General features: G+C 44.5%; 1 protein-coding gene across 1 annotated transcript; it reads right to left on the reverse strand.

Annotated features, from left to right (window-relative positions):
- Positions 1 to 44,574: 44,574 nt before the first annotated feature.
- On the reverse strand, positions 44,575 to 116,805 carry DICER1 (dicer 1, ribonuclease III). Its single transcript, XM_045901465.3, is given in 30 exon segments — positions 44,575 to 49,088; positions 49,443 to 49,518; positions 49,609 to 49,771; positions 52,205 to 52,473; positions 54,233 to 55,121; positions 58,232 to 58,387; positions 62,262 to 63,045; positions 63,994 to 64,169; positions 64,563 to 64,668; positions 64,915 to 65,097; positions 66,027 to 66,180; positions 66,407 to 66,620; positions 66,853 to 67,032; positions 68,969 to 69,108; positions 69,925 to 70,000; positions 70,742 to 70,874; positions 73,468 to 73,622; positions 74,172 to 74,414; positions 75,847 to 75,979; positions 82,322 to 82,794; positions 83,985 to 84,153; positions 86,172 to 86,332; positions 86,769 to 86,903; positions 87,891 to 88,021; positions 89,036 to 89,198; positions 89,817 to 89,936; positions 89,938 to 90,004; positions 93,651 to 93,751; positions 94,660 to 94,723; positions 116,693 to 116,805. Coding segments are annotated over 27 exon segments (5,775 nt in total). The 5' UTR covers positions 89,965 to 90,004; positions 93,651 to 93,751; positions 94,660 to 94,723; positions 116,693 to 116,805; the 3' UTR covers positions 44,575 to 48,922.
- Between the last annotated feature and the right edge of the window lie 27,374 nt (positions 116,806 to 144,179).

A 144,179-nucleotide genomic window follows, 5' to 3' on the forward strand; every position in this document is an offset into this window, starting at 1 on the left:
CCACTATTTCTGCCATGTGCCATTTGTTAGAAGGAGTCACTAAAGGCAGCCCACTCTCAAGGAAGGATTATACAAGAGCATGAATGCCAGTGGGTAGGGACCGTTGGGGGCCATTTTGGAAACTCCTTAGCACAGGGAAGGAAAGGTCATGGTCAGCGACCACTCCTTCCCTCCACTGAGGGAGTTCACCAAAAGTGGGGTCTCCCATTCTTCTCCTACCACTGCCCTCAGCCACAGGGCTGGGACCTGGGTTTTTGTACCCCAGAAGCACGGAAAATCACTTAAACTCATTCTTTTCTGAGTGGGAAGTACTTTGGTCTTTTGAAGAAGCAGTTGAATGGGACAGCTCAGCCTTGGATCAGGCCCAAAAAGAAAAGGCAGAACAGAGAGATAATGGGATGCTTCTGTATTAAAAAAATGGGTTGGGGGTTTTGTCCCTGGGAAGCAGAGGAGAGAAAGATAAGCACTCTTAAAAACGAGAATAACTAGTATATAATTTTAAGCTCTTTAATACATAAGCAAATCTAACTCAATAAAACCTGACAGACATTCAAAGGCCTTAGGACTGTGTGTATGAGAGTATGAGTGTGTGCGAGTATGTGTGTGCATTGTGTGTGTGTAAACCAAGGAAAGGGGCTGAGACCCACAGGGGAGCCTAGTTCATGCGCAGAGGAATGCTCTCTAACCTGGGTCAACTCAGTAGAGGAGGCAGCTCTGAGCCTGAGGGCAATGTGGGAGCCTTGCCTTAGTGCCCCCAGAAGCCTTGAAAGAACAAGGAATGTGAGAGGGCAGCTTGAGCCAGGCTTTGTGGATCTGGGGCCTGAAGTCCCAGCTGATGGCGTGATTTAATGGACATCTCTCGATGCTTTGGTGTTTGAATAAAATGGCTTCCCCGTGGCTCTTGCCCCTGGGACAAAGGTGGACTATCTTGGCAGCCAATAGGGAGGACAGAGACACCTCAAGCTAGGCATCAGAGGGAAAGCTCTGGGAATCCCAGCCTGCTGTCTATGGGGGAGGCAGCCACCCCGTGGTCAGAAGCCTCAGTCCAGGCTCCCCGAGAGAGGGATGATGCAATCAGGGCGGTTGGGAACATTCTTGGAACATCTCTGTTCCACTGGAGTCCTCAATTATAGCTGCTGGGGTTTCGTCTGAAGCCCGTCCAGGAGATGGCCTGCCTCGGTAATTGCCCTGTTTTATCTCAAGATGCAGATCTGGAGGCTGATCTCCCAGCCTTATGAAGTTACAACCAACGCAATGCTTTTTCCATTTACATAAGGCAAATCTGAAACATACCCATACACACGCATTTTGTCTTAAACTTGTGAACATGGACAAAGCCCAGTGACTCTAGGAGAACTAGTCTAAATGTCTAACCATTGTGTGAACCCAGGTCGTGCATCTCAGACCATCTGGGTTTGAAGGGTAGCTGTTTCAGTGTTCTGGCAATTTCACCAGAACGTCTATGAGGGGTTGTGGGGTCTTTTTTTCCCCTCTACTCCAGTCACACATATTGGGGGATGGTGGGCATCAGTGGGGGAAAGCCACTTCCTCCAAACCATGGCACAACTATACCACATGGGGTCCCATGAGCAGATTTGTCACGTCCCCCTCTACCCCAGGACCTATTACTCTTTCTTCTGTGTTTCACAGCCTTGAAGGATCCACAAATGTAAGCATTTGTGCTGAGGAGCAGCCTCATGGAGTCCAGTATCTCCCAATCCTATTCCCAAACTGGAATTCATAGGATGTTAAATGGGGGGCTTCCAAACAAAATGAAACTTTTTATTAAAAGCTGGGTTGCATTTTTTTAAGAGTTGTTACACTCCTCTGCAGGACTTCTCAGAGCCTTTATTATGCCAAGGTGCCTTATGATTTCTGAGAGATCTAGTATGCAGCATTTCCCAAACTAAGGACCACAAAGCCCTTTTGCGGCAGGTACAATGGGCATCTGCTGGTTTTGCTTGCCTGGCACCCTTTCCCTCTTGTTCCAGTAACAGCTTCTTCTTTTTTCCATAGTGGTTTAGAAGGACTGAATCTGAACCGCCCCCATCACCCTCATCACAAAAGCAAACAGGTGATTCAGATCTGGCCCAGAAAAAGTTCTAGGCCTAGCACTATGTGTGAAAAAGTTCTCTTTTTGTCAGGGTTCCTGAGCTGTGAGGATGTGGGCCTTGAAGCCAAGAGGTATGTCCCAGAAACATGATCAGGAGCTTTAGACCCAGTCATGCCTGAAGCTGTCTTTTCCCCAGATGGGGTTTTATCTCAGGAAGCAGGAGCAGGGAGAGCTCTGGCTGATACAGAGACTATCCTATGGGGTAATACCAGAGCACAACTCAGGGAAGGTTTCTGATGGTCAGGAAGCTTCCAGCTGCAAGAACAGAAACTTCTGCTCAAAATGGCTTCAACGATAAAGAATAAAATTTTCTCATCCAAACAGAAGTCCCCGTAGTGTGGCCCCTGGGGTCAATGAATTCAACTGCTCAATGAGGCATCAAGGAACTGGCTTCTTCCCAGTTTCTGTGCAGGATGGGGTCCCTTTAAAAGCTTCCCTTACAGGACACCTGGGTGGCTCAGTCAGTTAAACGTCTGACTCTTGATCTCAGCTTAGGTTTTGATCTCAGGGTCATGAGTTCAAGCCCCATGATGGGCTCCACGCTGGGCGTGGACCTCCCCCCACCCCCCAAAAAAACTTCCCTTACACGGGTGCCTCACCCTTTCCAAGCTTTGATTTTCTCATTTATAGGATGGAGGGAAGAGCAACAATGTGTATATTCCTCTGGGCTGTGGCGAAGGTGAACAGACTGTGGGCAGTGATGTACATGCACCTGCACAGTACCCCTGGGGGCTCCACTAGGATGTCTCCCAAGCTGCTCAAACATGTCCATACAGAACGCCTAGTTCCCCACCTCAAAACTGGTGCTTTGCCATTTTCTCCCACCTCAGTTCATATCATGGATTTTTCAGGTGCCCAGACCTCAAAGTTATCCTTGGATCCCCCTCTTCCCCTCACCATTTGCATCCAACCCATCAGGAAACCCTCAGAGATATCTGTCTAAACTGTCTGCTTCCCACACCTCTTCCTCACTGTGGTCCAAACCATCCTCATTGCTACCCTGAAATTTCTGTCAACAATTTTATTGAGATAAAATTCACATTTCATCCATTTAAAGTATACATTTATTGTAGTCACAGAGTGGCTTTTAGTGTACTGAGAGAGTGTATAAACAATCTAATTTTATTTTAAAGATTTTATTTATTTATTTATTTGAGCGAGCAAGAAGGGGGAGGGGCAGAGGCAGAGAGAGAATCTCAAGCAGATTCTGCACTGAGCATGGAGCCTGATGCAGGGCTCAATCTCGCAACCCTGAGATCATGACTTGAGCAGAAATCAAGAGTTGAACACTTAACCGACTGAGCCACCCAGGTGCCCCCAAACGATCTAATTTTAGAACATTTTCATCACCCAAAAAGAAACCCCTTACCCATTAGCAGTCACTCCCCAACGACCATCACCACCACCAGCTCCGGGCAGCCATTAATCCGCTTTCTGTCTCTATAGATTTACTTTTTCCAGACATTTCATATAAAGGGAATCCTACAATATGAGGTCCTTTGTGTCTGGCCTCTTTCTCGCTCCACATGTTTCCAAGCTTCGTTCATGTTGTATCCCGTGTCAGAACTTCACCCCTTCTTAATGCCTGACAATATTCCATTGTAGAGATATACCACATATTGTTTTATTCATTTGTCAGTTGTGGACCTTTGGGTTGTTTCTGCTTTTTGACCTTTGGGAAGAATGCTGCTGTGAACATTCACACACAAGTTTCGTATGGACATGTTTTCCTATTCCATTAGGATTGAATTGCTAGGTCATATAGCAACTCTGTTTAACCATCTGAGGAACTGCCAGACTGTCTTCCGAAGTGGCTGCAACCATTTTACAATATGGGTGTGAAATAGTATTTTCATTGTGGTTTTGATTTGCATCTCTGAGGGTTAATGATGCTGAGCGATCTTTTCATATGCTTATTTGCAATTCGTGGATCTTCTTTGGAGAGATATCTGTTTAAATCTTTGGCCCATTTTTTAATTGGGTTCTTTGTCTTTTTTATTATTGAACTATGAAAATTCTTTATAAATTCTAGATACAAGACCTTTGTCAAATCTATAATTTTGAAATATTGTCTCCCATTCTGGGGGTTGGGTTTTTATTTTCTTGATGACATTCTTTGAAGCACAAGAATTTTTTATTTTGATGAAATCCAAGTTACCTGTTTTTTCTTAAGTCACTTGTACTTTTGGTATCTAAGAAGGCTTTGTGAATTCAAATTCACAATTTATTCCTATAGTTTCTTCTAAGAGCTTATAATTTTAGCCCTTTCATTTAAGTCTTTGATTCATTTTAACTTAAGTTTTGTATATAGTGTAAGGTAGGGGGTCCAACTTCATTCTTTTGCATGTGGATATTAAGTTATATCAGCACTATTTGTTAAAAAGACTATTCTTTCCCCCATTGAATTGTCTTGGCCTCCTTGTTGAAAACCAGGTGACTGTATATTTGTGAGTTTCTTCCTGGACCCTCAATTCTATTCCATCTATTTGATCTACATTTCAGTTGTTAGGCCAATGCCACACTATCTTGATTATTGTAGCTTTGCAGTGAGCTTGAAATTGAGAAGGGTGAGCCTTTCAACTTTGTACTTCTTTTTTAAGACTGTTTGGCTATTCTGGATCCCTTGAATTTTCATATGAATTTTAGGATCAGCTTGTCAATTTCTGCAAGAACACTAGCTGGGATTTTGATAGGGATTGCATGGAATCTGTAGATCAGTTTGTGCAGTATTGCCATCTTAACAATATTAAGTCTTCCAATCCATGAACATGGGATGCCTTTCCATTAATGTAGGTCTTCTTTAATTTTTTTCAACAATGTTTTACAGTTTTCAGAGTATAAATTTCACACTTTTTGTTAAACCTATCCCTAAGTATTTTATACTTTTTTGATGCTACTATAATTGTTTTCTTTTTCTTTTTTCTTTAAAGTAGGCTTCACACCCAGCATGGAGCCCAGTGCAGGGCTTGAACTCATGACCCTGAGATCAAGACCTGAGCTGATATTAAGAGTCGGATGATCAACCAACTGAACTACCTGGGTGCCCCTGGAATTGTTTTTCTTAATTTCATTTTCATGTGGTTCTTTGCTAATGTATAGAAATACAATGGACTTTTGTATATTGATCTTTTCCCCTGCAATGGGGCTGAACTTGCTTTTCAGTCCTAACACATTTTCAGAGGATTAGTTAGGATTTTTCTACACAAGACCATGTCATTTGCAAATATACAGGTAGTTTTGCTCCTTCCTTTCTAATATAAACGAGTTTTATTTTGTTTTCTTCCCAAATTGCCACAGATTTAGATTTTCTTGAATAAGTATTTCTGCATTGCTGTATGCCCATAGAACAATTTCAAGAGATACTAATAGTTGCTTTTTTTTTTTTTTGCAGTTATTTCACTGGGGAGAGAGTTTGCAGATCTCCTCACACTGCCATTCTAGAAGCCATTTCTTCTCCCTGTGTTCTGCAACAGCCTTATAATGGGGCTCCCCATTTGCATCCTTATTTCCCTATATCCATCCTCTATCTCATAGCCAGAGTGACTCAAAAAACATAAATCACATCATGTTATTCCCCTGCTTATCATTTTTCAAAGGCTTCCCATCAATTTCAGGAGAAATATGAATGGCCTAGTGACTCCAGAAATGTTCCAGCCACTACCTACCCCTCTGACCTCATGCATGACACACCACTTTTCTCCGCAATGCCAGCTTTCTTTTTGATCTTGGAATATGCCAGGCTGTTTCTCACCTCGCGGCTTACACTTGCTATTCCATCTGCCACGAACACACTTTCCTCCATTTGTGGCATCCGTGGCTCCTTCTTGGTATTCAGATCTCAGCTGAGGCATCACCTCTCCAAAGAGGTGATCATCCATTCTACTAAAGTTGTTCTCCCTCCACCCAGAGCCTGCCTGCCTGCCTGCCTTCCTTTCTTTTTGAGAGAAAGAGAACACGCACACATGGGCCCTGGAGGAGGTGGGGAGGGACAGAGGGAGAGAGAGAATTCTAATCAGGCTCCATGCCTGAACTCACAACCCTGAGATCATGACCTGAGCCAAAATCAAGAGTGAGATGCTCAACTGACTAAGCCACCCAGGCACCCCAACATGAGCCAATTTCTTAAATGTTTCAGTAGATGTAGATAGATAGATGATTGATAGATGAGAGATATAAACACATGTGTGCGCGCACACACACACATCTATACATACACACACATGTATATTATATTGGTCTGTTTCTGTAGAGAACCCCTCTAGAGAATCCATGAAGGGTCAATCTTACTTTAGGAGAAGTGCTAATCATATTCCTTGAAGGCAGGAACTATAACATCTACTCTATCTATTTCTCCATGTCTCCCCAGCATCTAGTGTGACATTGCATACAAGAGCTCCTCCATGAGGCCTCGGAGACTTCCCTAATAAATCAATGAATAGCTCTGGGTCTTCTTGCATTTAGACCCTTCACAGCTGTGCAAGAAAGAGAAAAGGAAAACCTATCTGTGCCCCAGGTTTCCAATCTGTTTCCTTTAAAACCAATGAAGTTTCTATTATATGGGAGCCTCTTAAAGAGAGCAGACTTTATCCCACTGAAATTGAGTCTGTAAATGCAAAACGTTAAAAAAAATAATGAATTGGTACTTGATATTCCTATATTTCAATATTCCTTTGATATTCCAATATGAAACTTAAACTTCTGGGGTTTTATGCATTCTTCGTCTTTCCTTTGATTCGGCACAACTCGTTGCTTTGAATATGTTCGCTTTAATCACTGGACTATGGAGCAGGAGGGACATGCATCTTGTTTGGGGAAGGGTTGGGGGAGCAGCCATCTGGGCCAGGGAAATGACTGCCTTCTGCAAATCAGGGAATCTTCCTGCTGGAACTGGCTGGAGGGGATTGCCAGGCCCACAGGGAGGGTTCCCCCTGGCCTTGCTCCAAGAGGCACACTACCTTACAGTTCAAAGGCAGAAAAGCAGAAAAAGCAGCGGCAGCAGGGCCCCTGGCAGGTGCCAGGACCAGGGACAGGGTCCTGGGACATCTGACTGGCAGCTGATCTGGAACATGAATACTTGGTACCAAGTTCTGCTGCCAGGTTCTGTGCCGGGGGATGGCAAGTGGGGGGTGGGAATATGCGTGAAGTCTGTCCTCATTCGGTTAGGCAGCCCTAGCCTCAAGAAAGGGCATGATCTTGATGATGATGGTGACGGGGATGGTGACCATGTGGATGATGTTAACAAGAGTAACGACAGAACCACAATGGCCCGCGTTTATTAAACACTTACTAATTCCAGTATCTGTCTTCAGACACACTGCCTCATGGTTTATTCAGAGGTTGGGCCATGAAGAACAAGTAAGGGGCTGAGGAGCAGAGGGTGCGCTCATGAGTTAGTCACCTCTGCGGGCCTTGGGCTTCACGAATTACTGAATGCCCCTTGGAACTGTCCCATCGGGGGACATGGAGGCTGGCACATTGTCTCCGTTGGTGGAGGGTCTCCCCCAGGGCAGTAATTCCCCTGCCATTCTGAGTTGCAGTGTGACCTGGAGCCAGAGGATGTCCTCGGGTTGAGCGGCCAGAAGGACCCAGGCCCTTGAGAAGGGGAACTGTCCTCTGCTGGGAATGCTCCCCTGCATCTGCAAGTGAATTTTGAGATGGGCCCAGGAGGTGTGGACAGAATCTACGCAACACTCTTGGGATAAGTGTTTTCACTAACCCCACTTGCCATAGATGAAACTGAGGCTTAGAGATGTGGCCAGATCTTGTGCAAGTGTGTCCGGCTAGGAGATGTCCCCAAACCTCAGCAAGACATTTACTCACCACCTATGACGTGTCTGATGTTGCCAGGCAACAGATACGATTAAGACAGAGATCCCAGGGATGTCCCTAAGGACGTCCTGCAGGATGTAAGCAAGCAAACCCCCCGTCCTGAGGGATGAAAGTAAGCCCAGATATCATGGGGAGAGGGCTCCTAACCCTGCCTGTGGGGGCAGGAAAAGCTCCCTGAAGAGCTGACGTCTGTTTGGGTGGATTTTTGTAGTCTTGTTTGTTAAGGAACAATTAGAAATATCTATAAGCAGAACGAAGCAAGTATTGCATCCTGCGTGCCCTGACATGTGAGCAGACTCTACTGAGGTGCCCACAGCCCCCCTGCCTCGAGCCAGAGTCAGCCTGGGGTCATCTGAGTAGATGAGGGTCACTGAAGTCCCTCCACACACCAAGTCTGGAATATTTCTGAGCTCAGGGACTCTCCGATGGACCCCACGCAGCCTGACAGGATGGCAGGAGGTTCCCAAAGGGAACGGACAGAGGAAGAGAAAGGACCTGGAGCAGCAAGGCTGGACTTCCAGTCCTGACTCCACCATTTTAAGCAGCCAGGTGACTCTGCATCCTCCCACGGAGCCTCACCATGCAGCTCTGTGTCCACCCCAAAGTGCCTGAGGGCCAGCACCACCCCAACATGCACCTGCCCCCCCTCACTGCTCCAGATGCCTTTGGGTGCAAGGGAGAGAGCCCAACCCAAATGAATCTGTACAAAAAGAGGGTTGACTGGGGCCTGTGAGGGAGTTCAGGGGTGGCTCCGGCCCCGAACACAGGCTGACCCAGGGGCCCCAGGGTGTTAGAAGAATGTAGCCCTCAGTCTGGACTCTGCTTCCCCTTGTGTGGGTTCACTGCATGCAGCTCTGGACTCTCAGTCTAACCAGTGCCCACAAGGGGACAGCTTCCTTCTGGAGAGTTCTAGCCAAGGGCTCCCACTGGACAGACTGGGTCTTGTACCCATCCTCCACGGTGGCTGTGGCCAGAAGGAGGCTGGCCTCTGGGTTCCTGGGCCTGGCTCACTCCCTGGGGTCCAGAGTGAGGTCGGCCCCAGCTGAACCCTGTTGGCCGAGGCCAGAGAGGGCAGGTCCCCAGAAGACACTCAGGCTGCTGACGTCAGAGGAGGGCCAGCAAGGGGACAGGCAGCCCCACAGGTAAAATGGCGCTCTCAGGAGGGAATGTGCACCCTTACTCTTCCCTGGGGAGGGAAGCAATGAGAGGCGAGTTTGTGGAGGGCTGTGTGTGAGAGTGCACGTGTGGGCACATGCACGGATGAGCAGCTGGGGCGCGTGGGACTGTGCCCAGGAGTGCGTGTGGCGGGGAGTGTGTGGGGCATGTGAGTGAGCACCGGGCAGGGGGACGAGCATCTCAGGGGAGGCGGGTGTGTGGGAGCGGGGTGGGCGGGGACTGCAGAGGGGGGAGGGGTCTGAGCCGGGCCAGGATGGGGGGCTGCCCAGCCAGGAGGACACGCACAAGGGGGTCCTGCTGCTGCCTTTCCCTGAGGGCTCTGGGAGGCCCAGGGATGGGGAGCAGCATGTGGAACCGGTGTGAAGACTAACAGGCCACCCAAATGCCCCCCGTTAGAGGGGCCACAGAGGGAAGGACCTGAGCCACGCCGGCCTAGGGGCTCAAGGACGGAGATGTGGCCCTGTTCAGGATGCCTCCCCAGGACGATGCCCCTGGGAATGCAAACAGGTCATCATGCACCTCCTCTCAGAAGAGGGACCCCACGCAGCGCTGGATCTCAGGCCGCCACTTCGCTATGCCCGCAGCCGTCCCTTTTCCACGGAAGGTTTCAGCCGTTGAGGGGAGGGCAGCTCCAGTCTGAACCCACTCCAGAGCCGAAGGCTCAGCCTTTGCTTCTCTTTAAACAGCTCTTACCATGCCCTCAGGCTCCTCCAGTGTTTACAGGGCAGAAGAAAAATCAAACAAACATTCTGGGAGAGGAATTTGGCCCAGGCTGGGGCCGGGGTCCAGGAGCCTTTGGCCTCCCAGAGAGTTTAGGCACAAGGAGCGGGCACGGGGCTGGGGGAGCCCCACGGCTGCACGTGAGGTGTGTGCTTGTCAGGATGTGTGGCGGGAAGGGGGGGTGGGGGGGATGCTCGGGACCATCCCCCAGCCGCACGCACCCCGACCAGCTTCTCAGAGCCCCGGGACCTTCGCAGGACAGCGGCACAAAGGAGACAAAGCAAAGCACTGCGTTCGTTAGCTCATCGATTTAGCCTGCCTGGCGCAAAGACCAAAAAGGATTTGGGGGAGCAGGAAAAGATACACACCGCGTAAATAGAAACGATGTGAAGAAACCAACCAGAGGGGAACGGGGCAGGAGGAACAAGGGGAGGCCCAGAGTCAGATCAGCAGCGACCGGGTGAGGCCCCCGGCCCCTGGCCATGGAGGACTGCAGGCAGACCCAGGAGCCCCAGGGTGTTAGAAGAATGTACCCCGAAGTCTGGACAACCTTCCAAGGAGCCAACCTTTCTCAGAAGTCATTTCACCAGGAGCCACCATATAGAAAACAGATGGAAAGGGGCTACTCTGGGCAGGGGAGGGAAGCTCCCCCACTCCGGGCCCTGCACCCCCACAGCTGCCCTGAGTCACCCTCAGACCCCCAGGCTCCGGGTTCCACTGTCAGGACACCCCTGCGCTGGTCTGCTGGGTCTCCTATGCATTCACAGCAAGCCTGGCTGGGGCCCAAACTCTGCCGGGACTGAGGCAAGAGGAAAATGGGCTGCCAGGCCCCCACGGTGTCCTCATAACATCCTGACAACACAGAAGTAGCTTCTAGGGCTACTTCTCTGCCCTTCGAGCCCCGCACAGCACCAAACACCTGTACACACCATGAGATGGGCTCCACATGTCACGGCATATGGAAAGTGACAGCCCAGTGCTCAGACCCACGCCTGGCACCAACGCCTCTCTGAAGGGCTATCCTTAGGGGAAGGGGGGGGCTAGTCCAGTGTGTCCCCAAACCCACAGAACTGACACCAGGAGGGCCAGCCTTACAGACCGCCGTGTCCACAATCAGAACAGCCCACAGACGAGTGGGCCCCCTTATCACCCGGGCGTGCCACGCCCCTGACCAGAGGACCCCAGGGTGCGGGGTCAGGGGCTCCCATGCCCCCTGACCCGTCCGCACTCAGAGTTCAAAGAATTTCTCCCTCCTGCCTCCCTCTGTCCACTCCTCCACTCCGCACATCCTGACCCCCATGCAGGAGCTGTGTGCTGGCAGAACTGGGAACCCAGTGGTGTTTGGTCAGCCCCCAGCCTCTCTGATGTCCAGAACCCCGAACGGTTCATTGAAATAAGACTGCTCATGACCCGGGCCCCGGGTGTTGTTTCCGCTGACGGCTGGTCTTGCCATGGACATCTCGATTGTATGCGCTTCCTACGGTTTGCACGTCCTAGATGGAATTCTTCTCCCGTCGTGGTTTGCGCTGCCCAAGGGTACAGACCCTTGATGTCTCTGAGTTCACCAGTAACAACCCCCAGGAGACCACGCTGAGGAAGTTATATGCTACCAAATAATAAAACATCCCCCTGTCTTTCAGAAGCTTTGGGCAGCAAGAGGCTCCGAAAACCCTCTTTGGGACTACCAGAGGCTCCGAAAACCTTCAGACAGGATCTGTCTGGCTGGTCCAGCCTAACTCACAGTGACTTCATACATCAGTGGGAAGGGGCGGCGGGACCAGGGAAGCCAAGCACAGCCAGAGTTCGTCGATATAAAATACCAGCGACTGAAAGATTTAACAACGGTCCTGGAGGGGACCAAACCCCCCCCACTGCTAAGTGTACACGCAGATGCAAGATCTATCCTGACTTCAAAAACCCGGAACAGTAGGGAGAAAGAGAAAGAACATCCATTTCAGATGAAGGAAATATGGTAGATTGTGGCCCCTCTGGACCTGCAGAGTCTTCATTTCCAACCCCTTTCCCTGGGGGCCTGTTTTTTAAAGCTCAAATGGCCAACCTGAAGTCTGAATCATGCACTCTCAAAATGAAAGAACCCTCCAGGCCCTACACATCAAAGGGCCCCTGGTGGTGCCATCTGTCCCCTGCGCCGCCTGCACCACCACCTCCAGGCCCCACAGCCACCCTGCACTGTCCACGTGTCCCTGGACAAGCAGGCTTTAGAGGAAATTCAAGGAAAGGGGAGAAATTCACGAGGCTTTATGGAGCACCTGCCCCATGTCAGGCACTTGCTAGAGGCTGGCATGATCAGGCTAAACAAAACTCGTGTCCCATGCCAGGCACATGCCACCCTATTCGGCCCTTGCAAGCGCTCCACCTGGGGAGGAGGAAGGAGAAGCTGGGTGCAGCTAAGTCCCCTCAAGCACAGGCCACTGATACATGGTAGAGGCAGACTCTGAACTCAGCCACCCTGCCCAGAGCCCATCTGTGCTCACTCAGCCACCTCATATAGCCCTCTCCGCATGACCTGAAGCCCAGAGCAGCGTCCACTGGCCCAAGATACCGATGCGCCTTGTGTTTCCACCCCCTCTGCACAGGGATCACATTGGGTCCACCTCCTGACCATCAGCCTCTCACCTGTCCACTTCTCTTAGTAACCCCCTGCCAAAGGCTTAGACCAGGCCACCACGATCACAGTCATAGGAGGCCACCATGACCTCCCGGCTTCCATCCTCACCCACTATAGTCCAATATCCGCACCACAGCTGGTACGATCTTGGTAAAAACACCAGCCATACAATGCCTTTCCCCTGTTTAAAACGCTCTAAAGGCTTCCCCTTGTCTGGAGATCAAATGCTCCGCTTCCGAGGACCTGCATGATCCAGCCCCACCTTAGCCCATACTCTGGATCATGCTCTAGCACTTCTGCCTTCCTTCCTTTCTCCCGTGTGTGCCCCTTCCCAGGCTCGGAGCCCACGCACATGCTGTTCCCAGGCCTGGAATGCCATTCCCCTCCATGAACCTCTTCATCTTGCCCTTTTCATCTTGAGACGGCTCTTCTCCTCAAAGCCCCCATCGCAAATTATAACTATGTATTTACCTGTTGATTTATTAACTGTTGGTCTCCTCTCCTGAGCCATAAGCTCATGGACATCCAGAACGGGTGCTCTTTTGTTGACCGTTTTTGCTGCTCATGTGACACAGACTTGGTGCTGCATACCAGTGCTGAGTGAATGCGTGAACTGCTGAACAGGGACGGGATGGCTGATCACAGTGGACAGAGTCACTGCCTGTCCCTGTGTCTCAGGCAGCCAGAGCCCATGGGGCAGACTTGACAACTCGGATGGAATTCGGGTGAAACCCACTGTTACATCCACACCCTGGATGACTCCTCAGTAATAAAGAACGCACTTGTCTGGATCTCGAGGGAATGATGCTGAGTTACAAAAAGCCAGTCAAGAGTCTCCATGTCGCTTGGCTCCAGTTATCTAACATTCACCCTGTGAGCAAACGATAGAGACGCAGGAGAGATGAGAGGTACCAGGCACTGGGCACGACCACCGAGGGGAACTGGGAAGGAGTTCCTGGAAGAGAACAGTCCAGATCTCCATCACGGGGGCAATCACATGAATCTACGCAAGGAATAAAATGTAGCAGGACTATATGCAAAGACATAGAAGAAATGAAAAGCAAGCCTGTGTAAACACCGGCAGAATCAGCAAAGCCAATAGTCCCGTTTGCCGCGTTGTGCCAAACGATGTCCTGATTTTGATCATGGGTGATGGTCACACACGTTGTCACCTTGGGGGAAAGCTCACACAGGACCTCTCAGTACTGTTTTTGCAACTTCTTGTGAGTCTATAGTTATTTCAAATGAAAGAGTAAAGAAAGATAAAATTCCTGTACCGCCCCAGGCTCAGACCCTCCCTCCTCACCGTCCTCCCTCCATCCTCGGGACACCAGGTGACATCTGCACTAGGTGGCTGTCTCTCTGCTGGGAAACATGCAGGCAGCCCAGTGCCATGGACCAGTTGCCCGCACTCCCGGGCCTGGAAGGGACTGGAACCTGCAGGCCCACCTCTCCAGCGTGGGTAATACACACACATACGTCAGGCACCCTACCCAGGGTCTCCATTCTGCAGCAGATTCTGAGGGGCGACCCTGTATGTTTCCAGTGTGATCTGTGATATAAGAGAAATTGCTACCCTGATCCGCTGCTGCTCACACGCATGGCCTCCCAAGAGAGTAGCAGGGAGAGGGCTCCCGGAGACCCCAAGCTGGAGCCCTTCCTTGGGGACCCGTCCCCCGCCAGCTGGGGCTGAGGAACCTTTCATTGCGCCATTCTATCCCAAAGAGGACAATTTTATCCGTCAGTCGGGCCACAGGCCACAGGCAGAAGAGCCGCTGGTTTTTGTTAGGGGTGGAAACCTTGCCAGTGTTAGACCATGAGATAGATGCACCAGGAGGCCTGCGTGGCTTTGTGGCTCAGGGATGAGATGGCAAGTCTACTTTGAGTGCTGTCCAGATTCTGGTGGGAGAAAGCAAAAAAAAAAAAAAAAGAGAGAGAGAGAGAGAAAGAAAGTTCCCGCCTTGTGGCCACACAGTGAGCAGGAACTATGTCTACACTAAAACAAGGCTGTGGGCACAGTGTTGTCTTAACCCTTGGCTAGCCCTGAGCACTGTCTACACAGGCAAAGGGCTGGCAGGGACCCAGGGTCTCCGAGGTGAACTAGGTGACTGAATGGGCCTGAGCTACGGAAATGAGCACTGGATGAGGAGTCAATGGGGTCCTCGGCCTGGCTCTGCCCTGATTCACCACGTAAGACCCTTCCCCTCCCTGGGCCTCAAGGAAAGCGGGGGGTAAAGGATGCTGCTCTAATCGGTTGTGGCTCACATCCAAGGCCCAGCACCTTGCCTCTACATCTTAGAAGAGGCCTTTGGGGACATGGCCACATGCCTGTCTATCTTCAGTTTCCTGACTTAGGAGGTCCTAATCGAAGCAAAACATTTATCTACACCAGGGTTTTTCAATCACTGTTCTATGAACACTTAGAGCCAGATAATTCTTTGTTGTGGGGGCTGGAGTGAGCTTTGTAGGATGTTTAGCAGCATCCCTAGCCTCTCCCCCACTAGATGCCAGAAGCATTGCCTCAACCCCCAAACGTAACCACCAAAAATGTCTCCAGACATTGCCAAATGTCCCCTCAGGGGTAAGACCACCCCCCCACCATGGAAAACCACTGCCCTAGACTCAACACTCAAATCAGGGAGGAGCGAGTGGTCCAGACTCTCACCTGATGGAAGAAGCCCCCCCCCCACCTCTTCTCCATCAGACTGTCCCCATCTCTGCTCCAATGCCTCCCACGTTGGAGCTCTGGAGCAGGGTCCTTCCCCCCAGGACAGTACTCCTCATTCAAAAGTTCTCTTTGGCTTGAGCTACAGGGTCTATCGCTGTTTGGAACCATCCAGAACTGGGCTGGACCTTCCAGTCATTGCTTATTTGAAAAGAAACATGATTTCCCTTCTCTTTTCCAGCAACACACCCATGGAAGACAAGTACCCACCAATGGGAGGACAGAAAGGTAGGGGAAGCAGGTGACCCACATCAGGCTCTGAGAAGGGGGACCCCTTTCTGAACCACGCCAGCCCCAGCCCCTGGCCCTGCTCCATCTGTCTCTTTAGCACTCGCTATTACCTGGCGTGGAGCGGACATCACGTTTCTGCACCTCATTCATGGTCAGCCATCCCTTCGATGTCAGCTGCATGAGGTGGGGTCTTCGCCCTGTTCACGGCTGCCTGCCGAGCAGCTCAACAGGGCCACACCAAACAGATGCACAATGCACTTGGCTGCAGGAACGCGGGGCTGCTAGCCTTCACCAGGGGGACTGGCTGCTAGAAGGCAGCCGGCTGAAAATGGAGAACCCTGCCTGAGGCTTGAAGACCCCACTGAGCCGAGCGGTGCTTGGGGCAAGTAGACCAGATGTGCAGAACCTGATGCTCAGGGCTGGAGACACCAGGACAGGAGAAATGAGTAAACGCTCAAGTTGGCAGCAGACTTAGAGGTTACATCAGCCACCCTATGTGGACGTGGTGATAGATTTATCAACTACTATGCTCATATAAATGAATACATTAATCAATATGTAAAGACAACTTTGCGAAATATTTCATTTATTCCAACATGTACATGTGTATACAAACCAGAGGATATGAATTATAAAAGTTACTCAACCATCCATTTTAACAATTTCCCAACAGGTGGTTGGCTTTTAGCAACTGCTGGGCCATCCTTTGACGTGGCCGTCACTAACTCAAGGGCATCCCTGTCTGAGCCGTGATTTGATTTGGGGAACCCCTCGTCTTAGTCCGCTCAGGCTGCTATAATGGAACACCACAGACTGGGGGCTCAAAAAATACAGTTGTTTTGAATTCCTCATAGTTCTAGAAGCTGGAAGTCCAAGATCAAGGTGCCAGCAGATGTGTTTCCTAGTGAGGCCTCTTCCGGGCTTGTAGGCAGCAAATTTCTCTCTGTGTCCTCACATGACCTGTGTGTGAGCACAGAGAGGGCTCTGCTGTCTCTTCCTCTTAGAAGGGCACTAATGTCATCATGGGGGCCCCATCCTGATTACCTCCACTAAACCTCTTATCTCTCACAGACCCCACCTCCTAACACATTACATTGGGGGTTCAACATGGATTTGGGGGGACACATTCAGTCCATAACACCCCCTAAATGCTTCTAGCGGCCTGCCCCTTGAGAGCCCCTGGGATGCTTGTGGCCAGCCCTGCGCTGCCCCCAGCAGGTGGGTGTGACCTGGCCACACACTCAGCTGGACACCTGACCCCGTCTGACCTTGCCATGTCTCTGACCTCATCCCCATCGCCGTCCCCTCCCTTCAGCCTCAAACAGCCCTGGCTGTGCTGGACCCCTGCCTGGAGCCCTTCCCCCTCTCCCCCCAAACACTTACATAGAGCTTACGTGGAAAACTACCTCGGGTTTTTACTCAAAGGTTCATTTCTCAGTTACATTTTCCTTGGGCACCCTTTCCTAAAACTGTAATGTCCCCACTCCTGGCAGCCCATTTCCCTCCTCTGCCTTGTTTTCTCCTGGCACCTCTCCCTAGCTGGCATTCCGCGCACTCTGAGTTAGGAAGCAAGTAGCCGAGGGTGGGGCTCTCCCCTGGGGAGGCTAACTGGGCTCCACAAAGTGGCCTGTGGCCACCCTCAGAAGACCACTCCCTGAGAGCCCTCAGGTCCACTATCACAGAACTATAGTGGGATTTTTCAAGGAAAGGGGCAGGAGAAGGAAAGGAACCTTCTTGAGTGCCCAGCGCCTTCAGATGTTTCCACTCCTGTGTTCCACAGGTGAAAGCTGAGGGTCAGGGGGTTTAAGTCAAGGTCAAAGATCAGTAAGCACTGAGCCAGGACCAGCCCTAGGTCTGCCCCGCTGCAGAGCCCGTGACCTCTCTGGGCACAACCTCCGAGTCTGGGAGGCCATAGACATGCAAGACACACACCCAACCCTCTCAGCCCCGTCCAGCCCAGGGATCCCGCCGGCCTGAAGCTCGGAGCCTTTGGAAGGAGGGGGGCGGCGGGGACCTGCCACTGTGGAGCCGCGGGCTTGGGTCCTCCCCACCGAGAGGAACCGTGCCCGGCTCTGCGTTCCTGCCCATCAAAGCTGTCCACTCCCATCAGGACGGGGCCTCTGACGTACAAAACCCAGGCCCAGCCTCGGGCTGGTTTCAGGTTTCTACAACACAGTAAAGCGGCGTGTTTTTATTTCTCCGTCTGTAAACATCTCTCCTTCTAACACGGTAACTGCTGTTTATACAGAGCTATAAAAACAGAGGTCAGAGCACAATAAGATTATAGTCTTACTTCAATACATCCAATCCATAATAAAATAAAATCTTACAAACGATCCAGAGGACCCGTTTAGGGGTTCTCGGAGAATTAATGTCTGTCGTATGTAAGGATTCTATTTGGGCATAATATTTTCCACAGCCGTCAGGGCCTATTTAAAAGGCAATATCCTTTCACTGGCATTTGATTTAGACTCTGTTTACACCATGTGGAGGATTGTGAATTCTGCAACATCTGACTCAGGGGTGTTTGATTACACGGAGGCCACAGCCAAGGGGACGACGCGTGATGTAGTGGGAGTCCATCCGGAGTGCGGGGCTAGAACCCGGCAGTGGGAAATAAGGGGCTCTGCTCCCCAGGCAAGAGAAGGCTGGGCCATGGTCACACAGCAAGAATGTGCGGAGTGGGGGGGGGGGCTCACCACCACCCCTGTGTCCCTGTTCCGCTCCTTCCTGCTCTGGAACCCACCTCGCCCCTCACAGCTCGCTGGCTTGACCCCCAGCCTGGGCCACTCACATTTATTTCCGGTTGTCCAGTCCTAGGCTCTTCTACGGACGTCCACTCCTGAGAAAGTGTTATTAGTACAGGTTCTCCATTGAAACAGAACCATAGAGATTTGTTTGAAAGAACGGGTTCACACAGTTATGGAGAAACTGGCAAGAGCGGAGTCTGCAGGGCGGGCTCGTTCAAGTCCGTCTGCTGGCAGAATTCCCTCTCGCTCAGCAGAGGTCAATCTTCTGTTCTCTTCGGGCCTGTCAACTGCCTGGAAGAGGCCCATCCACTTGAGGGAGGGTCATTTGCTTTCCTCAAATCTACTGATTTAAATGTTAATCTCATGCCAACACACCATCACAGAAACGTCCGGAATAATGCTGGACCACGTATCTGGATCCCGTAGCCCAGCCGAGTTAAGATGTAAATTAACCATCCCAGAGGTAGGTGAAGACATCCATGTGACACGCAGCCCCTCGGGTCCTCAGACAGCTCAGCAGCTGGGCAAGTCCCCTCGTGCATCTGGGGTCCTGCCCTCTGCTGACCATGGGAGTCAGAGTCCTGCCCCTTGAGGCTGGGGCTCGGACTGAATGCGCCAGTGTCTGTGATGCCCGCCCTCCCCCTGCCACAGCCCTGTCCCTCTGCTGCCCTCCTCTTTGGAAGCAGTCGGGCCGCTGCCTGCTCTCTCCGCTCACTGCCATCTGCTTCAACCACCAGCTTCGGACTCAGCCAGGCCCCTGGACCCCCCCTGAGCCTTCGTCCCTGTGGCTGCCAGGGCAGCTCCCCCAAGTGCTGATCTCCGCCCCCCACCCCGCACGTGAATGCACACAGACACACGCACACACTCACACATACACCCAACACATACACACACGTACCCCAACACACACACGCATCCATGCACTCCAAAGTACACACGTGTACCCCAACACACACACGCACCCAACACACACACATGCATCCATGCACCCCAATGTACACACACACCCCAACACACGCATACACCCAACACACACATGCATCCATGCACCCCAACGTACAGACATGTATCCCAACACACGCACGCACCCCAATGCCTACACACACACACCCCTAACATATACATGCGTACACACTCCAGGATTGGGCAGCTCCCCTGATCTGTAAAAGACAGTGTTTGGTGCACCAATCCCCTCGGTCTCCATGCTGACATGAGAGTGAGCCGCCTCCAACCCTCTCAGAGGGACATCATCCTGGATGAAATGGTTCTAAATAGTGTGCACTTTTGTTCAAACACTGTTTATAGAGACCCCCTCGGTGTCCAGCACTGTGCCATGTTCAGCGGAAACAGAGACAATAGTGAGAATGTGTGACGTATTCTTCTGGGCATCGTGACGTTATTTGCAGGCATGACGCGGCTAAGGGGCAGGTAGATGCCTGGCATGACAAGAGGCTGACAGCCGAGCACTTTCCTTCATTCCAAGGTAACTAAGCCCCACCCCAGGTGTGCTGGGGGCTTGACTGACCCCTCTGATAGCTTCCATCTGAGGATGTCATTGTCCCGGCTGTGAGCTGCCCCCCAGACAGTCCCCACGGGCTGTCCTCCCCTGTCCCCACCGTCCCTGGGAGCTCCAGCTCCAGGCGAGGTTAGTGACCCCCCAGAATACTTCACAGAGCCACAGGCAGGGCTCCATCGCTCTGAGGGCAGCAGGACCCTAGCTCCACGCCATCCATCACCCAGCACCCATGAGCGGCAAATCTGTGCCAGGCCTGGGGACACTGAGTGGGGTCACCATGGCCCTGTCCTCAAGGAGGAGGTTGGTAAACCCACACAGTGGATCTCGTCCTCCCAGGGCTGGAGGCTACAACAACACAGATGACAAGAGTCACAAGAGCCCACGTATACACCCCCTCCTCCCTCCCAGCACCTTGGGGTGCCCCTGCCTCTTAGCAAGCCCAGCCCAGCCCTTTCCCTACCTGCGCCCACCTGAGCACCAGGCCCCCGAGTTGGCTGGTGCCTGGAGCTGCCTTGGAGGACGAAGATGCAATGCGTCTGTGGGTTCCTGGGAGCCGGGGCTGAGGCACGGTTGGTGGCGGTCCTAGCTCGGCCACAGGCATCACCCGTGGGCCTGGGGGAGGGAGGGAGGAATCCCCTGAATTATTTAACTTGTTTACTCCTGTTTTTCCACTGGCTGCATACAGTTGAGTATGGACAGAAGATGAGTCCCCAGATCGCGGTTCAGAGGGACGTGTTCTATGACCGGGGATGCAGTTTGTGCAGGTCTGTGACACGTCCTGCCATGTTTTTGTGTACAAATGTGTGTGTCAGGGACTTCAGCTGCACAGCAAAGCCGCGTGGGCTGCGTTTGTGTAAAATATCTGGCCTCACAGAGCCGGCAAACAAGGACAGTGTGCAGCTCGGGAGCTCAGGGGAGCGGGCGCCTCAGCCCAGCTCAGCGTGCAGGGGTGGCCATGTCCCTTACCTCGTCTACACGGACACGGGAGCAGATCCCAGGAGGTAATCTTCAAAGCCTCTCTGGCTCCAACAGTCCTCCACGCAAGGAACATTCTGGGCTCTCTCTAGATTGGCAACGAGATACAGTTGTGAAACTTTCACAGATAACTTCATCCTAGAAAACTGCTGGAAACCATAGTGACACAAAGAAGGTTGAGGGGAGAACCCAGGGCGTGCGCCGCACTTGAATTAGGGCCTCAGAGGTGCACCATGGTGAACAAGATGGTCACTCAACCTCTCTGGACTTCAGTTCCTTCATCTGCAAAACAGAACTGATGATAATCAGACTGGCCACACAGGGAGGGGTGGGGGTGAAAACATCACACAGAACTGACCGGCAAAATGCCACATGGTAAGCTTGCTACATGGTTGTTACTATTATTATTTAAATGTGTACCCTGGGGTGCACCTATGCAGCCCCGTCCCTGGTTGGCGGCCGGCCGCGGGGTTGAGTAGCACACAGCAGCGTTTTGCCTGTGAAAACACTTTGTTGCAATTTTCTGACCCGCAAAAATATTTTTACAATGAAAACGCACGTCTGGTGTGGAGCTACTCAGTCTCACCGGCTTACTTTTCAGGAAAATAAACAAAAGTGAATTTGCGGACACCGGGGGATGGACTCTCATCAGTCAGAGCACTCGCCCGCCCCCAGCGTGCCCCCCGCCCTGCCCCGCAGAACAGCAGAATCTCAGCCCGGGTCCCCCGACCACTTTGCCACTTGTCTGGGAGGCCACGGAGCCCAGAGCCCGGCAGCCTGGGGGGCAGCCAGGGACCCCAGGGGGGCGTCTGCCCACTCCTCACCGCTCAGAGCAGGTGACCACCCACAGCGGCAAGGGACCTGCCCAAGATCTCACAGCAAGAGTGTGTTTGCTCACTTGTTAGTTGGCTTAGATATTTGCTATTCCTTATTGAATGCACCCCAATTCTTTAAAGAAGCCGTTCCATCCCCGGTTTGACAGGAGGCAAATCTGAGGCTTGGAGAGGTTGCCTGACATGACCAAGGTCATCGGGCGCCCAGGCTCCCGATTCCTTAATTGGAGAGAAAGGCTCTTGGGGAAGGCTTTGCCCTATCCCAGATGACTGCTCTCCAGTCAACGTCCTTTGTCCGGAAAGGTGGCGGGAAGCTGAGGCAGAACACGGGATCCCAGCATGGCCGTTTATTAACTGTGCAACCTTGGACAGCCCAGGAAATGTCCCTCCGGTCCAGCTCCGCCCGCTGTAGGATGATCGACCGGCGGTCGGTAGAGGGAAGAGGAACGGCCGGCTCGCACGCCCCCCCGGCGAACAGAATCTCACCGGCGCCGCCTGGAGGGAAGGGGCCAGGCAGAGAGGCCTTCCCTGGGTGAGTCCATGTATGGGACGTCCAGGAACAGATGAAGGGCCTGGGGCGAGAGGCCAGAACAGCATTTGCCTCTGCGGTGGGGGAGGGGCTGCGAGGGGGCGCGAGGGAGCCCACGGGCGGGGGCAGACAGCTCACCGCCTGGTCTGGGTGCCCGTTACCTGGCGCCCACGACTGCACCCCGAAGTGCCGTGCACCTTAATATACCAACACTAGGCCTCGACACAACCGAAATAAAACCAAATGAGGACGCCCGGTGTCCTGGCCGGTACTAGCCAGCCTGCAATCAGAGAACTCCGGCCGGAGTTGGACGCGGTTGCAGCCAGCTCACCCCAGAAGTGTCGGGAAGCTGCCTGGCCGACATCTAGCCACCCAAGATGTTCGGTGAGGCCGGCTCACGGCAGAGGCGCCAGTGGGAACCGCTCTCCTCGCGTTTTCCCAGGCAGAGGCCTCTCTCCTCTGCCTGCAGCGTCTGAACACCCACACGTCACCTGGGAGTAAAGGCTGGGCCACGGAGTGAAGAGCAGACGGAGAGTTCCTTCTGTACCAAATGCCGGCCCTGCTAGTTTTCCTCCCTGTTGGCTGAGCGATGCGGGCACACCTGTCCCCTGCCCTCCGGCTCGCGCACGTCGCCCCGTGCCCACGATCACCACTGCGACAGGTGCCAAGGACGAAGAGCATGGGGCACAGGGGCGCAGCTGTCGGGGAAGCCAGGCCTGATCTGGGGTGCATGGGGGCCTCCCGGGGGAGGCGGCATCTCAAGGGTGAGGTAGCAACTGAGCAGGAGAAAGGAACGGGTGGGGAGGGTGTGACGGGTGGAGGACCCTGCGTGGACAAAGGTGCCTGGAGGGAAGGGGCATGAACCAGAGCAGGCTAGTGCCCGCCCAGCAGCAAGTGGGAACCGATGGGGCGGGCCGACTGGAGTCAGGCCTCCAGGCCTCTCGGATTTGGGGCCTTCTGTGAAGATGGGGCCAGGGGGGTGGGGGCTCTGAGGGTTAAGCCAGGGCCTGACTTGGTGGGAATTAAGGGTATTTACCATCATTCTGGCAGCCAGGTGGAGAGAGGCTTGGAGGAGGCAGGTCTGGGAGGGGACGGGAAAGCTTTAGGGCCCCTCAGAGTTGTCCAGGCAAGAGGCAGAAGAGACTGGCTGTGGGGGTGGAGTGATGACAGGCCTTCCTGACTTTCTGGGCTGGTGACCAGGCCAGGGTGGAGGGTCACAAGAGGGAAGGATTCCGGGTGACGCCGGGTTTCTGCCTGGAGCCCATGGCTGGCAGCAGTGGACCCTAAAGTCCAGAATGTCCCCTTCTTTTCTCGACACTGGCCCCAGGTTCAGAGCGCTTGCCCAACTCCTGTGCGAAGCCCAGCAGAGCCCAGAGACAGGGGAGAAGCAAGTGCAGCCATCCCACCACGCTCCCCGCCATAGCCCAGCGCCTCTCAGATGCTACGTGCATGCAAGTCACCAGGCATCTGGGTCAAATGCAGGTTCTCACTACGCAGGTCTGGGGAAGGTCCTAGAATCTGCAGGCTCATGGGCCACTGGTCCACAACCAACCAAGTAGCAAGGGGTCATGGAGACTCTTCCCGGGCTCTGGGTCAGAGACTTGATGGCCCCGTGCCTGGGGGAGGACCTCTTGCCCGTCCCACCCCAAAGGCAGGATATCGGGTTCTCTCCCTCAGTACCATCCTCGGCTCTCCTGAGGAAACCTGTTGTCATTTACCTGCTCAGGACCACCTTCTCTTGGCCCCCAGGTGGCATCTGCCATTTTCTGGCTCACCAGCTCCAGTAGCCAGTGGTTTCTGCCGGGCCACCATGAGGGCACGGCCAGGCCCTGCTGCAGGGAAGCTGAGCTGAGGGGCCCAAGGGGCGGCCAGGGGGACACACCCAAGTGGCACTCAGGTATATGTGGGTCTGGAGCCCAGAGAGCCGCGGGTGGGAGTGTGTGATGAATGGCTCCTAGCAGAGGCCCTGGGGAAGGACAGGCACATTCATTTCCTAGGGAGGCCACAATAGAAACCACAAACCGGGCAGCCCGACACAACAGAAATGTATTTGCTCACAGTGCCGGAGGCTAGAAGTCCAAAGTCAGGGTGTCAGCCAGGCCAGGCTCTGATGGCTCTAGGAAAGAACACTTCCTTGCCTCTTCCTGCTCCCCGCAACTCCCCGGGGGTCACAGCAGTCCTTGGCTTGTGATAGCATGACCTCAAGTCTGTGTCCACAGTCACGTGGGCCTCTCCTCTGTGTGTCTTCGTATAGCCTTCTTATTGGGACACCAATCATAATTGATTAGGGCCCAACCTCATGACCTCATCTTGACTCCATCTGCAAAGACCCGATTTCCAAGGAGGGTCACATTCCCAGGTACGTGGTTCAGGACTTCAACATATCTTTTGAGGGGATGCAATTCAACGTGCAAGAAGGGGTAGGGGGACCCAAGAGAGTGTGTATAGCAAGGCAGGAGCCAGCAGCCTCCCAGGGCTGCCCAATTAGGTGGCCCCCTTGGCCAGTACACCCCCCACCGGCTTCCTAGCATGTGAGGAGCGACGAGCCATCTGCCGTCTCTGCAGCCTCCCCTCGCTTGGCACTGAGGTCTTGGCCTGTAAACTGTTCTCCATTGGCTGTAAACTGTTTGTAGGGTTTTAAATAAACACCCACAGTCCTTCTGAAGTCTGGTGGCTTACCGCTCACCCTGGGCTTTGGCAGTTGTCAGCAAAGTCCCCAGCCCCAGACTCTGAAAACTAACCGGTGGGCAGAGCCACCCACAGAGGCCCAGCAAGGAGGCTCCCGCGGCCACAGCCCAAACCAGGGCACCTCCCACCACCCTGCCAGGGCCAAAGGGCCCAGGAGGCCTCGGAGGGGCAGGTTCTCCTCCAGCTCAGATGCTGTCTGGGGGGTGGGAACTCAGCACACTCTCTCCTCCCCGCCCCCCCCCCCAGCCTCAGTTTCCCTGGGCCATGCAGGGAGGCCCCGCTCAGCTTTAGGCTCAGGTACTTCGGCAGAAAAACTTCATCCCCTCAGGAGGGCTGGGCCCAGGAACGGGTCTGTCCCATTACCGTAATGGAAGTCAAGGCACCTCGGTTGGTTCCCCTGTGGAAAAGACAGGCGGCCTGTTTACCCTTGTAGCTTCCAGCTGCTGTCACTTCACCACCTGGCCATAGGGCAAAATTCGGCCTCTGCATGGGGTTAACTGGGCCCCCAGAGTGTAGATTCTCAATGTGTGTAAGTAGAGCCTGTATTTTAAGGTGGGGAAATTTCACCTAGAGATCTGGGTTTCGAGCTGCCCTTGAAAAGCCCACGTGGCAGCATGGAGCCAACATTGCCTTTGGGAAGGGAGGCCACAAGCACTCACTCCTGGGTCTCCTAGCAAGCTGAGAGGCGGTGTGCGGGCTCTCGTGCCCAGGACTTAGCCAGTGGGAAAATGAGAGCTCAGTTAAAAAAGGCAAAGTGGGGGGCACCTGGGTGGCTCAGTCATTAAGCGTCTGCCTTCGGCTCGGGTCATGATCTCAGGGTCCTGGGATCGAGCCCTGCATCAGGTTCCCTGCTCGGCGGGAAGCCTGCTTCTCCCTCTCCCACTCCCCTGCTTATGTTCCCTCTCTTGCTGTGTCTCTCTCTGTCAAATAAATAAATAAATAAAAATCTTAAAAAAAAAAAAAAAGGCAAAGTGTTTCAAAAAGAGACATAGGCGGAATTTAAGCAACAAAACATGAGCCCAGGGGAAGGGAAGGAAAATAAGATGAAAATTGAGAGGGAGGCAAACCATAAGACTCTTAACTGCAGGGAACAAACTGAGGGTTGCTGGAGGGGAGGAGGGTGGGGGGACGAGGTAACTGGGTGATGGGCACTAAGGAGGGTGCGTGATGGAATGAGCACTGGGTGTTGCATGCAACTGATGAATCCCTAAATTCTACTTCGGAAACTAATAATAAATACATACATAAACACACAAATATCAGATGTGTTAGTGCATGAAAAGAAGATTTATATTTCTGCTTTCTTTCAGAATGCTCACAGTTGGTGAATCTATGGATGTTTGTTGAATGTAATTATGCTTTGCCTGAAGGGATTTTATAGTTTGTATTATAAAAATAACTGATTCCAAGAAAATAAAGCTCAATAACATTGAAAGAAAAAAAAAAAGCAGTGAGACATGAGGGACGGCCTAGAGATTGGCTGGGCTCGTCAGACTCCTCAGCAGCTGCCTGGCCCACCCAGACCTCCTGGATTACAGTCCACCAGTGCTTTCCCCAGAAATAAGCTTCTGGACGGTTCTACCAAAGGGCACCAACTAACATGACTACTTGCCTAGAGATTAGTGTGCGGGCGCCAGCCTCTTCCAGAGCTGGAGTCCCAGCGCTGCGCTCATGAGCTGTGAGGCCTGGGCAAGCCGTGTAACCTCCCTCAGCCTCAGGACCCTCATCTGGAAATAGAGCTCCTGCTGGGGAAACGAAAGGTTAAGTGAGGATGATGCGTGAAAAACGATTAGCGTGCTAATTGGAATCTAGTTTTATTGTCGTTATGGTTGTTTCTCTTGCTGCTGTGGCTGTTGGTAGGTGTCTTGTGTCTCGCTTTCATTCTCCCAGAAACAGACTCTGAGGCCAGGAGGCAGTGCAGAAGTCGGTTTGTGGGAAAGGAAGGCCCCCAGGACACACCAGCAGGGAGCTGGGAAAATGAGACAAGGAAGGGAAGGTAGCCGAAAAAGTGTATATGGACAAACCCGTTACCACTGTGGGCAACTACCCCCCAGTCCTGCTCAGGGCTCTGGAGCCAACGCAGCCCACACACCTCAGAGCTTACACACCTCAGAGCCCACATGCCTCAGAGCTTACACACCTCAGAGCTTACACACCTCAGAGCCCACACGCCTCAGAGCCCACGTGCCTCAGAGCTTTCACACCTCAGAGCTTACATACCTCAGAGCCTCTGCATTCTCAGAGTTTATACACCACACACCTCAGAGTCCACACACCTCACAGCCCACACACTTCAGAGCTTACACACCTCAGAGCTTTCACACCTCGGAGCTTACATACCTCAGAGCCTATGCATTCTCAGAGCTTATACACCTCAGAGTCCACACACCACAGAGCCCATGTACCTCAGAGCCCACACACTTCAGAGCTTACACACCTCAGAGCTTTCACACCTCAGAGCTTACATACCTCAGAGCCTATGCATTCTCAGAATTTATACACCACAAAGCCCACACACCTCAGAGCCCACACACTTCAGAGCTTACACACCTCAGAGCTTTCACACTTCAGAGCTTACATTCCTCAGAGCCTATGTATTCTCAGAGTTTATACACAACAGAGCCCACACACCTCAGAGCCTACACACCTCAGAGCCTATGCATTCTCAGAGCTTATACACCTCAGAGTCCACACACCACAGAGCCCACGTACCTCAGAGCCCACACACCTCAGAGCTTCCACACCTCAGAGCCCATGCATTCTTAGAGCCCACACACCTCAGAGCTATCCATCCACCCTACCCCCTACCCCTAAGAACATGGGAGCTATAACATTGATATACCAACTCTAGTCGCTCATTGGCTGAGGGCTGTCAGCAGAGGCTGTTCACCTCCTGGCCCTCTGGCCTGCACGGGGTAGGAGGAGTGAGCTTCTACAGCCACAGAAATGCTGGTGCCAGTGTTTCGGAGATAAGTGGTGACACCTGAAGTCCTGTGGGTGAGGAGATGTGGGCAGGCCACCAATGGCGTCTGCCGGAGCTCATGTTTCTCTTTTATGTGGATGCGAAATCTGCATTTGATTCCATGATATGTCCATGTTTGTTTTAATATAAAATATATTGGAAAAATAAGTAGATGATAGATATAGATAGACAGACAGACAATGGGCCTTAAGAATTGAGTAAAAGTAATATTATGAGAACGTGCCTCATGTTTCCCCTGTAATTCTTTGTATTCCCTAGCGTGCACACACACACACACACCCTCTGAGATGGCCATGACCCTGTTGGTGAAATCGAACCTTCTTGACTTCATTCAAACCTCACAACAATCCTGTGCATGAAGCACATATTGCCCCCATTTGACAGATGAGGAAATTAAGGCCTAGGGTGCTAAGTGACTTGCTTGGACCTACGCTGGTAAGTAGGTGAAAACCACTGGAAGGCGGCCCTTCAGCAGCGAGACCACATGGAGCCCAGGCTTCAGAGGGGCTCCCCTATGTACCCTATGCAGGGAAATAGCCTATAGGAACAGAGGTCTCCTGGAAATCGAGGGGGGGGCTGGAATCAGACTTGCATTTCAGCAAGATCATTGTGGCGATGAGCAGAGGAGTCAAGAAAGGCGGAAGTGAGGGCGGGAGAGCAGCTGAGAGGCTGCTGAGATGTGCCCCAGTGGGGCTGAGAAAGACAACCAAAGCCAGAAGCTCTAACAGAAGAATTGCAGGACCAGGCTCACTGGGAGGCAGGTGAGGAGATAGGGAGGGAGGTGATGAGCATGACTCCCAGATTTCTGATTTGGGCAACTGGGTGGAAGGCAGTGCCCTTTACTAAGACAGGATGCACAGGAGGAGGAGTAGCTTCCGAGAGCCCGGGAAGAGGATCTGTTCTCAATGAGTTGATGTTAAGGGCCATCCGAGGGGGAGTCAGGGGATGGACAGATACACGAGACCAGAAGTGAGCACGACCAGTCCGGACTGGAGATTTAAATCTTGGGAGCTATCTGCTGCGAGAGCAGTCAAGGCCATGGGAGTAGAAGATGTCACCCAGAGAGAATGAGGAGAGGGGAGGAGGGAGAACAGCACCCAGGGCACAGCTCAAAGAACCCTCACATCCAGGGTCAGGCAGAAGAAGATCCAGTGCAGGAGACTAAGCTGTAGTCACAGAGGCCAAGGGAGAACCCCCGAGAAAGGAAGACATAGCAGCCAAGAGCAGAATGGTAGGACCCTGCCGCCTCCCTGGGGCTGGCGCACAGGGGGTGCTCTAAGAAGACTTTTTTTTTTTTTAAAGATTTTATTTATTTATTTATTTATTTGAGACAGAGAGAATGAGAGAGAGAGAGAGCACATGAGAGGGGGGAGGGTCAGAGGGAGAAGCAGGCTCCTTGCTGAGCAGGGAGCCCGATGCGGGACTTGATCCAGGGACTCCAGGATCATGACCTGAGCCGAAGGCAGTCGCTTAACCAACTGAGCCACCCAGGCACCCTAAGAAGACTTTCTTGATTGAAGGAGTGCATGAATGAATTGCATTTCCTTAGCGCCTTGCAGCTTGCAAAGTTCTACCACAGCTCTGGACCCATATGACCCTTGTAAGAGGCGAGCAAGACTGACCCCATGCTATAGGTTGAAAGCCTGAGCCGTCAAAAACTTCCGCAGTTGGTGAAGAACTGAACTTGTAGGTTCTCCACAGGGTAATTTCCCTGGCTCCCCATGGCTCTGTCTGGCCCTGAGGGCAACTAATTGGTGCCCTGGGGTTAAGCGCTTTCCCAGAGCCCTCTCTGTACCCCTCCCACTGCCACTCAAACCCCTAAACACCAGGCTGGTTGCCTGCACCAAGCAGGGATATTTGGTGTGTGAGTTGATTGGTTTTTGACAAATCCAGCTTGGCCTCTTTTTAGCACCACTCATCCCCCAGGGGCTGGAAACCTGATATTTTAATGATTTGCTCCAGACCCTTTGGGGGTGGGGTAGAGATTCTGTGAGGCCAGCTTTGGTGGAGGCAGGCCTGGTAGATGTAATTAGCAGGTGAGGACTCTCTGGGCTGGGAAATAAGGGACAGTCAGCACAGAGTGGGCTGTGTCGTGCACCTACCTCCATTCCAGCAGGAGCAATGCTTAGTCCCCCAGAAGTGGAGGGACAGCCTTCCCAGGCCAGGGGGGAGAGAGACTTCAGGAGAGGTCGCTCTTCTGTCTGGTAACTGCACAAACATTTCCCTCTGCCCCTGTTTGGTCAACAATTGGTGTGTCTTCCTCCAGTCCCTTTTCTTTCTTTCCTAAAAGATTTCCCTACATCCTCTGATCCTCTCTTTGGATCACAGAATCCCGCAGGAGGAAGGAGGATGAAGTTCCACCTCTTTGTTTTATAAATGGAGAAACCTCTTTGTTTTATAAATGGAAAAACTGAGACCAGTGAAGATACAAGTCTCATGCAAGGTCACACAGTGAGTTAACGGCATCATTATCATCCTCATCATTGTCATTGTCATCTCCACCACAACCATCACCACCACCACCATCACTACCATTACCCTCATCACCAACAAAGTCACCACCACCATCACCACCACCACTGCCATCAACGTAATCACTATCATTACCACCATCACCACCATGATCACAACCACCATCATCACCACCATCACCACCATCACCACCACCACCATCACCACCACCACTGCCATCAACGTAATCACTATCATTACCACCATCGCCACCATGATCACTACCACCATCATCACCATCACCTCCACCACCATCACTACCATTACCCTCATCACCATCATCACCAACAAAGTCACCACCACCATCATCACCACTGCCATCAACATAATCACTATCATTACCACCATCGCCACCATGATCACAACCACCATCATCACCATCATCACCACCACCACCACCACCATCACCCTCATCACCCTCACAACCACCATCACCACCACCACCATCACCACCACCACTGCCATCAATATAATCACTATCATTACCACCATTGCCACCATGATCACAACCACCATCATCACCACCACCACCACCACCACCCTCATCACCCTCACAACCACCATCACCACCACCACCATCACCACCACCACTGCCATCAACATAATCACTATCATTACCATCGCCACCATGATCACAACCACCATCATCACCACCACCACCACCACCATCACCCTCATCACCCTCACCACCACCATCACTACCATTACCCTCATCACCATCATCACCAACAAAGTCACCACCACCATCATCACCATCATCACCACCACCACCACCACCACCACCATCACCCTCATCACCCTCACAACCACCATCACCACCACCATCACCACCACCACCATCACCACCACCAACAATCAGGCCTTTTACTGTCTAAGTCCCATCCATGTCTTGAAGACGGTTACACATCCATTGCCAGCTGCGCCCCACCCAAAGTGAGGGGAAAGGGTGCCTCTCTTAGCTGCACTGCCATTATTCCTCTTTCTGAAAGGAAATTCAGACCTTGGAGGCATGAACACCAGAGTAGTTGGGAATTGCCAGGCCAGGCTGGGGATTGATTGCTGGTCCATGGCATGGTGAGGCCATTTGTTCCATGACTGAGCCTGTCCCCTGGATGTCATCATTGTCATGGCCTCACCTCCTCACAACTGCTTCCCTGGAAGCCCCCCCCCCCCGCCCCATGCTGAGCATGGAATCTGCTTGAGATTCTCTCTCTCACACTCCCTCTGCCCCTCCAGGGCATGTGTCTGGCCCTGTGCTAAGAAACAGAAGAACCCAACAGCGGTGTGGCCATGGTGACTTTTGTGCAAGGTCATACAGCTGCTAAGTGGCACAATCCAGGTTCAAACCCAGTCCTGCCTGACTCCCCAAGACTTAACCAACTGCTGCAAAAGCCAAACAATGAAATAAATGAAGACGTGGTAGGAATTTCTGTCCCTGAATTTCTCAGGTCATTGAGCTGGAGGGAGGTGGAAGACGGGGCAAAGGAAGAGGGCTGGAACCAGGCGACAGCTGTGATGGGCCAGCTGAGGAGCCAAGGGAGGAGGGTGCGAGGTGGTGAGTGGAGAAAGACAGGAGCACAAAGCCATCTGAGGCCTGGGCATGGGCCAACAGCTGCACAGAACAGGCTCAGCAGGACAGGAAGGCTAAGGATGGGGCTGCCACCTGGGGGCCATGAGAAAGGTGCAGGCAGGCCAGGAGGAGCGGCAGAAGCCAGATGATGGCCATGCAGGGATGGTGAAAAGAGGCAATTCTAAGGGAGAAGTGAGCAGAAGGGAGGAGGAGGATGGGTTCTGACATCTCTAGAGAAGGAGAAAAACAGGTACATCAACCCAGCAAAAAAAAGCAGAGGAAACAGTGAATCTGCTGTACCCAGGCTGGGCTTGGGAAAAGCTGGGTAGGCATTGGGAAAGTCAGTCTGGGCTTAAAGTCAGAGCCAGAATGTCCATTCAGGATCCACTCTGCACATTCATTGAATAAATATGTAATAAAAAGCTCTGGTTTTGGGCTCCGGACGAGACACTCAGGGAGGCAATGATGGTTTGTAATGGTCCTTACACTGCAGTTCAGACTGCCCCCATCCTGAGCACCAGGGATGATGGTGAAGCAGTTTCTCACCTTTTCCTTCCTCTGATAAGATCCAGGATGCCCCTCCCCCCACTCGTGTGTGCGCTTGCTCGCTCTCTGTCTCAAAGAAAGAAAGAAAAAGAAAGAAAGAAGGAAGGAAAGGAGGAAGGGAGGGAGGGAGAGAGGGAGGATGGAAGGAAGGAAGGAAGGAAGGAAGGAAGGAAGGAAGGAAGGAAGGAAGGAAGGAAGGAAGGAAGGAAGGAAGGAAGGAAGGAAGGAAAGGGAGGGAGGGAGGGAGGAAGAAAGAAAGAAAATGGTCTGAGGGAGGGAAGGAAGGATTATGCTGGAAGGTCTGAATGCCCTATATGGCTGTCACACTGCATGGTTGCAAGAGCATGAGGATTGGGAAGGAGAGAGGAGAGAGGAAGGTCTAGTCTGGGCATTCCCTGAAGAGGGCAGAGGAAACACCCATCATAGCCCCAGCCCCTAAAATCTGACCAATCCCAGAGTCTGGGCTGCATCTCTACATCCTGTGGGGGGATTAGGGTTTTAGCTGCCAACTCTCCTGACAGGCCACTCCTTCTTCCAGATGCCTCTCACTGGAGCTCCTTAGGTGGATTCGGCAGGCTCACGCATGTGAGGTCCCAGTGCCCTGATCTCCATGGGGACAGCCACATTGGCAGTGCCCCCTTCAGGATGTGCTCTCCTGGACAGGCTCCTTAGCATGTCATTCCCCAGCCTCCACTCTTCCAGTCCACGACCCCCTTGCCATGTCCTCTTCCCCACCCTCCATCCTCCCCGCCACCGCCTTGACATTTGCAGCCTAACACTTTGAAATGTAGGTCCAACTTCGGCTGGGTTTGGCCAGAAAATATTCATCCATCACAGCTGCATCTTTGGAAGGAGAATGAAATTCACAAACTCTCATCCAGGAGCCTCCCAGCAAGCAAGAAGGCTGTGTTCACTGCCCTCGCCAGAGTGACGAGCAAAGGGACACAGAAGACTTCAAGTCATCCAAGGGCCCCCATGCCTGTCAGAGCAAGTCTGACAACACAGGCAGCCAGGCTGCCTTCCCCACCACCACCATCCCCATCATCCCCATCACCACCATCGTCACAATCATCATCATCACCACCCCCACCACCACCGCTGCCATCAATATAATCACTATCACCACCATGATCACCATCATCATCAAAACCATCCTCACCCTCACCATCATGACCAGCACCACTGACATCAACATAATCATTATCATTACCACCATCACCTCCATTTCTTTGGTCCAGATGTTTCTTGTCACCACATTGTTCTGTTTGCCTCTGTGCACCACTCCCCCGGCTGCACTGGCATCACCTCCATGGCAGGAGCCACCAACCCCTGTGGGATCCGTTGCGCAGTAGATGCTGAGCAACCAAGTAAGATACGCTTGATTACTATGCTTATCAGTTATTTAATAAAGATACTCATTGTCAAATAATCATTAAACCATTCCAAGTTCTAATTAAAAATAAAAATCAAGCAACCTAACTTTTGAAACTTGTGGATGAAGCTTTGGGATCTGCTCCTCCATTCTGCTTTCTCATTCATTCAACAGACTGTGGCTGCCCCAGGCGAATCAGAGATGATCCCAAGCTCAGCCCCCAAGCTGACAGTAGGTCTCCAGGAATGCAGAGTAAGACTGATACCATGTGACAGCTGTATATGGTAGGTGAACTCAGGAAATCGTTCTACCAAGATGAGGAATCCAGGAAGGCTTCCCAGAGGAGGGCCTGGCTGCCTTGAATGCTAGGCAGGGCGGACCACATGGAGAGAGAAGATGGTTCAGCAGAGCAGGGGCATGGAGATTGAGGCCATGACAGTGGGAGTGTGTGGGGAGGCTGGGAGTGTATGGATTTGCTTGTTTGGGGCCTGGGGGGCAACTACCAACCTGTTCCTAACTCATAGACCAAGCTAGGCTGTTAGGCCGATGGGATCCTGGAGTGTCCTGATCACATCATCATCTCAGATCAGGAGTCTTTCTGGGCAGGATTCCCAGCCCTTAAACCATCCAGCACTAGCGCCCAACGGACTTCCGGAGTCCCAGCTCTGCTAGGGAGACCTCGCTGCCACGGCTGTCCCAAAGTCACCGTGCCCAGCCTCAGGGGCCACGTCCCTTCCAAGGTACCCCCCTGATTCCACCTCTACCCACCTCCCCCAGAACCCATCGCTGCCTTCACTCTAGCTCTGTGACTCCCTTGGTCCCTTCCTGGGGGTGCAAATCGTGTTCTGGTCGGTCAGATATTCAAAGTCAGGAAATTCCGGCAGAGAAGGGAGCCCAAACAAAGGCTGGAGGCGCATTCGGGTCATGGTGGGAAGTTGGGTGCGGTGAAGTGGAGGTGCATGGGGGTGCAGCACATGGGGGGGTGGCTGCAGAGGACACGGAATTCCTAGGACTGGATCAGGACAGACCACCAACATAGTGCCCAAGGAGGTAAACACCGTCCCTCCCAGCCCCGAGAATGCAGCGCACGTGGGAAGCCATCAGCAGATGGTGGCTGCTCGCCCACCTGGATGGCACACACCTTGAGGTGACGCCACCCTCCCAAGACACTGAGGCATCTCCTAAAGGGTTTTCTAACGGACACCACCACCAGGAGCTCTCCGGCTGGACCCAGCTTAACCCTCCCTCTCCCCTCCTTTCCTGGGTCTCCAAGGCTGCCATCCTACCAGCCATCAGTTTTTTTGGGTTTTTTCTTTTCATTCATTCCCTCACTGATCATTATCCTCCGCCCCTCCAACGCTTCAGACAGGCCATCCGTTTAATTTCGTAAAACTGAACAGCGCGCTCGGTTCTTTCAGGACGTGTGATATGTTCTGGGGAATGTTTTTCAGAGCAGTGAAAAATTTAATTTTTTCCCCCAGCATTGAGATGTGTCAAACATAATTTATGCCTGGACATAATTCATCCCTAAAGATAAATATTGAAACCCAAGAGAGGAGAGACGGCTGCAGAATTTCCAGGGGCAGGAGGGTAGGAAAGGGGGTCTCCCTTCCTGATCCCACCACCGGAGAGGTGAAAAAAAGTGTAAACGAAGCGAAAGTAAAGTAGCTAACTCCGGGTCTGTTCCCAGTCTCCTTCTAGAACTGCTGCAGACTTTTTTTTTCTTTTTTTTTTTACAGGCCTCTTTTGTGTCTGTTGAACTGTTGCTCTGTCTTGCATAAAATCTCTTGCAATAGAAGTCCTCAATTAAAGTCACCTGCTGGTCTTTGTCAGCTGAGCTCGACGCTGTCAAATCATGCAGAGCTCCTTAAGCCAATACAAGTCATTAAGGAGGAGGTGAATTAGAGATCCGACATGGCGGACAGGAGCCATCCATAATCAATTGATATCTTCCTCTGCTGGAGGCGGGGTCTCGGGGAGCCCCCTCCCCACTCACCTCCTCTGCAGGGGCCGCTACCCCTGGATCTAATTAGGCTGAGGCTCAGCAGGTCCGAGGCTGCGCTGAAAGGCCATCAGTAGGCGAGCCCATTAATAACTCGCCGGTGCCCTGCGGATTGTAATTGTCAGGCTGCAATTTACAGTAATCCTCCGATGCAAAAGTCTAAACCGCTGCAGCTGATTGGAAATTCATACACCCATTTGAAAGAGAAAAACACAAGATGCACGGGTTAAAAGGTCACAGCATGCAAGTGTGTGTGCTGAGTGACAGACATTTTAGTACTAGCCTGGGACCATATTTTAAAAGGTCACTGAAAACTCTTGGCTTGGGCCCTCTGACAAACAATGAACGTTCCATATATTTATTTGCCATCTCTTTGTTTTTACAGCAAGCAGAATAAATGAGTTAAATGACGTTGTGCGGGCCTGCATATTGTCAGCACAGGTTATAAGTCACTATTAAACTCCATCAAATCAAACCAAACCCGGTCAAGGCAATGAGACTAAAAGTTATTTGCATTCCTTCTGTCATAAAAAATCATATCCCCTTACTCAAGACTTTCGTTTCTTTATTAAATGCAGCCACAAGAGTATTTCAGGTCTGGCAATATAAGCTCAGGAAAACCTTCTCGGTATAACTCAGTGTAACAGCTTAGACCCGATTCCACTAAAAAGTCCCAGTTGAGCGTATCTGGGCACTCAATCAAGACATACATATTACTTTTAAATAAGATTAGCCTTTATATTTTGCTGCTTAAGTTAAAACTTTTCATGTCATTCTCTACTTTTATGTAAACTCCAACATAATTCTGTTTTAGCAAAATACTTCAAACAAATTAAAAACCTCAAGTCGAACGTGTCCTTAACAAAAACTTTCTTAATGGCATCGCAATGTGTTTGCTGACACTAAAACACTTTTAAATAAGATGGATTTTCCCTCCATTTCCCTGCATTTGTAATTACGGCTGCTCGAAGCGCGCCTTCGGTTACAATGGCAAAAGCAGCGATCTGTCTCCAGATATGATTTGACCAATAGCTCACCGGTGACCCACAGCAACTATGAAAAAACGTGTCTTTCCCTATCTGCCTCCTGTTGGGTTCTCCAGTAGTTGTGAAATGGAAAGTGATCAGCGGGGACGTTTAGGAGGGGGAGGGGTACCGGGAAGCCAGGGGGTAGGTGGGAAGGAGGGGGTCGTGGCCCTGAATGGACCTCATGTGGGAAATCACAGAGTTGTTGATCACAGTGTCTTTGTGATCCCAATGAAGGGCTGAGAGGAGATCAGAATCAAAGTCAACGACTGGACCCTGCATCCATTCCTAATCCGAAAAAGATGTCAGTGGCCATTATGAAGCGTGCGGGGATTTGGAAAGGCAACTGTTTTGAAAAGTGAACTGTAAGCAATTTGAGTGCCCGCTCGGGTCACTGATCAAATCAAAGGGCATGGAAGATTTGTCTGTGGTGTCTTCACGTTTACAAGTGCTCAGGGTATTTGGCGGTATCTTCAGCCCGAAGTAGAACCGCAGATTAGTACTCCCCACATCTGCAGGAGTACTCTTCCCTCAGGTCCTGCCTGCCTGCCCGAGCAACCCCCAGATTTCCCACACATTATCTCATCGAGGCCAACAAGATCCTTCCAAGACAGGTAGGAATTATCCTTCCATTTGACAGCCATCCAAGGGAAAAGCTCAAAAGTATGAAACGTGTCTAAGGTCACATCTGTGGTGTGCCAGGCAGAATTCCAAGATAGCCCTGATCATCCCCACCCCTCAGTGTACACGCTGTATATAACACCCTCCCCTTGCGTGTGGGCAACATGATGGGATGTCACTGTCATAGTTAGGTTATGTTATATGACAAAGGTGAAATGATTTTGCAGATGTAATTAAGGTCCCTAATCAGTTGACCCTAAACTAATCAAACTGCATGTTATCCTAGGTGGGCCTGGCATAATCAGGTGAGCTCTTAAACAAGAAAAAACAAAAAATGGATCCAAGCCTTCCCTGAAAAGAGACTGAAGTGGGAAAGCTCTCCTGCCAGCCTCAAAGAAGCAAGCTCCCAGAAGCTCTGCACCTGAAAGAAATGAATTCTGCCAACAACCATGTGAGCTTGGAAGGATCCTGAGCCCAGATGACACCATGGCCCAGGCAACACCTTGTGAGGCGCTGAGCAGGGAACCCAGCTAAGCTGTGCCTAGATTCTGGACCCATAGAAACCTGGGGGTAACAAATGCATACTGTTTTGAGCCATCAAATGTATGTTAATCTGTTACCCAGCAATAGAAAACAAGTCCACACGGCTTGTGATGCACTAGGGGCCCCCTGGCCACCAACCTAGTAGATGTACCCCAACATCCACACTGTGGTCATATTTCAACCCCATATGTACACTCTTTTCTAATATTTGCAGTCTAAACATCGAATATAAACTTACTTTTAAGTAGCTTGTATCCTACCATTTTCTAATCCTAAAATACATTCTTAAATATACTAAAATCTGCTTCTTGATTTGGTTATTACTATGAAATTGTCTAAGGGCTGTCTCATAATACAAAAAAAGAGCCTATAATACCGTTCCTTTTTCATTTCAAAGTCCCACAAACAGCAGAGTACTTGACACCAATATGAAATTTTCTTGGTAAGCCCATAAAAATTAGTACCTTATGAGAAAAGTCGTACCTTTAAAAACACCTGACTAAATATTTCATAAGTGCAACACACAGCAAATTCCTACAGTAGATTCACTGGATTTACAACCATCAAACTATATTAAACTTACAATATCAAGATTTATCACCTATTAAATGGAGTCTCGTTTTAGTAATATCTTGCATTTGATCCCAAAGGATCTCAAATACCTTCGACCCTTCACCAGGGCACTCCACCGTAATTCATAACGAGGTAACAGAAACCCTCACTGTAAGGCCCCGCTGCTACATTTGGGGATTAGCTCACCTATCAAAGAAAGGTAGCCAGATCTGGGGTGGAAGGCAGCGGCTGCTTTACAGAGTGCAGAAACGGTACCGCGATCCAGACCGGGCGGGGGGGGGGGGGGGCGGGGATCCACCCAGGGGACCACATATGCAGAGTTGGAGGGTCCTCTAGCAGACTGTCCCAGGGGTTTACAAACATTAATTTTTGGCAGAACCCTTTCTTCCAACACAACTGTTGTAACAGAGTTCAATAAATAAAGGAGATAAACCTGGAGTGGCTCTGGCTAAGGTGGGAAGAAAGGAGACCCCAGCCCCATCCAGCCTCCTGCACCACATGGTGGAAGACCGTTTCCACTCTTGCAGTTCCTCACGCTGGCTACCCGTCAAGATCCACCTAGGCCCCACCCCAGAGATTCTGACTTTGTTGTGATTCTAACTCAGATTTGCTGGTCTGGCCGAACCCCCCCACATACCCCCACTTTGTGTTTGAGGAACCCGAGACTCAGAGCAGAAGGGTTGTGCTTAAGGAAGTCAAGATTTAAAACTACAGCCCAGAAAAATATAGCCTGCTCTCAGAATGTGTGCAGGGATGTCATCATCCGCGTTGAAGCTGTAAATTTGAGTTAAAATGTGAGTTAATTTTGAAGATTTATAGTGATCGCATACCTTAAATAATTCCTCAAAAACATGCAGGGCTTTATGATGTAGGCAAATAACAGGAATAGCAAAGAATAACATGGTCTACTGAAAAGACTGCACGTGTCCAAGGCACCGCAGACCAACTACTGTTGGTTCTATATAGACATCCTATAAGAACTTCTACGCATCCTTCAAAACCCAGTTCAAGCACTACCGTCCCAGTAAACCATCCCAGTAATCCTCCAGCCTTCTTCTACTCTGCCTGGTCAGCCCTTTATCAGAGGGGACACTGGACTGAAATGAATTGGTTATACTCACTTGTCACCGCCATAACTTGAGCCCTGAATTTAGGCCCCGTGTTTTGTTCATTTTCAGGGATGTCTTCAGCGTCCCCGCTTTTCTCTGCTCATCTGTAAGATGAGAACAGCAGTAGCACCTACTCTTCCCTGAGACACAGGGAAAGTGCTCGGGGACAGGAAGCACTCAGTAAATGTTATCCATCACTATTATTTAAACTTGGCCACGCCACTCCGCCTTGCACTTGATTACGTTACCCTGTTTTATTGTCTGCCCAGCAAATACCATTCTCCAAAACGATCAGCTTTCTTTAAGATCTGTCTGCCCCTCTGCACAGATCCGTGACCATGAACGTGAGGGACTTCTCTGACTGGACCTCACTCATTTCCCGGTGCCCAGAGGGCCCCGACCACAGGGGATGCTGAATCAATGTTCATGGATGGATGCACAGATGATGTGTCGAGCAGAAGAGCGAGGACATGAGCTCGGCTTCTAGGAATCTACGGTCTTACCCAGCCATGGTTCCTACTGCTTCTGCATTTGCAAATTGAATGTTTGTAGCTTTGAGTATCAACCGTTAGCAGATCCCATGGGCCAACTCCTTCACTGCACAGGAGGAGACAGAGGCCACGGGAGGCTAATGACTTGGCCAGGGGGCGACAGACCTCGGCTGCGGTGCCGACTCCTGGACACCGGCTGCCTGGCTCCTTTGGGCATCCCTGGTACAGGAGGGTTAAAGTTGGCTCGCCCCGGGGGCGTGTCTGGGACTCAGGAATGCCAGATGCCTCGAAATGCTCAGACCGCTGGTTGACAATACCTCCCCTTTGTCAACAAAATTGGTTTTAGTGAGCCTTACTTCTGGAAAGCCTAGATTTTCTATTTATAAACATAACCTCAAGTTGGAATTCTGGCTTGTTAAGAGGACTGATTCAGCCCTTTATTCCCAAATAGGTAAATATAAGTAAAAATAACTAACCACCAAACAAAACCCAAAGTGGCCTTACAGCTCTTAAGAGAACTTAAAGCTCAAACACGCTTTCCCATAAAAGCAACTTCTGTCCCACTGTGTCTGCCCACATTGGAGCCCGGGCTCTCAAAGGGAGAAAACAAAGAATGCCACACCCTCTGTCGCTGTGAAGTGTGGCCCTACCCATTTATCACGCTGGCCTCGGCAGCAAAAGCCAGCGCCAAGTTCAAAGACGTGACTCGAGTGCTATCTGCCTCAAGCACCACCTTACTCATCTAGGTCGGCCCGACGCCCAGTACTTAGTAGCTGCTTAATAAATATATTCTGGACCAAGAGTGCCGATGCGTTCGTTACAGCCCATCTTGTTCCCTGCAGGATCTGTGGCAACAGCACAAGAGTGACAGATGTTGTTACAGGACAGGGTGGAGGCGCTGGGGGGATGAGAAGCTGCACACACGGGGATCTGTCCCCAGACAACAACTATGGTGGATTTGGCCAGGGCCTGTCTTCCCGAGGATCCACTAGGATGTTAACTGCCTGTAACGAGGACAAAAGCTTCATATTCTTCACTGCTCTGCTCCCAGCACCCAGGAGAGTGCCTGCACACAGCAGGTGCTGGATAAATGAGGGAACAGATGAACTGGAGGTCTACCAGAAATCTGGCTTGGAGTGGCCCAGTAGTCCAAGCAGAAAGGGGAAAGATCCACTACAACATTCAGTGTCCATTTAGACTGAATCTTCAGGAAAAGCGCAGGCTCTGTGAGGTCTATTTCTCTACTGGGTCTTTAACCCCATGTGAACCAAAGGTGTCCAAATGACCAAGAGGCCCAGCCCTCACCCAAGACTAGGACACAATATGTAGGAGAGACCCAGGTCTGGGGCGCCTGGGTGGCTCAGTTGGTTAAGCGGCCGACTCTTGATTTCGGCTCAGGTCACGATCTCAGGGTCAGGAGATCGAGCTCTGTGTCGGCCTCCCCGAATCTCGAGATTCTCTCTCCCTTTCCTTCTGTCCCTCCCCCCACACATGCTTGCCAGCACACGCGCTCACTCTAAAATAAAATCTCCAAAAAAAAAAAAAAAAAAAAGAAAGAAAAAAGGTGACCCAGGTCCTATAGGTCCTGTTCTCCTTGGAGAAAACATGGTAAAAAGCAGGGATTTTCCCCGTGTGGTGCTGGCTCCACTCCCCCACTCCCACATCCCTCCTGATCCCGCACTTCATGTCTCCTGAAGAATCACCGACGTCTACGGATGGCAGATCGAGAACAGCGCAGCAGTGAACTGAGATCAGCATCTACTGTATAGTCCAGAAACTTTTGAGACTTGGGCCATGGGGTGGTGGTTGCCCTCCAGTAGCTCACAGACATGAGGAGAAGTGGTGAGGACCAAAGGATGGGCACAGGCTGCAAGGTGGTGGGACGGAGGCGTCCTGGGGGGCTAAGTGCCCAGCTATGTCTGCAAGGATGGGTAGTGTTGGGTGAGTAAAGGAGGAGGTGGGGAGGGCCAGGATAGTTTTAGGCAGAGTCAACAACACCTAGAAAGGCCTCTCTAAAAGCTGCAGACTTGGGCTTATAGGGAAGACAATGTCCATCAACCTGAGATGGGCAAGGTGCACCCCTCTGAAGGAGGGAAACTTCACTCCTCCGTGCTTTGCTTTCCCCATCTGTAAAAGGGGTGATCGCAGCAGTTACAATTAGCATTTATTATGGGCTTGTGACATGCGGGGCACTGCACCCAGCACTGTACATCAAGTGTCACTTGAATCCAAATGATGCTGTTTCCCACTGTAGAGGCAAGGACACGAGGCTAAGAGTGGTTAACAACTTACCCGAAGTCACACAGTGCAGGAAACTAGGCGGGCTGACTCTAGTTCTCAGTGTGAACCTCCAAAAGGAGTCATTTCCATACTCGTGGTGAGGAGCAAATGGCATAAAATGTGTACAACATTCAGCAACGACCAGGCCCCAAGTACTGTTCAGTAAGCCGCGGCTATCACGGGCCCACAAGCCCTGTAAGAAAGCCTTGAGGTCAACGCGTTTTGCAATTCAGAATGTCTCAACAGAGCAAAAGGCAACCCACAGAATGGGAGAATATACTGGCAAATCACAAATCTGCTAAGGGCTTAATATTCAGACCACATAGGGAACTCTCACAACTCACCACCACCAGAAAAAAACCAACTCAAAAAGTGACAAAGGACCTGAGGAGACATTTCTCCAAAGATACACGATGGCCAATAAGCACATGAAAAGATGCTCCAGATCACTGATAATTAGAGAAAAGCAAATCAAAAGTACGAGATGCCACCTCTCACCCCTTAGGATAGATATTACAGAAAACCAACAAACTGGAAACAGGTGTGGGTGAGGACGTGGAGAAACTGGAAGCCTTCTCCACCGCCGACCAGGTCACATGGTGCAGTACGCGGGGAAGTAGGACGGCGGCTCCTCAAAAAATCACAGATACAATTCCCAGCAATTCTACTTCTGGAATATAGACGCTGGGGACTTGAAAGCAGGGACCCAAGCAGGTATGCGTACGCCAATATTCGAAGCAATGCTCTCCACAAGAGCCAAAAGGTGTGAAGCACCCCAGGCATCCACAGGCAAATGGAGGGTAAACAAACTGCGGTGTGTATATACGTTGGAGTACTACTCGGCCTAAAAAAGGAAGGAAATTCTGACACCTGCTTCAGGACGGATGGACCTTGAGGCCCTTACGCTGAGGTAAATAATTATGTCTGATGTCAAAGGACAAATACTGTCTGATTCTACTTCTATCAAGTACCTCGAACAGTGGACTTCACAGAGACCAAAAGCAGATTGGCGGCTGCCAGGAGCTTGGGGCGGGAGGCAAGGGAAGTTAGTGTTTCGCCGATGCAAGGTTGCAGTTCTGGATGCAGAAAAAGTTCTGGGGATGGACGGTGGTGATGGATGCACAACAATGTCGATGTGTTTAACGCTTCTAAGCCGTATGCTAAAAAATGGCCAAAATGTTGTTTTATGTGTAAGTAACCACGAAACGAAGAACGAGGAGGAAGGTCGAAGGGTTCCCCACACATTGCCTGGCCTGCCCACCTAGCGTGAGTGCAGGCCCTTGCTCCCAGCGCCTTCACAAGGACCACAGATCCGTTCGCAACGCGGCCGGTTCTGAACCGGCATCTACCAACCCATCTAAAGCATGCGGTGTGTTATGCTTATGGATCTGCAAAAAGAAAAAACTTCCCTTCCATCTGGATTCTTTTCACGCACATCATGAGCTGCAAACTGATCTTCCTGGCCTGGCTGTTCTCTGTTGCTAGCCAGGGGAGGGCAGGGTCCCAGTGGCAGAAAGACGTTGTGGCACTGATGCTTGGCCTGCACTATCCGGTGACTTCTGGGCCATAACACCAGCACGCACAAGCCTGTGGTGCTGATCCCAATTCCTCACGACTAAAACACACAGACTTTTTCTCCTTTAGTTTAGAGAAGAAGTTGGAAGGAAGAAAAAGGAAGGGATTAATCCGGACTGGTAACAGAAAACTAAACATTTTTTTCTCCTTCTAAGAGACTTATACTTACCATCTTGTTCTGCAGCCAAGTCACTGCTATTAGTCCTTAGTTTACTAAGTTACAAAACGATTGGATCAAATCTTGAAAGACAGAATTCTTGCTTAACCAACAATATTAGGAGTGCGTTCTAAAAACCTGGAAGCTGAACATTCTGTCCACTTGATTTTAGGATAACCAAATTCGCTTAAGGAATGTGTCAAATGCATCATGTATAATCCAGGAGCCGGAACGCATCAGTCAATATGGCAGAATTTCAGAAAAACACACCACTATTATTTAAATCTCGAAAAGAAAAAGGCAACTGCTACTATACAACTCTACCGGTAAACGTGAAGCAGAATTCAGTCAGCAAAACTTTTATCATATTAAAATAGGCATTTTCATAGGACCATGGAATCAGAACACTTGAAAGATCACGTCTGCTACAACCATCTCAGTGTGATCACCCGCTTGAACAGAACCAAAATGAGAAAAGAAAAAGATAGAAGGACACAGGATGAACAGACCATAACTTTATTGGAGCTTGACTCTGCTACAATTATTACAAAACAAACAACTAAAGGTAACTGGGGCCCATAAGGTGCAGGCTGCCCGTTCCCGCAGCACAATTACTGTATGAATGGGTTACAGTATGTTCCTTAGAACAGCTGCAGCATGTGATGGTAAACAGGTTACTGTCAATCAAATTATGTTAGTTTTTCTTGATTTTAGTCATTTCCCCTCCCTCTATTTACAGCAGAAAAGCCACAAAGTTTACTTGCTGTTCACCTTTGCGTTTTTGCTAGGTAACCTGCTGATGCAGTGAATTCTGAGTGCATCTATAAAATTTAAATTGTCTGTGGTTGATGTCCAAATAAAAACGGACCAGGAAAAAAAAACAAAACACTTAATGATTGAAATATATTTACAAGTTAGTTCTGAAAGACCATTTTCACTGCTAGTGGAAAACCACAACGCAAGTCTCAACGCAAGTTCCCGCGAGATCGCTCCTGGCGGCTCCGACAACTGGTAAAATCGCTTTATTATGCTTGGTCTTAAACGCATCTTAAAAGCTTTTCATGTACAATATAAAATAAAGAAATTTATTGGGAAATACTTAAATTCCTGAAAAGTAATCAGTGGTTGAAAAAATACACCTACTGAAATGCAGTTAAACTGGCCATCTAGGTACCGACCGCCAGGAACACGAGCTGGGCGAGGGCTTGGGCAGAATCTCAGATGCAGTTTCAATAAAGATATCCAGGTCTCGGTTTGGTGGCTTAGATCTTGTGTGAAAGGATCAAATTCCCCAAGAGAGGAAGATGGAGAGCCTGCCATCGGCCGGGCCCTCAGACCGCACCGTGGTTGGGCTGGGTGTCGGGCACTCCCTGCACCCCAGTCTCCGTCGGACTGGGAACAACCTGGAAGGGTGCGGTGCTGGGTGAAGGGCCATCTTTATAAGCGGCCGAGCAGCCTCGGGGCCTCTCTCTAGTTAGGGAGGGAAGTCCGAATTGTTCTGAGGGCAAGCTATTATGAAGAACGTTAAACTATTAGTAGTTTAAGAGATCATTACAGGAGTGTTAGAGGTCATTCTAAATTTAATCACTTCACATGACGTTAAAAGAAAGAGAAAAAGAAGTAACAAAACATATTTAAAAAAAAAAAACATAATTAAGAGTTCAGTTAACAAATCTTTGTCATACTTTCACAAACAGTAAAAATGCCACAGACAAAAATGACCTATTTAAGTTGTGCAAGTATATGACACATTGCAGGCATTATAATTATCTTTTTCAAATCCGGTAAATCAAAACAGCAGCGAGGCCAAACCACATCTTTTTTCCTCTCCGTTAAGCATATTTTCCTTGAAATGAGGTAAAGCATGGTACCAAGTGCAATGCTTATCTGTGCTACATGAACAGAACAGAGGGGGAACAAAGCTATTACACAACGCAGCATAGTTAGGACTGTTGAAAGTATATCATAAAGGAAATCAAAAATCTTTACAATGAAGGTTCATGCCGACTAACCGCCACACAATCATCATAAGGAACTTCGCAGTTGTCAAGACACACTTCCCCAGCCCTTCACACACGTGCCTGAGGCACCACGACACCTCCCACCCGGCAGGGCCTCCGTATTACCTTCGGTCTCACGTTGCAATCACAGGAACAAAAGGATGACACACACAGGGGTGGAAAGGGGGGCCACATAGAGTGATTTTCTTCCTTAGTTAATGGATGCAAAACATTTCAACAAGCTAAACTGGGGGAACCTTACAGCATTAAAAATCAGCAGCACGAAAGCGTTCATAACCATCTCGGTATGTCTCACTCAGAGTTTTTATTTTTTAACTTAGTAACCAGGGGATCACAGAATGCGTCCAAGTGTGAGTCACAAATTAAAATTAGCTATCTTTCTCCAACAACAAAAAAATGAAATAGCTAAAGTTTGCCGTTGATAAAACATTTTGAATGGTAGCAGGAAATTTGAACCCCTGAGAATGTATGACCTAATCATATCCAAGTCTGAACTTTTTCGTATTAACAAAAAAATACTCTTCTTAAGGTTACAAAATATATTGAGGCATTTTTCTCCCAATGGGAATTGTAACTGTGAAACAATCTGGTTTTGGTGCCAGGAGGCGAGAGAATCCCTTAACACTGGGATTAGTGCATTAGACACAACACAAAGCCCTAAGCTCCTGGCATCAGGTAGTTTATAAATTAAGAAGAGATCTGCGATCTAAGTTGATCACGATCACCCTCACACGTAAAATTCACATCCAGCCTTACTTGTTAATTGTACACGTTTACAGTTAATATAATTCAAGAACTGCTTGGTTTTAACCTGCTAGGAGATCTCACGCTGAGGTTTTAAAAAAAACAAACAAACAGAAATCTAAGGTTCCCAATCAGAAATATTTTAAAAATGAGCCTACCCAAATTAATTTGCTCAAAATCTCATTTAATAATTTAGATTGCAATTTAAATGTAGGATTGGAGACAACAAATAACATTGGAGAAGCTTAACATCCCCTTCACTCAGGTCTCCTTAGAAAGCGGAGCTGACAGTTTTCTCTGTGCACACGTGCAGAGGTGTTTCTCTGGGGGTGGGTGGTGCAGATAAAGCAAGAAGTACAGTATTCAACTGTAACTGAAAACAAAAAACGCAGCATTACATGAAGCATCGAGTTCAGAATGATGTGCTGGAAAACATTAGACACCTCTGCTCGGCTTTCTTAAACTTCAAGCATAATTAATGGGGCAAATTGCAGCAAACCTCTACTGGTATGTTGGTGGGAGTGCAAGACCGACCCACAGCTTTTAAAAAGGTAAATTAAGAGGTATTATAGTTACAGTGCAAAAAAAAAAAAAAAAAATTAAAATTTCAAGCATAATACATAAACATAGCACCAAACGGGGAAACGCATGCAAAAGAAAAGAAGAACTGAGGTATTTAAGTGAAGAGTGCCTACAAGTCTAATTAAAGAAACTTCGGCAAATGCCTAAAAATGTCTTTTTTTTTTTCTTCTTCTTTTCCAAAGATGGAAATCATGAGCTTGTTTTCCTAAATTAATGACCTAAATCACAGATGTATCAAGATGACGGCAGTTTGTCGAAAACGTTACACTTCCACGGCATTAATAGCGCAGCTTTGGTAGGTGAAGAATGCACGCAACACTGTGACAAGTACTGTAAGACATTTAAGTGAGAAGACTAAGGGTAAAGGTGCTCTGTTTTGCTTCTTTAAATAAGTAACCAATCACTTATAAAATCTGCAGCATATTTTAGGTGTGATATGTCTAGAGTTTATCTTGTTAGAGCAACAGCCTACAGGGCAAAACTGTTTGCCACAAACAATTTCCATCAGTGGAACTACCTGGCAGGAGGTTTTTAGTAAAACTGGGTATTTAGCCAAAGATCATTTTTATTATGGTGCTTAAAAAAATCCATAGACTACATATATAATATTCTGGTTTTCAAAATGCCTTCAGGACACAGATGACAGGAACTCTAATATAATCCTTAATAAGTTAAGTCACAACTACCCTAGTGAGTTGCAAATATCACACTGTCTCAACCTCTAAATGCATAATAAAAGGAAGGGAATGTCAAATAGTTTGTTCCAAAAAGATCAGAAATTAAAGAACATCCATGAGGGTTTTACTTTTAAGGCAAGAACCTTTTGTATGCAAGACTACGTGGCATGAGAGAAAACGAAAATTTGATTCACCAACATGCCAGCCAATGTTCATTAAAAACCTGTCCCTTACTATAGTAAGTGCAATGGCGACCGGCAGACATCCTCTTAGGCAACAGATCGTGGAAAGAAAAGACAGCACGGGCACGCTTCTCCTCTCGCAGATCGCACCATCCTCCTGGGCGCAGCAGCCACGCCGAAGAGGGGAGGGCGCTCCACAGAATCCAGGGGCTGTCTCAGCTGTAAGCTCCTTGGCCTCCTAATGCTAAGCAAAGCTGACGGAAACGGAACTAAAAAACAAAAAGAAAAACAAAACCCCCCAAACAAAATAAAAACAAAATAACTGTCAATAATTCTCTTGAACACTTGCTAAATGTCATCATTAAAGCACTCTCGTGATTTAAACAAAGCAGAAGTGAGGAAAGAAGACAAGATTGTGTTTGCGCAAAAAACTAAAACTACAATTAGTTCCAAAATTTTTATACATATGTTAAATGTTTTATTCTGTAATCTATCTTGTTATCAAACAAACTTTAAATTCTGCCTTCGATTCATTCCACTCACTATGGACTTTTAAATCATCCTTCTCGATTTAAATAGTTTTCCCCTTAATTCTGCTTTTTGTTTTTTGTTTTTTCTTTTTTTTTCCATTGTAAAAAGGGGTTTCAGCTGTTGGGAACCTGAGGTTGATTGGCTTTGAGGCTGCGTAGGGCTCTTCTTGCTGCTGCAGACTTGGCGATCCTGTAGCTCCGGCCGACGCCTTTAAATTTCCCCTTCCCCACCACTTCCACCGTGACTCTGACCTTGCCATCGTACGTCCTCTCAGCCGGGCTGTAAAAAAGCCAAACAGCGTGAATCACAAGTCAGAACTATTTATTATTATTGTCAATCAGCACGGAGCTCGCGCTTGGAGGCGGAGGGCCCGGGCACGAGCAGCCGGCACACAAAGGAAACGTGCATCACACGGCGGCGCGGCCCCCGGCAGACAGGGCTGAGGCTCTTCTTTAACTCCGCATTACTTTATCAAAGCAAAAGGGAAAGTCAATCCGACTACAAACGGAGAGTGCAGAGTGCGTGCCCCAGTGTAAATATTTCTCAGAATCATTAGTCTATGGCATCTTTGACAACTCTTGCCCCTCTTGTTTTTTAAGGAACTTAATTTTTTCCATGCACGCTTTTGCTTACCTAAATTTGGCAGTTTCTGGTTCCATTTCGAGCAATTCTCGCACAGGGGAACGGGGCACATTTGCAGAAAATTTTTCTGTAATCAAAATGAAAGAGTCATGTGAATGATATCCTTATAGTCGTTTTTAATTATGATTGTGTTTCTTTCGAAGGGAACGAACAGTACCTATTAGCGGCCGCATCATAGGATAGTACACCTGCCACACCATCTCCAGGGACATCCCGCTATCCATGTAAATGGCACCAGCAAGCGACTCAAAAATGTCCCCCATGGCCTTTGGAACTTCGATGTCCTCCTCCTTCTCTTCATCCTCCTCAGACCTCCTAAGCTATTTACACAAAGAAAAGGGACTTGTAAGCAACAAGGCCACCTTTAAAGGCATTCCACAGCGGTGTGTTTCTTTTCTTGGACAGGACTTTTATTATACCCTTTAACAAGGCTAACAATACCAACCATTTATGGCAATCACCTAACTACACTGTAATAGGTTCTTCACAAACATCTAAAAAAAAATTTTTCCCCCCTAATTTCTCAAGGGATAAACAAAATCCCTTCCCCAGTTAGTAGTATACTCAGCAAAGGGAAAAAAGAGTACTTCTAAATGAAAACAAAAACAACACAAAATTAGAAATAGTTAATAAATGTACGAAAAAAATTTCAAATCCGCTCGTAACCAAAGAACTGCATCTTAAAACAGTTCTACCCCCTAGCGGCTTGGCAAGGATTAGGCCGAATGCTAATTAGTACGGCAATGACAAGAGTGTATATACACTGCTCTGGCAAGTATAAATTGCCACTTTTTGCCAGGAAAATTCGACTGGACAATAGATTCCCCCGAGTTCCCTTTTTATTAAACCCCTTAATACACACTGACTATAAGAGAGTGCCTGACACACAGTAGGCATTCAAATTAATGTAATAAAAAACTTAGGTATGTATCAAATGCCTTTTAAAACTTCCTAATTCTTTGATGCAACAATCCCATCTCTAGGAATTTATCTTAAGGAGGTACTGGATATATCTACCACACCCATGTTTATTAAAAGTCCTCAGTAAAAACAACGTAAATATCTAGCCACAAAGGACTGTTTAAATATATTCCATTATAGCCATATATTGATTAGAGGGCAGCCATTGAAAGTCAAAATGCCAATGGATACACGGAAAGTTGTCCTCAAAATATTAAGTGAAAAAAACACGTTATGGTATACTATGTATAATATAATTCCATTTTATGTTTTATGTATGCTTATGTTTATATACATTAGCAATAAAACATCACAGAATGTTCATTTTGGTAATTTCTAAAGCAGTATATGTGCATAACTTTAATTTTCTTCTTGCTTATTTGTATTTTCTAAAATAAACACAAATTACTTGTGAAAGAGAAACAAGAGAAGGGGGCATTTGGAGTTTTAAAAAAAATTTCTAAATGGATTGTTTAGCCATGTAGAGCTCTATATAAAACCCTTGTAATTTTGGCTACTGGGGAAAAAAAAAGACACTTCTTGTTCGTACATCACGGTTTTGAGGTAGAAAGGAATTTTAAAACTTATCGAATTTAATTCTCTCCTTTCACAGATGAAGAAACTGAGGCCCAGAGAAGTGGAGAGACTTAAGATTCAACAGGAAGTTAGAAAAGCCAGACCACTGACATTTCCAATCAGTTTTTGTAACTTCTAATACATATGATCATATAAACAAAGGAAAGGAAAAGAATGAACAAAAATTAACAGAACCAGCACGTCCCACTGTCATCAAAAGAGAACTTAAATCTAATTTTAGCTAATTCCTCAAATTCTAAGCTTAAACACTTCTAAAGAATAAGACCAGAAATAATACTGAGTACATATGAGATGGTTCTAATTCCTAGTGCCACGGCTAGCCGTGCTCCGACTCGGCCCATTCACCTTGGCGGAGGACACCCGGGAGAGCGGATCCTCCTTCAGCACGCGCTCTGTACTGTTTACAGGGTGGGACACTAGCCTTGCGGTTACGCCTCAAATTTCTCTCACAGCAAGTCAAGGAAAGAAAGGCACTAGTCCCCAGCCACGGTTTGGTGCAATTTAAAAAAAAGGGAAGGTACAAATTAAACGAAGAGCAATTAAAACAGCCACCAGAATTAATAAATTCCCTGACTCCTTATAAGACATCTGCATAAGGAAGGAAAACAAGGGAATCAGAACGGGGAGAAGGGGACCGAGAGTGCTCTCCTGGGTACACAGGTATGCAGATGGATGGCAACGAAGGATCAGAGCAGAGTGGAAAGACCTAAGTGAAATTCTTTGCTACAAAACTTCAAAATAGCTCACAAACACATTAAAATGAGCTCCATCACCAAAGAACCTTTGGCTGAACTTACACCAGAAGCCTCTCAAATTCCAATGGTTAAAATTTTAGAAGGTTGGCTTTTAAGTGAGACTTTCCTATTTCCAAGTAGAAGCAGAAAATACATTTGTGAGGCTTACCTGAGATCGTATCAGCGAACGTTTTCGGACCCATTTTAACAGAAAGAAAGGCAGAATGAACCGCAGGGCGGCTCACTCACTAAGGTTCAAGCGCCACCGGGGGTTTGTGAAAGAGAAACAGAAAAGAGCCCACAGCCCCTGGCCCCCTCTCTCCCCTGGAAGGACCGCACGCACCAGCGCGGGGGCAGTCAAGTTTCTGAAGGGCCCACCTGGAGAGCACTACCGGGCCTCGGCCCCGCCCGGGGGCAAGCGGCTGCGAGCCGCCGCTGGCCGTGTTCCCCGGGAGCACTCACCTCGGAGTCCATGCCCTGCATCTCGTTCTTCTCCAGCTGGAACTGCACGAAGTCGTCGATGACGTGGAAGAGCTCGGGGGAGACGGCTTTGAAGTACTTGTGGTAGTCGTACTTGACCGCCAGCGACGCGAAGATGGTGTTGTTGACCAGCGCGGACCGCAGGTCGGTCAGGACGCCCGGGGAGTGCTGCCGCGGGTCTTCGTAAAGGTGCTTGGTTATGAGGTAGTCCAAAATCGCATCTCCCAGGAACTCCAGGCGCTGGTAACAATCTGCGGGCGGCCCAGAGCGCAGACGTCAGCTCGCACAAACCCCGCTCTTCCCGCACAGGCACCCACCGGGACGCCCGATCCTGGGCCCACTGCCGACAACGAGGCCGGGCTCCGTCGTCCGTGTATATTCTTCAGTGACAAACCAGGGGACATGTCACACTTACTAAAGCCTCTGGAAGTTCAATTTGAATGGCAACTTAAGCCTATTTCTTATCTATAAATTGGGGTCATAAAAGCCTTCAGTGGCCCAAAGGCTCCTGCCCCCGCAGACAAGACGCTGGCCGGGCAGCCCCCCATCAGGTCAGACCCTTCCCGCGGGCACGTTGCTGGCCAAGCGGGTGCTGGGCGCCGCCGAAGCCGCAGCCTCGCTCACACGCCGGCGGTCGGGGGCCAGACGCTGCGCACGCCGCCCTCTGCCCCCCAACACCCCACGCACCCCGTGCTCTGGCCTCAAGCTCTGCCCCCGACACACCCCGCCCTCTGCCTCAGTACACCCTTATACACCCCACGCACCCCGCGCTCTGCCCTCGCACACCGCCCCCACGCTCTGCGCGGCGCCTCACCCCCCCGCTGGGGAGTGTGCCCTGGGGCCACCGTGCCTCGCCACTCCTGGGTCACAGCTGCCGCCCGCCCACGAAGTACTAGAAAACCCTCTCCTCCACCTGCATGAGAACTGTTGAACTGGACACGAACAGGGGCCTAAGAAAGGCGAGTCGTGGCCGTGCGCAAAGACCTGGGCCAGCACGGGCCGGCTGCCCGCCTGGGGGAAGGCGCCCGTGCTGGCCAGCACGCTTATCTCCTCCCCGGGCCGAGCAGAGCCCATCCAGGCCAGGAGGCGGGGGCACCGAAGTGGTGCGTCCCGGACACCCAGAGCTCCGAGGCAGGGGCCTCGGTCGGCAGAGGGCAGGAACCATGCCCGGCGGCTTCGCCACAAAGAGAAACAGCTCCCCGGGCCGCCAGCCCTGCTCGTCCAGAGCCAGATCGGTTTTCACTTTTTGGTTTTACACTCTTCTGATCATCTCAACCTTTCCTGTTTTTCTTATACAAACTTTATACTCTGCTTTGGTATCCTAGACTCAAGCACTTATTACTCTGATAGAGAAAAAAAAAATACACAGGCTTTTCACAAGCTGAAGCTGACTGCAGTTCCAGGCGCCTGGTCCCCCTTCGCATCTCATGGACTGGCCACCGCTACAGAAGGGAGAAAACCCTGGAGCACAATGCCAAGTGGAAGACGGCAGCAGAAACCTTCCCCCGAAGAAGTTTCTTTTAGCCCACTCATCTTTAGATTTAAAGCGACCTTTAGAGAGGGGCCTTTTTGTTCGGGAAGAACGATAAAAGGACATGGAAGTACATCCAGAATATACGTCATCAAGAACCATAAACAGCGCTAAATGGGCATCAGAAAGACACAGGGGGAGGGCAAAAATGGGAAAAGCACAACAAAATAGGAAGGCCCCAATTTCTCCAACCGTGCAGCCCATGAAGTGACCCCTCTGCGAGCAGGTGAGGCGGGGGCGCTGCCAGCTATCAGCGGTGAGGAGCCCCGCGTGCACCCAGAAGGAAGAGGAAAATAAAGCCACCTTCATCTTCCTCTTGCTCCCTCCCTCCACCATGCATCTGAAGCCCCAAGTCTGCACATGCACAGGTTGCCTTTTAAAAAACAAAAACCAAACAAACAAAAACCCAAGGCAAAAAGAGTGCAGTGAGCGCGAGCTCGCAGTTGCGGGGCACTGGAGTTCGGCCTGGGGCTCCTTACCGGTAATGGTATTGTAGTGGTAGGAGGCGTGGGTAAAAGCCTGTAGAAGGTAAGCCTTATTCTTGAACCTGTAGTTGATTTTCTTTTCGAAATTTTCGAAACCCGAGATAAGGTGATTCAGTGTTTTATCTGCGTCTGGATGATCAAACATACATCTTGGTGGAATCTTCAAACAACCGTACTCCACGTCTTTCAACACTGAGGAGCGCGAGCTGGCCACAGGGGCAGGCGCACGGCTCCCTGAAAGGTTCTTTTGTTGGCTGCTGAAATTCTCCCTAGTAGGGCACATGGCCTTTTCCCGGTCGGTCCTTTTCATTACCGGGAGCACCTTCAGCCCCAGCGAGCAGAGGAAAAGCTGAGCAGCCCTCTCGCCACAGCTGGTTAAATAGCAGCCCAGCAGGGCTTCCACGCAGTCAGCTATGCTTTTGTCTGCGATACACTGCTCAGTGTGCAAGTCGTAAGAGATGGACTGTTTCCCCGTGTCAACACCACAGTTTTCTTCGGATGGATTCCAGAACCCCACCACAAAGTCATCCTCTTCAACAGCTTTGCTAGGGTCCAGATAGCACATTGCATCCCAAGAGCTATAGTCAAAATCCTCAAAGTCTGATGAGAATGGCATACTACCTAAGGAGGACTTTTTGGGCATTTTCCACTCATATGCAGAATCAGTGGTTGAAAAAGGAGAAAGAGAAATTTTCTTTACAAAAGCTCCTGATCCCATTAACATGTTATCTATAAATCTGATATGTTCCTGATCATACTCCAGGAAATCATCTTCATAATCGGCATCCTCCCTTGGAGCCCTCCACATCAGACCCTCCTCCTCCTCGTCCTCCTCCTCAAAGTCCTCGTCCAGCTTGCCATTAGCCAACATGCAGTCTTTTGTCTGAAACGAGGAGGAATGGGGAAGGAGGGGAGACATGGCTGCTGTTTTTAAAAGGGTTTGAAACTCAATTTAAAAGCAAGGGTTACGGATAATTTCAAATGACAACCACAAATACTAAAAGGCAACTTTAAAATCATGGCCATTTGTTTTCAATTAACATAAAATAAGTTATTTAATCATATAAACAAAGTAAAACATGTTCTTTGAATGTTCATGTTCTAAGTTATAAAATGATCTTTATCCAGTATGAAACTTTAAGTTAAGGATTTTGAACACGGATATAAAGTTAAAATTAATGTCCACGAAGCAAAACTTCAGCTAACAAGTCTTACTCCAGCAGAGACACAATAAAAGCACTCACAGGCCGATCACAGAGGTCTTCAATTTTGCTGACAAAGTTTTAAAATGTTTCAAAAAGATTTCAAATTAATAAAACTAAATTCCAGATGCAGAAAAAGCATTATCTGTGCAATAGAGTATAAATATGAAAAAAGATAAATTACCTTAAAAATCTGTAGAATATTAAAAATAGGCAATAGGGTGTTTCATGCTAAAGGTTTTGTCCCCACTTCCACTTCAAATCAAAGTACATTTGCTACAGTGTAAAAGTAGACTGCTCTGCTTGAAAACTAAGAGTGATCACTGAACTAAGCTACGAATCTGGGAAATTACGCTTTCCCCTCCATTGTGCTACAGTAATCAGAGGAACAGATTAAAGCATAAATGACAAAAATAGAAGAAAATTTAGACTAACATGAAACACAACAATCCAATTTCTGTCAGAAGATCTTTGCTAATTCCAATTTCTTTGGCAAAAGCTTATTTGTGAATGACAACCTTAATAATGGGCTAGGATTCAGTAATGATGTAACTTTTTTGCAATGCTAAAAGATGCCAAATTTCTGTTGTGCAAGAAAAAAAAAAAAAAAAGACTTTACTTTAGGGGGAAAAAGGCAGGAGGGTGCGCTTCAATTCTGATAGTGACAACTTTCCAGAGATTTGCTGACAAAAACATTTTCAAACTCTGTCAAGGATTTTTTAAATACTGCAATATTTCATTTTAAGCCAGATTCAAAAGACATAGTGTATTTATTTGAAAGTAAAGAAGAGCAGTGAACCGAGCCATGTCTCTACAACTATGTATCTTTATGGGTTTATTTATTTACTTTTTTTTAATGAAAAAAGGTTTATAAAAGTTTTCCAAGAATGTGGAAGAACATGAAGAGACTGTAGTGGCAGATCTCTAGGAACTATTTCCTGTTAAAAACCCTATACCTTCCCAAGGTAACATGAGATGTTTTGGCCTACTATTTGGTCCTTAACATTAAAAAAGGCAAACTGCAATTAAAAAAGAAATCAGACTGAATAATTTTTTAATAAAAAAAATCCTTATATATCTTTAGTAAGATGCTACCATAGTGTAAAATTGGCACACACACACACACACACACACGAGTAGGTTTTATCACAAATATGCTATGTGATCTTGGACAAAGTTCTTTAATGCCTCTGGGTTTCAATTTCTCTATCTGCAAAATAGCGGGATTCTACCTCACTAAATGGTTTCCGAGAACACTTCAAGCTCCTAAAAAACAAAACAAAACAAAACCTGGCATAAAACTCTTTTCTCCTACGGTTCAAGTCAACTCTCTACCTGAGTTATTACCACTTCGGCATTCGTACGCAGTTTCTCTTAAACCTATTTGCTGAGGAGTGAGGCGGGCAGAACAGGAATGCAAGCACACGCCTTCCAATACCACGTAAGGGCCTATTTCAATAAGTGTAAACTACTAAGTGAAAATATGAATGGTATGTTTAATGTATTCCCAAAACCAAAGTGCCAGGTCATCTGAAATGTTAAGGAAAATAAGAAATTTCTGTTGTATTTTTAAAAATTCTTTTTTAATCAAAAGGGCTTGTCAATGTCACTTTTATGCTAATTTTTTTCTAAAAAGCCAACTATATTATGAAACTACAAGGCAGAATAATTATTAGGAATGTTTTTCATAGATATGCAGTATTTTCTCTAAAGTCCTCAAAATCTCTACATTTTCCTCTAAGGTTCTACCTATTTCTAAGTTAATAGCAAATGTAATTTTTCTAACCCAGCCTGCATTAAAATATTCTCTTAATGCTTTTCTGGAGAAGTTCAATTTCTGTAAAAACATCAAATACTGCATGAGTTAAAAATGTACTCCATAAAGGGGTAAAAATCAAAATCAGGGCACAGAGCGGCGGCCCTGGGGAAGCTTGAGACAGAGAACTAACACAGGCGTGTCAGGAAGAGGACACGAAAGCCTGTCTATTTAGAAAGCGTGACCTGTGAAAAGAAACCGTGTTCTCACTGCTGGCCTGAAGGAAAAATTAAGTAACCATGACCCAGTGTCTCATTAATGCAAAATAAATGTCCACGAGATGAAAGTCGCCGAGAGACGGCCTTTAGCTTTGGGAGAGGCGCCGGTGTTTCCCAGCAGTCCACCTCCTCCCAGCCGCCCACCTCTGGGCAGATGGCTTTTCCAGCTCCGAGGCCCTCCGAGGTGCCCCCTGGTGGCCTTCAAGACAAGAAAGGGTGAAGCAGCTGCAGCTCGTATCAGACCTGAAGCCACTGGCATGATTTAAACTATTTCCAGAAAACTACAACCTTTATGATGTTCTTTCTTTCTTTTAAGGTCACCAGAGAAGACCGAGTCCTAACTGAGATAACCCTGACCTGCAAAGCAAGGCTTTACTGAAATTAATTCTTTCATAGACTGGAGATCAGAGTTCATTGAAAAAGTCACTGAACAGAGCTAAGGATCGAGGGAGGATAAATTGCTATACCTAACAGTAAAATGAAATGTTAGGGAGTTTTGCTTTTTTTTTCTTTTTTGAGCCACGACATCATATATACTTCTGCCTCTGAAAAAAAAGCTGACAGAATCGACCCCCATCAAAATTACAACACTGTTTCTAAATTCAATGAAGAGACAGTCGATTTAAAGGAATTAATTCAATACACCAAATCCCTACTCTGTATTATAAATACACCATGGAAAGGAAACACAAAAATTAAGAGCACAACATTCTCCCGTTCACCAAAAAATAAATGCTTCCAGTTACCCAAAACTTACCATTTCATCTTTTTCCCATTTATCTGTGTTACTTTTGTCTTGGTTTACTACATAACCAGGAGGAAGCCAATTCACAGGGGGATCAAATATTGATACCACCATGCGGCTGGGCAGTCCCTTCTTTTTTCCAAGCCGATACAGATTACAGTTGCTGACCTTTAGCAGAAAAAATTTGTAAGATACTTATCCGCAAATGACCACTGCTGGAATTCATACCAGGCAAATAAACATATTTTTAGCTAAATGTTCCTCATATTACAACTGGCCATCAATTATTCATGATAGCAAATATTATATTCCCATATATTCTATATCCTTCAGTGTAGTTAGATGAGAATTTCTGATTTTCAGAGCAGATCAGAAAAAACTGATATGCGAATTCCTCATAAAGTCAGAACGAACAGTTCATACAATTTCAAACCTTTGAAATTGAACACAACCTGATGATATTAAATGCAAACTATCAACTGAGACCATCAGAATAGAAAAAGAATCCACATGAAAAGTCTAAGATGTCACAATATTCTCAATGAAATAAATGGGGGGAAATGCCACAAACTCTAGCTATAAAGTAGAAATTGGCACTGAACAAAGCTAAAAGAATTTTATACTCCTAGAATCTAAGCCACAAATACAATTTTAATTGTAATGTTTTCTCAAATATCATTCCTTTGTTTTGGATGGCATTTCAAGATATTTTTGTTCAACCATTTTAAAACAGAACAAAAGGTAATAACTCCATGTTTATTCACATCAGTAAAATAGCTTCATTGTTTACCCTCTGATCTATTTTTCCTAAGGACTCCATGTCCTCTGTAACTCACTCAAATGGTAACATTTCTATCTAGGAATGTCTAGTAAAAACTTGGAAACCAGGATCTAGAACTGTCAATCTCATTTTCATTTTCTATAAACTGGGTTCCTTTTTATGGAAGTACTTCATGAGCCCCTTTTCCAGGGAACTCGATACCACTAACCAGGCACCCACCCTGGAAGAGACACCTGGCCGGGCATCCCTGAGAGAACGTCACTAAGACTGAGGAGCAGTCCCTGCGGACGACACAGCCGGGAGGGAACAGCTCAGATCAACGCCAGCATCCCTGCGCCTCCAAGGAGAATATAGCATCCAGATGGCAATGGCAGGAGGAAGACGGCAAGCACACCCACAGTCAGACGGGATGGTGGGCAGGTGGGACAGGAAGAGATGCTCAGGGATCCTGAGGTGCGACTCGGGACAGGCAGGACCAGACAAGCGGAAGCGGGGAAAGCACTGAGAGAAGAACAGAGTGGGTGCGTGCATGCAGGGAGCCTGTATGACAACCAGCTAGGGGCTCAGGTCTGGTCAGGACGCAGGACGTGTCCGGGGCGGGAGCCCACAGAGAAGGCTGCCCTTCAACACCGGGCTGAGGGAACAGCACTGATCCCTACAGGACATAAGCAATCAGAGCTTTCCCAGCAGATGAACAGAGGAAAGTTTTGAAATGTACACAAATTTCTTTCTTACCTAAAAAGAGTGTACTGTTAGCTTCCTACTCATCCTCAGTCTCTGACATTTTCTTCCTACAACCACCTCGTGGAAATCTCATTTGTTCTGACAGCTTTATCACTCTTACAAAGACTATTCTCCCAAACCAGACCCCAGTCCTAAACTCTAAGTTATCTGAACATTTTACTGAATATTCCACTTCATTTCCCATGAGGTCTAAAAACCCTACACCTGACTCTGATTTCTATCTTTGTGCCTATATCACCATGAGCACCACCATCGCTCCAAATTCCCCAGCTTACACACAGTCACCCCAGCATCCCAGGTCTCTCTCTGCCCCTAATCACACTGACAGGCAGCGAGAAGGGTGGTGAAAGGTACGGGCTCTCGCCTCCAACACCTCCCTGACTCTCTGGTTAGTTAGGCGATCTTACATGAACTAATAAAACTCTCTAAACTAAGAAACTTTCCCCATCTGCGAATTGGGGACACGTTATCTACCCCTCAGGGGCTCGCTGAGAAGCATAAATGAGGGCTGTAAAATGCTCGGGGTAGTGTCTGGTGTTATAGTGTGACTTCGGAGGTAGGAGAGTGTGACATTGGAGGTAGGGGAGTGTGACATCGGAGGTAGGGGAGAGTGACATCGGAGGTAGGGGAGAGTGACTTGGAAGGTAGGGGAGTGTGATATCGGAGGTAGGGGAGTGTGACTTCGGAGGTAGGGGAGAGTGACTTCGGAGGTAGGGGAGAGTGACTTGGAAGGTAGGGGAGTGTGACATCGGAGGTAGGGGAGTGTGACATCGGAGGTAGGGGAGTGTGACTTCGGAGGTAGGGGAGAGTGACTTGGGAGATAGGGGAGTGTGACATCGGAGGTAGGGGAGTGTGACTTCAGAGGTAGGGGAGTGTGACATCGGAGATAGGGGAGAGTGACATCGGAGATAGGGGAGTGTAACATCGGAGGTAGGGGAGTGTAACATCGGAGGTAGGGGAGTGTGATGGTGAAGAACAAGGTCACTAAAGCCAGGCTGGGCTCTGCCACATTGTGCCACGGGACCTCGGGCCAGTTAGCATCTCCTGCACCAGTCCCCTCATCTGTAAACTAGGGATACTGTATACACAATTATAAATAAAATCACAAAATAAATGAGAGTATACAGAACTAAATTAGGCAAGTAATGCCTGTGACACACGAGGTGGTGGGAGCAGTGTCTGGCTACAGGAAGCACTTAGCGTGAGCTACAGCTAAGTACCACTCACCCCCGCCCTCTCCTCACTACCAGAACTCTAGAACTGCCCCAACCTTCCGCTTGCTTAGACTTCTTCGAAGGCCCAACTGATTGCTCAGCTTAGTGTGGTTTTGCTTTTCAACCCAGGCGGCACCCGGCTACCAGAGCCATCATCCACAGTGACCACTTCATGAACACGAAGAGCACCTTATGGCGCCGCGGCGGCTCAGTCAGCTGAGCGGCCAACTCTTGATTTCAGCTCAGGTCATGACTCAGGGTCATGAGATCGAGCCCTGCGTCGGGCTCAGCGCTGGGCATGGAGCCTGCTGGGGATTCTCTCGCTCTGCACCGCCCCCCCAACCTCTTCCTCTCCCTCTCTCTCCAAAAAAAAAAAAAAAAACCCCAAAAAACAAAAAGTCCCTGGTGCAAAAAGTGTCTTTAACATTTTAAGTGCAAACTCCTTCGCCTAGCATTGAAGATCTTCCACAAGAGAGGAGAGCTTCACCCACCTGCCTTTTTAATCTTTTCTCAGGTATTTCAACACTTCTGACTGCTGCCACAGTCTACTCACTGAGTGCGGACACGCTCTGCCAGTGTGTTTACACGCTGTGAACGCACCTCTTCCATTAACACCTTCTGATCACAAGCGATATTCCTTCCTTCTCAGTGTTTAGGGCAATGAGCAGCTTTCTAAATTATTGTCAAGCCGGTCCATGTGGCCTTGTGATACCTCTTTCAGCGTCATGGAAACATTCTGACTTTGTTGCTTTTCTTCCTTAAATCTTAATTCCGCACTAGTTTCAGAACACACCCTTCCTCTGGGCTCTCCCCGGCATCACTCCCTCATCACTCCCTCAACACTGCAGAGTCACTGAGCTAGGGGAGTGCTACTCTTTCCCTTCCTCACGCTCTAGAACCTTGAAGAGGAGCTCCTCCGTGCAAGACCTGCGTTTTAGCCACGTCTGTATGCCTCGTGTGCCAAGAAGGCATTCTCCCAAGTAAATGTTAAACTGGATGAAATTAAAGCACGAGCCCCTTGAGGAACTATGCCACGTATTTCTTTTTATCTCCCTCAGGATCCAGGAGGTACACACATGCTCACAAATGGTCCTGGCAGAACTGAATGCCTACCAATAAAAGCACTCAGCCCAAAACCTGAGTGCTTCATCAGTGAAAAATAGATTTCGGTCAACCCGTGGGCGGGTGCACCACAGGCCCTAAGCAATCCCTAATCCTCTAAAAACCATCCAACACCTGAAACCACTCTTAGGCACACTGAAGAGCTGCTCAAACTGCTCCATATAAAAACAGTCTCTCTTACCTTTTTGCTTCTCATATATGAAAGGCGGCCCTCATGAGCATCAGGATAAGTGCAAAATAGATACGTGGTGATGGCATGCTTTAAAAAGGAGTCACCAAGCATTTCAAGCCGCTCCAGGTTAAATCCATCACTAGCATTGGAAAGGGTCAAAGCCTGCAGAATAAGTCCAGGATTGGGGCCAAGAGTCCTCGAGGAGTACCCAGGACACGGGCTCTTCTCAGAACCCGTCCTGTCCTTGAGCGCTCGAACAGCTTCGGTAGTACCAGGCGTCGCGGCCGTCGTGGGACTTCCATCTGAGGTAGATTTGTTAGCATTTCCATCAAGGTATTTATTACTCAGTAGAGTACATTCATCGCTGGGCTTGGGCTGGTTCTCATAATTGTATAAATTCTGAATGGGATATGAGGTAGTTGGTTGTACAGGTATTTCCTGCTTGTAGTAATTCAGCTGATTTCCTTGGCAAAAGTCTCTGTTAGCTAAATCATAACTGCCATTGGCAAGATTTTTATTGTAAGAAAGACCGTTAATTGCTGTAAGATCTGTTGAAACTTCAATTTGGAGCTTACCAGGTGACTCACTGAATAACGTTCTGCAGTTCACAGACATTTGGTCATGATTTTCTAGAGAGGAGGTTCTATTAGCACCTTGACGTGCAGCATTTTCAGGGACTACAATTGTGCTGTGCTTAGAGTAATTATCATTTTCAGCTGAAGAGGAGTTAGCAATTGAGATGAAAGATTTGCTGTCGATAGATTTTTTCCACCCGAAGTCTAGGTTAGGGTATCTGCAAAGACATTTTTGACTCCATCAGATCCTTCAGAAGGGCTAGGCTTAGAGCAAGAACAATGTGAATAAAATAAATAAATAAAATAAAGATCCCTATAAATCAGCTCCTACTTTAGAAACACGTTTCCAAGGCAGAAATCAACAGTACTGGACTTGTGCACAGTGTCGACTAGGAGTGGGACATGGTTCGCTGTGCTGCTTTCATCCGCCGTCCTATGGCGAGCACGGTGTGGCAGTCAGGCTTGGGGTTAGCCCCAGGGGCCGGGAGCCACTGTGTGGGCTGGAATCCCAGGCCCTCCAGCTAACCAGATGGTCATTTATGGAACTCCTCTGCACCCTGGATTCCCACACTTAGAAGAGGGGCTAACGACTCCTACCTCATAGGGTTGTCCTAAATGATTAAGTGACCTAATACAGGCTCCAGCATTTCAATCAGTGTTGGACACTATAATAAGTACTCAACAAACATAGTTGTGACTATTACTATTATATTTTCATATTCCTTAATCCCTAGAACCATTGTGGTCTTGACAACTGGATAACCAAAATTAATCCCAGAGTGGTTAAGCCAGTAATTTCCTGAGGATGCGGCCACTTTCCTAGTGGGAAGAAAAGGAAAAAGACAAAAAACATATTGAGGCAATTTCCATTTAATATAAATTTATAAAAGAGGAAGCAGCCTTAAAAGGTCAATGTGGTTACAAAGAACTGTTTCCGTTTTCACTCTGACTGCCATCACTGGAGGACAAAGGACCCCCTCACCCTCGGCGACTTTACAAGGACACGGGAGTCAAAGGATGCGCTTATCACATGCATGAGACATCCGTGCTTTCTTTTTAACCTTTTCAGAATTATTTTGTATAAAATTAAAACTTGAACTGAATTCAGTTCTTTTGCAAATGGATTTCATGACCCGTGTTCTTTACGACTGACAGCACAGGCATACCTAAAATCCACGGGAAGTGATCGGACTCCCACGCCGGCATCGCTGGCTGTCTGGGCTCTTAGCTCCTCTGCGGTCAAAAGGCAGTGAAGGCGATAGAGTATACTAGGGAGACAGACGGCTTTTCTCCACAGTGATGCTGGAATTGGATGTATAGCACAGAGCTCTGGAACCAGGATCTTTGAATAAGGAAAAATGTGGATAAATACAAAGCAAACACACAAAAGAATAAAAAATTAAACTAAAGGTCATTTTCACTAATGGATAAAGACAAAAATCATAAATACTAGTAAAAACCTAACTTTTAAAAATAATCCTTTAAGGCCGAATGGGATTTATCCTAGGATTTACAAGGATGAATTGTATCAACGGACCAAGTATAAAAGCAAACACCTCTCACACTTCCAAAAAGACATTCGAATACAAGTTAACACACAGTATTATCTAAAACATAACAAAACCTAAGGGTTGAGAAACTTCCAAATATTCATGACACTCAGCTCACTTGATAATATAAAAGCCAAACTTATCTTTCAAAATATTAAATCATCTAGTAACAATTAACACATTACCTGTTTATTCTGCAGACTTTCCCACTTGGCTTTTCTCTTTTCAGCACTGCTTAGAGGAAGAGCTTTCCCCTTCTGATTCAAATGGCGAGGTGTCAAAAGATTAAGTCTACAAGAATTTCAAAATAATTTTATCAGACAAAAATAAAAATAAGTCCCTTCTTCACAGTATTTCCACACCTTCAGTGTGCAGACTCCTGGACCCCACCCTGGGCAGTTCTGCCTGCAAAGGGTCTCCTGATTTCAGAGAGTCTACAGGTGGGCAGTGGGGACAGCGAACCTGAACATTCGTCTACTGACCCCTGCAAATAATGCCTCGAGCGAAATTTCAGATGTCATTTCTGAAACCCCTTACCTTGAAGATGTGTGGTCCACATCCAGCAGTGGCTGGTTGAGATTGGTCAGGTCAAGGTTGTACTTTGTTTTATAATATTCTGCGAAAGTTTCATACTCAGGGGAAGGAAATTTACTCAGTGGGGTAAGATCAGTGTACACATCAGCTACATAAAATCGATGAGGCTGATCAAAATTACGGTATCTAAAAAAGAAAAACAATACACTTAAAGACAACTATTCTCAACAAATGTTTTTCATATGAAAATGCAAACTATGATTTTAAAGTAAGTTCAAAGGTTAAAAATAAATAGCATAAATAACTGAAAATTTCAACTCCAAATAATATATTTCAAATGGGGTGTAAGAAGAAAAGTACATTTATATTAAGTGAAACCGATTCTCCACTCTACTATTACCCACATTCTAAATATTTGTGCTTCGCCATCACATTAACGCTAAACAGCACCTTTAAATACCTCTTCGTCTCACCAGTATAAACGGTAGAAAACCTGCAGTGTCCCCCAGCTGAGCCAGCACCTGCATTACTAATACGCTAGATGCGAAAGGCCCTGGCGGCATAAATACAACGAGACACCAACAGCTTGATGATAGCTAACATTTAAAATACGGCTTCCACAAAGAAGAAAAAATCAAAGAAAGACTGAATTACAGCCAGTACTCTCATTTTATGAAAAGTTCCTATATTTAAATTTATTGCTCAAAAAGTCTATCCCCTAAATCTTTCTGAAATAAGAAAAAAAGCATTCTGATTTACTACTTCATTGCACTTAATACCACTCATTATTCCTCATAAAAAGTTTAGGAAGCTATTATTTACAATCGAATCCTTTAAGACTTTGGGGATTAAGAGGATGAAGATTTTAAGAAAGCCTTTCGGCATCACTTAGATGACCCGAGCTTCCCAAGGTAAAACCCCTCTGCCAATGGTGTTTCTTCCAGGTGTTTTCTTACAAGTGGAAGTCAACCAGGGGGAACAGACCCACCAGGAAGAGACACTTAAACTTCCTACTAGTGACCTCAATGCTAGAGCCCACTGACGTTTCCACTCGAACCAGTGAGTCTCCTTAAACAAAATACCGCCACCCCTTTGCTTTCTACTTAAATACCCACCTTGGAATGATAACTGCATCCTGGTAATCTTCTAATTTAAAAACAAAGGGTGTTTCTTTTGAATACTTTGTACTGGGAATGCCTATGCGAGCTTCAGACTTCTCAATATCTTCCATGAATTTAAAGTCAATGTCCAAAGTGCTGGAGTCATTCACTTAGGGAAGGAAAAGACTCTTTAGCTTGTTAAAATGTACTACCGAGGAAAAACAAAATGTACTACAGAAAAGATTCTTACTTAAGCCATATATTCATCTATGTGTCTAAGGTAGAGTTGTCTCTAGTACAAGAGTTCTCTAGCATCCACAATAAACTCATGGTAAGCAAACTTCCCTTTTTGAGCTAGTACCAGCAAACACTTTAAGGGTCTGGGCCCTTCTTACCAACATTAAGAGGTAGAACACAGTATGCTGAATCAGCGTCTGTGGGTTTAAATTCTAGTGCAGGTTTTTCAAGCCGAAGAATATGTGAGAATATATACTGGTGAAGTCTTGTAATCAACTCAAGCATTTGTAGAGACAACGTGAAACCAGACTTCTTCAACTCAATGGATATGGTCACCTCTCCAGAGCGCGTGTACACAGGAAAGTGCGGGATCTTAGCAAAAAGAAAAATAAAGCATCCCCAAAGTTAACAGGTATATTTTATTCCATTATAAATGTTTAACTTCAGAGGAGGAACAATGCTTTCAATCCAGGAAATAGAAGGGACACCTTGATTTTTAAATACTAAACATTCTGAGGTAACATAAGATAGTTACTCGCAAATAGCTGTTCCCTTTTTAAAAAAAAACAAGGTATTTTTATCAGAGTCATAAGGAGCCGTCTACCTGAGGTATGGGTTTGGCTGTCAGTATTCCAAAGCATCTTGTGGTATCCTCAGGGGGATAGAGCTTCCGTCTTCTAAAGTTGAGTTCATCGGGTAAGGGTGTTGTCAGAACCATTCCTATCACATACAGGTAACAGGGCTGATCGGGTTTGGGATAGCTATCCCTCAAACATTCTGGAATCTAGAATTGGAAAGAAAACCTAAGCATCAAGATCACATGTAACAGCCTCTTTTCCAGATACGGGCAAGAAAACAAATTTCTTCCTAGCTTTACTAAAAGCTGATGAGAAAAAGGTAAGAAAACAGCCAGGAAGGGAGACCGAACTACTTAACCCCGCTGCAGAGCCAGCCCTTCTCAGGTCTGGGCTGCAAGGTGGCCTGGGGTCACCTACCTCATGATGCACTGCTCACTAGATAATTCCAAAATTATATAAAACAATCAAACCCTGTAGGGTCTTGTCTATGAAACACTATTCATTTGAGTTACTTCTTTTGATTAGAGAACTCTTTTCTTCCTTGGGATTTTTAGTCTTTTAACACTGTGGACACAGAAAACAAATGCAAATTTTAAAATTTAAAATGCAAAATTTTAAAAGTCCTACATGATTATATAAAGATAACCTTAACTTCTGATATACTGTATCATCCTCCAGACTTTTTCCTGTGTATAAATGCAGATAAACATATACACATAGGTGTTTTTTCCATTATGTCTGGAACGGCACAACGAAGACTGTTGTCACCTGATTTTTTCTCCAGTTATTACAATGAGAGTATCTTTCTTGTATCATTTTTAATGGCTAATTATATATGAAACCTAATTTAATAAATCTGAGATTGTTTCTAAACTTTCAATATTCATACAACCCTACGCAGGAGAGGTGTGCAATTTCTGAGGCTCAGGGACATTAATGATTGCATCTGCAGTTAAAAGGCATAGAGATGCCGGCTCGGAGATGGTTACAGTGATAGAATATCAGATAATCCAGAATGTACTTGTTAATTAAAACACTTATTACTAATGACGATGTCTGCCATATGAAACGAGTCCAGTGGTCTTTGGGGTTAATGTTAGAGTAGGAAGGCTGGGAAACAAGCATTTCAGGGAATGGGTCACATTCATAATTTTTAAACAAACGACATGATTCTGAATCTTGAAAATGCTCAAGTGAAACTTAGTGAAAATTTTTTAAAAGTAACAACTCAATGCAACTGCAAAAATGAAACAAAGAACCACACTTTTAGGCTAAGATGAAAATACACAGCAAAATTTTTGCTTTGGTTTGCGATTCTTATAGGGGACAAATATTAACATAATTTTTTTAAAGATTTTATTTATTTATTTGACAGAGACACAGCGAGAGAGGGAACACAAGCAGGGGGAGTGGGAGAGGGAGGAGCAGGCTTCCCACCGAGCAGGGAGCCCGACGTGGGGCTCGATCCCAAGACCCCGGGATCATGACCTGAGCTGAAGGCAGACGTTTAACGACTGAGCCACCCAGGTGCCCCATTAGCAAATATTTTTAAAACAAGTTCTTCCACCCAGTATGGCTTTAATTAGAAGTCCGACTCAGGGGTGTCGTAGTGCACGAACCCCACCAGGATGCCACAGACGGAGCCAGACACAGCATGCTGACAGGACTGGTTCTGACCGCTCGCAGGCCATGGCCTACCTCCTGACAAATCCTTGCTGTCACCATCCTCACACCATGTGGAGCGAGCACCCTCTCATTCGCCTATTTTATCGTGCAAATCCTCTTTTGTCTTAGCCCCAAACATTAGGAAAGCAAAAATCTTACCACTATAAGTGAATGAAACAAGAAATATCTCTTTAAAAGAAATAGACTCATTCTGGACAGAAATCTGACAAATGAGTCCATACTCCTTTTGAGAAGAAAAACAAAAGCAATGTCCTAAGTGGGAAAGTGCACACAGTGCACGTGGGAAGGAGGGGCTGGCTGATCTGAGAGAAGCTGTCATGGGAGGAAGTGAGCGGAGATCCCAAGTGGGCCAAATTACACGGTCTGGGAAGGCAAGCAAAGGAATGTCGATTTGATGTGGCTGGAAATAAAAAGTCAGAAAGGCCAGATTTGTATTTGGTTCTAACCAATACTAACTGCTTTTGGGTAGCACTGTCTTCGTTTTGTGGAACCTGGTCTTCCAGGAACACTGGTCTCCTCTTCATCATGTAAATCAAGCTCCTCTTCATATTTAACAGTCTCTTTCCCAACTGGCATCAAATGGTCATCCAGTTCACCTAAGAAATGTAAAGACAATTAACACAAACAATCCGGATGTTGCCTCTCTAATCACTAGAGTATCCAGAGCAGCAGTATGTTAGAAAGCAAGTGGAAGGGTAATGAAACTAAAGCATCTGTACTTTTCGTATCACAAGCTGATCAGAAGTGATGCGTCAGGCGGTCTACTTTGGTGTTCATATACTCAGTGAGCAGGGCCACAAATTCTGTTCTAAGATGCAAACATCACATCTACACAAGGCACAGCACAGGGAACGGAGTGCAGGGTACCGGGCCAACACTGTAAGCCGACAGAGGGCGGCTGCACATGAGCAGAGCATCATGTACAGACTCGTGCAATCTCTCCGTGGGACACCCGAAGCCAATGTACAATGTGTATCAACTCTACTCCAATAAAAAAAGTTTCTTCAGTAACAGTGAAACAGAAAAACAGCACATAGCCACTGTTTTACAAAGTCTATGGAAAATAAAGACTCCCCCCCCTCTTTTTTTAATGGACGAATCTGTAAACTAATTTGAGAGACTGACCCATTGAAACACAAGTGTCCATGATTCAGCAGTGACAAGAAGACCTCTCTGTAATGACAAGGGGTCAGTGAGGGGAGTAAATACAGCGCAGCTGCTTGCAGTGAGCTGGTCCGTGTCACAGGACCCTCAGGTGACATCAGATCTCCATCCAGTCTTCACTGCCGTAAGTGAGAGCAGCAAGTTCAACGCCACAAAATCCTCAGACACCCAGCAAGTCCCTGATACACTTCTGTTTGACAGTGTTTCAACTTGATTCTTATTTGTGTGTGCTTTTCAAACACTCTTACCAATTTTGTGCAGTTTTTCACAGCAAATGAGAGCTACAACTCTTTCGGCCAATCGGATACAGCTCATTGGTGGACCCTGAAAGCAACAAAAAACATTTCCACTGTACAGGCACGTGGCTATCCTTAACACATAAAACTTCTATGAAAGCAGTATCTTTAAAGCCGAACTTTATGAAAGCAAAGTGGTTTATTTTGAAAAATGCCAGCAAGTTTGTCAAAAGCCTCATCTCCACAGCTGAAATAGCCATTTTTAAAAGTCCTGCCCAGTAAAACCTAGATAAGTTATAACGAAGATTTGACAATTTTAATGTATACAAATTTCAGTAAGATTTTAATGTAGCTTATTTTCACTAATCTACAAATAAGGAAAAAACAAAGATACATCAAAACGTGGCTGTAACATACAAGTTAACAGCACTGACAAATTTTCATGTGCAAGAGAAATTAGTCATCTCGGAATATCTGGAAATCAGTACTGGGACCAAGGACGGCAGTTACGCAAAGGCAGATTTTCGAGTGAACAACAAAACAGCTAGAGAAGCCCAAATATATTTAATAAATTCTGTCCCTATAAGTGTCTAAGCCACAGCTGAATGTTGGTATTAGTAAGATCCTAGAGGGAACTTCAGGTTGTCTACTCATACAGTCTACTGAAGGTCTGAACATGTAGGTGACCACAAAAGAGATTTGTAAACCTATGCTTAAGAACAGATTTAAAGCTAAATTTTCCTATAACTTGCGCTGGCGTAGAGAAGCTGAAAAACAATCCATTAATGACATACTTTAAAAGCACAATCATTTCTTTTTCTAAACTTACAACAATGGAGGCTCGGAGAGGTGAGTTAATTGGCAGATAAAGAGTTGAATAAAATGTACCATCAGGCAACTCTCGGGTTCTACATTTAGGAGCTAGATGAGTAAACGGATCGCTTGGTAATCTAGCACAGTATCTGTGAAGAAAAAGAAATTCTGATGCTAAATCTACACCTGAGAAATTGAGGAAAAAATCTGTATTGATATTCACAGCCTCAAGTTTAATTTTTCATGTCCCTCTCCCCTCTACTGGATTGGTATTTGTATGTGAAGTTTGAGCTTCACCACTTCGAACTTTCAATAAGATGGAACAGTGTTGGTCCAACAGAATCTTCTGCAATGATGTTCTGTGTCTACACTGTCCAGTGGGGCAGCCACTGAGCACCTGAAATGTGGTGAGGCAGCTAGGAAACTAATTTTTAAATTTTATTTAATTTTAATTAAAATTAAAACTTGAATTTAAACAGATAACGTATGTCCAATGCGATTGTAGAATGCAGAAAATACTGTTCAGAATCCATTAAGAGAACATGCCACCAGTGTTTGTTCCTTAATATCGTACATGCACCCACAAACTCTCAGGGCCTGTGCAAGGGAGGCATCAGAAGAGGCTGGAAGGACAGCCCAGTATTGACACAACGGAAGGCGTCAGAACAAGAAGACCACCCCTGCTGCCCACCACACCCCCACAGCAGCAGCAGGAGAGTGTTAGAGGGCAGGAAGCTAGCTTCAGGGGCACTGAGACTGAGCGAGGAGGGCGCTGGGACAGGAAGGTAATCGGTAGAGGCAGAACGCACCCAAGGAAGGCACTGGCATGAGCGGATACCCTGTAAGGTCACGACCTGTGCAGTAAGGGCACCCAAACACAGTGGCAGCCCTGCAGAGTGGGAGACTGGCTACATTCAGGGAGACTGGACGTAAACGTAACGATTCTGAGGACAATGGAGTCCTATCTCTCACTACTGAAGAAGCCAGAAATAAAGATGGAAGAGAGGAAAGCTAGAATGAACCCTGTGGTGTGACAGTAAAAGGAGGAAACAACACAGAGACACAGAAATAAATACATGTCTACATGAATACGCACACACACACATAAATGTAGCTTCTAGTTCTGTCTAAGGAGTCCGGCAGCGGCAATACTCCAGGGACAATGAGCACACCCAGTGCTTAGCACCCAGATTTTGGTTTCTAAACACCAGGCATTTGCCACTAAAAGAAACCAGAACCTTTTGGAGAAATAGCCAATATCTAGGCAGAGGCAGGGAAAATAGAAGTTGAGGCTAGAAATCTTAGTATGCCATAAAATAGGGAAGTGATCAAAGAATAATGGTGACATAAAAAGACTGGCTTGAAGGGGCTCCCACTGGCCAAATCTGAGATAATTTTAACATCAAAATGAATAATAAATGACAGTAACCAGACTATAACCCATTGAATAAAACAGAACTCCATCAGTTCATATGAGATAAAAAAAAATAATAAAGGGAATAAGTAAGTGGAGAAAAGAGAAAGCTCTTTGTTCCAGTAGAATGCCAACAAATAGAAAGAATAATGGAATCAGAAGACCACCATTTTGGAGACACCACAGCAATAATCAATTCAGGCAAGAAATACCAATGGATACTTAAACCAATGGGTGACACTGGGAAGAGGAGTAAATTTTACACTGTCTCAAACTGTTTCCCCATGAAATATGCACTCGTTATAAATGGAGAAAAGGCAACTTTACAGCAGAGAAAGCTGGCAGACCTTTCGTAAGTGATCAGAGCCACCACCACAAGGAAGAGCACCAATCAACATCGAGTGCACCCAGAAGGACAGGATGAGAAGAACACAGCATCATTTCTGTGATGTGCAGGCCCCAATGCATAACCCGGGGCTAATTATCAGAAAATATCAGATAAAACCAAACTGTGAGACAGACTACAAAATGATTGGCCTATAATCTTCAAAAGTTGCAAGGTCATTCAGGTCAGAGAACGACAAGAATGATTCCAGGTTGAAGGAGACTAGAGAGATGAGAAAAACTCACACAACCCTTGATCCTGGCTTGGATCCTTTCACTACAAAGAAACATTCTCGTGAAAGCTGAATGGGTCTCTCTGGGTGAGGGGTAAATGGGAGTTCTCTGCAGTATTCCTGCAACATTTTAAAGTTTGAAATTGTTTCAAAATAAAAAGTTAAAAAAAAAAAATCTTATGTGAGTTGCTCCTCTACTTTGCCTCTGCACGGAAATTTATCCTGACACATCATCTAGGTATGTATCTGCTTTTCTTAGTTATTAGAAATGTTATTACCAATTCAGGACAAAGTAAATTAGGACATAATTAAAAATGCGAGTTAATTTATCATAATCTTATATCATAGCTAATGAAAAATTCAACATCCCTCAACATTCATGGCACAAAACAACAGATTTCAGAATAAAAAAAAAAATTAGTGAGCACTATAAAATTAAATAAAATCTAATCAAAATAAGCATGCCTTAAGTCAGCCTTGCCAACAAAAACTAAACATTTATTACTGCACAATACTGATTTTGCCTTCTGATCAAAAAGACGAATGAATGGAAAAAAGCAACTTCTCTTCTTTCTCTCATCAAAATAGTATAAGCCATAAACAGAAAGACTGGTGAATACTTGCAAAAGGTAAACACTACAATACTCACAGGTTTAAACTTAAATCTTGCAATACTCCTACGGTTTCCATGCAAGTGATTTCATAGCATACCTATTGATGTGTCCAATGGCCGTGTTGATTGTGACTCGTGGACCACCATCATCGGGCCTCAACACATATGGTGGGAACACATCGTCATCATCCACAACAGGTTCAATGTCAGTCTCACCAGTGTCAACTGACTTGGAACACTTGTTTCTCAAGATCTGAACATTGTAGGAACAGATTTTATGATGAGAGTATTTTCTTTGCATATGTCAGGAGTCTGCCCCTGTACCTACAGAAAAAGCTCTCCTGACACAAAACAGCTCTCCTAAACACACTTCAATATTCCAAGTCACCTGATGCACAAACTCCCTCCCAAAGCAGTGCCCCCAGCTCCAATCATGTGGAGACACTAGCTATACGCACACAGGTTTGCACGGTACCATACCCGCACACACACACACACGCACACACACACAGGGGCTATATCATCACCCTCCCATCGCTCCACAACTCTGTCACTCAACTATGACTACACTGTCCACATTAACACGACACTTTCCAGGGTTCTCCCCCCATAACACATATGACCATTTTCATTGCAAGCTTTCAAACACTTTGCAAAATACTGCAGCTCTATAATTACTTGACTTTCTTATAATGTACATACTGCACACCCCTGCTGAGACTATTTAGATAAAGCTGTTTTTATCTATTTCTCTGCACATAAAAAGTAACTTAGAGATAGCATATTGATTTTTGGATCTTACCTTTTCAATAGCTTTGTAGGTTTTAAGGTCTTCTTCAAAACTTTTTATTTTGTCTGTATCTGCTAACATTATATAATTAGAGATCGGTGCCCTTGCTCTTCCCTTAGATTGAACATAGGATCGATACTCTGTGGGCAAATCAAATCGAACCACCAAGTTGCATTTTGGTATATCAACACCTTCTTCCACAATACTTGTTGCAATGAGGAGATTGGTCTCATGTGCTCGAAATTTCCTAAGGACCTGAAAAAAGTCCACCACGAAAAGCAATTCTAAGAAATTTCCAAAGGAACAGCGGAGTAACCAATAAGTGATGACTGTCATTTTTTTTTTTAAGATTTATTTTTCAGAGAGAGAGCGAGCACAAGCAGGGAGAGCTACAGGCAGAGGGAGAAGCAGGCCCCCTGCTGAGCAGGGAGCCCGATGCGGGGCTCGATCCCAGGACCCTGGGATCATGACCTGAGGCAAAGGCAGATGCTTAACCGGCTGAGCCACACAGGCGTCCCACAACTGTCATTTCCGACACACACTCTGGGTACACTAAAGCTTTTGGTCCAGGCTAAAGATGACGACAACACCACACAAAACTCAAGATGCATGAACACATGGACAAAGAGACTCTGACTTAATGACAATTCTCAACTGAATAGGACTTGAAAAATCAAAGTGACTTTCTACCATACAGAAGTATGTACAAATCACAGAAAGCCTTCGGATTGAAGAGGCTGGCTTCTTCAATGGCCACAAAAGAATCTAACCAACAAAGTGACCGAATGAATCCACTTCTGGAATCCTGTTGATACTCTGACTCCCCGTGGTAGTGTCTTATGTCTGGGAGACTGTGCCAACAGCCCTCCAAAGACGTCAAAACTCACTAAAATCCCTAAAATGCTTGTAACTCAAAAATTATAAGTAAGGCATTACTTATTTTCTGGCATCCTGGGACATTTTCAACTTAAGGACTCAGAACTACTGATTAAAAAATAAAGTGAAAATTTTTTTCATATTAAATTTAAAATAACATCATTTCTCAATCCAGGATAAGTAAAGTAAGTTGGCTTTTAAACAGATCTATCACACCGGCTGGCTATTGGACTCCCCAAACTTGGAATATTATCAAAAAGCTATGACACAGAAAATGAACTTCAGTGTGAATTATTCTACCTTTAAGTTAAATAACAAACTTCAAATAAAAAGTTTTTGTTTGCCAGCCAGAACACTATATTAGGTTTCACATATTTACAATGCTGTCTCCTATATTAAAATCTTAAAATGCATGAAAAAAATTAAGCCAGAACCTTTAACGTATTCAACCAAGGCAGGACTTTAAATGGAAAACAAAACACTTTCTAGGAAAAAAATTCATTTTGTTGCTCAGTCACATGGAGTCAACAGGAGTTATGGTTACACATGCTTTGGTTTTCTATGAAATGCCATCAGTCCAATAAAGGAAAATGAAATGGTTGATGGCAATTAAGTGAAAATTGATTTACCAGACAGCTATTCTAATTCTGAACATATGAATCACTATACAGCTACTTCACAGGAGACAGCGAGTCTATCTATGAGCAAATATTCTATAAACACCAAGCAACTATGAAGAAAGGGAGTTCCTATGAGCAGAGTTTATATATATTCTGAAAACTGTTATTGTACAATTATTTCAACTTGTTACCTCTTCCTGTTTTCTGAATTCTGCTTCCATCTGTTTGTTACGAGGCTGATTCTTTCCAATGCCATGTCCAGTTATAAAATTGCTGCTGATGTAAGCCAGCTCTGGATCTTGTTTGCCAGCTTCCTTTATCAATCTAAGAAAATTATATACATTTGGAAGTTAAGCATTGCTGAGGGAAAAAAATTTAAACTTTTGTTTGTAAGGTCTCCCTGACAATGGAAATACACGTGTGTTTTGCCAACATACCTAACAAAATGGTCTCGGTGATTTTTTTTCAACCAGCTTCAACAGAAATCACTGCCACTCTTCCCTGTGTAGATCTGTGGACCAAACCCTTACAATACCAGATACAGGGCTGATTTATACTGACGAACAAAATGGTCACGGTACTTCAAACTTTCTAATTTGGTCGTGATGATTTATAGAAACGTGGCCTGGTAGGGGACAGAACTAGGCAGAGAGAAACATGGAATCCTCATATACCTTGGCTTCAGGCCAGGACCTATAATGAAAAAGCCACACACCTCTGAAAGCTCAATGCACTTCTCCACACGCACACACAACTTGTGGCGGCCATCACCGCCCTTGTCTCCATGGCCAAGTTTATACAGAGTGCCAACACCCGGGGCCAAAGGGCGATTCTACAGTAAGGGAAACCTCATTCTCCTGCTACATGGACAAAGAGCCCCCGCTGTGTGTGGAAACGAGCATGGTTATTTCTTTTAGTCTTACCCTGATACCCTTTTTATCACTGGAAGCGGAGCTCCAGGGCAAGAAATGCCTATCTACTGGGGAGTGCCTCCATTCCCAACACTTTCCTGCCCCCAGGCCGCCGACCACCACTCTCGCTCTGTACCACAGGGCAGTGCCAGAGTCCCCATCCCATCCTGTCATGAAAGAGGGAGGCTTCCCGGCTCGTCCCTCTTCCTGCCTGTTCCTCTGTATTAATCCAGAATGCGAGTAACCTAAAGCTGGCCTTCTAGCTAAGAAACGGCAAAGAGCTACAGGATGGGATCACATTACACGGGGACAGAAGGTTAACAGTTAGTGCTGCCATTACAGCTATTTTGGAAATATCCACATTCAAAAACTCAGCACACAGGATAAATGGTTCCACACCTGACATAAGTGATTCCAGATGGTTCTTCTGAAGTCATACACACAGTATAAATTCCTAATAGAAAATTGCATTTTTAAGTCAAACCACTCTTTTTGTCTTGTTTTTTTTAAATACATGAAACGGACTAATATCAAAGAGCTGGAAGAAACCTTGAGTGGCCATCTAGAATATCTTCCTGCCTCCAAATCAGCCAAACACTTGCATGTCTAGGTTAGTTTAAGAGTCTGTTCTAAATTCAAATACTTAAAATGTTCAGAATCAGGAACTTCCTTAATATGTTCCAAGCTCTGTTTAGTTATTATAATAAACTTATGATGTCAGTAGCAGAAAGCAATGTTACCTGCAAACAAATCGCATGCCCCAAAGTCTAAATTATGAAATCAATTATCTTAGAAATATGTACTTAACAAATGTTAGTTTATGTAAATAAGCATCAATGTGAATGTAACAGAGGCTTAAAAAAATGCGTTTCATGGCAGGCATTAGGCAAATTAATTAATTTAATTAGGCAAAGAATGTATTTTACTTTGCCAAAATGATCAGTCTAGCAGATTTCAATTAACTAAGAAGCAGAAGCACTAAGAGTAAATGCATTTCTCCTTAATGAAACTCGCATCAATACTGCAGAGAACAGAAGAGACAATATGTACATTAACAAACCAAATCTCTTGTAAGCAGTAATTAAATGCTATATACCCATGCTGATGATGTTCAGAGAGGAAAATGTCTCTTTCCGATAAATTAAGGGATGTCTGACCACATTCCTCAGACAAAACTATAGGCTTCCAGAGAAACAACAAAGTCTACAGTGGTCAGGGAGCTTACAAGTGAGTAACACAAACTGCTTATAGATTTCACGGTGCCATGAACTGATAAGACAAAGTCTTACTTGTTTCTTTTGATTTTTACACTGAGTTTATATGGGCGGCTCCACAAGCAAGCGATTCAACAAACCCAGCTGATCTCTTGTGCACAGGGCTTCTGAAACTATCAGCAGCTAAGAACCAGTTATTTTTTTTTCTAATTTCAAATCCATCAGAGACCAGCATTTTTGTAAAATTCCGTGAAAATTGACGAAGAAAATGAAACTTAAAAGCATTCAAATTCAAGAGCCAACTGTATTATATTCAGGAGACATAACTTGCTGTCAAAACTAAGAGCTTCTATATGTTCACCCTCCATCTCTGAACCTAACTCGCTCAGCTGGTGACAGCGTACAGATCACATGGTGTGTGTACAACACGCTGCCCCCCGCCCCAATTACACGGGAAACAGCATGGCCAGAAATGGCAAATATGGATGCTGAACTGGTAGATGTATCCTAGGGAACTGGGATTTGACTACAAGCGCTAATTTATGCAGACAACCGTAAAGGGAAAAAAATTCAAAGAAACAAACACATCATTTGAAATGTCTGCCAAGTACTAAAGCACGTTATCAACAACAGCTTTTAATAGTATCCTTACTCCTTATATTTCCTTATCAATGTGAGAAAATCCAATGTAATTCCTCTGGGATCTTACCAAAAAAACTATGACTGATAGGTCCAGTACACGGATCCTATATGCCCCAAATGTGTGCATAAAGCCCGTAAGAAAATAGCACCTACTGTATCAGGTGATAAAACAGCCATTTTTATATATGTTGTAAAGAGACAGAGAGACTATTACTATTTTACAAATGAAGATCCTGAGAGAGAAAAATTTCTCTTTATTTAAAGCTTTAAAAGTTAAAAAAAACTTTCACAAAATATACATCTAGAAAAGTGGGTAGAAATGAAAGGAACCAGGGCTCTGTAGAGAAATGGCTGATTCTACAGCTGGAGTAGCAAAAATACAAGAGCCTGGAGCATCTTGTAGGGCTAGAAAGTCAGGAAGTGCTAAAAAAAAAAAAAAAAAAAAATCCAGGATGAGGGCCTGTCCAAGGGACACAGGCACTAAACTCAAAGAGCACCCCCGCCCTCCCCGTGGCCCAGAGTGGAACATTTTGAACAACAAAATAAACCACCTACTATCAGATTATAACCCAAAGTGCAACATAAACAAACATGAGCCCACAGTGACAAAAGAACGTAAGTCAATAAATATTAATAAATAGGATCAAAGAGGTAAGTTGTCCTTACAGAAGAATTCCAATAATAAACATAAATACGCTCCTCTCCAGGAATGGAGTTCAAGCCCTCCTTTCCAGGATGAGCTCAACTTGGTGACCTGCTTCCAGAGAAGAAAGTGAGGAATAAAACAATTAACAACAGTCAGAGTGGAGAAGCCTGGCAACACTATCATAACCACGTGATGAAGTTTCCCATCACCAGTGATGGCTCATGTCCATACGGTGAGTCTCCCTGATACAATGTGATGAGAAGGGCACTTCATCTCTGCAGTGTTCTTACAAATCCTAAAACCCTATTTTAATCCTGAGAAAAACATCAGACAAATTCAAATTGAGAGCCATTCTACAAAATACTTGACCAGTACTCCCCAAGACTGTCAAGGTCATCAAAACCAAGGAAAAACAAAATACAAAAGACCAGAGGAGAGTAGGGACATGCAACAACCAGATGCAATATGGTACCCTGGATTAAGAAGACAACATTAATGGGGAAACTGGTGAATGAAAATAAAGTCTGAAGTTTGGTTAACAGTAACGCACTAAAGCTGGTCTCCAGGTTGTGACAAAGGTACACAGTAACGTGTGATGTTAACAACAGGTGGGGGAAACCCAGTGAGGGGGACAGGGGAGCTCTGTACGCTCTTTGCAACTTTTCTGTAAACAAAGTTAGGAGGGAAATAGAGGGGGAGGGGTAGACGGAGGCCGTGAACCCAGGCTTGTCGCATGCCAGTGTCACACAAGACTAGTCAATCACACAGTGAAAAGAGCACCAGACGTGGGAGACCGGAAGCCCATTTTTGCCTCTTGGTATCTGTGTGATTTGGGGAGGGTCACAAACTGAGTCTTGGCTTCCTCATCTGAAATATAGTAAAAACATCTACCTTCCTCCCTCATGGAGTGTTGTAAAACTTAAAAACACATCTAAAAGTAAGTTATAAACCATAAAGCCCTATATACATAAGGCAAAAAGGAAAACTATAAACATAAGACTGTACACGTAGCTACATCGTCTACGAAGTAGCTATGATTTATTTTTTTAATTAGGAGAGGACAAAACTGCCCATGTATCACAATAACAGACTCCCATGAAACTGTTCACTGAGGGTTTTTCCTCCTATTCAATTGATGGAAGGAACGAATCTAGATTTCAGGAAGTTTTTCTAAGCTTATTAAAAAGCTTACTGGAACAAGACCTCTATTGTATATTTAATTAGCTGCCCATAAAGTCAACCCTCAAACCGCTCTTGATTCATCATCCAACACTAAATTCCAGCCCCATTTTATGAAAGTTGATCACAATTAATCTGATCCTCAAAGTCAATAGGAAGTAACTGATTGATTTTTGATAAACCTTTTCAGGCTAATATTCCTGCCATGAAAACTGGCACATCTCTACACTTAAGAATGCATGTAGAGAAGAGAGAAAAGAAGAAAATATGCCACTTCTTCTTTCTAAGCGCCATAAAATGTATTTAATTCTTAAACCATCCTGTACGGGGGGCAGGGAGCATGTCTATAACAAGGCTTGGAACTGTACTGATATTAAACTTCTCTGACCCCTGAAATGCCTTTTCCCCCATTCTAAGAAATAATCCTGATGGTCAGGCTCTCCCTGGTCTGTCTCCTAGCCGTCTTCCACATGGATTTTTAGCGTTCTCTGACACCCAGGAGCATTATGACTGCAGAAGGAACTGGAAACTAGGAGGCAGGATATCAGGATTCTAGAATTGTCTCTGCCACTGCCTGGCAATTTAACTCAGAGCAAATCACTTTTCCTCCTGAGGCCCTTTCCCTTTTTTTTTTTTTTATAAAAATAAGTGGACTGGATTAGATAGTCAATGAGTCCCTTTCCAACCTTAAACTTCTGATTCCAATGTAATTCACTACCTAAAGTTATTTTGCTTTGTATTCATCATAGAGATCAGGCCCAATGACTATGAAAATTACCAGACTAAAAACTGCCAGATGACTACCCCAGAGTCCAATTTCTCATTACTCCAGTCAGTTTTCAAAGCCCCAAACAGTCAGAAGCAGTTTAGGAAAAGAAAAAAAAAAAAATCCCAAATTACCACAGGAACCAAAGCTGAATTTCTCCTCAGAGATCACTACTTGCACAACTGGCTCTCAGAGATCAACTCTGGCCAATTAATGGGTCTCCTAGAGAAACAGATCATTGTCTGAAGCACAAACTAAGGACCCTTTCTGGCCCCAACATACTACAGCGTCTATACACACACGCAAAGAACCATACACTCCACGACCATTTGACACAAATCTGCAGGACAGCTCCTTGGCAGGGTCTATGTTCAGGAAAAATCAACTTCCACTAAAGAAGCAGGTGGTCGTGGAAATCCACAGCCTAACTTTGGATGATGCACTGTCATCTTTTGCCAATATCCTCTGATTTCTTCTCTAACATTCTTATTTTCTTCTGATTCCGAAAATTTTAATATATAGCATATGAACCAATCCAATTGTTCTGAACTTTTTCCATTTTGAACTTGCAGACATGAATCAATATTGGTTAAGATAAAAAAGTTAACACCACCACCAACAAAAAGACAGCCACAATAATTCCTAGATAATATTTATCCTAAGATGACCTGAAGGAGAAAGCTTGGTGTGAAATGCTCAACACAATGCCTAACACATAGTCACAGATGAACCGTATCTGAATTGACTCTAATAACTAAATGCAAAACAAAAAATGTTTTTTACCTTAATGTAACTTCATCTTTCTACACTTACTCTCTATTTTAAAGATTTTTTTTATTTATTCGAGACACAGAGAGAGAGAGAGAGAGAGAGAGAACACGAGCAGGGGGAGAAGCAGAGGGAGGGGGAGAAGCAGGCCCCCCCGCCGAGCAGGGAGCCCGACGCGGGGCTCGATCCCAGGACCCTGGGATCATGACCTGAGCCGAAGGCAGACGCGTAACCATCTGAGCCACCCAGGCACCCCCTTACTCTCTATTTTAAATGGATTAGAACAGATTTGCATCCTCCAAGAAAAAAAAATCCCAGGTCCTGTCAAATCTAGCCTTTCAGGAAAGCTACAGTCATACAAACGTCCTCCCTGAAGATTCCAGCACAACATTACACGTGAGGTACGATGGTGCCAAACAGAGAACACTCACCTAAGCCTTCTGCCAGGTTCCAAGCTATTACTACAGCACAGCGCTTCACAAAACCAAAACTGCCCCCTCCACTATGGGAAAGGATGCTGGTTAATCTTAAGCGATTTACCTGTTTAAGACAACGGCCGTGTATCTTCTTTCCACAAAAATGATTCCACATAAAATATTGGTAAATGGAGAAGGGAAATTTGTCTCCGGCTTTTCTTTGTCTTCAATTTCTTCATCCTCATCATCATCCTCAGAATCACTCCAAGACACATAATTATCCTGATTCCTATTATTATACCACTCAACACTTTCAAACTGCTGCCGCTCATACGGCTTGTATTTGCGTAAAATTTCAAGCAGTTTTATTACTTTAGGAGTTACAAATTTCAGGTCAAGTGAGGCAGGAGAGAAGTGCTCTTCACATAGTGCATGTATTTTCCTCAGGAAGGTGTCTGTAAACAATAGAAATTTCCTGTGCAGCTCCTCTTGCTCATGTTTGATGTATTTCTGCAGTTCTCTTACCATCATTCCAGCTACCTTATCTGCACACCAGGGGCCCAGAACCACCAACACCGCACGGCAGTCTGACAGGATCTACAAAAAAATGCGAAGAGCCAAATGCTCAACAGTCATCATGTAGCATTTTCATATGAGGCTTAACTAGGATTTAAGTTGTCTTCAATCTGCCCCTTCAAAAGAAGTTTTCCCTGCTAATATAAACACTGAGGTCAATTCCTCAAGCTTGGGGGGCGGGGGGAAGAATGGCCAGTGGTCTTTTCAATCTCTACTTTTTCATATATGCCCAGAACCATCCTTTTGTTTTCCCCAGAAAAAATAATAGGAAATAAAAGACGCAACTGTATAAGGTTAATAAGATTTAATTTCAAGTCTGTCATTAGTTACAAGTAGAACTGAGTCATTTACTTCCAGGTAAATATGCAAGGAATTATGCAGCAGAGTAATTTTATTTTAGGTATCTAAGAAGAGCAAGTCAACCTTCCCTGCACCTTACACCCAGAGCGCCACATCTTACAACTCCAGCTCCGAGCAGAATGTAAACCCACAACGAGGCTGTAACCGAGGAACGGTCAGCTCCGCAGGCAGGTGAAAGACAAACTGGGTGGAACAGAGACTTAATAAGAAATCAAGGATTGGAAAGAGTCTGGGCATTGCTGCTCCAGAGCAAATCAGCAGGAGAGAAACTGAGACTCAGATTCAACACTGTTGTTCACAAATGGCTGCAAAGTCCTAGGACGATGGGTCTCAAATTTTAATGCATCGGGATAACTGGAGTACTTGTCAAATCTCAGAAAGCTGGACCCCTCCAACAGGCAGGGCTTTAGCAGGTGAAGGATAGGACCCCTAATCTGCTTTTCCACCAAGTTCTAAGGGGAACGCGGACACTGCTGAACTGGAGTGCACACTTTGAGGACCACTGATCTAAGGGATCTCCTCCCAAAGCTGTGCCACTCAGGAACGACGGGCTCAGCTCCAGTTACACACAGGGTATTCGCTCAGTCCGAGGGTTCCAGCAGGGACTAAATCACGACATGAACCCCAACCCATCTCCTTAAATCAGGGAGGTCTATATTTAATTATCTGTTGGGTAACCGTAAACTCAACCCAACAGGATCTGTCCAATGAAAAATGTCCGAAGAGATAAGAAGATGAGGCCTTAAACTAAAACACACAATAGCCTCATTAGAAACATGTTTTCATTTCGATATTAAAAATAAACAGAAGTCTTTTAATTATGCTTTCTCTACTTACTCGTACACGCTTACCTGTTTAGAAATTAAAGTAGAATCTCTTTCTTTCGAATGCACAGATACGTTACAGTCATTGATAAAGTGAAGTGCGTCCTCTAGCTCCACCAGCAGTCTGCCATAGAGGCCACTTCTGTCCGTGAATGGCCCACAGTCTACCACAATCTCACACGGTTGAGAAGTGTATCTTTAATGGGGGAAACACAAGTTGTCACTGCCACCAGAAACTCACTTCAGCACGCCGATCCATTATGATGTGTCTAATGGGATCACAGGCAGGCTCGCAGTGGTCTTCCGAACGGGGTATTCACTTTTATCTGTGCCTATGCTCGCTTGGAAGGCTCAAGGAACGACTGCCTAAGGCTGACATTCAGAGAATTTTGTGAATCTTGTCATTACCTTATTATCTCAGGATTTTAGGTTTAGACTTTCAACTTTTGCCTCCTTGGGCATCAAGATACTCAAACAACTCAGTAATGATCACTTCTCAGAAGCAGAACAGGGATGGAGGGGCAGATCCTACATGGAAAGTGTTATCGTTAAATCTATCCACTTCCATACTATTTGAAATTTTTCCCATTTGCAAATGTCAGTTTTATTTTAATGTGTTTTTAACGTATCCTTGTAAGGAAAGCTCACCTAACTTTCAACCACTTATGGTATCATCTTTGGATCTCTTACGCCTTTCATAAACTATGACAACTGGAATAGCACATAGTATTCTACAAGCACTAACAATGATTAAGGAAAAGAAATATACTAAAGACATGGGGCGCCTGGGTGGCTCAGTCGTTAAGCGTCTGCCTTCGGCTCAGGTCATGATCCCAGGGTCCTGGGATCGAGCCCCGCATCGGGCTCCCTGCTCAGTGAGAAGCCTGCTTCTCCCTCTCTGCTCCCCCTGTTTGTGTTCCCTCTCTCGCTGTGTCTCTCTCTGTTAAATAAATAAAATCTTTAAAAAAAAAAAAAAGAAATATACTAAAGACATATTTAAATACTACAGTTCTCCTTATACTCAATCAGAATTTATACTTAAACAGAGTCAAACTTAGAGAACTAGGAAGTACCAGATTCAAGAGATCACTTATCAGTTTTACTTAAATGCTCTAATACCTCTACTTCTGAAAACTTCAAGTGTACAAGCCCACCAATCTAATTTGGGGCAGATAAAAGCAGAAGTACAGCCTTTTACTTCCATCTCAGATCGTTTGGGCTCAAGGGAGTCAAAAACAACATGTCCAAAAGGCCCTGAGATTTGTACTTCATGTGGCATTTGAATCCTTAAGTTCCATGAATCTGAAACATTACGTTTTCATCTCATTCTACAGGGAGAACTTTCCCCAAGTTCCTATTAAGTGGCAGGCACACGGCCATTTTTCATGTGACTGAGCATCAAAGAATCCCTTGAAACTACCGTCAACGCCATTTTCCAGGATCTGGGAGAGTACATGACTCACCTGAAGTTACACAGCTTCCAATCAGCGGAGCCAGTACTTCAAAACCCATCTGATTTAACTCCACACCCTGATAAATCAGCTTCTCTAGTTATTATAACTGTTCCAAGAACCAGCACTTGATAATCTTTAGCCCTGCTAAAGACTGTATCTCATAAGGACGTAAGGATACTTTAATATGAATTGAATTATATTTAAAAACCTATTTATTTAGGCTCCTTTCCACCAACTCAAATCAGAAAGTGCGTACGTGTGCACGTTCTACTGAAACAAAATAGCCACCTTCTCAAAAAGAGACAAACCTAGAAAGCATACACGGTTTTCTCAGACACTAACACCCATTTTCAAAACTACGGGCTGTTTCCAATCATTTTAAAACATACTATAAAATATTGAATTCTGTCAATAAGTGAATGCTCTTTCAAACTATCCCACAGGACACTTAGCTTGGAACAACCAAGCACACATGGACAGAAAAGAACACAAATTTCCTGTCCGAGTTCCAGGTCCTCGCCAATGTCTGCAAACAGGGGGGGCCGAGCTTCTGCAATCTTCTCTCGGAATGAAGAAACCCCTCCATCTGCTGCTCTGTGTGGAAATAAGGTTAGATAGATCCTCGCCCTCGCGGGCAACTGTCCTGACAGAATTCTCCAACTTGCTTTGTTCCTTGCGGCATCCATCTGTTCACTTGAGCAGGCGCCGGCCGGGAGAGCCTACGGGAGGGAGGGAAGGCCGCCAAGCCCCCAGCGCCTACCTGTCCAAGACCACCAGGTCAGTTGCAGTTTCAGCATTACTCTTCAGAATTTTCTCCAGTTTCTGGATCTTTTCTTCCAATTCCTCAGGATCACATTTCCCATTTAAAATGGAAGCAGTGAGTCCCAAAATGCGAGGACACGATGGACAATTTTCACAGAGCTAACACAATGAAAGACACGGACAGTAAGGAATTTGTTCTGCACAGCCAGCACAAGAGAGACGTTAACAGGTTGAGAAGACGGACGAATGCTACAAACACGACTCACGGAATTACTGTAGCTTGTTAAAAGGCCTGTTTATCAAAAAGGCACATTTAAATATGCTATGAGAGATTATATAATTAATTTATCAGATTATATACTTCGTTTATCTGTATCATGTTTAAAATTTTATTCCAGATTTAGATTTACTACAAGTTATTTACGATAGTTCATTATAATAGATTTAAGTGAAAATTAATTTAATATTCCGTTATCCATACACAGAACAAAGTTCCCAAAACTGGTAACTAATATTACTGCCTTTGATATGTAAAAACACTGCTTATTCTCAGTAATCTGACTTAAATTAAGACTGATAAAATCTAAAAATTTACCTTCATAATTTCTCGGTAGGGGTGGTCTAGGATTGCAAGATGACACTCATCAAAGACCAAAAGGTTAATGTCTGACAGTGATAAGTAACCATTTTTCAAAACATTCAAGGCGACATAGCAAGTCATAACGAGAACCTAAAAGAAAACTAGCATCAGTATACAAATGTGCCTTTCACCTGCCTGGATACACTTATACTAAATCAGATAATGGAAACATTATGTTGTGGGTGAGAATTAAGAAATTCATTAGTCAAAATTAAAACAAAAATTTTAAATGTATGGAAGCTTATACTTTGGAACCAAGAAGCAGAATTAGGAAAATATGGAAAGAGATTATGAGAAAAAAAATCCTTGATAATAGAGACCATGTTTTTATGATAAATCTACTAAATCTACTTCAGGTTTTCAGGTTCCTACAGCCATATTTTGACTGATGAGACCTATCAGTCTAATTAACTCCCAAAACAATTCACACCATGTTTTCCTCTTTTTTCCCATTAAACTGACAAGGTTTTCTGGAAGAAAGCAAAGACTCAACATTCTTTTTTATGGTGTCATCACTCATCAGTGTGTGGACACTGAAGTGTTTTATTGATGAAGACTCAATCCCACAGACAATCCCTCAATCCCACGAGACATACTCGTCACTGCGGACTGCTCCCGGTCGGTGAGGAAGCCCCTTTCAACCACTTGACCCACACACACCCAAGAGCCCCTCCACACATGCAGCTTCCACAGAAACGGGTCAGTTAGAGGAAGTCTCTCAAAGACCCAAAGATCTCAACCAAGAAATGTCTCCAGTTTCAAGACCTTCAACCCAAGCATAAATTTTCTGAAAAGCAGGCTATCTACAAGTTGGAAATAGGCCATCAGAAGTTGTGTTTTTCAAGCAAGTAAATCAGTCATATTCTCTTCTATGAAGTAAGACAGCAACATACATGACTCTTTATTTGGTTTTGGTGTGAGACCTCCAGTGAGAAAGAGGGTGTCAGAGCTCATTTCTAGGCTGACAAAGTACAGGGAAGTACAGGGAAGTAGAGTTTTCAAGGCTACAGGTGATCTCATGAATGAAGCCAAGGACTTGCAGGGATTTCAAAAGTGAAATTTCTCTACGAGTCTTACCTGGTGCTTAGTAAACTCTTGGTTCCATTTCTCTTTTGTCCAAGATGCATTTACTTCTAGGTCTGAGTATTCCCCAACCTTGAGATCTGAATGAGTTCTGACAGCTGACACTTGTTGAGCAACCTGGTTTGCTGATTACAAATATAATACTCCATGTAAATATGACAAATCTTATCTAGTTGGCTCTCGGACTACTAACGATTAAGACAGCTAAGGAAATCTTTATTATTATATATCATACCTAACCCCCAATTCCTTAGATAGCCCATTTAAAATCCTATTTCCAAAGTTATCCTCCAGAACGCATTTACTAGACTCAAGCCCCTACCCCCTGTCATTCCCTTCAGAGAACCTTATACCACCTTCCTTTTTTATGGCCGATTTTCCCCAACCTAAGAATATAACGGTATATTATATTCTTGCATAATATAAGGCTAGAATGGTAACTACTCCAGATCCACCCCTCCTGTTTTCTTCAGTAAAATCAGATCGTTTCACCAAGAAGTAAGACAGTTTCATATGTATTTAAAGTACATAAGAACATCACATGCTGAAACAAACTAAAAAAAAAAAGGAGAGCAGTGGCAGGGTTATATTAGTGCCCTAGCAGCTTCGGTCCACATTTTATATTCTTAATATATAATCCCAAACACATAAAAACCAGTATCATAAACTCTTACTGAATATCTAACTTTTAAGAAGCATCTAACTTCCCTTCAATAACTGGCATAGCAAAATCGTAAGTCAAAAAGTTACTGATCTCATAATCAAGCACCTTTTGACATACTTTACAAAGCTAAAACATCAAAAACAAATATAACGGTCATGGCTTAGATGAGATGATGTTCCAAGAAGTCACTCAAGCAAAAAATGCAGAATCAGAATTAAATGCAATTACATTTAAGGAAAAAGCTGAAGTTTAACCCCTGTGGAATAAAACGGCTAACACTTAAAAGAGGCATACTATCAAGTTAAGAGAGAAGTCAAAATGATGTTTCTGCTACCAGAATTTCAACAAATACATTATTTCTCAAACTCTCTACACTTTCAACAATCTAACTTAATGCCCACAGAGAAAATGTGCTTCACCATAAAATCCCATCCAATTTCCTCCACGCAATTTCGTATGGTAATTTTTTTATTACCAGAGTTGACCAAGAACACCGTCCTTTTTCCATTTCTGCTGAAGTCTCCCCTGATCTGGTAGGACAGCTCTTTCGTGAGTAGTACTGCAATAAACGTCTTCCCTGAGCCAGTGTTTAAACAGACTATGGTATTTTGATCCAGAGCGGCTTCAAGCAGTTCAACCTAGAAACACAGCGGGGGGAAAAGATTATACACCTCTTACCTAAGCACAAAGTTGGGGAAAGTGGATTTTGTTTTAATTCAGGAAACTTCACTGTTTTCTACAATCTCCCTCTGATAAATCTGCCAAAAAACGGACTTCCTATATCTGTACGTTCATCACAGGCATTAAAATGCCCGTTATCGTACAGCTGTGTTGTGTAAAGATGCATGGAATGATAGTTATAATTTCTTTAAGAATTATTTTGGCAGGGGACAGAAAACTTCTCAAGAAGAATCTGAATGACCGAGTTTACAGGCCAGTTCATGGTGGTTCAAACCAATCTCAATTCCTACCCAGCTCATGAGGACAGACATACCCAAGTGGGTATTAAGGAGCAGTGAGGTTTTCAGAGGGAAAAAAAAAAAAAATGAACTTCACAAATAAAACTATCAAATCAATTACCCGGCAGATGTTAGAAAAGAAAAGGACCATTAAGAACAAAAGTATTTGGAATGAGAAAATTAATCAGAAGAGGAGAGCCTGAAAAGGTAAATGGGTTTTCTATAAGTCGTGTCAACTATATGCTAATTTATTCCATTTTAGTGAAAATGCCCCAGTATTAGTGTTCTCATTAGTACCTGATATTTTCGTGGCGTATAAATGTTATCATGAATTGCTTCTTGCTGCCATGGCAGTCCAAAGAAAGGACCCATTGGTGAGGAGGCAGGGGTCATGAGCTGCAGGCCTGCCATGCTGAGGGGCTGCAAAGCAGGGCTTTTCATTCATCCAGTGCTTCTTTCATTGCATTTTGCTCTAGCACAGCTTACTACAAAAGGGAAAAAGAATACCATTACACCACCATGCAGGGTTAAGAACAAAAGAAAGCACAGAAACAAGAGAAACATAAGAATATCATTCCTATGGACCCTTTCAAACTTTTCCTATAATTGTTTTAGCTTTTTCTTGATCTAAGAGGATCATTTTAAAAAGTCAAGTGTTCTACACTCTCCAACCCAGCAATTCTACACCTAGAAACTTATCTAAACGAACTAGGCGACTACACAAAGATATAAGTACACGAACACGTATTGCTGCATTATAACTGGAAAGCAAGAAAACGCTTTCAAATGTATTAATAAAAACATGAGCTATGTAACTGATGAGTTATACAATGGAATACCCTGAACCCTTGAAGAAAACCCGTATCTATATTTAGTGATACAGAACTATGCCTTTTCTGATATACCTTTAAAAGAAAATATGAACATGATGCCTTTTTTAACATACACGTATATACGAAACATGTCGATATGTGCATAAATATATTTCAAACATTCTTTGTCAATTCTTTGATGCCATTATTGATAAACTTATGAGATAATGGACGGAAGGCGTTTAGCAATGTGCGTGCACATAAGAAAGATTCAAATGCCTGCCAACATTTTGTCATTTTATCCATAGCCCATAAACACACAAGGTCTTTTTCTCAGTTGACCAACTATTTAAATATGTATCTTTAAAAAAATTACACACATCCTAGATAAATTCAGACAGTGCACCATTCTGTGAGTTTTTCATGGTACGTAAGCACTCTTCTGTGTTTCATGTATGCTTTCCCAAAGATAAATTTGATTCTATGAAATGACAGACTAAACCTGAGTCTTTTTAAAACTCCTAACCTGCAGATAGAGGGTTAGAGTCTCAAACCTCACCATGAAAGTCCATCAGCTTTCTGACTGCCAGCAGAATTGACTTGCCCCGCAAGAAGGTTTTCACCCTCGTACTGCTTCAGTGTTCACTGTTAACACTCTATGAAACTGGAAAGAAAGAAGCCCGCTCTTTGTTCCTTGACAAGTGAATCTCCCAACACGTGAAATGTACAACCATGATACAGCACAGTGATTCAAACTGTCCCACCTAATCCAACAAGGAGTCTCAAGTGTAGTCTCTTTGAGGCGCAGGCACGATACCAAGTCCTGATTTCAGAGATGAGCTCAGCTGACAACAACTCAACATCCAGCTACCAGCAGTGTGATCTCAAGTAAGCAGTAGGGGGCACGGGGCTGCAGGGGCCCAGGACCTCAGCAGGGCAGGTGCCACCGGACCAGACAGCACAACCATTCTCATGATCCTTCTCAGAGGAAGACGACAAGCCACAAATTCCAGAGTCCACTCTGACAGCTGCCAACTCTGTTCTTCATGAGACACAAGTGCTCTTTCTCTACTCAACCAAAGCCCCAACAGCCATCTTTTGACCCCACACTTGGCGTTCACTTTGCCCAACTCCTAGGCCCACTGGTCGCACACGCTCGGGTTCATGACTCAAGCATTTTACTCTATAGGGCTGCCCAGAACCCACAGTTAAACCCACTTTACCTTCCGGAAACGCGGCAGGTCATTCTGGAAGCCCATGGTTGACACTGCAGGCACTTCCCACCTGACTACCGTCCTTGCGATACCTCTCGACATCTTCGTTACTACAGGCTGCCTACAGGAATTATTTATGCCCAAGCCTGACCCACTCACTTTTCATCCAAGCCAAATACTATTCCAAGACCAATCCAAAACATGGCGCGAAAGGTGTCAGGAAGTAAGCCTAAATCCTGGTAGCTGAAGAGAATAAAGCAGGAAGAAGGCAGCAATGTAAATCCCCAAATACCTCTTCCTCCACCTCCAAACACCATGTACAGCAGGAACCCGCAAGCACCCCTCTCCTCCTGCCACTGTCACCTCTGTCCACCACTTCTTCTCATAGGGATAACAGTGGGAATAATAATAATTAATTACTCCAGAGAGACAGTCTAAAAAAGACTACTTAAAAAATAGTCTATTTTTTAAAAGGGAATCTATAGTCTTCAAAACTGCATAAAATACAAAGAAAAACTACAGGTATGTTCCAGATTAAAGAAGACTACAAAGAGACACAACAGCTAAATGCAGTGAGTGATCTCAGACTGGGTCCTGGACTGCAGGACAACACCAGAAATGGCCTCACAGAGCCCCTGATAAAACTGTTCAAGTCACTGAAGCTGATAACTGCACTATGGCTGTTTAACAAAGTATCTTTATTCCTAAGAAATATACCCCAAAGCCTCTAGGGGTAAAGCACCATGAGTGTACGCAATTTATTCTCAAATGGGTCAGAAAAAGAAACCACATACAGGTAGAGAAGTGTGCAACCGGTAAAGCAAACGGGGCAAAGCACGTATTCTTTGTCCTATGCTTACTCTTTTAACTTTCCCATACGTTTGAAATTATTTCCCAGTAAAGATTTTTAAAAAGTAAATAAACAAAAATGACTGGTTGGACTGGGATTTCCTTGCATGCGGGAGCTATAGGTCTCACACACTTGGGTCACCCGCTGTACCAAACCACACCCAGAACATGGCAAACAAGCAGGGCAGCTTTGTAGAATGAAAAGTGTCATAAAAACCTTCCAACGGGTTGGCTCAGTCCATTAAGCATCTGCCTTCGGCTCAGGTCATGATCTCAGGGTCCTGGGATCAAGCCCCACATCAGGCTCCCTGCTCAGCAGGGAGCCTGCTTCTCCCTCTCCCCCTGCTCGTGCTCTCTCTCTCAAATAAATAAAATCTTTAAAAAAAAAAAAAAAAGATTTCCAACAGCTTCTGTCTGCCTTTCCAATTTTATGTCATCCTGCACATGTGTGCACAGAGACACACAAGTACACACCTGATTCTTCACCAGCACACGTGCTCCCTAAGAGCAAGATGCAGGTCACATTTTCTGTAGCTCTTCAATTTCCTGCTACAGTGTACCGTATATACGTTTACGTAAATATCTGATAAACTCAACAAGAGATTCATGAGTGTCACACAACAACGTATAGAACAGAATCATCACAGTCCAAATGCTATTTCTCTATGTTTTGGAAATCCACACCCTCTCCGTTTCTACTCGAGGTGAGGGCAGGGGGTGGGGGGTGATGGGCAGGAGAGGACCTGCAAGGAAATGGAAGACAGCAGTTGAACCCTCTCAATGAACTTCTCCATAGGTCGTAACAGCTAAATTAATCCTCCTTCACTTCCTATACAGTGGCTGGCCCCAGAGTTAGGGAACACAAACCCAAGATGAAAAAATTCAAAAGGTAATCCAATAATGTGAAAACAGAAAAATCTACAATTATGCCAATTTTTATTTTCTTTGACATGTTTAAATAGATTTTTTTTTCTTAACTTGGTCGTAATGAAAAGTTCTGAATCCCCGGGTCAGTAGAAGTCCTGTAGTCTCACAGATGAGCTGACTATTGGTTAGCTGCTTTCCCAGAGCCAACAGACAACTCCCCGTGACTGTTTTTCAATCACAGATTTTAACTGTCTGGCCAGACAATTTACATTCATGAAATCAGTGAAGTTGTTTCATAACTTCCATATATTATTCACTCAGAAATAATGGAGGAAAACACACGAATAAACTCTCTTCCTCTTTCCAAATATGATAAATCACAGATTTACCCTTTTAATGTTTGAGATCTCTGTGTTGCTGTTGTCTGAACTGCATTTTGACATTGTGATAGCAGTTTATTGGGAAATCACAGCATGCTCAAGCTTCTGCTCTAAAAATAAATGCAAAAATAGCCAAATGTAAGATTCCTGTACTTAAATGGAATATAAACACATCTACAAGAAACCCCTATTGATATGAAGAGTTAAATACAAGGCTATTATTTTGTATTAAATTTTAAACGAAAGACATTTGGGTTATTTTAGAATACAAAGTCTTACTCTCTAAAACAACAAGAGAATGAGCTGCAACAATAGCATGCCTAATTCCTAGAGATCCGGGGAAAAGAAAAAGTTAGAGGCAAGTCCAAGAAAGATTTCAAAATGAATACAAGAAAATCTAAAGATAGTGGCTAGGATAATGGGGGTGGGGGGGAAAATAAAAGAAGACAAGTATGTGTTATTTCCTAAATTCACATACACAAAAGAAAGAAAGATCACCAGAAGAGGCACTTGGCTGAGAAATCCAAATCACCTCGATACATGTATGCAATTGGTCAGTAATTTCAATTTCTCAAAATGGAATGAAAAACCCCACAGTTAAATCCACACCATAAACTCTTTTACGGAATTCATTCACGAATAAAAGAATTCAGAACACAGTTCAACAATACTGTTATAAAGAAATATAAACTTAGTGTGGTTCTCCTCAGAGATTATAAATCAAAAACGAGGGAAGCGTAAAGTATTGAGATGGAAAGCTTAATTTCATCACCAGGTGTTGATCTGGTTGGACGTGACCCCGACTCTTGCTTGTGCTCATTACGCTCGACGGCAGTGCCTTCGCTACCAGCAGCCTGGGGAAAGCAACTGTCACACATGTCTCTGTCTTGTCTCGTTGGTGCGAGGACATGTGAGCACAGGTCACACTTTCCCATTTCAGAGACAAGTTTGGTTTGCTAGAAGGTTAACAAGGCAGAATGGGGAAACCTTAGCACTATTTTAGTATGTACATATTTACCTCAAAATGCTGATTCTAAGTTCTTTCAGTTTCCAAGTCTGTATTAATTCATACCCTAGGTAACCTAAAAGCAATCAGAGAGAGTATTTTAGAACATAAAACTCATTTTTAAAAACCAACTTTAAGAAAATTCCTATTTGACAAAATTTTCACATTTAACTTATCAGAATAAGATTCCCAATAACTTCTTTTTCTACTCAAAGTCAAGAAAATAGTACATGCCTCAAAGAGCTGCCTTTAAAATTAGTATTTATTATGTTCTAATACAACTGAAAATGTTTGAAAGTTGTTAGTACAATCCAATCAGATATAAGGGAGAATTCTTGAAAGTAAATTACATTTTCCCCCAGTAAAATCTGGCTTTAGAACTCCTTGAACACTACGTAAGTCAGTACCATGCTTCACGTGAGCAGATGTTCCCTCTCCTGGTGTCAGTCCGTGTTTCTAAAGCTATCTCATACTTTGATGCTTAATTCCATTCTATACTGTCACCTAGTCAGATGCAAACTCAAGACACCAACATGGCTGATGTGTCATGCCCTACACTGTTCAAATTCACATTCACGTCTTTTCTAGAAACACCGTAACTAAAATAAGGACACTGATAATCCTTTAAAGTTCAATGCAATTCCACTATTACAAAACTACTGCTGAGTTATCCAAATTATTTCCCTAGACTATTCTGTATAAAGATACGTCAGAGGGTTAACACGCCAAGTACAATGACAACTTGTTTTATGTTCATTAATACAGAACCAATAGGTCAAGTTTTCTCATTTTAATTGATGATTGTAACTTAAATTACAAACATGCAAACTCCTGTTTGATAAGCCCCTTTAAGATAACTGAAAAAGATGTGCCCCATCCCAGACACTCAGCCAATTTTTAGTACAAACCAATAAACTTCACCCACATTGGCATTTAAAGCCAGTACCTGGCTGTAGCCCTTCGGACAAAAGCTTGTAACAACAGACAGCTTAACCCCGCTCATCTGAAGTCTAAAAGCATCTAGAGCTTCTTGGTACACATTTCCAAAACGGGCAACAAAACTCCCAACTCAAGTCATTTTATTATAAAACGTCACAGATGCTGATATTATTAACTTCACAAGTATCACTGTCCAGATTTCCTTCCTACTCTCATGAAGCCCAAGCAGGACTACCATAAAGTCCCACGGTGAACAAGAGACAAAACACACACGCACACAACAGTAACACCGTGACATTAAAACAGTGTCAAATGTACTTCTGTGAGCTAACAGATAAAACTAAGAAATGTCTGAAAAGCCTTTAGATCCTAGTAACAAATACGCTATGGAGATCTAGGGCATTATTTTAACCAACCAAGCCTAAAACCACTAAAGGAGTCCTTGGCTATAGATGCAAACAGGTTTATACAATTATTGGCATAGAGGCAAATTAAAAATAAGAGGCTTAATTCTCCCAGTTGATAATAAAGGGAAAAGCCTCCTTCCCCCTCCCTTTTGTTCACAATTTCTCAATACTCTCCAGATGTAAGTGAATCTTTTTAAAAGCTAAATAGCCTCTAGCCAGTCTCACATCTCAGGAATGTCTCCCTAAGGACCTGAAAGCCATCCCTGAAACATAATCATCAAGAAAGACAATGCCCAAACTCCCAGTTTCCTATGAAGGGGCAGGCCTAATAATGTCACTTGACTCCAAACCGCAAAACCTACCTCCAGTCATGAAGATGTGAGGAAATGAGCAATTCTACCTTGAAAAACATGGATGTTAAGTGTCTAACCAATTAGCTATACAAAAGAGTAGGGTTTCTTTCTGTCTTTGGAGTCTCTTTAGTGGACAGCCTGTAATGCACATCACCACACTGGTTTAATGCTTACCGAGTAATAAAACTGTTTTCTTCCCTCTACCTTTGTGGATGGGTTTTCTGCGTGGGGAGGAGATTCTGTTTTTAATTACATTTCCTCAAGACTGGCTTAAAAAAAAAAAAAGGCATAAAATATATCCTCAAATAATATTCGTGCCAAATAACAAATTTCCATTTCTTGGAATTTGAATACTGGAGAAATCTTAAAATATGCTACCCAACTACACTGGGGAGACGAGCTTTTAAAAAAGAAGATGGAGCTAAGTGTGCAAACACTTAACTACATTAAAAAGGAATCTGCACACGGAAAGGATCCAAGTTGTTTAAAAACTACTCCCACCAGCCTTCCTTTTCTAAATTAAAGCTGGAGCAGGAGGAGTCTCAGCTGTTTTTGCCTTCAGAAGCCAAGGTGATGCCCTCACTCCTTAGTACTTTCTCACACACAATCACCCCTCAGAGGCCCGCCATGTAGGAAGGGCACAGAGGAAGGCCACCAGGGATCTGGAAAGCAAACTCTTTTCTTCTTTTTTTTTAAAGAATCTTTCATTTAAACATCATCTGAAAACCAGCAAGGACTCCAGTGTCAAGACCACGGCTTATCAGGCTACCTCTAAGGTGGTTTCCTTGCCCGCAAAATAACCCCTGGCTATTATAAGAATTCAGTAAGATCATGTATGTTAAGCTTGGAAGAAAAAAGTTCTCGCAACACAGGAAACGCTCAATATATGGTAGTATTTACAAAACCACCCTCCCATCTCTATCTAGAACCTTTGTTTTCAAGCAATTCGTAAGACTTTAAGAAACTTATTAAAGAAAATGTAAAATGCTCTATTAATCCTAAAATTTGGCACAGAAAATGCATTATCATATACATTTAAAGTATACAAGATTTTATACAGTATTTTTAACCAGATGAACCTGAAAACCACAAACTACGAACTACCTAGTCATCATGAATTTACAGTAGAATGAAAATCAAACATTTAAATCACAAAATACGGTATACAATGTGAAATAAAATTAAATAGCTTTGTGTCCACTAGTTCTCTTTTAAAAGCAAAAACCAAAAAATACTAAACGCTACTTCTGTTTGCCTCCACAAACATCACTGAAAACATTACTTCACTTAACTATTTCTTAGGCAATGAAATGGTACACGACGGGTAAGAAATCATCATCATCAAATGGATAAAGTCTGAAAATATAAAAATACCCAAAAAGAGAAAATAACCAAAATATCCATGGTATATAAAAGTATTAAGGATTTCAAGGATTTCTCAACTACCATTTGGTGAATATAGACTATGAAAAGACTAAGGTGGAACAAAAGATTGAAAGACCAAAGAGAAAAGAAAATAATTTCAAGAATTTAAACACTGGTATCTTCAGATAATGAAATACACAGCACAAGAGAAATATTTCCATTTTTACTTTTAATTGACAGGTAGGGGCTAAGGATAGGCTGCCCCAAGATGGGCCACTTTTGCATGGAGATTCTTTTGAGCTGAAGGCAATCGAGACCCTGTGGGCTCAAAAGAAACTTCTGCCCCTCCATTAAGCACATAAAAGAATCTAAATCAAGGGTCTTTCCCGGAATAAGGGTTATTAGCAGAGATCAATTTTATTTAAGTGACCTATCTGCATGGCAGGGCAAACATCTAATTACCAAACATCTGCTCTTCTCCTTATGGCCCTGTGAAGTGCTTTCCTTTCCTCTGCAGTCCCAGACCCCTCACCCTTCCCCTTAGTTCTGGATGACCTACAGACCTCTCACTATGCCTTCCTGTCTTTGGAATGTCCATGTCCGCGTGGATTCCCTGTACGTACACTATTACATTTGATTTTCTCCTGTTAATCTCTTTCAGCCAGTTTGAGTCTCAGCCCAGTTTGAAGGACCTTGAAGAGGACAGGAATTCTTGTTCCCCGACAGTTACATCTGTCATTATTAATTTAAAATCCTTGCATATTAATCTATCCTAAAATATTAATACACACACCAAAAAACCTCATACAGAAACGCTCCCTTTATCATTACCATTTATAAATAGCAAAAAGTGCTCCATGTCTAACACTGAATGAGGGAATGGTGTGGTAAACTGTGGTTCATTTTACATGATACGATTCAACTCAGCCATTAAAAATGATGACAGTTTATAATGAACAAAAATGCTCAAGGTACAGCATACAATGAAAAAAGAAGCAGAGCATTTTTATTTACAGGAAGACCATGATTAAGTCAAGTTAAAAACTAAACATAAGAAGAAAAGAAGGAATGGAGAGAGAGAAAATTCACCCCAAAATTGAGGATGGGATTGGATTATTGCCATGAGCCATTTCTTTTTCCTTAAAACTTTTCTGCATTCTAAAATTTCCTACTACTTGAAAAACTTACTACATTTAGAATTGGAAAACAAATTTTCATACTAAGGATGATTTGTAAGAAGACAATTAGAGAGAAATGATTCTGGGGGCACCTAGCTGGCCCAGTTGATGGAGCATGCCACTCCTGATCTCACGGTCGTGAGTTTGAGCCCCACGTTGGTGCGAGATTACTTAAATAAATAAATCTAGAGAGAAATGATTCTGTTTTAGGTTAAAAATAAGCCAACAAAGACAAAGAAAAGAAAAAATAGAAAAAAATTTTTTTAAACTTCTCCCTTAAGCCATTAAATGTGGTTAAAACTTACCCCAGTTTCTATGACTTAAACCACAAATGCACTAGCCTTCTTTTCTTGCACTATTCTATGACCCGAATAAATTTCTGGGTTTCTGTAAATCTGTAACAAACATATTATGTTTACATTTCAATGTCATTATGCCTAAAATTAGATTTATCCAAAACTGAAACTGAATACAGGTCAAACAGCATTTTAACAAGTATCATCCATCAAAATCTCCATATAAAAAGTATCTCTAGGCTGCCAGCCAATGGCCCACGTACTTCGAATACTTCTTAAAAAGACAACATTCCCACACACCAAAATGGCACCCAGAGCCATCCCTCCCCTTCATGTTGCCTCCTATGCATTTACCCTTCCATTTCGTTACAAAAGAGGCAAACACTTAATACACCACTAACTTTCAAAGTGAGTTTTAAGGTTAATGTTTGATTCCAAGCTTCTGTACTTTACTCAACAAAAACATTGTTCAACAAATGCTAGAATGTACTCAATTCATGACCACCTTCTAGCCTATCTTTTATATACCCCATAAGAACATCCATGAAGGGAAAAAAGGCCATAATTTTCTCTGTTAAGCTGTTTTAACACAATATAATGCATGTATATTTTAATACTAAAGAGAGTTTAGTCTTGAGACAAAATAAGTCTGAGAGACTGCTGAGTATGATGAGTCTGGAAAACAAACATATTAAAAGTTCCGGGCAAGGAGTAAAGCGCCACACTGTAGCTCTGTGCAGAATACCCAACCACTCATGTTTTATCTGCTTTCCCTAGAGTACTGTGACAAGTATAGCCCAACCTTCACATGGTGCCCCCACCTGCCACTTACCCCCTCCCCCAAGAATCTAAAAACCTCTATTATTTGACTTCCCTCTCATGCAACACACAGGGGCTATTTGTACCACCCAAATCAGGGCTTATCTGTATCTTCTGTCCCATTTTACGTATTATTGTTATTGCTATTTTCCCCGCAAATTGTTAAGATTTTTCAAAAGAAAGATAACCTCATATTTGACTTACATAGAACTGAAGGAAAGCTAGAGATATCCATAAATATGGATATTTAACTCTATGTTCAGTATAAACCTTATTGATCTACTCTTAAATTAATACATATCTTTTTGTAGGTCAAATTAAAAATTCAATCTAGATACTTCTTACTTTTAAAAGACTTGAAACAACCCAAATTATTTTAACAAGTTTAAGACCCCCATCATTGCCCCGTTCTCCAACAAAGAAAAGTTCAGGGCTGATCCGAAATCACCAAAGCTAGAGAGGCATCCATTGCACAATGATAATTCTGACCGCATCCCAGCTATACCCACCCCTCCAGCCTCAGCCTCCCAGAACTCCCAACCTCTGCAAAATCTTCAGCATTAATGTAATCTGATCTGATACAAATCTTGAAAATGTTCCACCAACAATGTACAGTTCTAAAGTTACAATATAACTGGGAAAACCCAAAGACTGATTTTAGAAACAGTGTTTTATTAGGGTTTTTTTTTTTTTAAAGATTTTATTTATTTATTTGAGAGAGACAGAGAGAGAGCATGAGAGGGGAGAGGGTCGGGAGGGTCAGAGGGAGAAGCAGACTCCCCGCGGAGCAGGGAGCCCAATGCGGGACTCGATCCAGGGACTCCAGGATCATGACCTGAGCCAAAGGCAGTCGCTTAACCAACTGAGCCACCCAGGCGGCTGTGTTTTATTAGGTTTAAAATTCAGATAAAATTCTGGGGCACCTGGGTGGCTCCGTCATTAAGCGCTTGCCTTTGGCTCAGGTCATGATCCCTGGGTCCTGGGATCGAGTCCGCATCGCATCGGGCTCCCTGCTCAGTGGGAAGTCTGCTTCTCCCTCTCCCACTCCCCCTGCTTGTGCTCCCTCTCTCTGTGTGTCTCTCTCCGTCAAATAAATAAATAAAATCTTAAAAAAAAAAAATCAGATAAAATTCTATTCAATGTCAACTAATAAATGTAGGAGCAATGACAGAAAAATCACCATTTTTAAACATCACATTAGTAACTGAGGCAAGAGTCATTAATGGATGCTAAAACTATTGGGTAAAGTTTACAAAAGAATATTTACATCACCTCAAAGTATCTCTGTCCAGATTCCCTACAAATCCTCACAAAAACTGATATATTCACACTGGGAAAACCTGAAAGACACCACCCTCCACCAAAGTGACCTCACCAATACTGGGACTAACTGACATGTATCTCCTAAATGTGATAAACTGAGAAGGAAATATCAGTTACGTAGTTTTCCTGCCAAAAGTGAGAACCCTGAATCTAACCATGAGTTAGCATAAAAACCAAATCTGAGATGCATTTTACAAAACTGGCTCGTGTTCCTCAAAAATGTCAGTTATCATAAAAGCTAAAAGCTGAGAAGTGATTCCAGATTACAAGAGTAAACAAACAAGACAAACGCAATGCACATTCCTGGACTGAATCCTCTATCAGAAAAGGAACACTGCTATGAAGGACATGACCAGGAAGAAGGGTGATCAGAATAGGCCACCTGAAAATATGCTGCCTTGGCATAAGGATTATTCCTTGCTGAAGGCAACAGAGAAATAGCAGATAAAGGAGGAATTCTTTGCTCTTTCCCTTCCTGCCTAAAAGCAGGACATAAATGTCGCTTTGTGAGTGTCCCTCCTCCCCACTCCAGTACCAGGAAGAGGAGATGATAATTATCACTAAAGACGGCACTGACTTGCATCTGCACAAACCTTGCCAAAATAACCCCTATTATTTTCCATCACCTATTCACCTTCCCACAATTTACCACCCCTAGAAGCCCAAACTCCTCCATTCCTGTGTCTTGTCACTTGTCCACAATATATGGCCCTTTATTAAAATGGTATATAAACTGTCGAGTCTAACCACTTCCTTGGGTTTTCACTCCTTCTGGGTGAATCTCCAGCGTGCACACAAAATAAATCTTTTCTCTTGTTAATCTGTCCTTTGTGAATTTAATTCACAGGCTCCACCCACTCAGAGCACAGAGGAAAACCTTTTTTCCTCCCCCTACAGCGACACCGGTGAAATTTAACTATCATCATCAATGAATGCTAAATTCTCTGAATTCAGTAACTATATTGTGATCATGTAAGAGAATGCTCTTGTTCTTAGAAAACAGAACCTTGAAAGTATTCAGTAGTGAAGAGCATAATGCCTGCTACTTATTCTAAAAAGGTTCAGAAAAATAAAAACAATATACAGGGAGAGAGGGAGAGAGAGAGAGAGAACACACAAATGTGGCAAAATGTTAACTACTGATAAATGTAGGTATCGATATGGGAATTCTTTATACTATTCCTACAACTCATAAGTTTGAAAATATTTTAAAACAAAGTTAAAAATAAAACTCTACTAAAAACAGATACGTATGTTTGACTATCAGAACACAGAAAAATGAAAATTGTCCAATTGTATTTCTGGGTAGTCTAAAAAGTAATATTTAAGGTGATTTTCCCCATTTAAAAGAGCTTTGTTTAACTACTGCCCCTTAAATGATTCATTCATTCAACAAATATTTATTGAGCAAGACATACATACTGCAAACCTGTATTCTGGAGAAGGTGAGAACCAGACTGGAGTCAGTTCTGAAGGATGAGCAGTAACAACCCCAGTCAGGGAGGGGACAGTAACAGGGCATCACGGGAGTGAGGAGCCAGCATGTGGAGACATTACAAGCAGTGTGCCGACACACTCGTCCCACACGAGAGTGGCAAAACAGTGCAACAGGTTAAGGTAAGACAGAGCTTCATCCTAAAGGACCTTAATATATAGCTCCACAGGGATCTAAATCTCATCCTGGGGAATTCAAGCAAGATTTGGGCCTCTGCTTTTCTATTCTCAGCATACACCAAGGGCTCTCCGCTAGCTCATCTCAGCCAAGAACAAATCTCTATACAAGGGCCAGAGACAGGAACACTGCAAGACAATACAAAAAGAGACTTCTGAAATTTCCTCTATTAGAGAAGACATTCCTGGTTATAATCACTGGATTATACTGGAACTTCCCCTATTCGCACACTGAAAGGCCCCTGTTCCAGGCACTATCCACCCACTTATCCCAACCCTGGAGGAACCAGGATGGTTGGTCACCCTATCTCCACCTACGATTCTCTATCCTTGGCAGCCGATTGCCCATTTCCACTTGGAGAAAGATCCACATTTAGCTACCAAGAGAACTTGGGGCCGTTCCAAAAACTGAACTAATCTAATAAGAAAGATGAAGACTCATTACTGCTAAATATAATTTCAAAAAATACATCCACTACAGGAATTAGAGAGAGGTTTCAAAAAAAGAGAAGCAGCCTCAGAATAAACGCAGCCTCCTAAGGTGAGCACCCTTGTTTCGCTCGATTATGTCACATTTAAACCCAGTACACACACATCACAGAAAGAATCCAGGTGAGAGAGGAAAAGAAGCAGGCTCCAAAGTCAGAGTGGTGACGGAAGCCTTTTGTGAGCTACAAGATCTTGGGCAAATGACCTTGTCTGCCCTTCTGCCTCAGCCTCATTTCTACCATAGGACCCGCGAAGATGTCAGCATCTGGCTCCTCTCCCTCCCCTACACAATCCCACAATATACACAATGAATTCATTGCTAAGTCAAATATGCAAATCACTAAAAAGATAGGCCTGATGTTGGGTGTGAAAAAAGAGAACTTTGTGTACTGGAGGGAGGGAGGGGGTGAGATGCTGCAAGAGCCCCACTGAAGAACACTCGGCTTGGAGGACAATTAAGAGCATGTGACATTACTGACCTATTCTGGGACTACAAAGAATGGGAAAGGAGTAGGAACCAAAACTACGACTGCAGGCTCATATCTTCCAGAGTATTTAGAGCCCTCTGAAAGAAAGAAAGAAAGAAAGAAAGAAAGAAAGAAAGAAAGAAAGAAAGAAAGAAAGAAAGAAAGAAAGAAAAGAAAGAAAAAAACACAGGGAAGAATCCATACTAGACCAAAGGCCCAAACTGGCAGCTACCATATCCTGCAAAGCCAGGGTACTGTTAACATCCTACACTGCCTGAACACGAGCAAAGCCACTAGGACACCCAATATGGTTCGGAATTCTCCACATCTGCTTATACCTTATTGCATGGATCAAGTCCGGCACCTGTAAGGGACCTGCACCATAAGTAAGCCCTCTGAATGACGATGGACAATGTGATACACACAAGACGAAAGCTAAAAGCATAAGTAAATATTTGTCACTTGTCAGACCCAAGCTCTTGCCCAGGACTACCAATAAGCACCAGCCCCAGAAAAAAAAGAAAGTGATTAAAAACAAAAGAAGAGTACTAATGGAGCTCAAAGTGGCGCGTAACCAGGTATGGGGAAAAACATGAATCAAACCAGTATAGCAAGATGGCTTAAAACTTTCAACGGATTCCCCCGGCACTTAGGCTAAAATCCAAAATCCTTACTATGTATGGCCCTGCATCTATCTCTAACTGGGGCTTGTCTAACTCTGCCACCTCCCCGCAGCCACAAGGACCTCTCAGCACCTCCACCAATTCTTTCCTACCCCAGAGCCTTTGCACATACCATCCCCCAGCTAACTGCCCCTCAACCTGTAGGTCTCATCACCAGTGCCACTTTTTCAGAAAATCATCAGTTTCAGTGAAAAGATAGTGTATCTGTACATCCAGAACCAACTGGGGTGCCAGGCACAAGCAGGATGTTTTTGAATAAATGAATAAATGCTGACATTTCTCACCACTAATAAGCAATACTTAGAGATTAATTGAATACTGACTGCCCCACTCCCAAAGAGTTATTAAGATACTATTATTTCACACTTTAACCACTTATTTTTATTTTTACTATCTCTTAGAAATAATCTTGCAAAGAACAACCAAGAACATGTTAAATTATAATTCACTAGTCAAATTAATCCAAAACGAATCCAAGACTTTAGAAAACAATTAATCCAAAATAGAGCAAAGTTAGAAATTTAGCTCCAAGGGGCACCCGGATGGCTCAGTTGGTTAAGCATCCAACTCTTGGTTTCCACTCAGGTCATGATCTCAGGGTTGTGAGACTGAGCCCCATGTGGGGCTCTGCACTGCGTATAGAGCCTACTTAAGACTCTCTCTCTCTCTCCCCCTCTGCCCCTCCCCCCTTTCTCTAATTAAAAAAAAAAAATTAGCTCCAAATCTAATTACAGATTTCACATAGCAATAGTCTTTGAATATAATTTGTTTTCAAGGAACTAACTTTGTCCATATAAATCACATTAGTATAAAAAAATCTAATTCGAGCGGCATTAACCACTGTTTATTCTCCCACAAACCACAACAAAGAGTATTCTTTATATTAAATCACTGAATATTCTCAAAAAAGGTTGTAGTTTTCCAAATGGAGCAAAGTTTTACCTGATTATTTCTATTTTTAGTTATCAATTACCTCTTAGTAGCCACTCCAGAAAGTATTTTAGAAGTGGGGAAATTCCTTGAAAAACATAACCTACCAAAATTAACATCCAAAGAAACAGAACATTTGAAGAGGCCTATAGCTTTTAAAGAAAAGATTATTAAAAACTCCCAAGCCCAGATGGCTTCACTAGAGTGAATTCTTCTAAACATTTAAAGAAATAACTACAATCTTAAAAACAAACCCTTCAGGAAGACTGAAATGAGGAGAATACTTTCCACCTCTTTCCATGAGACCAGCATAAACTTGACACCAAAACCTGACAAGGACATTACAGTAAAGGAAAATTACAGACCTATCTCTCAAACTAAAATGTAAAAATACTAATCAAAATATGAGCAAACTGAATCCAGGAATATATAAAAAGGATAATGTATCATGACCAGTTGTGGTTTATCACAGCAATGCAAGGATGGCTTAATATGCAAAAATAAACTGGCTTATTAATATTTAGTATAAAGCATCAATACTTAAGACAGGGTGGGTAATGACACAAGAAAAGACAATGCAACAGAACAGACTATGGAAACAGACCCACCCATATGAGGTTATTTAATTAGTGACAAAAACAACACTGCATTGTAGTACAGAAAAGGACAGTATTTTCAAGTAACAACTGGGTTAACTGTGTATCCAGATGGAAAAAGTGAGTCTTGACTCCTTCCTCAAGTCATACACAAAAATCAATGCCAGTTGGATTGTAGAGCTAAATGTGCAAAGTGAAACAATGAAGTCTTTAGAAAACAACATGAGGGGTGCCTGGGTGGCTCAGTTGGTTAAGTATCTGCCTTAGGCTCAGGTCATGATCCCAAAGTCCTAGGATCTAGCCCTGCATCCCCACATCGGGCTCCCCACTCAGCCAGGAGTCTGCTTCACCCACTGCCCCTCCCCCTGCTCATGCTCTTTCTCTCTCTCTCTCAAATAAACAAAGTCTTTTAAAAAAAAAAAAAGGAAACAACATAAGAGAATACCTCCATGTCCGTGGAAAGAGCAAAATTTCTTAGACGAGACGTCAAAAGCACTAGTCATAAAGGGAAAAAATTGACAAACTGGACGAGATTAAAATTAATATTGTCTTTATTATATGATCTGATTACGAGAGTAAAAGGCAAGCCAGGGTAGGAGATACATAAACAATTTCTACAAATCAATAAGGAACAAACAAGTAAATGAACAGTGGGCAAAGGACTTCACCACACAGGATATCAAATGGTCAATAATCTTCATAAGCAATTAGAAGGATGCAAATTAAACCACAATGAGCCATTACCATACCCATCAAAATGGCCAAAACGAAGAGGACACACAATACCAAGTGTGAGAAAGGATGTGGAGCTGCGAGAACTTTCATACACGGCCAGCAGAACTGTCAACTGGAAGTATCTGCTGTGAATATACAAGGACCCTATAACCCAAGTAATTCCATTCTACGTGTATACCCAACTGAAATATGCACAAGAACTGCACTATCCATAACAGCCAAAACCAAAAACAAGCCAAATGTCCATCAGCAATGTAACAGACAACTAAATACTGACATATTCATATAACAGAATGCTATGTATCACCAGATGATGCAATGGAATGAATCTCACCCATTTAAATGTTCAGTGAAGAAACCCAACACAAAATCACACCATATAACTTCCACTACATAGAGTTAAAAATAAGGAAAAGTCAGTATGGTGTTTTTGGCCAGGGAGTGGAGGGGTATAAATGCCTGGATACATTTTGTGTATCCTTGTGATTTATGTACTTGCCTGTTTATCAGCTGAAACTGATGCCATTTAAAGTTTATTTTGAAAGAGAAGTAAACGATCCTTAATACAATACGCAAAACTTCTTCATTTGCCATGGTGTATATGAGACAGGAGGGAGAAGATTTACCTTTACTGAGCACTCAAATTCTATTAGCTAATTTCATCCTCAAAACAACCCTGAAACAAGGGTCATATCCATTTTACAGGGATTTGAAATAACTTACCCAAGGCCATTTGCCCAATAAATGGGAGAGGTGGAATTCTACTTAAATTCTGACTCCGAACTTACTTCCATAATATATAATTACACTATGGCCTCGGAGGAGGTGTCTATTTACACTGATCTGCCAGACAAAATAAGCTGCTTCTGGATATGTTCCTTTTGATCTCCCATGTGTGAAAGAGTAAATGCAATTTAAAATTAACAGAAGCAAACTAATATTTTAATTTTAGCTGAATCTGCACACACATATAAGGAAATATTGTTTTAATTTTAAAGCCTGTGGCAACCGAAATCAGCCCTGTCCACTGACATTTTCCTTGGCCTTTCTAGTCTAGGAACATAGATGCTCAATAAACACACAAAACTGACTACATATCTGACCATTTTTTCTAGTATCTCTATTCCATTCAGCTGATGACTAAACATGATGTACAATCTGCTACAAATACTACATAGTGACTTCTTTAGTGAAATGAAAAGTACTACCTTAAAAGAGATTACTACTATCATAAAGGGGGTTCAGATATGGTGAAATAAATTAGATAAATTAGTATTTCAGAAACTACAATATACTGTGTAATTTTGTCTTCACTCAATACCGACAACACAAGTAAGCATTTTACCCGAGCATCTGCCGCAGATACACAGATAATACAGATTTTATACATGTATATATGTGTATTATGTGTATATACATGCATGTATGTGTGTGCATGCATGTGCACATGCTTTAAAAAGGCTTTAAGAAAATTATTTATTTCCCTATTCTTGGCCAAAGTACAGACCCAACTCACAAAAAAAACAAAAACAAAAACTTCCCAGAATTCTCCCAATGTTTAACAACACAAAAGCTAGGTGTTTACAAAGACTTGAGTGTAAAACCAATATTCTCCTTCAGAACTGCATCATATGTCAGTGGAGATTTTTTTACAAACATATCCCAAAAGGAAAGCACTATTTGGCAATACCTTATTTCACATATTTTATTGAAGAAGGGCTGAAAACTAAAGGCCATATATTGGATAAGCAAAAAAGAATGATTCCTTCAAAGATACTAATGGCATTTATTTTTTTTTTAAAGATTTTATTTATTTGACAGAGACACAAGAAATTACAGCTTGTCTTAACGCCTGTTCAATTTACAAACTGCATTCAAATGCCTAATTTAGGTTGTTTTATCATTTGTTCACCTATTTTTATCAACAAAATCCTGCCTTTTCCTTAAAATACACAGAATTATGTTTGGTCTAAGATTAATAAGCAGTTTATTATATGTAGCAGGTACATATAAAGATTTAGAAGCCAGGGATTTCTCCTTTTTTTTTTTTTTTAAAGATTTTATTTATTTATTTGACAGAGAGAGACACAGCGAGAGAGGGAACACAAGCAGGGGGAGTGGGAGAGGGAGAAGCAGGCTCCCCGCTGAGCCGGGAGCCCGATCCCAGGACCCTGGGATCATGACCTGAGCCGAAGGCAGACGCTTAACGACTGAGCCACTCAGGCACCCCAGGGATTTCTCCTCTTTAATACCTAGCTATACAAGACTGAGAAAAGTTAGGTAATCTCAGTACAGTGTTATATACAAAACAAAAGCTTTTAAAATTAAAATAGCAGGGTGTCTATTAGACACTTTTCCCTTCATTCACAGTCCCAGAGGCCCCTCAATGGGTTACCTGCTTTTCACCATACTGATCAGATAGAAGGCTTTAAACAGTTTGTTAGATTTTCCCTCATTAACAAGCATTTACTAAGCTGTACTAGAAACAGAGACAGAAAATGAAGACTCCACTGTCTCTGATTCTGCCATCCATTCAAGGCAAAATCTGGCTCTCTCTACTTTCCAAGACGATTTCCCAGGGGTTTTCATCTTACATTCCCTTCTCAGAACAGCTCACAAGGCCATTGTCCCCTTTTCATGATCACTGTGCACCAACCTTAATACGCCCCCCCCCCCAAAAAAAAAAAAAAATGCAGCCTCTCTTTTCCATGCCTCATATTTAATTAAGATTCTCAGCTTGAAACAGAGAGGTCCCAGAATTATATGGGTACTTCAAAGATGACTGACTGGAAGATATTTAGAGACTTGTAAATGTTCTCAATTTTACTAGTGAGAAAATTAAAGCTAAGTCTAGAAAGGTGATCTGTCCTTAACATGCAGCTAGTTATACAGAAGTAAAGCCAAACTAGAACAGAGGTTTATTAACCACACATTACTTTGCACTGTTCATTCCATTCCACCAACCATGCGGGAGTTGTGCCTCAATCATCCAGAATTGTGTCACTGTTCCTTCGTTAACTTACTACTTGTCTCTATATGCGTAGACATAGCCTAATCAAGCATCTACATATAGGATTCAGGAGGGGTCCTTGCACCTCCTATAATTTTATGTAAAGTTATGAGCATGTACATTTTTCTGGCAATAAGATTCACATTTTTCATCAAATCAGTAGTCTCCAATGAGTAAGACCACTGGCCTACAACAAGGACGTGTGATAGATATACAAAAAGTTCATGTTGGTCTGAAATACAGACACAAGGACAATGTATTTATTCATGCCTAATAGAAGAATAATGGTTATTTAGGGAGAGTTAGCAATATTAAGGCACTATTACATTTGATATCACTATTACAAAGACCCAAGTAAGACAGCTGAATCATTTGTACAGTGCAGACAATTCTCAGTATAGAACTTGCCTATAAAATATTGCTCTCAAGCCCTCCCCTCTTTCATCTTCTATTATAAATGTACTGGACATACATCTCTATAGTAATAATTTGGGGGGGGAATCGCAATGTAATGACATTAGGAACACAAGATTTTCTCTAATGCAGATAAAGGAAAAATACTATCAGCTAAATGTTATCAAATGTTACATGCCAGAAGTGGGCTGAAAGTTTAAGAAACTCATTTTTTCCTCACAACCTCAAGTAGGTAATATTATGACCAGTTTACCAATGAGCAAGCGGACACTCGGAAAGGTTGCCATATGCCCTGGGTTCCTCAGCTACAAACTGGAGGAATCACATTTGAACCCTGGCCTCTCTGACATCAAACACTTGCTCTTCACCAGCCCTATAATGCGCTGATAAAATATTAATATTTAATTTTGCAAGGTGGAAAAAGCTTAAAATTTAACACCGATCAGAGTCCTCATGAGGCCATTCAAACCTTTGGGTTCGTCATGTGAATTTTGCCTTCCTGGGCTATTACCAACAGAAAGACAGAAATCCTGAAATCTCAAAAGTATTAGACAAGTCTACTGCCTTTCTTTTCCCCTTCAAATACAGTTACTGATCTAACTCCTCAGTCAAAGAACCTTTCTACCATTTCAAAGATCAATTTTTTAAATTGAGATCCTTCTCTCATTATTTGAGTTCTTTATGTACATTATTTTTAAAATTCTGAACTGGTTTGCTGACATTTTCTAATTCCCAGAAGACTTTCCAAATGTGTTTTTTAAATCGCTACTTTATTGTATACATTGAACTGTCAGCTAAAACAGAACCACCACCACAACTACCAGAGCGAGGTTGCTTCAACACCAAGAAAGTTTTCAATACCAACAAAACTCCCAATTTTTATAGCACTTTTCCTTTTTTAAAAAAATATTTTATTTATTTGAGAGAGAGCGCGAGTGGGGAGAGGGATAGAGGGAGATGGAGAGGGAGCCGACGCCCCACTGAGCAAGGAGCCCAACTGGGGGCTCCATTCCAGGACCCTGGGATCATGACCTGAGTAGAAGGCAGACGCTTAAGCGACTGAGCCACCCAGGAGCCCCAGCACCTTTCTTCTATGAAATTCTTAACACTTCTCTCAGTCCACAATGTTTCTATGCACCTAGTCACATGGACATCACAAATGGAGGAGAATCAAGAATGAGACAGCATGACTGGTCCAAAATCAGAAGAGTAATGATCTTTTTAAAAGCCTTAATATATAGTATTATTCTCCATAAATCTATCTTAGCTTCTAAGTACTTTAAAAAATTAAATATAAACCAATCTATTCATTCAACAAATCTGAGCACCTTCTACTATGCCCAGCACTATTCCATCCTTACGCTCATAAACCTTTACACAGCCAAAACATTTAATATCACCATGAGCCTCGAAAATGAAAACACTATGGCCAAAATGTAATTACTTTATGTCTTCTTTCTAGTAACAGTCTTACTGACATCCTCAGACAACGTTTTCTTGTGGCATCTTCTTAGTCACTTATTTAGAATATAAAGCAACTTTGTATTTTGAGAGTACCAACAATTCATTGACACTTTCAGATAAACAGGAAAGCCACTTTGTACTGGGGATTTATTTTAACAAAGGCTTTTTTACATGACTGAAAATTTAAATTTCATCAGCTAGGCCTCAAAAATACTGCTCTTCTCTCTGTATTCATTCTCAGAGTAGACACCACCACATAAGAACGGCGACCAACACACATTCCTAAAGACAGGCAGAGAGAATCCTGACTGCCTATACTGTCCAGAAAAGAGTTCATTTGCGAATGGATTGTTATTCAGCATCTGTCAAAAGCCTGAATGAGACAATTGATATTTCAGGGACATCAGCTGAAAGATAAATTAACTAAACTCTACTGAATCAATTTACCAGACTGATACACACCTATATTACTAAAGCTTGCTTTTCTATTATGCCTGAGGCTTTTATCCACTTTCTCTAAAATGGCATGTGAAAAATGTCTCCCTATCATTTGTAAAATGCAAAACATTTTCTCCACATATTGTTAACGTTTTATGCAAGAATTCAAACGATTAATTATTCTTTGCGCAAGAGAAAAGTTTGCTTCTCTTGGTATACTTCCTCCTATTAATCAATGCCAACTATAATTAGTCTTGTTTCCTCTTTTGCTGTGACTAATAAAAATTTTAAAAAGAAAAAAAAAAAAACTCTTTAGTTACACACAGATGCTGAGCCATCCTTGCCCTAAGTCTCTCCTCTAATTCCCTCTAGCAATTTCCATACTCTACCCCTCAACCTTTGCCATAATTCAGTCTTCTCAAACCTATAATGGAAGACAATTTCAAATCCTTTCTCAAGTAGACAAATAAAAAAGTAATAAACAGTTGTCTCTACATCGCTGTACTAATACTAGAATCGCTTTAGTAGAAATTAGTTACAACTAAAAATCATCCTGGATCATGCAAAAGATTTGGTAAACATCAAAGAATCAGAAAATAAGGACTAAAAGATCCACTAAAAGAGATAATACTGCCTCCTAAGCTTCCTGTCTACTTTGGCAAGCCGTAAGTGCATAACGATAGAAAAAATATTACAAAGAAACCTGTGAATAAGAGCTAGTATAGTACATATCCATCCACTGGGGTTTCTGAATGAAGTAAACTCTTGAATGTCCAAAAGCAGAGCACAAGGTAAACAAGATAAATCACTTGGTTTCGACTTAATATTTACACAAGTGAAACACAGGCCTTGCCAGTCTCTTCTTCGAGCACCCACCAGACACCAGAGCGCAACAGAGCCCCAGGATGAAGCAACTCAACAATCTCAGCTACTTGAACATCCACTTGCCAGTGGTAGGAAGCAAGATCATAAAAAGGAGTACATCCTGGGCCTCAAGGAGATTAAAGTCTTTTATTAACACAGAGGAATTGTTTATAGGATAGTATAACTGCCTGGGAACAACCCTCGGAAAACTCATATTGCAATAAATTCTGAATTGAGTGTTTTGATGACCGAGAAACAGTCTGACCACTTCTGAGTATATACCCAAAAGAAGTGAAAGCAGGGACTCTAACAGATACCCGTACATCTACGTTCAGAGCAGCATTATTCACAAAGCCAAAAGGCAGAAGCAAACCAAGTGTCCATCCGTGGAAAAAAGATAAACAAAATGTGTATGTGTATTGAATACTATTCGGCCTTAAAAAAGAAGGAAATGCTGACACATGCTACAACAGGAATGAACCCTGAAGACTACGTTAGGTGAAACAAGCCAGTCACAAAAGGACAAATATTGTAGGACTTCAATGATACGCGGTTCCCAGAGCAGTCAGATCCACAAAGACAGAAGAATGGTGACTGCCCAGGTCTGAGAGGTGGGTGGAATGGGTAGTGTTTAATGAGGGCAGAGTTCCAGCTGAAGATGATGGAAAGTTTTGAAGATGGATGGTGGTGATGGTTACAAAACAACATGCATATACTTAATGTCACCAAACTGGTTAAAATGGTAAATTTCGTGATGTGTATTTTACCACAAAAAAGGGAAAAAATCTGAATTATTCAGATAATCAGAACTCACCAGAATATTTAAGGTTAGAGTTTCATGCATTCAACAGTATTAACGAAGGACTTACCTGCATGCCATGCAGGTTTTTCTCCTAAAATCCACTTGGCACAACAATGCAGTGCAACGCAATGGAAAGGGCCCACACACAGGCCCCTGAAATCACACCATGACTGAATCCTGACTGCCACTTCTAGATTCATAACTCAGGTCAATAATCTCAGTCTTCGTTTCCTTGCATGTAAAATAAGGATAATATTGAGTTTGCCTCGGGGTCGCAGTGAGGATTAAATGAGAATGTATATAAAGGCAACTGAAACATCTTGGCACATAATAAGGAGGCACTTTTTATTAATAAATGTGTCCCTTCTTTCCTTTGCCACAAGAAATGACCACAGGATGTTAAGGTCATGAGTGAGAGAACCTCTATGAAATACCTACTTTCTCAAATGAAACCAGCATCTCACTTGTCAGAGAGTGCCCGGGAATAAATCATCTCAATGCCATAAAAGTCATCCTTCCTAGAAGGCAGCGCTACACCAAAAGAGCTACCAACTATGTACCACCACAAAATCACTATCAAGTAAGAATCATGAGCCACATCAAAATAAAATGTCTTTAAAACCTGCAAGACAAGAAAACTTTGCAATGGCCAAACCTCACACTATACAACTCATACAAGAGCCACAGGCAAAATACAGTAGACGTTCTTAACCTTTAATGAGGAGATGATAGCATATACCTAAAATAATGGCAGGAAAAGAAGATCTTTTCTCCCCAAATTGACTAATACATCTTTTCTTAAAACAGCATGTTGATGCCATGAATAAATCCATTAACCCATGTTACCATTTAAATGTCCATAGTGACCATTTTAGAGACAATCTTTATAGTATTTCTAACCTATAAACAGAGTAAGTTTGATATGGCCTAAAATGAAGTTCTAAAACAATTGTGTGTGTGTGTGTGTGTGTGTGTGTCATATGCACCACAGAATATACATGTACTAGTAGTAGCTATGTGGTAGTAGCTAGCTCTAAAGACAACACTATGCAAAATAAACGGATTATTCCAGAGCCTAGATATGAATAATATTCCCCAAAATATTAATAGTGCTAAAATCACTATTCCCTAGCGGTCTCATTCAGAATCCTGTACCACCATCTACCCTCTAATAAATTACTGGAGCTCTTGGTTAAGATGCATACTCTTACTTAGGACATTTAATGTTTACAGCAATACATTTTCAATTCAGTGAACCTTTTATTAAAGCACATTTTAAAATACATACTTTCCAAGTTACTTAACTCCTCACGCCTGCGCTTTTCCATTCACCGAGTGCGCTGCAACTTAAAAAACAAGCAACAGAAGACACCTGAAAATCGGGATTGTAAAGATTCAGGAAATTCAAAGCCAGAAGCACCTCCAAGCAGCACAGACTTCAAAGTAATTACTCTTTAAAAAGATGAATGCTTTGGGGCGCCTGGGTGGCTCAGCCGGTTAAGTGTCTGCCTTCGGCTCAGGTCATGATCCCAGGGTGCTGGGATCGAGCCCCGCATCGGGCTCCCTGCTCAGCGGGCAGCCTGCTTCTCCCTCTCCCTCTGCCTGTCTCTGCCTACTTGTTCTCTCTCTCTCTGTCAGATAAATAAATAAAATCTTTAAAAAAAAACACAAAAAAAAATCTAAAAAAAAAAAAGAGAGATGCTTTTTAAGTGTGATAATCCTAAGAATGCTTCGACTTTTCATATGGATCGGTAACGTGTCGCCAAAAGAATGACTTCCTTCACAAAAGCACTGACTGAACACTATAGAGCAAAGGACTCCACACTCATCCCTGTTTTCACAAATCTCCACGCTATTAGAGATACATTACGTGGTTTGTTAAGCTCTGCTGCGGGCAAAGCCTTCGGGGCAGCTCAGCTTTTCTAGACAATCCACCTAAATCTCATGTGCTAACCTAAAACATACACCGACTTCCCGAAGATTAAAAACCCTCCAGAAAGGCTCCCTTGCGGGGTTCCGGCGTTCTGGCAACAAAAACATCGGAGGGGAGGGGCGAAAAGATGGCCTCGGCCACCCGCCCCAGGGGACCCAGATCTGGTCACCTGCCAGTAAACACGAACAATCCTCCCCGGGCGGGACCCGAAGGCTCGAGCTTCCCTGCCAGCCCCGACAGCCGGCCTTCCTGCCCACCGAGGAGGCCCGGCGCGGGGGGGCACCGCCGCCGCAGGTCCCGAGGATGCTCCCCGGACGCCGCCGCGGGCCCCGCACCGCTCCCGCGCGCGTAACCGGACCTGTCAAAGCCTGCTCTCCTCGGGCCCGGCGGGCGGCAGGACGGCTCCACGCGCGAGGCGGAGGCGCCCGCGGCCGCCGCCAGCGCGACCGCACCGAGTCCCCCCAGGGCGCCGACTCCGGAGGGGCGCCGGGGTCGGGGCGGCGGGGAGCCCGGCGCGGGGGACGCCCGGCCCGCAGGCCGCGCCGCCCGGGACCAGCGAGGCCGCGCCATCTGGTCGCGCCGGCTCCCCTCCCCGGCGGGTCCCGGCCCGGGCGCCCACGCGGGCCTCGGCGCGCAGGCGGGCGCGGGGGCCGCACGGAGCCGCTCCCCGCCCCGCACACAAAGCGACTCCGCGGGAGCCCGCCTCACCTGCAGCACGGGGCGCCGCGGGCCTTCGAGAACCATCGGACCCCGCTCCGGCGCGCGCGTCACAGCCCAGGCCTCCCGGTGCCGCCCGGCGCCGCCGCCGCCGCCGCCATTTCCTCCCGCTCGCCGTCGCCTCGTCCCCGCTGTCAGGTTACTCCATTCACCTGGGCCTGGAGCAGCCTGCGCCGCGCCGCGCCGCGCCTCCGCCTCGACCCCTCCCGCCGGCGCCTGCGGAGACTGCGCAGAGCCCGGCTCGCCCGCAGCCCGCGCACGGCCCGCGGCAACGGCGCACAGCGGCTTGGAGAATCCCACCCGCGCCCGCGCCGCCCCCTCCGCGCCCCCACGCTCCGCTCGCCCTGCTCGCCCGGCGCCGGCATGAGAGCGAGCCTGTGATTGGACAGAGTGCGGCGGTGAAAGGTTAATCCTGGCCCCGCAGCCACTCAGGAGCCGGGAGACAGCAGACGCGGGAGGCGGAAGCCAGGCGGCGTTTGCGGCCCTGCGCCGGGAGTGGACCCGGGCGCTCCACCGCCTGTGGCCCGGCGCCTTCGCCGCCCTCCCGGGCCCGCGCTGCTCAGCTCGGCAGAGCCTCCCGGCTCTCGGAATTCGTCCGCCTCCATTGTTGCCCCTCTGGCGCCCACCGCCCCCTAAACGTGGCCCTTCCCCACGGCCGGGATTGTTCGCCGGAGGCTCAGCGCTCCTCTTACCACCGCCTCCCCTTTTTAAAGGGCCTTCCCACTCGCCTGGTTCTCCCCCGGGGTGGTGGTGCAGGGCCCTCCACATCTGGGGAGACAACAGACCCCACCCCCACCCCCGCCCCGGAACTACTGGGATAACCGGATAATGGGATGGAGCCGGCAGCCCCACTTATGTAAATTGATCATTTGCATAGGTCGCAACCCTCTGCCAAACCTCGTGGCTGTGAATTAAAGTATGGGTGGAGGTCAAGTACGTGATTGGCTTAAAGAGAATCCTGTGAAGAGCCCCAAATGTAGGCATCTCTGGCAGAGGACTCCCCCTGATAGACCGGTGCACTCCAGAGGAGGTGTAACAGAGACCGTGCTTCCAATCAAGCATTAGCAGCACCTACTACGTGCCAGAGACAGGGTTCCATACAGCAGCCACCGGCCCCACGAGGCTACCGGGCACTTAAAAACTGGCTAGTCCCGACTGGGATGTGGGACTCGGATGTATGTGTTCTTTACGGAAAAAAAAAAAAAAAAAAAAAAAAAAAGACATCGCACTAATCATTTATTGATTTACATGTTGAAGTGATAGTATTTTTTATGTTGGGGTAAACATTAGTTTCACTTGTTTCTTTTTCTTTTTTCAATGTGAGTGCTGGAAGAATTTTAATGTCTTGTGTGGCCCACATTTTATTGCTATTGGACAGGCTGCTCTAGGGCTCACAGGCCTGTGATGCTAACCTGGACCCTGTGAGGTGGGGGTTGTAACTGCCCCCTTTTTAACAGCTGAAGAAACTGACTAACCTCCAGCAAGTAAGCAGCTAATTAAGTGTACAAGTGAGATTAGAACCCTAGGTAGTCCGGCTTTGGGACTGGTGTGCTGTCAGTCACTACTGTGCTCACGTTTTGATCATGGGGCACCTGGGTGGCTCAGTCAGTTAAAGGTCTGCCTTCGGCTCAGGTCATGATCCAGGATCCTGATATCCAGCTCCACATGGATCTCCACATTGGGGTCTCTCAGCTGGGAGCCTGCTTCTCCCTCTCCCTCCCAGCTCCCGCTGCTTGTGTGCTCTCTCTGTCAAATAAATAAATTTTTTTTGGTTTAATTTTGATCATATATCTGCCATAAATTGGCTTGAAGTTTCACTGAAACAGAATGTTCATGGGCAAAATTAGGAAATAGAATGCTTTGGGCAGATGTCCATAAAAGCATTTCTTAGCAAAAGACCTCCCCAGTAACACACATTAAGGCTTTTTGGAGATAATCCTTTATGAGAAGGATGGCTTCAGGCTGGGATCCACTAGCAGTGGGAATTTGTGGGCAGGTAAAACTTTTAGCCTCTCCTGCTGTCTTTTCAACCTGTCAAGACTAGCTGAGCTTCTCCATCAGCAGGTTTGTCTGATTTTCACCAATTTTTATTTAATTTTAAAAATAAGTGGTGCATACATATGGTTCATCCATCAGACAGCATAAAAAGAAACTCCCACACCTGTTCCCCTAACAGGTAACCAGTGTTTCTTATGCTTCTGCAGAACTTTTTTATGCATCTACAAGCCAAGACTTCCTCATTTACAAAAATGGTAACATACTACACATACCTACCATACCTTGCTTTTTTTACATAATATATCCAGGAAATATTTTATAGCAATATATACAGAGCTCCTTGCTATTTTTTTTCAGTCCCCATAACATTTATTGCTAGGGTGTGCCATAATTTATTTAACCAATTCTCTATTGGTGGACATTTAGACTTCCAGTCTTTTGCAATTAAACATTGATCCATTTGGAACTGATTCAGTATATGGGATGAGGGATGGATCCAATTTTTTTTTTTTTCCAGATGGCTACACAGTTTGCCACTTATTGGCCATTTGTTGAAGACTTCACTCCTATACTCTGCATTTTGTTCCGATGATCTATCTATTCATGCTCCAGTTGCTGATTTGTTTTTAAATCTGGAGACCTAAATAGAGTTTCACACTTTGTTTGGATCACTAGAAATCTTAGAGCTAATATTTCAGCCCATGTTAAGCAATGGTACAGTACCATGTGGTATGCATTTTCTTTGAGCTAATTTTTATTTTCCCTTTGCCCTGATTATTTTCATTTTTTTTTTTTTTTTGTAGAATAAGCCAGGATATAAATATACCTTTGTTTAAGACTCTCTGTTTGCAAGTAGCAGAAACCAACCTGAAGTAGTTTAACCAAAAGGGAAGAATTTTATCATAAGGTTGTAGGACTTCTCACAAAGCTGGGAGCAGGAATAGAGCTACAGCAAAGAACTAAACCCAGGAGTTCGAAAGCTTTCAGGAACTCAAAGGTACTCTGTGTGTCCTTCTTCTGTGATTTTTTTTTTCTCTGTATTTGCTTATCTGTGTATTTTCTCTACTAACTAGTTCTCTCTGCTTTTCCATTGACACAGGAGAATATAGCCATTTCCCTATTCAGCTGGGAAGTCAGCCCAGTGTGGAGGTCAGAGCCCAAATAAAGGAAGGTGGGGTGCAGACCTGCAAAGTCAGGTGGCTGATTATATATACAAGGGGACTACACAAATTAAAAACTATATTGAGGATAATGGAAGCCAGATTTCTCACTGTTGGGGAACGGGGTTACAAATACAGAAAGTGGACAAGTAAGAAGACTTGAGTGGTCAGATTGGAATTGGAGGTATTGACGTGAACTTAAGGCTTTCAGTATATATATAAAAGTATGTATACGGGATGCCTGGGTGGCTCAGTGGGTTAAGCGTCTGCCTTCGGCTCAGGTCATGATCCCGGGGTCCTGGGATTGAGTCCTGCATTGGGCTCCTTGCTCAGCAGGGAGTCTGCTTCTCCCTCTGCCTGCCGCTTCCCCTGCTTGTGCTGTCTCTCTCTCTTTCTCTCTGCCAAATAAATAAAAATCTTTTTTAAAAAGTATATACATGTGAATATACACTTCCTAGCTCTGTCCACTGAAAGAGCTTTGAGCAGCAACACTGTGAACAGCCAGGAGAATACCTCACACCCAGATCTACACACCATTTTCCACCAAAAGGAACCAGGGCTCCTTGAAGAAAGATCTGATTTCAGGGTCAGGACAGAGAAAGTATAAGATGAGCCTGGACCTTCTTATTGGGCCAGAAAATAGGAAAATGCCTGAAGAGTGACGGAGACATTTCAAAAGGACAAAGGAGTCCACTTGAAGGGGCTCCCACTGGCCAAATCTGGGAAATTGGAACCTCAAAATAAATGATGATAGTAGAGATTATGTCCCATGGAGTAAAGTAGAATCCATGAGTCCACGCTGATGGGTTGTTGTTGTTTTTTTTTAATGAGTAAATAAATGAGGGGAAGAGACAGGCCATCCTTATACTAGAATGTAACTAATAAATTTAGAAGGAATGATGGAATTAGAAAAATCACCATTTGGGAATGCAAACTTGTACAGCCACTCTGGTAAACAGTATGGAGGTTCCTCAGAAAGTTAAAAGTAGAACTACCCTACGGTACAACAATTGCACTACTAGGTATTTATCCAAAGGATACAAAAATACAGATTTGAAGGGGTACATGCACCCCAATGTTTACAGCAGCATTATCAACAATAGCCAAACTATGGAAAGAGCCCATATGTCCATCAACTGATGAATGGATAAAGAAGATGTGGTGTGTGTGTGTGTGTGTGTATAATGGAATATTACTCAGCCATCAAAAAAATGAAATCTTAGCATTTGCAATGACGTGGATAGAACTAGAGTGTATTATGTTAAGTGAAATAAATCAGTCAGAGAAAGACAAGTACCATAGGATTTCACTCTTAGGTGGAATTTAAGAAACAAAACAGATGAACATATGGGAGGGAGGGAAAAAGGGAAAAACCATAATAAACTCTTAAAGATAGAGTAAAAACTGAGGGTTGATGGAGGGAGGTGGGCGGGGGATGGGCATTAAGGAGGGCACTGTTTGTGATGAGCACTGGGGGTTGTATGTAAGTGATGAACCACTAAATTCTACTCCTGAAACCAATATTGCACTGTATGTTAACTAACTAGAATTTAAATAAAAATTTGGGGGAAAAAATCACCATTTGTCAATCATCAGAGAAGAACTATCAGCGTTTGCTAAATCTAGCGGGTAAAGGTTGGACAAGGAATGAGATAGTTACGTAGGTTCAAAGCATCTCCTCATAAAATTCTTTTTAAAAACGAGAACATTACAAAAGAGAATCTAGCAGACATCACTTTACTCAAGTATTCAGTGTTAACTGTCATGCAAAAGGTCATAGACCCCACCCCACTGGTGCTACATCGTGCGGCTATAATATGGGCTTTACTGGGGGAAACCTACATGCACAAACATACACCCTATCCCCTGAACTGTCGTTATGACACAGCACAGACCAAGCACGACTATTATGTGGGTACCACGTCAAAGGTTCCCACAGGACGAGGCCTGTTTCAGCCAGTGGCCAGGGATACAACAGACAGAGCCATAGTCCAAGACAGAAAGTGGGCCCTGCCTGACACTGCATTACATGTTTATATGTTAGCGTAGTTGGGGCTGGAAAATTCCTAGTTTCTCCAGATAATAAGAAATATATCAAGGAAAACCCCAGATATGGTGCTAGGGAGCAAGCATACCAAGGACCAAGGTCTGCTCAGGGGGCCCTGGGAACAGCCTTGCTCACCAGGAACATTGACCCTAGCCTAAGGTCTTATCTGTCTACAGACCTGCTCAGTCCTGCTTAGCAAGCTCTTAGCTCTGCTACCAAAAGAGGGAAGGAAATGAGCTTCCAGGGCCATAGAGATTTCTCTCCCATTTGTCTCATTGCCAGTGATGTGATAAATTAACATCAGGTGCTACAGCATCACTTCTGTAATCTTTCTGCCAAAAATGGGTATCTTGAATCTTATGAGGAAGCATCAGACAAACCCGAGTTGACGGACAGCCTGTAAAATGGCCTATAATCTGGAAAAAATTTTAAGATAATGAAGGTCAAAGAAGGACAAAAGAACAGTTTCAGAATTAAGGAAACTGAAGGTATATGACAAGTAAATGCAATGTGTAATCCTGGCTTGGTTTGGATCTTTTTGCCCTAAAAGATATTCTTGGTATAACTGGTGAAAAGTAAATGGAGTTTTAGGGTGAAGGGCATACAGGAGTTCTTTGTACTTTTACATTAGTCAGAGTTCTCCAGGGAAACAGAACCAGTAGGATATATAGAGAGAATTATAAGAGGAGTTTTTGGGTTTTTTTTAGATTTATTTATTTATTAGAGAGAGAGAGAGCACACATGTGCATGTGCTCACGGGGACGGGTAGAGGGGGGGAATCCCCAAGCAGACTCCCCACTAATTGAGGAACCTGATGCCAGGCTTGATCCCACAACCTTGAGATCACGACCTGAGCCAAAACCAAGAGTCTGACACTCAACCAACTGAGCCACCCAGGCACCCCAAGAGGAGATTTTTAATAGGAATTAGCTCACTCTCTTATATCTTCCATCTGCAGAACCAGGAAAGCTAGGGTTGTAATTCAGTCTGAGTGCAAAGGCCTGACCAGGGGCCATTGGTGTAACTCCCAGAGTCCAGGAGCTCTGGTGTCCCAGGGCAGAAAATGGACATATCAACTCAAGAAAAGAGAGAGAATTTGTAGTTCCTTTGCCTTTTTGTTCCATTCAGGTCCCCAGTGGATTGGATACTGTCCATCCACATTGGTGAGGGTGGCGAAGTTTTTACTCGATCTACTGAATCAAATGCTAGTCTCTTCCAGAAACATCTTCACAGGCATAGCCAGAAATAATCTTTTACAGTTATCTGGGCATCCCTTAGGCCAGTAAGGTGAGACATAAAATTAACCATCACAACTTTCTTGCCACTTTTATTTTGGAATTATTTTCAAATAAAAAGTGAAATTAGAAACAAGAAAAAGAAGTAAAATTCTAAAGAATCTGCAAAAGACCTACTGGAACTAATATATAAGTTTATCAAGATCACTGGATACATGTTAATATGCAAAAATCATTTATATTTCTATAAATAAATAATAAACAATTAGCAATTAGAATTTTAAAATATAATGGCATCAAAACACATGAAATATTTGGGGATAAATTTAACAAAATATACACAAGAATTTTACACTGAAAACTAGAAAACACTGATCAGAGAAAGTAAAGAAGACCCAAATAAATCAAGAGGTATACTATGTTCATGGAACAATGGCTCCGTATCCTAAAGATGTCAGTTCTTCTCAAATTGATCTATAGATTCTATGCAATTCCAATCAAAATCTTGGCAGACGTTTTTGGTAGAAACTTACAAGTTGACAAGTTGGAAGATGCAAACTACTTGACTTCGAGATTTACTATAAAACTACAATAATCCAGATGGTATGGTACTGATGTAAGGACAAACACAGATCAATGGAAAATAATAGAATATAAAAAAAAAATCTATTCATACACATATGGTCAACTGATTTCTGCCAAAGATGGCGAGGATGTAGAAAGGATAGTCTTTTCAACAGTGGTGCCGGAACAATTAGATACTGATGTGCAGAAGAAAGAGAAGGAGAAGAAGAACCTCAAATCATACCCTGTGTTCATACAATTAACTCAAAATGGATTGTAAGCCTAAATGCAAATCCTAAAAATGTAAGACTTTTAGAAAAACTATAGGAGAAAATCTTTGTAAGCTCGTATTAGGCAAAGGTATCTTTGATAGGAACAAAAACTATAAACCAGAAATTTTTTTAATTGATAAATTTAATTTGGACTTCTCCAATTTTAAAATTTCTGCTCTTTGCCAAAAGAACACTGCTAAGAAAATGAAAAGTACAAACTGGTAGAAGGTATTTTCAAAATATATATCTGATAAATTACTTGTATCCAGAATTTATAAAGAACTCACAACTCAATATAAAAACACAACCCAATTTTTAAAAAGATTTTATTTATTTGAGAGTGGGGGGAGGGACAGAGGGAGAAGGAGTGAGAAACTCAAGCAGACTCTGCTGAGTGCAGAGCCCAATGTGGGGCTTGATCTCATGACCCTGAGATCATGACCTGAGCAGAAACCAAGGGTCAGACACTTAACTGACTGAGCCACCCAGGCGCCCCAACACAACCCAATTTTTAAATATGAGTAAAAGATTTAAACAGACGCCTTACTAGTGAACATATACAGATAGCAAATAAACATGTAAAAGCCTCCTCAATATCATTAGTTGTTTAAAAAATGCAATTTAAAACTATAGTGTATACCTTCTAAAATGGCCATAGAGATTGAGCTTATAGAGTGCTGACCTGGGTATAGAGCAACCAGAACTCTCATGCATTGCTGATAGGAATGCAAATAACCACGCTGGAAAATACTTTGGCTATTTTTTATAAAGTATATACTTTCCTTATAACCTAGTAATCTCAATCCTAGATAATTTACCTTTAAGAAATAAAAAACAAATGTCAACACAAAGCCCTCTATATGAATGTTTGCAGCAACTCTCTTCACAATTGCTCAAAACTGGAAACAACCCAAATGTCATCAGTCGGTGAGTGGAGAAACAAATTGTGGTACATCCATACAACAGAATACTACATAACAGAGAAAAAGGAATTAACTACTGACATAAGCACCAACACTGTTGAATCAAAAGTATTATGCCAAGTGAAAGAAGCCAGACATGAAAGGTTACGTGCTATAGGGAATTCCATTTATCATTCTGGAGAAGACAAAACTACAATATAGGGAAAGAAATCAGATCAGTTGTTGCTAGGGGCAAAGGATGAAGGGAAGGGATTGATTACATAAAGGTACCAGAGAACTTTTGGGGGTGATGGAAATGTCCTATCTCCTAACCATGGTAGTGATAATACACTGTATACACTTGACAAAACTCATTGGATTATACACTTAATTTTACCCAATTCAAATTAGACCTCAATAAACCTAACCTTAAACCAAAATCTGTAACTCCGCAGTGGATCTCACTTACAACTTCATGGTCACTCTAGGCTCTAGGCAACTAATACACACACCATCTTTGCCTCGTACCACCTTGTCTCAGACATGAAACCCAGCCTTGCCTCCCTTTGCCCAGCAAGCTCATTCACTCTCCTCAAGCATGATGACCAAAAATGCACAATGGTGTTAGGTGGCAGGGAGGGAGGTGGGATGGGGCAAAGGAGGAGCTTTGCCTCTTATCAGTGAAGATAACTTCTGCTGAACAGAAGGCACTGTCATCCTCAAAATGACTTCTGAACACCCCATCACTGTAGAGTTCCTTTGTGTCTTCACCTTGCTCAACTCTTTCCCTGTCTCCTCTTTGGTGACATTTCTGTTCATCTCTTGGGGTCTGAGAATAAAACTATATCTCACCATCCACCCTCTCAGAACAACTGATGGTTCTTTCTCTGGTACCATACGTGACTCCCAGAAACAGTCTAAATTGATCTACTCCACATGAATACACAGACTCCTGAAAACTGGCCAGTGACAGCCCCTACTTTCTGAAAGTCAATAAGCCTCAGTCCCATAACCACATCTCCAAAGCTAATGATCCATCAATCCCTAGACACTCCAGTTTCTGAAGGTCCCCCAATCTCTGAACTCCACAATTCCCAAGACCTGTTTAAGATCAGCAGTTTGCCCTGATCAGAAAGACTGTGCCATCTCTCATTCAAACAATAAATTCAGCTCTTCAATTCACACAGCGAGAAGTGGCCTCTTCCTCAAACAGGTTTTAGTGCTTGCTGACATTCACAGCTAGCAAGGGCTCACCCACCCTCTTCAGCTTAATCAGAGTATTGCCCCAGGAAGAGAGTTCCTTTCCAAAGAGGAATTCTGAGTGTCAGCTGTTACAATATTTTTTCTCACTTTATTAAAACACTCATTTATTCACGAAATATTCATTGTGCACTTCCTTTGTAGGAGACACTCTTTTTGTGCTAGAGCTACAGAGTTGAAAAAGGTAGACATGGTTCCTATTCTCATGGAACTTACACTCCAACAGGAGAGAATATCGAATACTATCAATGAAATCTGATGATTGCTATAATGGCAGATGCGTATGGATATGGGGCCATACAATAGGGGAGTCTAACTTAGTCCATGGGGCCAAGGACATTCTTCCTAAGTAAGAAATCTACTTATAAGCTGTGACCTGAAGTATTAGTAGCCACGTAAAGAGTAGGGTGACTTCCAGGTAGAAGGAACAGGATGCCCAAACCCAGAAGCAAGGAGGTATGGCTCATTCCAGGAACTAAAAGAAGTCCAGTATTGACCCACACATAGAGCAAGTGATGAGGAAAGACAGGAAAATGGTGCCAGAACACCAAAGAACTTGTGTATCATGTTAAGGATTTACTGCTTCCTCTCAAAGATGGAGAAGCCATAGAAAGGTTTTCAAGCCAAAGGTGATCAGATCAGATATATATTGTTTAAAGTTAACTCCAGCCAGTGTAGAAAATTAAGAAGAACAAAATCTGAGTGTTCATTTCCAACAGTGTAAAAGACGTGATGATTTTGACCAGGATCGTCCTGGGGGAGAGAGATGTAGCTGAATTAGAGATATCTGGAAGGTAAAAATGTGCACATTTTCGTGTCCTCTTTTATAGTTGCGGTTTCGGGCTCACCAAGAGTCTGTTTTCTGGAAAGTAGAAGGTACAATTTGGACAGAGCACTTGCTGGGCATTAGAGTTTTGCCATCTGAACAAAGGGGCTTGTTAACTGGGATTAAGATTAGCAATCTTTAATTTATCACAAGGTTAAACTTTTGTCATTATTTTGCTTTGTTTTTATCAAAATAATGAAAACAGCTAAACAAGACCCTTCATCTATTCAAGTAGCATTTTCAGTTGGAATAAAATGTAGAGAAAAATACGCCAATCAGGTAAACTCCATATCTTTTTCCACTGTCCCAGATCATCATTATATCAGGCCTCTCTTTTGACTCGAGTAAAATGAAGTCAGTATTTCTTGGCATCTCCCTTTTTGGGATGACTTTTGCTCAATCATGTCCTTTGCCCTCACATCAGCACTGAATCCCTGAGGCTTATTTCATTTAGAAGGAAAGAACCCCGGCCTTCAGACTATTCAGTATTGTCCCAGGGAAAGTTCCCCAAAACTACTTGCTGCTTTTCCCGGCGCCCCGAATAGCTCCCCTATAGAGTTTCAGTATCTTTTCACTCTGACAGGGGAAGATAAAACAACAGAAAGATTACAGCCATGTGGTTACCCAATCCGTGTCACAGTATTTGATTGACACCCTCCCCCCAATTTGGACAACAGTTTTCCCATATCTTGGCATTAGCTCTTTATCATTTGGAAAAAATGTACACTATACTCTTAATTTGTATTGAATTGTTACTCAGTAAACAACATTCATGCAGCATTCGTACTTATATAAAGCAATTTTTAAAAGAGCTTAGAATAATAAAATCAGGTATACCCAGATATATTTTTTTTAATGCAGTTAAACAGAATTATAGACTTAAACATTGACTTTAGGATGATTTATTGTTCATTCCTTCTTTCTACTACCATTCGCCTACCTGTTTTCCTAGACAAACCAAACTTACTGTGGGTTCAGCTTCCCCATGTGATGTGAGCCAGGCAAATCAGAAAAAGGCAACTACACGGGGTCATTCCCTGCTATGGCCTGAAGATTTGGGTCCCCCAGATTCAGATGTTGAAACCTAACTCCCAAGGTGATGGTATAGGAGGTGGGACCTCTGGGAGATGATTAGGTCTTGAGGATGGAGCCCCCACAAGTGGGATTTGTGCCCTTGTAAAAGGAACCCCAGAGAGCTGCTCGCCCCTTCCACCACGTGAGGACACAGCAATGGAGTCAGCGGTCTAAAACCTGGAAGAGGGCTTTCCTCAGAAGCTGGTGTCTTTTTGTGCATCCACATTTCCTCTTCTTATAAGGACATACTGGATTAGGACCCAACCATATGACCTCTTTTTACCTTAATCATCTTTAAAAAAAAAATTATGTATTTATTCATGAGAGACAGAAAGAGAGAGAGGCAGCGGCAGAGGGAGAAGCAGGCTCCCTGTAGAGCAGGGAGCCCGATGCCGGACTTGATCCCAGGACCCCAGGATCATGACCTGAGCTGAAGGCAGACGCTTAACCACTGAGCCACCCAGGCACCCTCTTGATCACCTTTCTAAAGGCCCTTTCTCCATATACAGTCACATTCTGAGGTTGGCAATGAGGGCTTCATGAATTTTGTGGGGACACAACACAGCCCATAACACTCTAGAGTGCTTCTGCTGTCACTGGGGTCTTGGGGTGCATGAAACTGACGCCCGGAGTGTCATCCCGAGCTGAACACTGGTGGGAGCCACCATCCTTGCTTGCTTACTGTCCACTTATGACCTTCTCCCTTACCTAATAATTCAGAGGAAAGAAAAAGAGAAGCTATTAGGTGTGAATCTCTTAGACTGGTTCACTCCACCGCTCAAAATCTTCCGTTGCCCCTCATCCAAGCTTTTTAGTGTGGCGCTCAAGTTCCCCCGAAACCCAGCCTCAACCAGGGGTTCCGGTCTCATGCCCTGCTCCCTGATCTGCTGCCTCCATACTCTGGGCACAATGACCTCCTGGGGCCACATCCCCACTAAAGCAGAGCTTCTCGAGGGCACGAATAATGGTGTCTGTGTCATACCCATCTCTAAGTCTCCACCGTGCGCATGGAGCAAAAGTAAAAAGGAGGAAAGAGAGAGGGGAAGGAAGGAGAAAGAAAAGGAGAGGGAGAACCAAACCCAAGACAGCGTGATTCCCTATGATCGCAACACACAATCGCTTATCACACCACCAGTACAAAGATCCCTTCTTCCGTTTAGAGTTTAGCTAAACATACCTTCTTCACGCAGTGTCAAGGCAAGTTACACCTAGAGTAGCCTCGGCAGGACGCCGTGGCTCCTGTCTGTGTAGCACGCACACACATCTTGTCTGTCCTGGTGCAGCACGTGCTTTCTTAAACGGGAATTCCTTTTCCCGCGATATCCCGCCTCCAACAGCGTGTTCTCCCCGAGGGCCGGGCACAGACCCCACCCCTAATCTCGGGGCGGGACGTGTGAAGGCTGGACCAATCACTATTCACTTTTCTCCTGGCCACATGACACCACCCTGGCCAATCAGAAACCTTCCCTAGGATTTTGCGCCTGGAATTGGTGAAGGTGAATCCCTCCGCCTCACTAGTCGTGTGGTCCTGGAAGCCGCTGACAGCCAAGTTTCCCCAAGTGTGGAGAGAGCCCATTTCAGGGGAAGCAAATGACACCAAAACAACAAACAAACAAAAAAACAGGAAAACTGAGATGAGAGCTGGAGGAAGAAAGAGAGACAGATGCAGAGACACTGTAGGATATCCTTAAAGCCAGCTTCATTCCATCTTGCCCCCAGTACTTTTTTTTTTTTTTTTAAGATTTTATTTATTTATTTGACACAGAGAGAGAGGGAACACAAGCAGGGGGAGCAGGAGAGGGAGAAGCAGGCTTCCCGCCGAGCAGGGAGCCCGATGCGGGGCTCGATCCCAGGAGGCAGACGCTTAAAGACTGAGCCACCCAGGCGCCCCGCCCCCAGTACTTTTAAAAGTCATTTGAATTGCATTTCTGTCTTTGCAAGTAAAAATGGATTATAAAAAATAGTAAGCTTGAGGGACGCCTGGGTGGCTCAGTCAGTTAAGCATCTGCCCTTGGCTCGGGTCATGATCCCAGGGCCCTGGGAGTGAGCCCCACATCCGGCTCCTTGCTCAGCGGGGAGCCTGCTTCTCCCTCTGCCGGCCACTCCCCCTGCTTGTGTTCTCTCTCTCTCTCTCTGACACATAAATAAACAAAAATATCTTTCAAAAAAATAGTAAGCTTGAATTTTCATTGATCTTTAGCAATTTTTGTGTAAAATGTGGTCAGAGGACAGTATATATAGTGAGAGATAGGTCAGGCTGTTTCCAGGTAATCTAGATTGGAATCCAGCTTCGTCCCTTACTGGATCACCTTACTAAGCTTCAGTTCTGTTTTTACCCATGACTTGGGGTTGCGAGAATTCAATGAAATATTGTATGTAAAGTGATTAGCACATAATCAACATTCTGCAGGTTGTAGTTATCATGAATATTAGAGACATGTGGGAAGAATCATTCAAAGTAGTTAAATGGAAGCAACACATACTTGAGTACGTCTTAAGTATGAGGATTCTCGACCCTCATAATCCTGTGCTGGGCATCCCAGGATATGAGAGAACTGCTCATGGTCTGTGCCCTCCAGATGCTGACAATCCTCTCTGCCAGGGGATTTTCAAACTATGAGATGCTTCCTAGAGAAGCAGCCTATTTCTGTGTGTCTCCCACCTCAGCGATCAGCCCCTGAGAGCAGGAAACATGCCAGACCCTCTTTGTACCCCATGCACTTTGCTCCATGCCGGGCACAAAGCAGTAGTTCAATAAAAGTCTGCTGGATGAATGAGCCCTAAAGTAAAAGACACCTGTTCTTCGAAAGTCGCTGTCACTGAACTGGCTTTTGAATGGACGCCAAGGAATATCAAGCAGGCGAGGCTTAGAAACAAACTCACTCCTGCCCCAGGTTTCAGCTCTAATGTTCTCTCTTGAAGTGTCCACACTTGGCAGAGCTCGATCACATGCCAGAGCAAGCGTGAGTTTTTCAGACTGGACTATCCATGTTTTGGATTTCTCCCAGAAGTTTGGCAACTGGGCAGTGGGAATGTTTCCTCAGTTTCCCCACCTGGCCTGAATCTCTCAGTAAAAATCCAGGAATGTGTCAAGAAGGTGCAGCTCGACTCAGAATGACATTTCTTTGAGGCTTCCCCCCGAAATGAGCTGCCTCACCTTTGACTCTGCCAGGCCAGGGTGAGCCGTCTTCTCACCAGCCCTGGTCCTTTGTCTGTGCGCTGTTCAATTGTGCTGCGGAGTGTCTTCTCAGCACCCATTGCTGTCTGCTTTAAAGCCACAAAAGCCCGAATCAGTGCTCCCACAAAGGCTGCAGTCCAGTGGCTTGTTGCAGACCATGCAGTTTTCTTAGCTGATTGTTGATTACAGCTTGTCTGTATTGATCAATTTCTTGGAGTGACAATCAACCAAAACCAAAGCTAGCTACCATAATTGATAAAGGGATTTTGTTGGAAGGATACTGTTAAATCCTGCAATAGATCTCCCTGTTATAATCCGAGGGCGAGTTGAATAATCTAAGGGGAGGGCACGAAGCAGGACCAGTGTGAAGCTCATGCTCATTGGCGTTCTGCCATGGATGTGTCTCAATACCCGTAAGTCTAGATTAAAATTCCAAATGCCTGGGAGGAAGAATTCCGATTGGCCCAGCTTAGGTCATGTATGAAGTCTTAGACCGAGTGAAAGAAATAAGGCTGTTGAAATAAGTCATGGAGATGTAATGTATAGCATGGTGACTATAGTTAATAATATGCTATTGCACACTGGAAAGTTGCTAAGAGAGTAGATCTTAAAAGTTCTCATTACAGGGGCGCCTGGGTGGCTCAGTTGGTTAAGCGACTGCCTTCGGCTCAGGTCATGATCCTGGAGTCCCTGGATCGAGTCCCGCATCGGGCTCCCTGCTCGGCAGGGAGTCTGCTTCTCCCTCTGACCCTCCCCCCTCTCATGTGCTCTCTCTCTCTCATTCTCTCTGTCTCAAATAAATAAATAAATAAAATCTTAAAAAAAATTTTTTTAAATAAAAAAAAAAGTTCTCATTACAGGAAACAACATTTTGTAGGTGTGGGTGGTGATGGAAGTGAGCGACTTAGTGTAGTAATCATTTTGCAATATATACAAATACCAAGTCATTACGTTGTACCCCTGAAACTAATGTAATGCTACATGTCAATTACACGTCAATTAAAAGAAAGAAAGAAAGACTCTGTCCAGAGACTCCCACTATGGGCCAGTGTTTTCCTTCCTGTTGTTTCTGTAATGGATTGCCACAAACAGTGGTCTCAAACAACAGTTTGTACTGTTACAGTTCTGGAGGTCAGAAGTCTGGAATCAGTTTCCTGAGACTTCAAGCCAAGGTACTGGCAGGGCTGGTTCCTCCTGGAGGCTCTGACGGGAGAATCCATTTCCTTGCCTTTTTCCACGTCTAGTGGCTGCCTGTGTTCTTTGGCTTGAGGTCCCTTCCTCCATCTTCAAAGCACAACAGTCTGCTTCCAACACTAAATCACCTTCTACTCTTCTGGAGTCAAATCTCTCTCTGCCTTCCTCTTGCAAGGACACTTGCAATTACTCCCAGCATTTACCTGAATGATCCGGATAATCTTCCCATCTCAGGATCCTTAACTTAATCTCATCTGCAAAGTCCCTTTTGCCACATAAAATAACATTCGTAGGTTCCAGGGATCTGACACGTGTATCTTTGAGGGCCATCTTTGTTCAGCCTACCACAGTGGGGCAGGAAGTTTTCAGAGAAGGACAGGTGGACAAACTATCCCTAAGATGCCCACCACTGGTATCACCCGATGAACTCGAGTGATTGCTGTGCCCCGAGCCTTATGCTAAATATCCTACACGCATTAATGCCTTTAATCTCTAGTGCTGCTTGAAGAGTAGGTGTTACTGTTATCTCAATTTTACCAATAAAGAGATTAAGACTCAAAGAGACAAGGGACACACATTATCAATAGAAGCCTCGGTAGGTAAGGGACACAGTCACATACCAGTTAGTAGTGAATCTGGGATTTAAATCCAAGACTGACTGACTTCGGGTCTGTGTCACCAGGCTTGTATTGCTAGGCTATGCTCCCAAAAAGCCAACCTGTACTATTTCCAGGTGCACTGACAGGTGGGCGCCTAATACACACTGGGCGATTTGTTAAGGCAGATTCTAGAGTCAGCAAAACTTGTCTGCAACACTCTCTCCAGCCTTTTCTCTGACAACTGTTCCTCAATATACGTCATACTGCTTCCCAGTAAATTCAATCCATCCTCCAGATTTCCCTCCCCCAAATGAAAGCACATGCTCTAGACCCATCCAACTTAGTTAAGGGACTGATTATTCCCTAGGCAATAGGGAAATGAGACACTATTAAAAATAATATTGGGGGGCGCCTGGGTGGCTCAGTCGGTTAAGCATCTGTCTTTGGCTCAGGTCATAATCTCAAGAGTCCTGGGATCAAGCCCTGCATCGGGCTCCCTGCTCAGCGGGGAGTCTGCTTCTCCCTCTCCCTCTGCCTCTCCCCCATCCACTTGTGCTCTTTCTCTCTCTCTCTCTCTCCCCCCCAAATAAATAAATAAAATCTTTAAAAATAGTAATATTGGGATAGCACACATAAACTGGAACTGTCCCAGGCAAGCCAGATGTGTAGTCGACCCACACTTAGATGTTTTGGGATTTATCTCCTCAGGGCTCCATTTGCAGACAGTTTATTAAAAGCAAGGAGTAAATAAGACATCATAAAGTATTAATAGGTAATAATGGCTTATTATCTCTCTCTCAGAGGTATGTATTAGTAGCTGGAAGATTTTTCAGTAATCACAATGATTTTTAACTCCAAAAGGAAAAATCACAAATGGTACTATTTGCAGTATTGAGAGAGCCTGGAGCTAAGATATGTGTCTGAGGCTGGGGAATGAGAGACCAGGGATTAAAAGGAAAGAAGAATCTTTTCGGTGGAGGAGTTTCTAGACTCTTCACAAAATAACTTCACATGATGGGGAGGGGGCGCCTGGGTGGCTCAGTTGGTTAAGCAGTCAACTCTTGATTTCTGCTCAGGTCATGATCTTGGGGTCTTGGGATCAAGCCCTGCGTTGGGCTCCAGGCTCAGCGGGGAGTCTGCTTGGGGATTTTCTCTCTCTCCCTCTACCTCTGGCCCATTTGCTCTCTCTCTCACATAAATAATCTTCTTAAAAAAAACCTAAAAAACAAAAATTCGCATTGGTAAGAAACACCTCTACATGCCCCTACAGCCAGTCTTACTTAGTCTTCCCACTTTTGCTGTTGACTATCTGAAGAACTTAACCCCAGTCATCATGGGTCTCAGCAGTAGGCCAGCAGGAAAGGGCGGAGACTAGGAACCAGATGGGCCTTTGGGAGACTAGGGCACCCGTAAACCAGAGTCAGCAAGGTTCCCAGGACCCAAAAGATGTTGATAGATCTGGGCTTGGTCCAAGAAGACTCAGTCTGTTGCATAGGACCCCGCAGCAAATGAAGTTCTCAGAAAACATCATGACCTCGCCTAATTTTCCAGTGTTTGATAAGATTCCATCCAGTAAGGGAAGATACTTGGAGAATAATTTGGGGCTCTAAGGAATGAGCTAGAGAAGGCTGAGCTAAGGACCCAAGTTCCAGCCCAGTAGTCAAGATTCAGAGCCATTCTTGAATCTTTGCTTAGAGAACTAGGAGATAACCAAGAACTTGGGCAGAAGCCCCAAACCATCGATTGAGAAAACAAGGCTGGAGTAAGGAGGAAAATTGCAAGTTGGTGGTCAAACAAGGGCCACTGACCAGCCCTCAGGTTTGGAGCATCACCAATTATAGCAATACAGGCAGACCCCCCCCCCCCCCCCAGCACCTGGCTCACACAGCGCCATGGCTTCCCCGGTGCCCAGTGTGGCAGGGAAGGTGGCTTCCCTAGAGCCTGGCTTCTGCAGTATACAGCAGTCAGCAGCACCCAGCACCCGCACCCCACAGCTTCCACTGGTGGTCTCATAGGGCCTGCAGCGAGATGCTTCCCCAGGAACGGCTTTTCCCAGCACCTAGAGGATGGATTTCCAGCAAGTTCCACCAGCAACTGCACTGTCATCCAGTAAGCCATGCCCTGCCCTCTGACAATGTCAGTCCTCAGCCCTCTTTCCATCTTCAATTCCTATATTCTTTAGTGCGCTCTTTAGTTCCTACTAGTCAATTCCTTGTGACATCAATCCTTGTTATTGTTAATAATTATATTAAACTTTTCCCTTTCTTTTTCTTTGTTTTAAAGGTTTATTTATTGGGGCGCCTGGGTGGCTCAGTCATTAAGCGTCTGCCTTCGGCTCAGGTCATGATCCCAGGGTCCTGGGATCGGGTCCCACATCGGGCTCCCTGCTCTGCGGGAAGCCTGCTTCTCCCTCTCCCACTCCCCCCTGCTTGTGTTCCCTCTCTCGCTGTGTCTCTCTCTCTCTGTCAAATAAATAAATAAACTCTTAAAAAAAAAATTAAAGGTTTATTTATTTATTTTAGAGAGAGAGAGCATGAGCGGGAGGGGCAGAGGGAGAGGGAGAGAGAGAATCTCAAGCAGACTCCATGCTGAGCATGGAGCCTTACACTGGGCTTGATCTCACAACCCTGAGATCATAACCTGAGCCAAAACCAAGAATCAGACGCTTAACCAGCTGAGCCACTCAGGTGCCCCTAAACTTTTCCCTTTCAAATGTCTCTGTGGTTTCTGTCTCCTCATTGAACCCTGACTGCTACAAAGAGTGTTGACCACAGAATCTGGGCCTGGATGGAAATGTGGACTGTGGTCCATACTATGAGTGCCCCCCAGTGTCCCTTCATCTTATGCTATTAGTGGAGATGCATAGAAGAGGTTCACAAACTCCAAGAAGCCTTTGGATAGAATTCAGGGTGTTCATGAACCAGGATGAGGGAAAAAAAAAGTACATCTTTGTTTTAACTAACCTCTAACTGGAATTTATCATTTCCTTCAATTACAAATGTAATGAAGGTGATGGTCACAGTAAGTTACAGCAGTGATTAGACCTGCTACCATGTTTGTTGTTAATGCAATAAGAAGCACAAATGCAAATCTTTCACTATTATTTTTAATGTGTATTTTTTTTTAAAGATTTTATTTATTCATCTGAGACACAGAGATACAGAGAGAGAGAGAGAGAAAGCATGAGCAGGGAGAGAGGCAGAGGCAGAGGGAGAAGCAGGCTCCCCGCCGAGCCAGAAGCCCGATGTGGGGCTCGATCCCAGGACCCTGGGATCATGACCTGAGCCGAAGGCAGACGCTTAACCATCTGAGCCACCCAGGTGCCCCTTTAATGTGTATTTTTAAAGTTTTTTGGTTGGTTTTTTTTTTTTTTTACTTAAACAGTTTGAGAATTCTGAGAAACAGTTTCAACAGGTTGCCAAAAGGATCCATGGCTTAAGAAAGGTTAAGGACCTCGCTCTGTAGCAATGGAAGCTTCAGGCAGGCACACAGGGAGCCAGCTAGATGCTTCATTTCCCGGCATGCCTGGGAGCCAGCGTGGCCACAGGACCAACTTTGGATAACGCAATGCATGCAACTTCTGGGTCATGCCCTTAAAATAAAGATGTCCTCCTGCCCTCTTTTCTCCCTTTCCTGGGGCTGGAATAAGGACGTGGTGGTGGGGAGCTGGATCTGTCATGTCACACAAGGTGCTGGAAGCTGCCTGCTGAGTGTGCAAGAGCTACAAGATGGAAAGAACTTGGAATCCCAACAGCCTGGAGACATTCTTAGGTGAGAAACATGACCTGCTTTTGTACCTGAATCAATATCCTCGTACAAAAAGTCTGTGAGGTGTGCGGAAAATATGAACAATATTAGAAACTGAATCCAAATGATTTGGGCTAAAACCTGCCCTCTTTGACGAGTCTATTTAGTGAGAAAACTGTTATGGAGAGGGAGGATGTGGGCAGATGGACTGCCTCTGGGTGGGAAGCTAACTGGCCCTTGTTCACTGTGGATTCCGGTGTGGCTAAGTACGTCTGCCAGGAGTTCATTCTATTCATCCCTTGCTTGGGCCATTTGGGCAACTTCCAAGTATGATACACATTATATTTAGTCCAGAAGAAGGGATCTCTTTCCCCAGGATTTCATTCTTTTGTTGCCTTGTCCATTCTTTCTTGCATTTCTTCCTTCATTCTTCAACAAAGGTTTTGGGAACACTGGCCATGACCATGTTCTAAGATTGCCCTAGAGCGTGGGGACATAATGGCAAATAAGTCGGCGTCTGACTTGTGGACACTCCCAGTCCAGAGTGAGGGCAGGAGACAGCGGTAAAGTAGGGGTGGTGACATCTTAATGCTTTGCAGCTGCTTTATGGGCAGCATTGAGTAGACTAAGTTAGAAAGGCTCTGATTTAAGGGTTAATGATCTTAAATGCAATAAGTTTTTCTAGTAATCTCTAGTATTTTGCTTAACACAAAGAAATTCAGTTATTTAACTTTTCTAAAAGTTATCTATGAAAACAAGTATCTGAAAAAAGTCAGCAAATGATGATTCCGTTTTTGAGATATGTAATAGTAATAATAATAAATAACATGGATGGAACACTTTTTATGTGCCATTTAGTGTGCCTGTGCATGGATATTAATCAAATGCCTGATCAGCCCTTCTCCCAATGTCCTTGTCTTGGTTAGAGATGCCACCTAAGTCCAGTTGGTGGCCCCGCACTGTCTGTTCCAAAGGTGAATTTGAACTTCCCCTTGTGATTCTGTTTCCTCCTCTTTATGCTGCTACTGCCCTGATCTTCCATTTCTCTTCTGAACTCGTTCCAATACCTTCCTAACCAACCTCTCTGACCTCCAAGTCTTAACGCACTACAATCCGCTCTGCTTTGCTTCTAGATGATTGTTCTCTTGTCTCTGCCCTGCCTCGAAGTTCTCTGTGTCTGCAGAATTTTCACCTGCGAGTTTAAGGTCTTCAAGAAGCTGGTCCCGCTTACGTAACTTCTTGCCCTGACATCTTACGAAGCTTTAGCCGCACCTGGCTACCCTGTTTCCTAAAGACATGATGAATTTTCACACCTCTATGCCAGTGTCCATGCTGTTCCCCTCGCCCCAAATGCTCTTCCTCTCTTTCCGTGCCCTTAGAAATCCTACCATTCTGTGTTTATCTCACCTGCTTCCTCCTTTGTGAGGTCACCCGAGTGACGCCTGGTGCCCCGCCGCTCCTGCCCTTCTCCCTGCAGCAAAGTGAAGGTCTGCCTTCTCTCCACGATCAAGGGACATTGCAAACACATAGGCTTATTTCAACATCCACCACAGGGTGTGGTACTTGCTTGAGCATCTTTTTCATCTACTAGACAGTAGTTGCTTAAGGGTTCTTCCAGTTCGGAATATGCTGTCTGGCCCGTACAAGGCACACCTTCTCTGAACGAATGACCTGGTCCGTCATGGAACTGTCACCTCTGACCTTGACCTTTCATTGGCTTGAAATGCTGGTCAGCTGGGGATAAGTGAGAACACCACTGGCCTCTCTTTGTCCTTGTCCCTTCCCTACCCATCTCTCCAACCCTTTCCAGAATTCCTTTCCCTTCTTGTCACTTAACTTCACCCCCCTCTAATGATTGCAGCTTTAGGTAAAGCAGAGTCATTCCTCTTAGACCCTAAAATCTCAGTTCTTCCAAGGCAAGACAGGGTCAGTCGGTCACCAGATGTCAGCCTAGGTTAGGGGCTGCCTTAAAACTGTTCAGCTAGGATGGGGCACTTGGGTGGCTCAGTTGGTTAAGCTTCTGCTTTTGGCTCAGGTCACGATCCTGAGGTCCTGGGATCGAGCCCAGCATGGAGCTCCCGGCTCAGCGGGGAGCCTGCTTCTCCCTCTCCCCTGTTAGTGCGCACGAGTGTTCTCTCTCTCTCAAGTAAATAAATAAAATCTTTAAAAAAACACAAAACATTCAGCTAGGAGATCTGAGGGGCAGCATCCTCTTGTTAATTATGTTTAAATGCCTTAGAGTCTAGCAAAATGCTCTGAGCTTGAAATCGCTTACAAAACTCCCAAGTTAAATTCAGGATGAAAATAAACTAAGGTCCATAAAGTACAAAACTCAGAGATATCCAATTCAAAGTACTTACAGTAGATGGAGCTATATATTTCATGGTGATCTAGTCTGTATTTCGTATATCATGTGAAATTATTAACATTTTAGCATCTATTAATCCATTCATACTTTTTGCTTAGATATATTAAAAAGCCATGGGACTCACTTGCCCTGGTTATCCTTGTTAGCTTTACATTGTCAGAAAATGTTTAATTAAAGAGTTTCCCTAAAAATTGTACTGCTATTGAAAGCAATTGGTACAAGTAATAGACATTATTAAAAGCCAGAGATAAACCCTAATGTAAACTGTGAACTTTGGGTGATTACTATGTGTCCCTGTAGGTTCATGAGTTGTAACAAATGTCCCACTCTGGTGGGGGATGTTGATAATGGGGAGGTTAACTGTGTGTGGGGGGCCAGGAGTGTATGGGAAATTGCTGTACTTTCCTCTCAATTTTGCTATGATACTAAAACTGTTCTAAAAAAATAAAGCCTTGAAGAAGAAAAAAAGAGCCAGAGATACAATGATATCTTCAAGACCCTGATAGATAATGTCTGCAAAGGACAGTTACATTTCATAGAAGGGCAGTCAACTTTCAAATAAAGAGGTCAATCCCATTTGTAATCTTAAAAAAGCCAAAAAAAGAAAGAAGACTTATTTTTTAAGATTTTTATTTATTTTTTTGACGGAGAGAGAGAAAGCAAGAGAGGGAACACAAGCAGGGGGAGTGGGAGAGGGAGAAGCAGGCCTCCCACTGAGCAGGGAGCCCAATGCGGTCTCGATCCCAGGATCCTGAGATCATGACCTGAACCAAAGGCAGACGCTTAATGACTGAGCCACCCAGGTGACCCAGAAGACATATTTTTATAAATATATTTCTAAAAGATATTTTCTAAGTTAACCAAAAACGTATGTGGAAATGCTCAAATATGGTGACGTTCTGTTAAAACTGCTGTATTCCTAGTAATAATAATTGGTGCAATTCTTTTGGAAATCAATTTGGCAGAAAACATAAAAATAAATCACTCTTTGAACTAGTGATTATATTCCTGGAAACTTTTGCTAAGAAATACTCCAAAAGGAAAAGGTTAAATTCACGAAGTTGTTTATTGTAGCCTTTTTTTTAATCATGGTAAAATATTCAAAACAACCTAAATAACAAACATAAAGATAGTAACTAAGCAAAATATGCTATCAGAACGATGGGATATTCTGCAGCCATCAAAATATGTAAGCAGTTCATATAAAAATACGAAAAATATTTGAGTGAAGGGAGGGTTGGACCAAATATTTCCAAGTATAAACTTCTCTATATGCTCTGCTTAGGCTTTGTAAAAATTGTACGTAAATATAAACAAGGACAGACTTAAATAGAAAATTTTAAATACATGTATTAAGTGATTACCAGTGGAATTGTCTCCTTTAAAATATTTTTGTTGTGGTGCGCCTGGGTGGTTCAGTCATTAAGCGTCTGCCTTTGGCTCAGGTCATGATCTCAGGGTCCTGGGATCAAGTCCCGCATCAGGCGCCCTGCTCAGTGGGGAGCCTGCTTCTCCCTCTCTCACTCCCCCGCTTGTGTTCCCTCTCTCGCTGTCTCTCTCTCTCTGTCAAATAAATAAATTAAAAATCTTAAAAAAAAATTTAAAAATAAAATAAAATATTTTTGTTGTTATAATGTTTTTGCAGTTAAAAAAATTCTGAATAGTAACTCCATAGTAACTCCATTCTTTCACTGCTAGATTGAAGCAAGCAGAGAATTTTATACCTAATCAGAAATAATAGCATTGTGCTTGGTCTTGGAAAGATCTATTTTCTAACAATATTGCACATATTTCTGTCTTTAATCTTGTATAAATTAAATCACCAGATGACACCATCTTTAAAAGAGGGAGAATTAATACCTTATTAATATGTTTTCTTCGGACTCACACAGTGCTTGGCACATAGTAGATGCTGCATACAAATTTTCCATAATCTGTATTCACTGAGCAAGTGGCTAAGAAAATTCCTAAATAAGCTGACACTAAAAGTTCCTAGCTTCTGTCTGTGAAGTTCATGGATGCCCTGTAATTTACCGCACTTAAACTAAGCTGGGGAGAGTGTGTTCAATGAGTAACTTCCAAATGAATGCCCACTTGATATAGTCCTAGAAATTGGTCCTGAAATGATCCAGGGAGATGAACTATCCTTCACTCTTATCTATATGCAATGAAGAATGAACTTCTCAGATGAGGGGACAACAGAAGGGTCAGGATTCCTTGGTTCCTTCTGACTCCCCCAGGGTAGGTGTGGGCAATGGCAAAGATCGGGGGAACACGTATACATGGAGTTTTGTTTTTTTTTTTAAGAGCAAGACCGATGAATAACATGTGTGTCATGTCACTTTCTCTTGAATCTTATTGGTCAGATCTTCATCACATGGCCATATCATCATAAATTTTCAGCCACTGTCAACATTTACCAATCTTATTTCATTCCCATACCCTCTTTCCCCACCACTACATATATTTATGGGTTTTAGAAAATCATGGTAAAATATACATACCATGAAAGTTGGATTATTTTTAGCATGACATTTTACCTATAAATACTTCAAAATGCCTCTTTGATAATGACTTTTTAAAACATAATCATCTGCCACTTTTTACATCACAAACGAACAATAATTTGTCAATATCACCTCCTTTCCAGTCCATATTAAAATTTCTCCATAGGTCTAAAAAATATCGTTTTACACTTCATTCAAATCAGAGCCCAGACGAAGTGCATACATTGCATTTGGCTGTTATGTCTTCTAAGTCTCCTCTATCCTGTAACATCTCCCCCCCACCCACTTTTTTAAAATATCAATTTATTGGAGACACCAGGGCAGTCTTCCTGAACAATAATATTCCTCAATAGGTTTTTAACTTCTGTAGAATTGGGTTCTCAGGAAACATTCCTTAGAATAAATTTCTAGAATTTTCTGGTCAAAACGCATGAGCATCTTGCTCAGCACACCAGCAAGTGGAAGTGTTTATGAAGTAGACTCCTACTAGTCGGAAATTATCCTATCACACTCCCCACAGCTTTGGCGAATGCCAGGTGGCATCTGAAATTGTATGCTGACTTAGTATGTGTAAAATAGCGCCTCGATTTGCATTCTGTGAATTTAAAATGTGTAAAGTGGTACTTTTATATTTCTTTAGTTGTCATTTCCCCCCATGGGTTCCTTTAGGATTTGTTCTTTGTCTTATGTGACTTGACTCTTCGGATCTCTCCCCCAGGGCAGCAGTGTACCTCTAACCTCTTGACGTAATTCTGCAGTAACTTCCTGTTGTAATCATGGTTATCATTTTTTTTTTCTTTTTCATTAAGCTCAAAAAAAATTGAATAGACTTCATTGTGTAGAGCAGTTTTAGGCTTAAGGAAAAATTGAGCAAAATGTACAGAGAGTGTCCATTCTACAATTCCCTATCCTACAATTCTCCTGTTTTTAACATCTCCCGTTAGTGGGGTACATTTGTTACAGTCGGCTAACCTGCATCGACACATCATTGTCACCCAAAGTCCATACATTACGGGAGGGTAGGGCTGGGGGTTTTGACAAATGTATAATGACATGTACCCACAATTACAGAATCGTGCAGAATAGTTTCCTCAAAAAGCCCGCGCTCTGCCAGTTCTTCCCTGCCACTCTCCCCTGTGAACCTAGGCGACCACAGAACTTTTTACTGTCTCCATAGTTTTGCCTTTTTCAGAATGTCATGTACTGTAGTTGGAATCATAAGGTGTGTAGCCTGTTCACGCTGGCTTTCTTCATTTACCAGTTTGCATGTAAGGTTCCTCCGTGTATTTTCATGAATTGATAGCTCATTTCTTTGTATAGCTGAATAACATCTCGTTGTATAAATGTACCACGATTTGTTTATCTACTCACCTGTTGAAGGACATCTTAGTTGCTTCCAAGGTTGGGCAATTATGAACAAAGCTGCTGTAAACATCCATGTGTGGGGTTTTGTATGGAAAGAAGTTTCAACTCATTTGGGTAAATACCAAGGAGCATGATTGCTGGATCATTTGGTAAGACAATTGTTAAAAAAGAAAGAACAAGCCCAGATGGGAGTCTTTTGCCCCCCAGGATAGCAAATGAAGATTTAACTACAATTTCAACCTCTTCCAAGAACGTGACCTTTTACAAGTCCCCCAGGACATTTCGGATCAGCAGTAGTGAGATCATCTGCGGGATACAAAGCCTGCCCTTCCCCCCCCTCCCCCACCAAAAGAAGATGTTCTGGTTGAAACAATCCTTTCTTTTCTTTTGCTAGTAACTTCCTGCATCACCCTCCTGCCTATGAAAACCTTCCATTTGGTACAACTCCTCTGAGCATCTCTCTACTTGCTTCATGGGCTGTTGCTCGATTCTTGAGTTGTTTAATAAAACCAATTAGACCTTCAAATTTACTCAGTTGAACTTTTTTTTTTTTTTTAGCACTATGCTTAGCTTTGTTGGAAACTGCTAAACTGTCTTCCAAGATGGTGATACCATTTTGCATTCCCAACAGCAATGAATGAGTTTCTGTTGCTCTGTATCTTTTCTGGCATTTGGGGTTGGCAGTGTTCTGGACATTGGCCATGCTAATAGATGTGAAGTTCGATCTCGTTTTAATTTGCAATTCCCTAATGACCTATGATGTTGAGCATCCTATTAAATGCTTACTTGCCATCTGTAGATTTCTGTTGGTGGGGTATCTGTTCAGGTCTTTTTCTTACTTTTTAATTGGGTTGTTTTCTTACTGCGTTTTAAGAGGGTTTGTTTTTTGTTTGTTTGTTTTTTGTTTTTTTTTTTAATATTTTGAATACATGTCCTTTTTTTTTTTTTAAAGATTTTATTTATTTGACAGAGAGAGACACAGCGAGAGAGGGAACACAAGTAGGGGGAGTGGGAGAGGGAGAAGCAGACTCCCCGCCGAGCAGGGAGCCCTATGTGGGGTTCATTCCCAGGACTCTGGGATCATGACCTGAGCCTAAGGTAGACGCTTAACGACTGAGCCACCCAGGAGCCCCTACGTGTCCTTTTTTTTCACCAGATACGTCTTTCAAATATTTTCTCCCAGTCTGTGGCCTGTCTTTTTATTCTCTTAACAATCTTTCACAGTTAAACTTTTTATTTTGAGATCATTGTAGATTCACAGGTAGTTGCAAGAAATTGTAGGGGTCAACGGCAGGCTACCCCCAAATGTGCCTCTTGGCATATTGGTTATTTTAAATAAAAGT

This window comes from Mirounga angustirostris, unplaced genomic scaffold (genome assembly GCF_029215605.1).
Source record: "Mirounga angustirostris isolate CCGP_5_RB_7025 unplaced genomic scaffold, mMirAng1.0.hap1 SCAF_9, whole genome shotgun sequence".
In the NCBI taxonomy this organism is placed as follows: Eukaryota; Metazoa; Chordata; class Mammalia; order Carnivora; family Phocidae; genus Mirounga; species Mirounga angustirostris.